We start from the raw sequence: 137,790 nt of genomic DNA on the forward strand, positions 1-137,790 counted from the left end.
TTTAAAGGCTGTAAAGAATTAATTCTACAGTGCCTAATAACTAATAAGTTTGTGGACTTAAATACATTGATAAAAAAATATTGCCTAAATAATTGATCATTCATCCACCTCAGAAATAATGACAGACCTACTGCACTCCCCAACACAAGTTACTCCCCTACAAGTTTTTTTTTTTTTTTTTTTTTTTTAAGTAAAAAGTATCGTATTGGTATCGGTATCGGTGATACTGACCCTATATGTATTTGGTATCGGATCGATAACAAATTTTGCAGTATCACCCACATCTACTTTGGGGAACCCAAAGTGGTTTATCCATCAATGCCAAAACTTTTATTTTTAAAAGTGTAGACTGAATTGTTTAATGAACAAGAAACTGACCAACTTCTCCTTTAAGAAAAAACTCATTTGGCAAAGCTGTCGTTTAAACAATGCTAATCTTTTCAATTCTATAAACAGCGTGGCAAAATCCAAATTAATGTCTGTGTGAAACTAACATGGAATCAGTCTGTCACACTGACAATTAAACACTGTAAACATATGATCACCATCGTGTGAATGAATCCATATTCATCTGAAGCTGGCTGAGAAATTGTGAAGGGAAAACGGATGATGCTAGCTTCTGCCTAGGAAGCTCTACCCAGGGACTCGTCGTCTTCCATCATCGGGAGCCTTCTCCATCCCAGACGAGCTTTGATTATCGTAAATCTCCCAGCCTGCAGTGCAGCGCTCCTGCCAGGGTTGACAGATAGTAAGGAGCCGCACGGTGTGTATACTGGCACGCGGCTGTGTGAGGATTTGTCCAATATGTGTTTGGAATATTTGTGGAGCTGTCTGAGACACTCATAGCCTCGGTATTCAAAAACAAACCAGAAAGCGACAGACTGAAGCGTTAAGCGCTAGCATTATAGCAAACTGATCGAGGCGAGGGAATATTTGCATCCGTGACAGACTACGACATGTCTGGAAAGCCCACCAAAGATCCTCGCAAGTACTTTCATGTGGCTGGAGCTTTGATTTGTCCGGATTGTGACCCTCTTTATTCCAGCTGTCTAAAATCTGAACCTAACCACCCAAAGCCATTCAGCTTCGATCGGAAACTTACTGTAATTCCTCGTTTGATATGTTTGGCTGATTTAGAAAAAAAATCAAACAGTGTTTACATCGTTCACAGCTAGATTGAAAGAGCGAGCATTAATCATTTCAGAAAAATCAGGGGGCTATTACAAAGTCTTAAAGGGGAGCTCGAAATAAAATGCGTTTGACACTGTCTGTGAGCGTCTGCTTTCGCTTACAGTGTGTGTGTGTGTGTGTGATCTCATAGTCGAGGCTGTCTGAGGGAACACACACTCTGTCCCATTCAATCTGCCAGGATAAACGTGTTGCATTGAGAAAAAAAACAAAACTAATTCATCACATGCTTCGTATACTGTGATTCTGAAGCATTTCCTCCTGGAGACCACAGAGGATAGCCTTTACAGTTCAGCTAAAATTACATTGTTGGATCTGTGAGGCTGTATTTTCAACAAGTCCATTTTTATTATTTGTATATTTTAGTAAACATTATATATAAAATATATTTAATATACAGTTGAGGTCAAAAGTTTACATCCCCCCTTTCAGAACCTGCAAAATGTCAATTGGAAAATAAGAGTTGAATTTCTGAAAAAGGCCCCGTTCAGAAGTTTACATCCCCTTGATTCTTAATAGTGTGTTGTTATCTGAATGGTCTACAGCTGTTTTTGATTTTTTTTTAGTGATAGTTGTTCACGAGTCCCTTGTTTGTCCTGAACAATTAAACTGCACGCTGTTCTTCAGAAAAACCCTTCAGGTCCCACAAATCCTTTGGTTTTCCAGCATTTTTGTGTATTCGAACCCTTTCCAACAATGACTGAATTATTTCGAGATCCATCTTTTCACACTGAGGACAGCTGAGGGACTCGTATGCAGTTATTTCAGGAGGTTCAAACGGTCACTGATGCTCCAGAAGACAAAAAAAAAAAAAACGTTCTCCATGCTGTTCAAAAGTTTTCAAGTCATCTTTAGAAATTCAACTATTATTTTCTCTTGTGGACTATATGTACAGTAAACAATCCTTTATGTGAAATATCTTATTCAGGTCAGGACTTAAACGTAAGATATTGAATGTAATCAGCATGAGGAGAGTCTAAGAGTTTTGTTTCTAAGACAAAGGGTGATTGATTTTTGGTGATAACTGGTGGTGGTGCTATAGGGTTGGTACTATCCCAAAGTTGGTCAGATAACTATTCAAAACCACTACAATCAGGGTGCCAAATTTGATCAATTTCCTCTGTGCGGTTCATAAGAGTTCACATACAACAATAAAACAAGGAAAGTAAGGCAGTAATGACCAATCATCCAGGCCATTAGGGGTCAGTATAATGTGCAAAAGCCACAGGTCTTATTGGGACGAATACAAGCCAGCCAAACATAAGCTAAAGGTTAATAAGTGCAGCTTAGTTAAACTAATAAGCTAGTGGTTCCAGTTGAAATGTAAAAAAGGAGAACTACTGGCTCTTTAGACTTCCAAAACCCAATGCATCATGGGAGCTCAACTCAGGACCACCAGTGCAGTGTTGGCCAATGTAGTTGACCACAAATATTGTAAGCAAGTCCTCAGTTTACATCTGATACTAGGGTGATAAAGACTGCAGGGTTTGCAGATGATGCTTATTGAGTGTTCATGATCCAATAGCCACTGAGGAACAATGTTCAATTCAAACTAGTTTGTGTACCTCTTAAAAGGCCAAGCGCTTGAATGTTTAGTCTGATAGCAGGTTTCCGTGCCTGGTATGTTACGATACGTTTTCCCAGAGTAACTGGGAAGCAAATAATCCACAACACAACAAAATGCACCTCATGAATTTTCAGGCTAAGGATCTGAAGAATGCAGGGTCTCCGAGTTCCTCAGCTGGACCAGTGACCCCCGTCACCCTCTTCCTTCGCTGAACAGAGTGTGTACTTAGACACTGTCCAAATGTTTAGTCTCAAATGCTTTATTCTACTGCCTTGCCTACAAATTGTTGCCAGTGCACATTCGAGACTTCATTCAACACTCCTGTTCCCCCCTTCCTCCTAAAAGCACTCTCTTCCTGAAAGCATTCCTCAAGGCATAGTAAAACAAATGACTTCAGGCCTTTCCTGCTGCCTCACTTTGAGGCCTTATATGCAAGCAAGCCAATTCACAAGCATAGATGAACATGATTTACTTACAATTTAAATGGATAATTCACTCAAAAAGGCTTATTGTACTCACCCTTAGGTTGTTCCAATTCTGCAATATTTTCTTTCTTTAGCAAAACCCGCAATGAGACGTTTGGGGGAATTTTCGTGCTGGTCTTTTCCAACAAAAAAAGCACCATGAGTGATCCATGTAAGTTTTCGGAAGGCATACCAAAGCTGATAATCAACCCCAAAGTAAAAGATGTGAAAAAGTTTATTTATGGGTGTACTGTTCCTTTAAGTAAATAATGATATCACTTAAACTGTTGTACCATATTACCACAGTGCATTCAGTAAATATTACAAATAAAATCGAATGATGTGTAATGGTGAAGAACATTATTTCACCTGTTCTCTATGGAGTGTGTCATCATAAATGTGTTAGCCGGAGTGCTAGCTTCGAAACTCCCTCAGCCTAAAAACAGAGCTTATCTTGAAAAGGCAGATCTTTCTGTTGACATATCAGTAGGCTTGTTTCCCGCCATATAAATACTGGAGTAATAAATGTCCTGCAAGCTTACAATCTCCTCTATAAATGCCTATTTTGATTTAAAGCAAAAATAAAACTCGCTCATGAGCAGCAATCAGAAGAATGTTTTTCATCGGTGGACTAGCCTGGATTTAAAGAGATAAGTTAACTTTCGGTTTTTATACCCGCCCTCAAGTTGTTCCAAACCTGTAGCAATGGGTTTTTTTTTCTCGGTGGAACACAAAAGAAGCTTTTATTTTTTTGGATTTCAAAATTCATCATTCAAGAGTAAAAGTGGTCCAAGCAACTTTTGCACCATATATTTAAGTCTCAATCGTTCAATCCTTTTATGTGAGGAAACCGTTTAATTACCAGCATTCTTCTAAATATTGTTTCATCAGTGAAAGGGTTTCATTTTTGAGGTAAACTACTCTTTTAACGCTGCCTCAATGCAACACCAGCAGTGTCTGGCTAGACTGAAACCATCAGAATTCAATTCCAGGGGAATATTGCTTAGATTTTGGAGGAGACTTTAGAAGACCATCAAATAACGCTGTCAGACAGCTTCTCAAAACCAGGGCTTTCGTTTCTGGGATTGTATTCGGGCTGGCAGGGGCATCTGCGTGGCTGGTTTCGCACTTTGGTTACTCATAGAACCAGCTATGTATGCTTCACGCCGCCTGGCCAGACTTCACGCGACTGCCGCCACATTCTGAAGTTAAGCCCCTTCGTCCCGCTAATACGCTTTTATGAGATTTTTCTTGGCTTCGGGAGATGACCATAGATCGTCTCCAAACCAAACCAGTACATGGGGAGACTGGCAGGGTTTCGCAGTGGTATTACTGGGCTGAAGGGACTGTCTCTGCTAGGGCATTGGCAAATCTGACATCTTTAATGATGGCACAGATTTAAATTCATCTTTTAAGTTAACTAAGCGAACATGCAAACTCCAAAATGGAGTGAAAAAATTATAAATGATTTGTTTTTTTATGTTAATGATGCTTAAACACTCTTTCTTGGAGATTTCTTTGTAGACTTGTACAAACGTGTTTGTTTGATTCAGTTGAGAATGAATCAAAAAGTGCTTCACCTTTTTTCAACTGACATGGATTTTTGATTCTTGGTTGCACCCCTTTTCAGTAATCTTTGTGTTTTTAGGCCAACCCAGAATTTCGAATTACTCTGGTTCCCTCAACAAAAAGCCACTTTATTTCACTTTATTTTGAATTATTGCAGAAAATAAGCTCTGTGACCTACAAAGTTTCATGAATCTTATGCATTTTGTCTATTAAGATATTAAATGAACAATTTTTATTAATTCTGAAGCATAAATACAGTCAGCAGAAATATAAAGTGCAATTATAAACACAGGGTGTAAAAGTGGAGTAGTGACTAGCCATTTAATATCTTCTGTAGAAACAAATGTCACCTCTATAGTCCCATTTAGTCTTTTAGCAACCGCCTTTTTCAAGACAAGCAAAAGTTTTAAAAAAATAAATTATGATTGGGGTATTACTGATGTATTATATGGCGTAGAATAAAACGGGAATGTTTTTTGAGACCACAGACCTTATTTCAGGCATTTAACCAAAAACCACATCTAAAACCCCACTGATATGGCAGAATTAGCGTAGCATGCTAATATGCTATTATTAACTCAGCCACAGTTCAAAACCCATAGCTACACTGAACTTCAGGCAGAAGACAGGTCTGTTTCACATGTTTAAGATCTTAAAAACAAATGGCACAATGGTAAAATGGAAGACAGGGACAATATGCACCTCCAAAAAAAGGGTAAAATGTCTACTAATATAACACAAACACAATACATATTGCTTACCAAAAACATACTTACTCTAAATACATGGATTCCGAAAAATGCTTTTGCTACCTGGTGCTAACAGGGAAACACTACCAAGCTATACCTTGGCTGGTTTATCAGAAGCTTACACAGGTGCCATCTGGCGCCACACTGACCTCTAGTGGCTACAATGGGGTTGGATAACTGGTTTGGATATCTAACGTGTAAATTTGAAATCCTTGAACGCAATGACTACAATTAAAGGATCAGTGTGTGTGTGTGTGAGATCAAAGTTGGAGTTGTTCTAATACAAGCACCTATCTGTCTTGCTAGCCAAAACAAAGGAACATGCTTTATTTGGGCTGGAAGTAAATCACAGTCCAAAGCTGATTAATCAAAAGACTGACCCTGAGCTAGTCGCCTCCATAATTAAAGGAGTTAGTTTTAATGGCGCAATGGGTTTTAAATGAGATCGGTGGTATCCATTGGACAGGACGACACCCGGCTTTCTGAGGGCCTACAATCTCCTGCGCTGACCTTGTCTGTGGACTCACCGCTAATACTAGGAAAACAGAAGCTAATCTCTTACACCAACATATGTGGCTTCCAGCTCAATGCATTTATCATCATAATAATAGGCTTTCATGAGGTCCTAGCATGCTAACAGCATCCTGAACTAGCTCGGCCTGATAAATGGAGTACTGTTGCAGACAAAAACAGACCGTTAAAGATATGAAAGTGCGTGGTTGTTCGCAATCACACCATTCCTCCATTTATTTCTCTTTGTCATTGAGCTAAATATGTTCCAGGTTCAACTCACTATAAGCTAAAATTACACGAATAAAAAGCAAACATAAGGTCCTTCAGCTCACTGAGCCCAGTGCTGGCCAGGTCTCAAGAACGTATTTGTTTGGTCTGATATTCCTCAGGTTTAGTACAAGGATAACGTGAAACCCACCGGTCCAAGTAACGTACAAGGCAAAAATCGAGAGCAAACCGTAAATCCTATCTTTCTCACAATTCCTTGCACCGTGTCTGCTCGCCTTTGAGGTATTTGACAGAATCATTTACACATTAAGCTACCGACTACCAAAAAAAAAAAAAAAAAAAAGCAAGGTTTTGGCTGTCTGTCTTGTCGCTACTGCCAAAACAACAGTTTATTATTACCCACCCTACTTGTACCGTATGCCTGGAATGACAAAAACAAACTAAGCTTGAACTTGTATTTTATATAAATGACTACGACGTACCAACCGAGAACTACAGCTGTGGCGAAGCCTTGGTTGCAGTATTTCAGGAAAGATGTTAGAGAAATATTCTAATAACATTTTATGAGGTTAAGCATAGATTTAAACAAAGAGACCTGGGGAAAAGCACAACAGATAAGTCACATTCACGGCAGTGATATATTTACCACCTTCATGCAGCTTAAATCTAGCAATACAACGATATAAAACAGTAACATCACTATTAGATTGATTTAAAACTTGGATATTCAAAATGATATATTAAGCAAGTTTATTTAAATTTACTTAAGTAACACCATATAGACAAAAAAACAAAAAAACTTTATTTTGAAGGTTGCTTCAGAGAGCCTAGCCTGAAAGTTTGAAGCAGTTGTAAAAGCTTGTTTTAATGTTTAGATAGAGAGGTTGATAGTATATTGCTAGCAACATTGCTAATAAGATTTAACATGTTGCTAGCATGCTTCTAACATGTTTTAACATGATTAGCATATTGCTAACACGTTTTAGCATTATTTAGCATATTGCTAACATGCCTCAAAAATTACATACTGCTTTAAAAAAAAAAAAAAAAAAAAAAAAAAAAGCTTAACATTTTTAAAGAAGTGTACATTCCATATCCTGAGGGACAAGGAGTGAATTTTTATGTGGTTGATTTATTATGGGGAGCTTTATTTTATTAGAGTAAGCCCCAGATTGACACTCAAGACCGGTCATAAACCCTGGGCTACACTTGTCGCGTGCAAAGACCAGGAATTCACCTTTTAACCGGGTCTATCTCAATGTTCCATTAATGAAATCAGAGAAAGAATAGCAGATGGCTGTGCTCGTAAAAGCAAGAGAACTAAATCTTTCCACCTCAACTATGAGGTCACCAGTGTCACAACTGAGTTTGCTTTTGATTGAGAAGTTGGCCAGAAGGATACCTTGCAAAGACTGCTACATCATGTCAGTTATATTAACGTTACGTGTGATTTAATGCCAGTGTGTTCCCACTGTCCCGTCCCTGTATAAAGGCCTTCGGTGAGTCTGGACACAGGAAAACGCTTGTAGCTACAGCTGGGCAGCTTTTGCAGGCATCGTTCACTTAAATATTTAAGAATCCTATCTTGGTTTGCCATGCAAAGACTGTCTAATGACTGTCTGTAAGAAGCAGATGAAGTTTTATTTCACATTCTAACTTCTGAAAGGTAAAGTACATCCATAAATGTTAATGGGGTAACTCACCCAAAATTTACAATTTTGTCCAAACCCTTTGTTCATCTTTGTTTGCAAAGTCTCGTTTTGGTACATACTGATGGAATACAAACATGTCTGTACTCCGAAACACAGTCTGAAACCAGTTAGGGTCTGGAAGACATTAGTGTGGAGAAATCTTAAACAAAATTTCCAAAATCAACTGTTTTGAAAGTGTACCCGGCTTCAACACCGCGTTTAACTGATCCAGCAGAAATCTGTTGATGTGAGCCCAGGGGAGGTTGTTCCCTGCCGTATGATTCGTTAACCACATTTGGACTCTTTCACGGTCTTTCCAAGCCAACAATAACGGGTGACTCTGGTTGAGTCGGCAAAGAGTTAATGTGTTTCCTCTTCAAACCTTCCATGTTCCAACCGTTCGTGTGTAAACTAACTTTAGAAGAGTGACTCATAGCACAAACCAAGGGGAGCTCAAACCTGATGAAAGCAGTCTCATAGCATACTAATGGTTTACATTTGAATCATTATTAGTAGTGTTTGCTAAGACAATATACAGTACTAATCACTATTTTTAAAAAACCCTTTGTGTGACAAATGAGTTCAGACTAACAATTTTTACAAGGGATACGTTAAAATGGCTAAAAAAGTCTCATGGTGTCCATTAGGGATGCACGGTTATCACAAAAATTATTATTGTCGATAATTCCCTTGAAACTGTAATTGCGATTATTAATAACAATTATCACAATTTACATTGAATGATGTTTATACATTGTTTGATGCAACTGCATGCTGTATTTTCATATAAAAATAATCAAGCTGGAAACACTAACTGAAAAACTTATAGTGCTTTCCTTTAGTTTTAAACCTCAAATGTTAACTATACATAGGATTGGTTTCTTCATTAAATAATTAAAAAACAAATATATATATATGAATGGTATTGTAAATGTTATACTAAAATAAAAAAATAAAAAATGGGAAAAGATAAAATGTAGAAAGAAAATCTTGGGAGGTAATCAACCACAAGAATGAAATTAGCATTGTACTAACAACTACTCAAAACAACTAATCAATCACATACATTAGCAATGACCTGGCAACCACCCAAAACACCATAGAAACCACCTGGAACATTATCAACCACTAAGAAACCACAGAGAATGCAATTACCTAGCCAGCTTCAAGAAACCACCAGAGATTGTCTTATTACTGGGAGATGCGGAGGTCAGTAGTTTTGGTGTGGCTTTAGAAAACACCCAAAATGCAGCAACCAAATAGCAATGCGCAAACAACCACAGATTCAGAAAATGTAATTAAAGGGGTCATAGGATGTGATTTCAAGTTTTCCTTTGTCTTTTGAGCGTTACAAGCTGTTTGTGCAAATATAAGACCCTTTGAAGTCTCAAACCCAAAGAGATATTCCTTATAAAGGTAAAGATTTGTCCATCCTAAAACGCCTCATTTAAACACATCCCCACATGTCTACATCACTGTGTGGGAAGATTTGCATAAAACCGCCAAAAATGTCTAGGCAAAGAAAGGTATAACTTTTAATCTCGCTGTAGTATTGTTGCCGCCGCTGTGTGTTTCCAGATATGTGTAACATTTCCATGCTTGAGTTATTTGGATATTTGGCCAATCAGAGCACACCATGCTTTTCAGAATGATGAACTTTGTAAAAATGTACAAGTTTCAGAAAGGTTGGCCAGAGAAGAGCAACAACCCTCAAAACAACCTAGAACAGCGGATCAACCAACAAGAACATGCTTTTGTGAGAGAGAAAAATAAAAAAAGCATTGTTAATTGAAACGTTAACATTTCCAAATCTTATTTGGGCTGAAAAGGTCTGAGGTCCACATAGTTAAACAAACTGGAAAATTCAGTTTAAGCATGTGCCCCAAAAACCAGTATGAACCCTCTGAACTGGTACGACCAGCTGATTTTTTTTTTTTTTTTTTTTTTTTTTCCAAGTTGGTCTACCAGCTTGGACCAGCTAAAAATCAGCATGTTCCCAAACACAATTACCACCTTAAGCTGTATTTTCCAGTACGACGTTGTTTAGTAATTAGACACTGGCGATTTTAGCAGAATGGAAATTTTTCTGTGAGAGTTGCAAGTAATACAGTATGACCAGTGTTGGAATGGTTTTGATCAATCATTTTGAAACAATTTGAGCAGGCAGTACTCAACACAGATCACTTTTAGACTTTCATAATCCTTCAATTAAAATAATTTCATTTTTAAAGCAGCCAAAACAAAATCGATCACTTTTTAGCTTTTAATTTGGAATTGTTCGGAGGTTAAATCTGTTGACTTTAGCAATCTTTGTTGCATTATGTGCCAATGATGACCATTCAAAACTGGTGAAACGGCACATTTAAAAAAATTCTCCAAAGTTTGCATGCCTGTAACTCAAGTAGTATGGAAGATATCTTAATGCCCTTTTAGATATTGGGTCTTAAACTTTACTTTTGGTAAATTCATTTATAAGGCCCTTCATTGTTCGGTTCCACAGATTTTGGAATTGCAATATGGCTATTCATAGGGATTTTTTTTTCCTGTTAAATTTGTTTTTTTGTAATTAAATTGTGTAATTTTGTTACGTGTTACTAGTTACTCCTAACACTGAATAAGACAACCCTCAGATGTTCCTTCTACAACACAAAACCCAGATGGCTTTATAAAGGGTTGAAAAAAAAATGTTTATTCATCTTCTAAGAAAAAAAAAAACACTCTTAACATGTGGAACAACAAAAATACAACATTATTTTATGGTTATACCATTAGACAGAATTATATCTGATTTCCACCATCGAGTGTCCGTAAATGCTAAACTCAAAATATTCACTAGAGAGCACCAAACTACTCCCTCCAAGTCTAAAAGTCTACTGTAAATTACATAATTGCAAATTAAAACGTTTTCAAAAATAGGTCTGTCCTGAATGAGAGTAAGAACATATGAAAACAACTTCATGAGCTGGAGGAATTAACTGATCTTCTACTGATTCTCCTCTACTTTTTCTTACCAGCAATTCTCTTTGAGCGGCGGAGGCCTCCGACATCGCCCTCCTGGGCTTCTGGGGCAGTGGTAGGTTTGGAGGCAGTCTGGGCTTTTAGGGTGGCAGTGGGTTTGGAGGGTTTTGGTGCAACAGGAGCAGAAGTAAGTTTGGATGGTTTTGGAGCAGGAGCTTTGGAGGTTTTTAGCACAGGCGGTGAGGCAGGAGGTTTGGACGCAGTCTGGGCTCTCAGGGTGGCAATAGGTTTGGAGGTTTTTGGTGCATCAGGAGTAGAAGTAGGTTTGGAGGTTTTTGGAGCAGGAGAAGGTTCGGAGGGATTTTGAGTAGGAGCTTTAGAGGTTTTTATTGCAGGAGGTGAGGCAGATGGTTTGGATGCAGTCTGGGCTCTCAGGGTGGCAGTAGGTTTGGAGGTTTTTGGTGCATCAGGAGCAGAAGTAAGTTTGGAGGGTTTTGGAGCAGGAGAATGTTCGGAGGGTTTTGGAGCAGGAGCTTTAGAGGTTTTTAGCACAGGCGGTGAGGCAGGAGGTTTGGATGCAGTCTGGGCTCTTAGGGTGGCAGTAGGTTTGGTGGTTTTTGGAGCAGGAACTTTGGAGGTTTTTGGAGTAGAAGAAGAGGCGGGAGGTTTGGGGTCTGAAGGGTGTTTAGGGGCAGTAGAGGGTTTGGTGGCTCTCTTGCCTTTTTGCCGTGGTTTAGATGACTGTGGTGTCTCCTGCAACAGTCAAAAGCAAATTTCAATGACTAAAAATGTGTTGGTATAAATTAAAGGCCTGTTTACACTAGGGCTGCAAAATTTAATGAATTAAATCAAAAAGGCAATAAATTGTGATTAGGCAGAAGCTTTGATTGTCATGCGTATCTTTCAGTGAAGCACAGTTCTGTGATCAGTAATAAATGTCCACCCAAAGGCCAGAGGGCGCTCTCGCGCTGAAAATCAAAATATGCCCCACAGAAAAAAAAGCTGTCCGCTGCAGCTGAATAAACAGAAGATTTAACTGCTTTCATTGATTCAACGTGACTAATAAAAACAAGACTACAGTAACTAAATGGATTACCTGAGTTATTATTATAACAATTTTTAGCATAATTAAGTATATAGCTACTGTATAATGAAATGCTATTCGACATAGCCTTTATCACTGCTTAAAATACAATGAAATATTGTGCGCCCGAAATATTTTAAGAAGCCACATCCTCTCACAGAAAGATTTATTTTAAACACTCGACTAACGTTATGAAATGAATTTGGAGTAAATACATGTTATTAAATACAGTTTTTCCATGTTTATTTAAAGTCTAAGATTATGAACGTGATTTTGCATTGATTATCAGAGAACTATAGCTCTGTGTAGTAAATGCTGCTCCACCTGAAAGCAGGTGATGGAGATTTACTGCTAATCACAGAACCCGGCTTTACTGACTAAATATGCATGACAATCGCGATTGATCGCATTCGATTAATCGTGTAGCCCTAGTCCACATCAAGAGCAATAACTATTAGCGTTCTCATAGACAGCAGATAATGTTTTGTTTATTACAAGCGCACTGCAGTTTTATAGTCTGCTGCTGCTCAAACTCTTCAAAGTCAGGTGGATTTTGATTGGCTGTCAATGTTTTTATCACTCATTAGCTGGAAAATAACGCTCTTTAAGTGCTTCCAATGATAGAATTCCTCCGTTATCATTTAAAATTCCTCTCATTTAGAATGAGTATTAAAATTACAGTTGCCATTACAGTTATTGTCATTGTCGTAAGAGGCCTTCATGTCTGCTAAGCACTAAAAGTATCAGCTAGGACACAGAAAACGGTAGTCAAAAGTGATCCACTAACCTCTTTACAGGACAGCTGGGATTCCAGAGCAGATATTTCTGCTTTCAGCGCATCTACGTTTACCTTCCCACAAAAAAAAGGATCATCTTAAGTGCGAAATGTTTAAAATATACATATTTCCAACATTCCAACTAGCGGTTACCTTGATTTGTTTGATAATTTCCTTGAAACTGTCAATGTCCTTCATGAGTAGCGCCTCCTTTTCTCTAGAAACAGAATAAATGTAGATGTATCAAAAATCTACAAACTGCTAATAGGCAGCAACAATTTTAGCATGTTGAGAAGACCTGATTAATTAGCGACTGAGCAAACTGTTTTCTTCTGGTGGACAATAAAACTGGCAAACATTTTACAGACCTACAAGTTGGGACACAGAAGGCTTTGGGGTAGGAAACCACCCCAGAGCACTCCAGCAACCACATGCTAACATTTTAGCATCATGCTAGTGAGTTTTGCATGGGTAAGTACCACTAGAAACGCCATTCTTTCATTGTTTCGCGAGCTGTCTGGTTAATACCTCGATACTTGTGCTTTTTCCAGCTCTTTGTTGAGTTTGCTGACCTCTGCCTTCTCCTCAGCAGTAGTGCAGAGCACATCAGCAACATTCAGCTTGGCAAGGAGAGCTTTAAGATCAAGCCCTTCCAGCTGAATAGAGCTCTGGGACCTCAGAAGTATTTCCTTAGAAATTTGCTGTAAACGTTCACACGACGCCACCTCAAACAGCAGAGCCACAAATACTGAGATCAGACAGGTGTTTGACAAACATCACTTTATGGAAACGGTGGATACGAAGTGACAAAATGCATTATAAAAGCATCATGTATTACCTTAGAAAGCTCTGTTTGTATTTTGTCAAGCGCAGCAAAGCCCATGTCCCGCATTTGTTTCATGCTCTTCAGAGACTTCTGCAAGTCGCTTAACTCTTGCTGTAAACCAAATTGTCATGAAAACGTCCCCTTGGTTCAATTTAATTCTCAAGGTGAAAAGGAAATGTTTATGGCAATGGACAGTTTAAGCATAAATGGGAAAATAACGAGAATGTGATATTTTGTATGCATACCGTGTGCAATAGCAAAATTTCGATGTGTTCATAATTCAAAACCATATAAACAATGGTTTTAAACCAAATCTGGTGTAAAAATCGGAAAAATAATATTGCAAATAAGCTGAGATTATTCTGAGATGATAACTGGACAGCAATTGCTACAATTGGAAATGTTTAACACTGCATAACAGTGCATTCAGTGTATACTACGAAGTACACTAATATTCCATCCAAAAATATGCACTCCTTGACCTGTGCCTGTTGAACTCGCTTTTTTCGTTTGGTTTGATAGACAAACTCCAGGTCTGTGTCGGTCCATTTGTATCCCTGCATTCCCTGGATGAAGATTTCAGGATCGGGATTCCCAGAGTTTGCTGGACAGTCACGAAAGTGAATATTAAAGCAATTAAATCATGCTGAATAGGAAACAGTAAGTATACGTATGTGGTGCGGTACCATTACTATCCAATATAAGAACATGGAGAGATGTGTGAATATGACAGTGAGTCTATGAAATCACCCGATGCAGCTGTAGAACTTGACCTCCTGACCGACTTCCTCTCATCTTTAACTTTAGGATGCTGGAGAACTTCATTAGATCCATTACAAGAAAGGGGTTTCGTTATTTCCTTTAAAACAAGATTTTTAGTATGTTTAGTTATTACCTTTTTGGACTCATTAAGAACTTTTATGAAGTGATTACTAAATATATGACATTTAAAGGTCTCAATAAATTGCAAACTTTCATCCGAAGCACAAATTTATACATTTTATATAACTACACCAGAAAGCGAGAGAGAATTCTAGCTTTCATTTCATATTTATGTACTAAATGTTTAGTTTTATTTTTGACTAATATATATATATTATATATTGATATATATATTAATTTCAGGGTTATTTAATTATTCTTATGACATTGAGCAGAAATAATATTTATAATTTTGCTCATAATGTGGATTAAGCCTATCAGTCCATTTCTTATATGTTGGAAAACGCATGAGGCCAAAACATTCAGCACATTTTGGACAGGCCAGAATATTCTCATGATAAAAAAGGAATAAAGGAAAGAAAATGTGTGTATTAACAGCTATATATCCATACACACTGATATTTGCATGTGAGAAACACGAATGTCTCACTGATAAAATATTATCGTTGTGTTTGTTTGTTTGTTTACCTGGCCACATGGCTCATCTTTGAGCCCTTGTTCTGACGCTGGAGAACCATCTGGTTTGCTGGGGGGGCTTGTTGTTACTCCTTCACTTTTAGATGGAGGTGTCCTGTCTAACTGTCGCCCGGCAGATATAATATTTGGCTGCTCGTCGATTATTGATTGCGCGAGTGAAGGCGTATCATGCGAATCCAAATTACGCACATTTTTGGCGCGTTTAATCCTGCCTGCCTTCGAGCTCATTTGAGCTGCCGGTGTTTTTAACTGTTTAACCGACCAACTGATGTTATTTGAAGGAAATGCTACAATTTTGACGCCCTTAAACTGCATACGATTTTAAAAGTGAGCTCAAGCAGAGTGAAGCGGAGTTCCTACATGTGCTGATCAGTGCTAATGGCTCTTGGTGGCCACTGGGATAATAAACAGCAGCACAGGCTACTTGTAGCGCTCATTAAAGTTGTTAAACTCATGACAGATGCAGTGCATATTTTTGCTCGTCAATATAATATATATTTTCTCTGTGTTACATATACCACCCAGGCTCAACTATATACATTTTTTGAATTTTAATGTTTACTGAACAGGCCTCTAACAGCTCAGACGGCTTCAATGAATGAAGTGAACCGACAGAGGGCGCTGTACCATTTCTCAGGCAAAAACTGTGACTGACCGCATCGAGGCTATTCTTAAATTGTAAAATGCCGAACCAAATGGCATGGCCAATTGCATTAATAATGAGAACAATTATATTTATAGATAATTTATCCTCTAATGCAGAGAGATTCAGAAATTTTAAGTGTGGCTATCTGTAAGTGCTGGAATACTTGGAGCTATTGTACTATGTATAAAAATAAGAACAATGGTAGTCAAACCAAAATTTATTCAGACACTTTCAACATTTCTCACATAATTACAGCTTATTCGGTATAGTTTAGAAAATAGTAATAAAATATGACAAGAACTCAGCGTTAAACTGTGTCAGAACTTATTCATCTTGATAATGTCACATAACTTTGATAGAAAGGTGTGTAATGAATTAGGTTAAAAGCTGTCAGCTGTTAAATTTAAGTACACAAATAGATAATACCACTTTAGGTCAACCAGTTACCAAGCAATGCTTAATTTTGTTCAGTCTGTGGTGTAAAAAGGTTGCATTAGCAATTAAATAAAAGACACTTAATCAAAACATGGTCAGGTCAAAGTGTCTGGATCATATCTGGTCCCAAAGTTTTATAAATTTGACTGGTAGTTACCTTTATGAACACTTTTTGGATATAATATGTAACAGTTTACTTTATTTTGCTATCCTTACTTATAATAAACAGTAGTGTCCTGCACCCACTATAAAAAATATATAAAAATGATGTCTGGGTGTCCGAATAATTTTTGGCTTGACTGTACGTCTCTCTGTTAAAGTCAAAAGTATGGTGTCGAATGAAGAGCAGAGATCATTTATATAAAAAAAAGTAAAGTATAACTTTATTGTAAACAGTAGAAAAACTCAAAACTGAAAAAGCAAAGCGCAGTATAATGTGTCATATCATGATGCGTTTAACTCTACAAGTAAGACAAATAACCACAGCAATAAATAATTCAGCAACATTACTATATCCAGCCGCACAAACAAACAGATTAGCCCTATAAATTCTGTTTGCTCCCGCTAGTGGATAGATAATTACATTCAGCATCTTTAATATCTATATAAACTGTTCCAAACAATTACAGTATCATCTCACTTACAGTTTAATGCTGTTCACTGGCATCCATGCACTGGACTGTAAAAGTTAAAAGACTCGCGGGTGTCTCTTTCGATGCTGAAGGGAGTGCATCAAGAACTGATGGCTCCTTGATATCATCCAATCAGTTCCTGATGCAGTATCACCAACATCAGCCAGTTCAAACACTTTAGACATTGACATTTCAGCCTATAGATAATACTTTGACTTCTTTTCCACAGGTGGCCCTCTTCTGTCCGATGGAGACCAACGTTATTTCGTCATGGTGTGCGAGTGCTGTGTGTGACAGAACCCCAGCAGCGCCTGTGAGAGGGGTGACACGCTACTCACAGTTGCCAGCTGAGATTATGCCAAAACTCAGCCGCCATTACCCGAGTCCTCCAGCAGGGGAGCGCAGATGTTCGCGTCCCAGAGATGGTAATTCATTACAAACTTCTTTAGCTCCTCTGTACAGCATAAGATGCATTTTTGTTGATCAATTTAGTTAGTTCGTTTAGTGGTTTTTGCAAAACAACAAATTAGCATTTTAGCATTGACATTAGCATAGATGTAGTATTGAAGTATAATGCAGACTCAGGTGCAGATGATGTGGTTTTCTCTTAGGTTTTTGGTGTAAACAGACTACTCAACCCCTACAGGTCAATGTGAGACTGAAATCACATCACAGTTGCCTGCAGAGATTACGCAGGCAGTCCATTGCGTCTTTGTTGTGATGCTAGTCAATAACAATGAGTTTGGGTTTAAACTGAGCATTATCAGTGGTTCTCAAATGGTGGATTGTGATCCAAAAGTAGGTCACTAGTCAATTCTTATCAAATGTGGCAGAATTAAAACAATGCAAACATGTAAAATACATGTAATTTTTAGGGAGGAAAAGACAAAGGCTTTGCATATCTTTATCATATTGAAGTCTCAGAAGTAGCAACAGATCTTTTAAAAATTGGATTATGGATTATGAAAATATAGGGAGGAGATTTGGTTATATCCATCAGTTGCTGATTGGACGGGAGCTTGCAGAAGATTGTAAAGGGGCCGAGTTTAAGTGGACGGAATGATTGGAGAAGTCTGGAATACATCACCATGGTTACATTGTGACATTCTAATTACGAGGTCAAAAAATGCACTGGTGAGTTGTTGACATTCACAATAAGATTGATTATATGCAAATAGATACAGTACAGTTTTGTTTCATGCTGTCTTCAAAATCAAACTCAGCAGTATTTTGGTAGGGATGCAAACATGGACAGTTTGCATGAAATGCTCTTATCTTTGAGAAACATGAATGAAATTTTGCAAGGTAAATTAAATGCATCGTAGACTATATTTAATATAGTTTGCAGGATAAACATGGTTTGCAACGGCCGTGTTTCATTAGCATGCATAGTTAAATGTTGGGAGCGTGAAACTATCGAATTCATCAAACACATCAAACAACATTTTTCTTGTGCAGTCTATGTCATTATTGTTTATGCTAATATTGATAAATGTCAATGTTTGATTTTTAAAGTCAGCATGATACATAAGCCGTTCTTTTTTGACATATTCAAAAGAAATAGTTTCTCGAATGAGAATTGTCATTTTTCAATCTCATGTGAATTACAGGTTGTTGGAGGGATGAACTTATAGTTTCACCATAAAAAAAGGACTATTAAAGGGATACTCCACCCCAAAATTAACATTTAGTCATTAATCACTTACCCCCATGTTGTTCCAAACCCATGAAAGCTTCGTTCACAATTTAAGATAGGAGGCTTAAGACTGTCCCATAGACTGCCAAGTAAAATATACTGTCAAGGTCCAGAAAAGTATTAAAAGCATTGCAGAATACTCCATCTGCCATAAGTGGTTCAACCATAATGTTAGCAATGAGAATACTTTTTGTACACGAATAAAACAAAAATAACAACTTTATTCAACAATTCCATTGTCAACAGTCTCCTAGGTATCTCTCCACATCACTCAGACTGCCTACTCTCTTCTGTGTCAGCCGCGCCATAAGGATGTGCTGTTTCAACATGTATTTATGCTTTGGTTTGAAAGAAAACAGTGCATCCTTGTGGCCTCGCTAACACAGAAGAGACAGTCTCAAGCTTCACGTTTTTCATCCAAAATATCTTAAATTGTTTTCTGAAGATGAACGAAGCTTTTACGGATTTGAAACGACATGGCGGTAACTGATTAATGACACAATTTTCATTTTGGGGTGGAGTATCCCTTTAACAGTCCTTGGAAACAATCCATTCCACAAAAAGTTCTTCAGAGGGTAAAACGGATTTTTGTATTTTTAATGTTCTTTAAGTAAAAAAAAAAAGGTTAAAAATGTTAACAAAATAGTTATGACATCGCCATGAAAACCCCTATTGTAGTCTTTACTATTAAGAATGTAAGGGGAAGTATTTATTTATGAATTAATTTAATTTATAATAAAATTCCAATAAGAATTGACCATTTTGATTCGAATGGGAACTTTAAGACCATTTTAAAAAAACGCTATACAATGAACAATTTTGCTATGGTTTTGTGTCACAACATTGGTGTCTACTGTAAAATCTGTGTCCTGAAACAAAAAACAGCAGAAAAGCATTATTTTATATTACTATTGTTTTTGTGTTGGCGAGCGTATGATAGCCGAAGTGTGCCGTAAACACTCTAATCCGTTAAGGCCGAAAACCATCGCGTGATGGGCAGTTTAGCCTCTCCCAGCTGGTGAGCTGAAGGGCGTCTCCCCAAGGCATCTGGCGTGTGTCCCCCAATAACCCCACACCCCCTCAACTACACACACACATACACACCCTTCCTCTGCAAGACCGTGATCCCCGCTGCTGTCAGGGCCCACTGGTCGCCATGGCAAACTCACAGGAACCTGAGCCGGCATTGTCAGAGCGTCCGATGTGTATGTCCCACTCGCTGTCTCTTCTTTAGAGCCACAGCTCTGGTCCTTTGACACCCCAGAACACTGCAACAAATTGAGAAGGACGGAAGAAAGGAGTGAGGGAGGGAGAGATAGAGAGAGAGAGAGAGAGTAGCCGTTGTGTGTTTGCTAGACTAAGTCGTGTTGGCCAGATCAAAGGCCAGTTCTTCCCAAACTAGCAGACCTTTTACAAAGCATGTGGGGCTTAGCTTTTGTGGGAGTTGTATACTGACCATTTCAACTATTGCTGAGAACACCTGATACCCACCAAAGAAATCTGAAAGGAAAATGTGAGCTCTTCAGTATGTTGCAGTTTATAGTTTTAATTGAACACACCTCAAAATGAATACAAACTAGGGTTGTACATCAAAGATCAATGGCATTTTATTATAGTTTTAGTTTAATATATTTTAGTATCAAGTTAAAAAATAGACAAAAATAAATAAATTACAGACATTCATTGCCTGATTTGTGTTGTTCGCAGCACAAAAACGTGTAAATTATCAACAAAAATATTATAGATATAGATAAATCTGATATCGCAAGTGTGTTGTAATGGCAGAGTTCACTCAATCAAGATATGTAGTCAACCCTAGTAAAAAAATCTCTATATATATATTTTAAATATATATTTTTTCATACTAAGTTTAGTTCAAATCTAATGTCATATTTACTGACATATTGCTCAAGACTTACTGATATAAAAATTATAATTAATCTTTATTTGTAGTGCTGCTGCTACTACTACTACTACGATGCACATTTCTTAATATTAAAGCTAAAATGTGTTTTAATTGTATGATCTTTCAATAATATTTGCACTTAAGTGTACCTGAAGTATACTTGCAAAAGTTTCTCTTCAGCACAATCAAATACACTTCAGTATGTCTTTAGTTGGACTTCAGCACTACTTACAATAATCAGGACATTAAGTACAACATTTGTTGTTCCAATTTAGCAGACATCGAGTATACCGGTTTAGTATAGGGTATTTTTAATAAGCAAATAAATATGTAAATGAATTTGTATTTTTATATTTATTTTTAACTATGGAAAACTAGGTCAACAATGGGCCGTGTCGCAAATAAAAGGGTTAAAGGGTGGAACAACATTTGCCCTTGGCACTATAATTATGTTTGCAGAAAGTGAGATGATTTTTGCAGTTTTTAAGTTTAACTGATCAGCTGAACGTCTGATACTGAGTTACAAATGTCGCATAATGTTCATGTCAGTCTTCTTTGTGCTCCGTGAATGTTTTCTGACAAACAGATTTCAAATAGGTGTGAACATGGCTCTTTTTTTTTTTTAAATATAAAAAGAACGCAAGAAAACGTGGCAGTTTTAGCTTAATCCATTCGTTTGTATTATGTTGTTTTTCAAAATTGGTTGTTTCAAAACAAAAACGTGCCCCTCCCATGAACTCCCTAGTGGCGAATGTTTTTTAAACATTGAGGTTTTACAAAAGCACAGTGGTTTTAGTTAAAAAAAAATATATAGGGATTAGTTTTTGCTCTGTTTTTCCACTGTGCCAACTCTACACAGTTCCATTCTCGATACATTTCATTTTCATTGTTACTTGTTTTTGAGTCACTATTCTCCGGCTTCTTTCCTCCCCCCTTAAGCTGAGATGAGATGTGTCAGCTGGTGGTCGTATTCAAAAGGCTTTTTACTGTACAATGTGAATTAGTTTGAGCTCTGGGTTCGAGGGGACCCCTGTGTGGCGAGTGGTATTGTTAAGCAAAGGCCAGCGGTGTTCCAGAACTTGGGCTTGACCAAAGGTGGCATGTGAAGAGGACGGAGCCATTCCCAGCATCTCCTCTCACTGTAAGGCAACATCTCAAGACCTCAGAGCACCAGTTTGCCCACAAACAATCACAGCAGATTTAAGCAGGGATGACATTTTTATTTGTCACAGACCTAAAGTCCTAAATACTTTCCCACCAGGGGCAAAGGGCGAGAGAAAAAAAGAAAGAAAAAAACAATTGAAAAAGTGGAACAGCATCTCTGGCAGTGGATGTGGCCTGGGACCCCCCTCTGTCATCATATTGTCTGGTAGAAAATTGAAGACAAAAAAAGACAATATGACCAGTCCTGGACAGAAGGATCCGTGGTGTTGCACTTGTTTCATTAATGAGGGCTGTTTTATTGTGTTCTCTGAAGTTTTCCTACTATGGTACCCTGGACGTCTTGGACGTTTTCGTAATTAAGAGTAATAGTCATCTTTAATTAAGTGATAGCTTACAGACAAAAGAAGCCTTTTGTGATCGCCCCCCTGCCTAAATCCAACCACACTAGAATCAAACAAATGTTCCAACATTTACAACATAATATATACTATATAATGCACACAGTAATACATACTTACACATTTACACACCATGTCTCATGTACGTTTTTAAAGCTGTACCTGTGACAATTTCCACCAGCCAAAAACACGTATTGCTGTCTAAAACATCTAATTTACACAAATAAATGTGCATTTTAATGTTTTGTATTCACATCCCTACACTTTGTAAAACTAATTCATTTTTTGGAAAATAACATTTTTATCTTAAGCATGCGGTGGGCGGAATCAATTGATTAATTTCATTTTTACTTTTAAGTAATAAAATATTTAGTAATATAATATTAAAATATATTATTAGTGGAAGTTGTAGTATTAAGTCATGTTATCGTTATTATTATTATTGTATCATAAAAAACTAAATTTAATCTTCATTTCATTCTGAAGTGAGCAGATGTGCTTGTACAGTAGTGGCTTCAGTGACTAATCAATGAATGCATTACTTCATTCAACTGAATTACTGGCGGTGTCATATGGGCCAGGGGCCCATGGTGACAAAGCATAATTTTTGCTTAAAAAAATAAATAAATGAGCAAATCTGCAAAACATATAGTTTATATAGACGTAACATTGTACGGCATGCGTCAAACACTTTTTGCCAAGCACGTTTCGATTTAGAAATCTATCATTCAAGTCTGAACATACATGTGCAAAAGCAGGATAATTTCAGGATATTATATGGGAAAGGCATCTTACCTTACCTTTTCCTCAAAAGCGACCTTCTACTGCAAACACACACGTGTACTATACGTCTTTCAGCTCTCAGCGTGGTGAGAGCATGTGCTGCTAGCCTGTGAAATCCCACCCTATCTCTCTGACTGTAGAGCAGCAAACGGCTCTCCTTCTTCCAATGGCCCCCCTTCATTGATCTATCTTCAGCCTGCCTGATAGGCGTTCCACCCTGCAGGTCACTTCTTCCTGTTTAACCATTGCTTGGTTTTCTTGAGAGAGCTGCGATCATAAGGAGAATTTATTAAGATGGAAAGATGTGAAAAAAAGCGATTCCCTTTTCCCTCTTTCCCCTTGTTCGGTCCGGCGGGACAGGAGGAATGTAGTATGTGCGTGTTAAAGAGCACTGAGTGTATCTGGCCTGGTTAAAGGGGTGACACTGTTCAGAAGGGTTATGTTTACAGAAGTTGCCTGTATTATAATACAAATCTTCCAAAGTTTCCCTTGGTGAGCCATAAGGAGTTCAGGTTAATGAGCTAACGCATCTGTTTTGACAGCATGGTGTACACTAACATACCTCGTGCCAGTTAGCGTGCAAAGTACACTCGATTTTTATTTTGAATTTGTATTTAATTTTTGTGAGATTTCGTCAACCTGTTTTTAACACTACTAGATAATCAAATGATTCTTGTGCATCTGCTTACTAGTTATGTCTGGGTTTTGGTTAGTTTTTGTCTTTTTTTTGTAAAGTCTGGTGTTGTGTATTTCGTCAACTTGGCTTCAATGCTACAAGATTAAAGGATAGTCTGCTTATGTAAACAAACGAATTAGGGAAACTTTCAAACTATAAAGGAATCTAATACACTTAATTTGGCCAGTACAAACAATTCTGACAACATTTATGGCAATACATAAAAATCAGTTCAAAATGGTATTCAGTTCATCTTGTTTGTCATTTAAAAAAAAAAAAAAAAAAAAATTGTGAATTTTACGAGCATAACGAATTTAATTCTTGATTCAAAGACATAAATTGGCATAACTAGTTTGTGGGAAGAGTGCATTTATTACCATAACATGTTGGCATTATACTATTCTTTTTTTTTTCACGAAACCGTAAATTTTAAATGAGATATACCGCTGCAATTGCGATTACGCTGCATGAACACGCCTTTCGGTTTTCAGATATAGCGAACAGCGTATTCGTAGATTATTGCAGATTGAGAACTTTATCGTAACTTGGAAAAATTGAGTGAAAATCTTTGTACACTTTGTAAAACAAATGTTAAGACACCAGGGTTACTATCAGCATGTGTAGACTGGATGACCAGAAGATGATTGGTAGTGTAGTAAAATGGCTGACTGAAGAAGTGAAGATGGAGGCTCTTATCGTATGTGGTGGCCCAGCCGGTGACCTTCCCACACTACCATTTTTCGTACTTGGTTCATGTTTAAACATTTAGTTGGTCTCTATCGCAAGGTACTGTATGCTGGACAAACACCAGCTGTTTTTCTCTCAGGACTTTTGATGTAAAGTTGAAATCCACAGCAAACTGCAGTGCATCAAAAGACTTTCTACTGCCATGTCTTTTTTTGATACGAAATTATTTACCAGTGTTATTCGATTTTGTGAAAGTATTATCAGTTTAAGAATGAGGGTTTCAGAACGAGATGTGCAGGTGCAGAAGCGCATAGTGAATAATTTCCAGAAGGTTCACAAATCTGTCGGGTGGGTGTTGCCCTGCTTGCCTCCAACAATTGGCTCGCTGCACCTAAGACGACACGAACATCTTTGAATGGCTTTAAAACCAAAAAAGAATAAAAAATTGTAAAGTCTTTGCAAAACATTAGACTTTTAAAGGCATAATACTTAAAATAAAACATTTACAAGGGACATTTATAAGGAACATTTGTAAAACCTTTAGTTCTCCACATGGTGCTTGTTTATAAATTTTTAAGAATAAGGAAAGAGTCCTACTCAGAATATGAGGAAGAGGATGGTGTGAGGGGAGTATTGATTAGGTTTCGTTGGAGTCACGCTATGAGTGACCTTGGCCCTATCAGGGTTAAACTTATTACCCTCTGACTTCTTATGACCCCCCCTGACCTTTGGTGTGAAAGCAAATAACGCTGAAGGATGACCATCGGTCAGGCCTCAATGGCCTTCTATTGACCAAACACACAAACACACACACACAAATACAGCGAGGGGGCCAAAAAGGGCTAACGTCCAGAGAGGCACACTCCACAAATAATGCCATTAACCAATCAATACAAGAGACAGAAGAGGGGGTGGACACACTGGTTTTAGAAATGTGTAGCCTGGAAATGCGTTCTCCATTTGAGAGGCCATGAGTAAGTGTGCCATGCTGCTTTATACGGATATCTGGATATCAAAACTGATTTTTATTTAGGCAGTGGTAGTAAAAACAGTCCCTAAAACACTGTTTAAAAATAAGTGCAGAGAATGCATTTGTGAATAAATATCTGCATAATGCTATTTTGCTTATTTCATGGATCACAAGTCTTTTTAAATGCATCAGGCAGCACAGTTAAATATATTAAAATTCACATTGAAATAGAAAAGTTGTGCAATTGAATTCTATCAAGTTACGATCAATTGTGAAGAGAGGGAATATTTCGCACCACAGCACCTGCTGTTCATGATGGAGTCAATACATAAATGGTTGTTTGCTACTTTTCAACCCAGAGAGCAATGCGGTGCATAAAATATGCAAGGCAAAACTTAACCAATAATGAATTTAGGATGATCAGTTGCATTAAAAGTGGAGCGAAGATCTTTTTTTGCAATGAAATACATAGTCATTTCCAACATTAACAGGTCCTATTTCGTTAGGACAAACGGAGTAGGATCACCAACAGCATTGCATTGACCAAAAAGTTCTTTCGAACAATCTACGATAGCAACAAGCCAAAGAGAATGTGTGTGAGGGAGAGCCAAAGGAAGAGAGAAAGAAAATCAGATAGAGAGGGAGTGAGTACCTCGTGGATGCACTGCAGTGGTCAGCCAGGGTGGAGGAGAGAGGCGTGACGCCCAGGAGATGGAGGAATAGTACTCCATGCCTAGAGTCTTAGGAAAAGAGAAGGCAGAAGAGGAGAGGAGAAGAGAGGACCACTAGCTTTAGCCCTGCTACTGTTTTTGCCCTGCTGCCACTGGCTGAGAGCGAAGGGAGCGTCTGATTGGAGGGTGGGGGCTGAGGCCCCTCCTCGTCGTCCTCCTCCTCTCTGCAGTCTGCGTTCCCGCCTGTCAGGGTGAGTTAGCCGAGGGAAAGAGAGATGCAGCTCCCCACTCTACTCTTCTTTCACCCCCTCCATCATGGACGGATGGCAGGTGGGACAAGAGCTGCTGGAATGACCACAGACACAAATCTCATCCCGGCGCCCTTCTCTTCTCTCTTCTTTTCCTTCGCAGACTCTTTTAACTTGTTGAGAGAGTAATAAATAGTAACAATACAACACGATATGCAAGGCTGCGAGACAGAAATATGGATGTGAGACCAAGAACGAATGACTGTGGGAGAGGCAACAAGAATTTCAGGGAGTTGGAGGATGAGTGTCAGCGGGTTGTCAGGCAATAACAATACGAACTGAGGAACACGTTACAGTTCACAAGAAAAGAAAAAGGGAAAAACAAAGGGAAGAGGAAGGAGAGAGTGGGGGCCTGACTCTTTTCCCAACTCATTCCCTGTATTTTTATACTCGGTTCATTCTTCTCTTTTTCTCTCTTCACATTGGCCAACTGATCTTGGCATCTTCTGTTGCTGCATTTATCATCTGTATACGCCACTCGACACACAAAGTATTGATTTTTTCCCCTGTCCACCTTCTATTTGGCTTCTTACTCTGTTGCCTACACTGTGAGGACCAAACCATGGAAAGTACAGTAGCCTGAAACTGAAGGAAAAGGGTCAAGGCTGTAGCCAAATGTGAATGTTGAACTGGTAACTGAAAAAAAAAAAAACCTATTCATTGCCTACTAAGACATTGAGTCATACATGTCCTTCTCACTGTAAAAGGTGAATTTCAGGGAAGGAGTTTATGGTCCTGGAGAGGGGCAACTGTGAACTCTGGCAAATCTCTGCTAAAAATCTCCAGGGGCAGTAGAATGCAACATTAGCAAAGATTCACCTACTTGGCATAAGAAGATCATAGATTTATTCAAGAAAGAAACTAGCCAAATTGAGGGTGAAACAGGATTGTGAGTTAGCTGTCAATAAGATTAAATTGGCAGTGTGTGCCATCCCTTCCAAGGGTCATCACGGTTTTGATGGCCAGAAAGGGCTTCTTTGACCGCAACTAATGCTATGGATGTGAGGCATTTTCTGAGGCGACCTCGGCCCGTGTCACTGTAACCCTGACCCAATTCACTTTCAGTGTCCGTAGTGTCCAGCGACCTTTAACCCACGTGTCCCTACCCCCACACCCCAGGGGTCTTGCCCCGCAGAAGGGTCGCGTGTGCCAAAAGTCCCAAGAGACTTTTGAACCCTGTTGTCATGGAGATAACCTCAGGGAACCTGAAGTCCCTTAGCAGTTACATAACACTCATGACCAAGCAGAATCTTTGCCCGTATTTGCTGTTTTTATCAAGTGTTTAGCTACAAAAAGGAACAAACCCTGGCAAAGAGACAACAATGGTCAAAGCCTCAGTTAAGCCTCTAGTGAGTATAATGGTTTAACATCTGACCTTGCTCAAGGTTTTTACAGCTCATCACCATTGTACAAGCAGAGTATTTGCCTGATCCACGACCTTGATCAGGTAAGCAGCTGTGGTGAAGAGCTGTCAATGAAACCTGGCGAAGGAACCAAACCAAAGAAGCTTCAATGGAAGCACTGCTAAGTAGAATTTGGTAGGATTTGACAACCATCTCTACACTCAACAGTTAAGCAAAGAAGTCAATAGTAAGTTATTGAAAACATCCAGTTCTGCGACAGGCCTTTAGAATGATCCTATTATTCTAGCAATATTTAGGGATCAATCCCGGTCAAGTGTGTCAGGAAAGTAGTATGAACTCCAGTGGCCCTGATGCACAAGCACTGGGATTATAATGATTTTTCGGGTGCTGACAACCCTGTTAGGGCACCTGAACTCGGCGCCATGCATGAAGCCTGAATCCTGATTACAATAGGACTGGGGTGGGTGGAAGCATTAAGGAGGGCTGTTGTTGTCGCAGCCCCCTAACACTGCACGCACAGGGGCACAAAAGCTGCAGAGGGTGGGGGTGAAATGAAGGTTCAGAGGCAGGGTGAACTACGCCATCTGCCATAAAGCTGGTGCATGTGGGTAGGGGTCGACAGGGAGGGGCCGCACTGGTAGGGGTGTGTTAGCCCTAGATGTGTTCATGCAAGAGATGGACTGGGTCTTCCCTCAAATTAGACACGACCCCCCGAAGTGTAAGCCGCAGGAGACGGCCAATTCCTGCTTGCTTGCCTCTGTTTGCTTAGCAGCTTGATAATTAGAGAAATTAGGGACTGTCTGGAGATTAAACAGCACAAGAAGCACACTCCTATTATTTTTCGCTTCCCTTGCTCTGTTTTTCTCCTCTGCTGTCCTCTCCCTGTGGCAACAGACAAAACGTGCATCAGGAAACGAATATGATGTCAAGCATTCAAGTCATTCATTCACATCATTGACTTGGACATTTTTCTTGTGCACATCATAAACTATAATGAATTTTGTGGGTTTATAAAAATACACTCCCACCCACATACACACACACACCACAAACACACCAAAGCACAATGGGCAGTGGTTCACGCTTTGTGGAAATTGGGGTGACACTTTTTCTTTAGAAAGGATAAATGCGCTTTGAACCCCTGATAATACATTTCTGGTTACAGAATAAAGGGATTCGTGTCTACAGCATTTGTTGAAATTATGAAACGTGTAACGTAAATGATAGAAGAAAATATTCGTACAGTTTTAAAGTATGTACACACAGCAGTAGTGTAGCAAGTTCCTTGGGCTTCACACACTCAAGCAATCACAAGCAGTCTCGAACTTAGTAAATACAAATTTGCGTGGAAGATAATAGCACATTACAGTTTGAGAGAAGCAGTGAGTTACTGCACATGGCATGCAACCATGACCACAGGTTCACTGCGTCAGGAAAAGAAGCTCTGTCCCATTCCCTTGTAGTAAATGCTTCTTCATAGCGCCATCTAGTGTTAAAACAATATATTACAGAATATTGATTTAAACACTAGATGTAGTGGATTTTAACGAACACCGTAATTTCCTCGGTTTTATTTTAGTATATATTTTAACAGTGTAATATATTTCATAAAATATGTTAAGCTGATGCTGAAAAAAACATATTTTATATACATATGGAATACTGAAAAAAAAGAAAAAATATATATAAAAAACTTAAGAGTATTGAAGAGAAAGTGGAGGGAAAACTTTTTCATTAAAAATGTATTTATATAGTATGATTATGTTAATATTTTGCATTATTTATGCATTTAGCACTTTCATGCTAACTTTCTGACCCTAGAAGTAGTCTAAATATAATTTGTATGTCTACAAAACATTACATAAAGCATTTAATTAATAAAAGGTTTTGTAAGGTCATGTGTAATTAATATAATTGTAATTAAAGCATAAATGAATTTTGATCCATTGAAATCTATGAAAAAAATCTGTGATATAAAAACATTAAAAACCTAAATGTTTGCAAATGTTGATTTCAGTAATGATACTACAATATGTCCGCTGTATATTAACAGATATCAACAAAATGCATTATTCCTTTAAAATTACTTAAAGGCTTCAGAGGTTGTTTGTGTGTTTTCGGGACATTCAGGGACAAGTGTCATCTGGCGGTAGTCAAAAACACATCCGTCCACCTGCCCCACCCAGACCAGACCATCCGTCACAACTGTTTTTATACAGTCTATGGTCACAACATACACTGCCCTGTCTGAAACACACACTAAATAAGGTCTGATGTCACTGGTGACTGACAAACCAGAACTACAGTTTCTGGCACAGTTTTGTATTTAAAGTGAAGTAACAAACGACAGGTCCAGTCTGATCCTAGATAAGCAGCGTCTGTCAGAGATGTGTTGTCCATGGATCTTGACTAACAGGGTGGGACCTAACTTTGGGGAGTGGTTAGGCATCTGTCATAACTGCACTTGTCCAGTAGAGGACAGAATGAACACACACACACACACACACACACACACACACACATACACAAATGTAAGCACAAAAACAAAGGTACTGAAAAGAAACAGATTAAGTATGTACTACATCCAGAACAACCTTTTGACAGCTTTTACCTTTGAAATTGCACTGAAATCTGAACTGATGTTCATTCAACAGAGGGCATTTTACAGCCAAATCTGAGCCAAACATCATTAATCTAGAACGTACAGAGCCTGCCATAACATTGTCCCCAACCTATCAATCATGGGTGCTCCGCAAGGTCAAGAAAGACACTGAGAGAGAGAGAGAGAGATGAAAAAAGAAACAGAACAGAAAAAGAAATGAAGGGGTCTTTGCAAGCACTAAAATAGGATTATGTATACAGTATTCAAGTGTTTGTGTGGTTTTAGCTTTTTAATTAGGGTTTTTCCAAAGACAGTGTGGTGCTGGTCCACCCATAATTTGCAGTCACATTGCTAGGGGGTTTAAGGTAGTAGCTTGGTGGCTTACTGGTATATATATATATATATATATATATATATATATATATATATATATATATATATATATATATATATATATATATGATAACAAGGTCACTATGTATGGCTATAGTGGAAATGTTATTAATGGCATTTTCTGCCAGACAAAAATATTATTTTCAACCACATTTCTAAGAAACATAATACATCTTCTTATTAATGTTTGTAGCACAAATGGTTCAGGATGAATTGTGTTTAAATAGGGTTCGTTTTTTTTTTTTTCTCAAATCCATAAGTGCTTTGAAGACCACAATACTGGATCAATCCCTGTATTTCAAGGTATATTTGATTACTGCCATTCTTCGATGGAAGCTCCTCTAAGTTCATTTCAGGGAGTTGAGCCATGATTAAAACAGCTTTTGCTCAAGATGTTTCTTGTTTTACGGCAATGGTTTGCACCACACACCATTCTGTCACATTCTCAGACAGTGCTTTAATACAGACCGCCACCTGGCTATCATCTCAGCCAGTGTTGAAAGGACATTCTGCTTATAGTTAAGATAACAGATCTGCCAGAGGTATTTGCATCATATTTTAGTTATATATATTTTTGCCATTACAGACTAGCCACTGATGTACCACGACAGCCCTTATGCGAGTAGGTCAGGTAAGGAAGGTCTAGTCAACACAGTATATTCCTGTCAAATATATATGCTAATTTATTCCATGTGTATTCTGGTTTGACCTGATAACACCAATGAAATGATGACCCTAACAAAAAGCTACTATGGTGGCACTGCGATACAGGGATGGTGTCATGGTAATACCAGAGTACTTTGATACAGTATGTGACCCTGGACCACAAAACCAGTCTTATGTCGCTGGGGTATATTTTTAGCGATAACAAAAAATTCATTGCATGGGTCAAAATGATTGATTTTTCTTTTATGCCAAAAATCATTAAGATATCAAGTAAAGATCATGTGCCAGTCAGTGTTCAATACTTGGTCATTTCTAATCTATTATGGGTATTTCATTACGTTTTGATAGCATTTTATACGTTTTTGTTAGTTGTAGTTTGTGTGGGCTAATCTTACAGTTAAACTGAGGGGGGGGGGGGACTAATATGGAACAATAAGGGTGCTCCATTAATCATGTTCAATATTACTAACAGGTCCTTTATATTCCTCAATATTCATCTCAAAATCTGCATGGATGGTGTCATGGTAATACTTTGATGGACTATGATATATGAATGACAAAATGATTGTCATATTGATGACTAAAACATCCAAATATCGACATAACATGTCAATAAAACATAGTACCATGTCCAGCAACACCTCTTACGAAAATTAACCAGTTTAAATACAAATAAAAGCATTGTTTCTAGTTAAACCACCATGGTAAGCACAAATTAACCATGATTTTGCTACACTAGTGTAACCATGGCTTTTGTGGTAAAACTATGATGATATAAAGCGTAATATCTCCCCTCAAAAAAACATGGTTACGACACTTTTAGGCTAAGAAACCCATTGTACATTTTCGTAAGGGCCAATATTATTTCTATTAGCTAGCTACTTTGTTGTATTTAACTCGTGTTCAATACCTGGTCATGTCTAATCTATTAGTATTTCTTAACATTTCGATAGCATTTGATACATTTTTGTTTGTAGTTTGTGTAATCGTAGCCTACAATGAAACTGAACGAGGGGGGGTTAAAACGAATACTATTGTACTAACGACAATGTTTCATTTATCGCGTTCAATTTTACTAACAGATCATATTCCTTAATATTCATTTCAAAAGCTTCTAAAGAGTGTGAGACACGTTAAATAAGACAAATACATATAAAATCTTCGAACCGTTGAACGCCTCCTCAGAGATAAAGATGATGATGAGTGGGCGGGAAGCGCGCGGGTGGCGCGAGGCGGAGTTTGTCATGCACGCGCCGGGGATATTCGGGATCTCGCGCAGCGTCATCTTGGGTTGGGCTGCGTTTGTTGTTCCAGAGAAAAACCTCGCTCGCACGGATATAACGTGGACCTGCAATCTGCTTGGCGGACAGTAGCTGATCCGTTCGCGAGCGACCGTTATCTTTATTTCGCTCATATTGTACAGCGGTGGCGAAACGCTGCGAGCACAAATGGTTCGGTGCGATCGGTGGTCTGCGGTTCCCTGCGTCTGAGCGATTCGTATAAGAAACTTCACTCTATTTACCGAGTTCATCTGGGGTTCATTGTGCAACAGGTTTCTATAATAAACCAACGCTACAAAGTTGTCGCACAATATCTGAGGAGACTAATCTAAAATAATGATACGTAAAAGAAGAGGATAATACTTGCATAATATACCTGCATATAAAACAACAATAAGAAACACTTCTTGGGGGACCAGGGAAAGGTCTTATATTCTTAAGAATAAGGAATACGGAATATCTCGAGATCTTTTTCAATATGATGCCGGTAAGTTCAGTGTATAATAGATTCGCTTCTATACATTATTTTTCACCTCCATCACCAGTGCTTCTTTGTCATTGATGAACTCAACGAATGCATTGGGAAGATGTCACTCCTTGTGTTCATCTAAGCAGCTTTGATTATATCAGATGGATTAGATGGATTTCAAGGAATCAGTTTCATGGTAATAAAGGGGTGTCCATGAAATAAATAGAGGTAGGGGTTGGATTACCTGTTTTCTTGTTTAGATTTCATATCCTGGTTTCTGATAACAAACACAGAATGATCCAGAACATTGTGTATCTTTTAATTAATTCCAGTAAATGATTCCTTAAAGGTGTTTTAACAACCTCGGCACAGGTGTTGGAATTGAAGAGATAAGAAAGGGGGTGAAATGAAGAAAGATTTTATGTAGACACCCAAATTTCAACTAGAACTGAAGTCATTCTGCTGTTCCTTGGGTTAAATATGGTGCCAGGGAATGTGCAAAATGAATTATTACATTATAGACACAGAACGTAGCCAAATATTCACAATATCATTTACCTGCCAGACTCTATAGATGCCATTTGCTACATAGAAAGGTTAGTAATGTTAGAGTCATTTGATGTTAACATGGTATTTGAGATTATACATATATAGTCTATCTCCCTCTGCTGTCACTAATCATATGAGTGAGTCAGTCGTGGTGTTGGTGAGTCACACATTCATACACCCACCCCACCGTCCATCAACAGTAAAACATATGACCGTGTCACCTCTGTCCGCATTGATGACAAGGGCCATTTGTCTTTTTGACCTTTTCATTTTAGTACATCTCTGGTAAACATCCAGTCCTGGGTAAAACTCGTTTGTCTAAAGGTTCGTTTTCAAGCAAGACCGTAATCCCCACCAGCTTTGTCACCGGATGTCCGCCTTCAATCTGGATGAACCATCAGGAGTATCCATGGATTTATAGCTTTTCTGCGTTCATGCAAATGATAATCCCGGTGTATAAACTCAAATGAGATATTCTGAGTTTTCATTTTACGGATTTACAAATGTGAAAAATGAAATGAACGGCCGCCTGCAGAAACAACAGCTTTAGGATTTAAAATTTCTAGGTATTGTTTCAATGGTTTCAAACCAAAATGTTACAAAATGGAGTATTTTTACTCTTTTAATGTGTATATGCAATACGGTATATCACTGGCGTGTGTGTTTGAGGCCAGTATAACAGCATTGTATATTTAGCTTCCAAAGAAATATTTGTCTTAATGGATCATCACTGTCATGGTCAGTTTAAGATAGATAATCTCCAGAAAAGGAAAGCAGCTATTTGAGGTCATACTCAGTGTTTGAGAGAACCACAGTGTTTTTGAGGTTTGTGATGAAGCGTATTCTTTCAGCATTGAGAAATGTCTGCACACCGACTGTGTTCTTTGTTCCATAAATCATTTGGTACCTCAGACGCTGAGTTCATTGTTTTTCCTGTGAATTACTAGCTCCCTTGATTCTCAAAAGAACATCAGTTGTGTTTGAAAAAAAAGTAGAAGTGGGATATTCCTCTCATTATGACATTTTACGGAACTAACCTGCATTGTCCCTGTTCCAGTTTGAACTTAAACTGCATTCAGAATAGCAAGGCATTGTTTAGAGTTCCTCTAGAGGAAGTTGACTTTGGTCGCTAGCTTCCCCCCCGCTGAAAGGTATTGTAGGGTCTTTGTGTGGTCATGTATTTTGTGCAATTCCCATTGTACCCAGAGCAGCTGTTTTCAAGACTCTAAATTGATTTGACAGGTGAATAGATGACTTGGTCCGGGAGCACTTGTGGAATAAGATTAGCTTGTAGTAATTTAATTCCGTAGCCCACTTCAGTTCAAAGGCTGTGCATTAGGAGTTATAAATATCGCTGATTGTTGTCGGGCCCTTTCAGCCACCTGAGGCCTCAGCGGGGAAACAATGACCAGAATTGCGGCAGCCGGTTGCCATGGCAACTGTTGCCAAGATCACATTCCACACCACAACATTGCTGCTATGCAGAGGAGACTGTGTTTGGAAAACCCGGCTCCCAAGGACCGGCCGGTAATCAGGCACTCGGAATGTTTTAACTTTGACCTTTAAGCTATTTCTAGCTACAATAAGCAGGGTCTGTACTGCTGAGCAGAGGACATATGCAGTTGGCTCAACTGTTCTTTAGTTTAAATTAAACCATCATGGACCTTGAGTGAGTCGACTATATTTTTGAAGCTTCAGCATTTTTATTCAATCAACTTTATTCTCCCGGTAGCCGAAGGGTTTCCGAGGGTCAGTGTGTGGGCTGGAGGGGTGTGTATGAACTCAAGGCTAATCCTCACATTAGTCGTGCTTTGTGTCAGTACACTGCAGGGGCCATATGGCTGATTCTGTGCCCGTATACACACACACACACACACTGCGGGCTGACAGCCTGCTGAATCTGTGGGTTCTGTCCTGAGACTTACAGAAACAGCATCAGAGTAGCTACTTCCTAACAAAGCGTGAGAGACTAAATAAACCCATATTATAGAGTAAACCGTGTTCCTATGTGTTGTCTAATCAGAGAATGCATTGACAGATGCTCATGTAGTGATCAGGCTGAAAAATTGATGCATTGGATTACCTCTTTGTGTAGGTATAGTAGATTTTCCTAGACTTTGTGGCTGACTGCTTTTCATTCATCCAAGTCGAATGTGATTTCTGCCCACATTGGACCACAAGCTCCAATATTCAAAGCAATGAACCTTTACAGTTAATGAAAACCATGTGGTACGGGCACTTGAATGTACATTGTATGTTGCAGAACAGACGATGTCACTGGTTATTCATCTGAGTTGAACAATACGCTACTGTTTACAACATTCAACAACAGGAAAAAATAATTAAGAATGCTTCCTATTATGGAAACCTGTTGCAAATGCCATGCGGTTTATAAGGTTTTGTGGCTTGGTTAGTTTTGAGACACATTAGGGTTAATGATTGTAGGCGTCAATCTGAATATCATTATGTCAAAGCTGTGTGCTCTGTTGAAAATGGGCTGTTGGCATGGCAAGGTTTAGTCATCAAATCTTTTGTTTAATGTTTATTCTTTTGATGCACGAAATGCAAAGTTACCCGAGGCTACGCCCCTTGACTTTGAATAGCAAAGGAATGGTGTACTTTTTCCTTGTCCACTCAAAACGACCCAATGAACTGGGTTAAATGCACTCATTATAGAAGTGTGTAGGCAGCACATAAAAGTATAAATAAAACCAGGTCAGTTAGAGAAATGATGTCACAGTATTAACTGGAGATAAGAAACTCTAGATGCTGAGAAGTTCAGCATGGATGGGTAACAGCATATGTTGTGTTTGTCTTCTTAAACTAGCTTAACCAACTACCAGCTTAACCTGTCTTCAGATCAGACCTAGACCAACATCAACCAGCATACAATTTCCAATTGTTTTTATGTCCATACAATGGAAGTCAGTTGGGTCCAGTGTTATTTTACTTTCATCATATGGTCAAAACATCTTATAGAGTAAAAAGTGAGGAAATGACTTAAACTTAACTTCTCCTTAACTTTCTCCATAAATGAGGTCTCCAGGAAATTCAGTGAGAGTTTAGTCCTTGTCAGCTGTTGGGAAAAAGCCAGTATGTTTGACTATTCAAATCCATTACATAACACGTGGTTACCTGTGGCAACATAAACAGTGTCCTGTTGCAAAATAGTGCTTTATTACAGTGATCCTAAAGCTCTGTCCCATGCCCTAGGACAGCATTATTATGTCACTTAAGATTTCTCAGAAATATTACTCCGGGGATCAAGTGTAGGATCACTGCCGCGGGCTGGCTTTCAGCTAAAGGGCTTTTCTGTGTGCAATTTCTCTAGGATTTAACATACAATAGACACAAATGCTGATTCAAAAGCCAGAATTTTAGACACATGCCCTACATAAAATCATTGATGACTGGAGACCAAAATGCAAAGCATTGTACCTGAAATTTGGAAAATAGCAGAATAAACTATTTGGTATGTAATAGAAATATGACGACTGCAAAAATAACATTTTAGCATTTCATTATTTATTTATTTGCAATGGCTTCCAATACACACTTATATCACTGTGGGAAGAATTTACCACCGTATGCGTTCAATAAAGAATTAACATCTCCAAAAAGGAAAATACTACATAAGAGGTCTGCGGGTTTGTAAGTAGACATGAGTCAATATGCTCCATTCATAACTCAATTTGGATCTTTTAAGAGCTCATCTTATAAACCATAACCCAGGGGCAAATGAGGTTAGCGTTTCGTTTGGTTTAGACATATAACGTAAGGACATTAGAGGAAGATATACATTAAAGGGAGATTAATGAAATTCCATTTCCAGCGAGGGTCATTCATCTCATTAAGGCTTTTGTTGGTCAGCCCAAGAGATTCAGACTGAATGGTCTGAGAGAAATAAAATCATCCATCTAACTTAAACAGAAGGGCTACGGTCTACACTCCTATGAATAAAGCTTCCAAAAAGGAGTTTTTCACAGCAGTGCTGTAGAAGAACCATTTTAGGCTCTTCAAAGAATCTTCCAAAAGTTCAAATTGATGAAGGTTCTACATGGAACCATGGATTCCAATAAACACTCTTAAAAATAAAAGTTATTTATTGGCATTGATGGTTCCATGAAGAACCTGAAGCAAAGTGATTGCACACTAAAGGAGTGAAAGCCTCTTAAAGCCAGTTTGCACAGCAGTGTGTGACGGCACACGAATGTCACGGCACCAATACTGCACAGATCAGGATACACTGGTAACCATTTTAAAAACATCAGTTAGGGCTAATGTTGATGACAGCTGTTTGTGGTGGTCTGCAGCAAAAACCAAATTGCAATCAAGAAAAGTGTGTTCAACAAAAGGTTTGTGTCGGTATTGTTAACCTAAAGTACAAAAATTTTAGTTTTCCAGTAAAGCTGGAATAAAATCTAAATATTCAACAAGTATCTTTCAAATGTAAATGTTAAAAGTAATATTAAAATTATATATATTTTTAATATTTTGATTTAGCTTTTATTTATTTGTATTTTAGTTTTAGGAATTTTTATAAGTTTTAGTACTTATTTTATTTCAGCAAATTTCACTAAAGTTCTGTATTTGAGGTTGCAAAATTAGGTTTACAACATCTTATTGATCCTAATATATATATAAAAAAAATTTATGAAACCAAATAAACTGTATTTTTAGTTAAAATTGTTTTATTATGAATGAAAGAGCATATAAAGCAATACAACATAAGAAAGTGTTTAATGGGAAAACAGTTGAAAAATGAATGACCAATACTTAATTGACTGCATAATGTCACAGTTGACCAATCAGAATCAAGTATTTCAGAGACGCGTGTAATAAAATATGTGCGTTTAGGAATTGTTATGTAGCACTGTTTCCGCTCCTGTCGTGTGACTCAGGTTAAGGTGGAAGATCTGCCGAGTTTTGCCTCTACCCATCTGGTGTGACAGTAGTACCTCAGCGTCGCTTGGCAAAGCATGAAAACACACACACACACACACACACACACATAGCACAGAACTGCTGAGTGTTTTTGCACTCTATCAGCAGTGATAACTCTGCTACAGATAGTCTGAAAATAAACACACACTAGCAGAATTGTCCTTCAAAAACAAGTTAAGGTGTTGATTTAATGTTCTCGTTATTTATTATTTATTAAGAAATCGTATTCATTTCATCATTAATTTACGTTAATGATGTAAGCCACATTGACCGTGACCTTGTCTTTTCCTTCCAAAACTGCTGTTCACTTCGGAATTACAAATCAATTACCTCCTTGCTTTCTGACTAATTACCCCATGCTTGTGTTTTATTTCTGGATAAGAACCCTCTTGATGTGACAGCCATCTGTGCTGGCTGCATTTAAAGTGCCAAGACAGAAATACAGCATCTTTTTTTTTTTTTTTTTTTTTTGCTGTCAACCATTCATCTTGGTATTTTCTCCCACAATCACAGCTGTATTATAAGATTACGTGGGCATCTGGCATAAAGTCACGTATCTATAAACAGTCTGGATGATTGAGAGCATTCGTAATGAAGCTGCCTTAATGTATGGAAGCAAGAACCTCTTCAGTTACCAGTTTTAGCTGTATAGGCAGGGTTTAAATTGAGCCGGGGCCGTCTGGGGCTGACTCCAGGGCTGGACATTAACGCTTCATTAACCCCAGAAAAGTGACATGATTAAAACATCAGTGACCAAAAATAACTATGTATACACTAAAATGCAAGTATTATTCAGATTTTATTACATTAACAGTAAGTGACGAATAATGAATAGGCTATAGCTTCTGTAAATAATGCATCTATTGACAGTATAAGGTTGTGCTGCTGAAGCCAGGCTCATGCAGCCTTTCCAGGAGAAATCAAAACATGCAACACTATAAGAACTCTGCATCCTGAGCTAAAAATTCTAAATGGAAGGTTATATTAATATATAGTTCAGTCATGAAACTCTAGATGGTGCAGGCTGATGGGTTGTTAATGTAACTCATGATATTCAGAGAGTTAAACAGCTTGGCACAAGCTGATAGGTTCATGCTGCATCTGCAGCCAATGAGCTTTCTGCCTTGCATTTATATGACTGGCTGGTATTCACTAGAGATCTTTCTGTGTGCTTTCAGAGTTTCCCTGAAACCCTCCACCTTCCCCAGCTCCACCTGTGTAGATCTGCTATGTTGTTATTTTAAATGTTATTTGTGCAGCAGCAGTATTTCTTAAAAACTCACAGCACTGTATCGCCGTAAGCATTTTGCAGTAGCAAGTTCCTGTACCTGCTTGCAGCAGCGTAGCAGATCTATTCTGCCAAGACCAAATACATTAACACTGTCATATCCATCACCATGCTAAAATCATCCAAGAGTTGTCATGATTGAAAAATATAAAAAATAACACTGCTTTTGATCACATAATTAAATTCTAGTATGGTTTCTTTAAAATAAATGATTTTCTTAAGAACTAGAGAATCAAAAATGAATTGAGGAACTAACAATGTTCTTTCCCTAGAGTGTTTTTTCTGTCTGTTGTTATAACGTCCCATGTTGTGTCTTTTTTTTTTTTTACTCAGATGTTCCTAACGGTGTACCTCAGCAATAGCGACAAGCACTTCACAGAGCTTCCCATCACGCCGGAGACGCTGTGTCGAGATGTGGTGGACATGTGTAAAGAGCCGGGGGAGGTGGACTGCTATCTGGCCGAGATGTGGAGAGGATCTGGTATGTGCTGACTTGCACTTTTGTGTGTTTGGCCTGTTGAGCAAGCTTATGAACCAAAAAGTTATTTTTATGTGGCTCACTTTTTAAGCAACAGTTTGCCCAGCATTTTATATTCTGCCATTATTTGTCAAGAGCAGCATGAACATTTGTAAAAATACCTAATTTTGTGTTCTACCAAACAAATAAAGTAGAAGACACAATTTTCCATTTTGAGTGAACTCTTTTCTTTTACAAAGTTGTTAAAGAAATCAAATTCATAGAATTCATCTTTTTGCACCGGTCCATGCGACTATGGACAGGTGCAGTGCAGTGCACTCTAGAATGGATCTTTGCCACCTAATTTGCATCACTTGTTTCCAATTGGTTGTGTCTTTTTAGAGCGTGTGATTGGTGACAGCGAGCGAATTATCGAAGTACTGCAGCGCTGGGGTCAGCAAAGGGCGGAGGTGCGATTCTTCCTGCGTCATGACCGAGCACCTGGCCATGATACAGGTGAGAGAGAGAGTACGAGAGAAGTCAATAGGAGAGTAGTGCTTTCAAAAGTCACAGAATGTGTTCGGGTCATTTTGCAAAACTCATTTTTCATCTCTCAAATGAATGTGTCTAATACACATTTCACCTTTTTCCTTTCATAATGAGGATTCATTCTTGGTCTTTCCCCACCTGTGTATTTTTCCCTGTTATTTTAGCAAATGCACAATTCTTTTTTAGTAACATTTTTAGATTGGACAATGTTTTTATTAAACATACTTTATTTGTTTGAGTTTAAGGTTTAAGTTTTTTTTTTTTTTAAGTAATAAATATTACATGAAAAAAATGCTACACAAGGACATCTTGGGTCCTATCATACAATGGGACGCAAGTGTGTTTGCTAGTTTCAGTCTGGTGCCATTCGCATTTTCCCGTCCAGCCCCACGTCGTTTTAATTAGCAAATGCATTTGGGTCCATTTGTGCGCACATGGGTGTGCTGGTCTAAAAAAGAGGTGTGTTCAGGCGCATTGCTGGCGCAATGCTATTTTAAGGAGCTGAAAATAGACTGCGCCATAGACCAACTCAAACCTAGTCTAAACTCAATGGCGCAATATTGTTTTGTTATTTAAAGAGCGCGTTGGTAGAAAATGCTCCTCTGGGTGGGTCCACAGTGCACGGTGACTTTGCTTATTACGCCCATTACTTATTAAGAGAATAGGGACAGCCCATTCCAAAAATGCATTTAGATCTTTGCGTTTAGATCGTTAAAATAGGGCCCCTTAAGTTTATCTAAAGTTTGATTATGTTTGTTAGTCGTAAATTTGTCTTAAAATGTCAGCACTGTTATTTCCTTTTTTATATATGTTTTTATATATTACACAACTAATAATCGAAAAGGATATATTCCTAGACATTTCAGGATGCAATTGTGTTCCTGTAGCTCAACTGGTAGAGCACTGCGCTAGCAAGCAAGCAAGTGCAAGGTTGGGGGTTCGATTCCCCGGGAACACATGATATGTAAAGATTGATAGCCCGAATGCACAGTAAGTCGCTTTGGATAAAAGCGTCTGCTAAATGCATGAATTTAATTTTAATTTAATTTAATTACCCTTCCATAAATAATGGAAACATGTAGTTTCACTCTCAAATTAAGCTGTCAACCCTGTTACCATCAATCCTGTTACCTTTCTGAAGCCATTTTTATATTGCAAAATATATTACATTTTTTTTTTAATGATAAAAAAGTGGAAAAAAAAAAACAATAAAAAGGAATAATTGGTTTACTTTTAGATTCAAATTTCTTGTCTGATGCCTAATTTTAAATATTGAAGACAGTAGCACTACGAAAGAGGTAAAGAATGTTTGGTCTTGTTTATTATTTACCCTCTGCTGTATGGTTAGATGACAATTTTAATATAGACTGGCTCTTTTTACAATGCTTATTCACGGACCGATTTGATTACACCCTCTCCCCCTTGGCAGTCTGCTGTCAGTGTGGACATGCTGTTGTTGTGGACAGGCGTGAATGTCATTTCCTTTTATGGGAGATTGTGAATAGAGGGGTTGTTAATTTGTTGTGGTTATGACTGTGTCGAGGCATGAATTATTTGCTGCTGAACGGCTTGTTCCATGGGCACTGCCTAAGGGTAGGGGACTTTGGAATAGATCAGAATAGACCTTTATCTTGTGTCCTAAATGCGTGTGCACCCAATGGAAAACTGTATTGCTTGTATAGTGGATGTTTTTAAGTCTCAACTAAGTTTCGCCTAAAAGAACAAATTAATACAGTCACGACTAAAACAGTTGTTGACATTTAATTTAATTTGGAGTTCACGCCCCATTTTGGAGATCTCTGGTCTGCAGTTAAACCTACTTGGAACTTTTACTTGGTTATTTTTCTATATATATATATTCTATTCTATTCTATTCTATTCTATTCTATTCTTGTCAGGTTTGTTATCCTGGTCTCCTGTCTTTGTTCTTTGACCTAGTTTCCCTTAGTTGCCCTGATTAGCTCATTCTGTTCACCTGTGTTTTCTACATCACCTTGTTAATCATCTCGTTTGCTCCTTTTGTTTGCCTGTCTTTATAAGCTTTCAGTTTCTGTCGTCTCGTCTTCGTTGATGGTTATGAAATGGATTATGTGAGTTGATGTGAATTAGTTCTCCTGTCTTATTGTTTTGAAGTTAGAAATGAGAACTAGAACTATTTATGTTTACTCTATTGTCGTGCGCTATTGCTACAGCCACGTCCCATGACAATTCATCTCTATTGTAATGTTTTTTTACAATTATATATGTATTAAAATGTATAATACATATTTAAAAACCTCACAACTGATTATGTATATTTTTTATTATTTGTATTTGCTATTATTCTGCAAGTTATGGTACCACATAATTTTAATTTGGTTAATTTATTTATTTGTAATCAGTAATCAAAATGTGTAATACATAAAATCTCACACAGCTTTAAAGTAGTTTTTCGTAAGTTGTTTTGCATGTTATTTTTAAATCCCCTTCGTCACAATTTCTGCTAGTTTGTTTACACGGCGTGTTTGAAGCGAATCCTCTCTATTCCCCCAAGTAGTTTAAACATCTCAGTCATGTGAAACCATGTGTGAGGTTTCAGATTTCTCTGAGTGACTTTGGGCCTCTTCACCGGACAAAGACCGGCTGTTACACAACAATGCAAGTGATATCGGCTCTGTACGCCTGGCTTTACCTCACAAAGAGCTCCTTATTTCTCTGTCTAGAATAATTATGTCAATTACACACAGTTTGACTAGTATCTTGTGTTTGTGGTTTGTTTTCACACAGAATTGAGGTAAAACCCTGCTTGTGTAATTAGTAAGCCCTGATTAGGACCCATGTGGTGTCAGACTGTGACCAAGAACATTATTTGGGCATTGTTTCGCTCTTAGACTGGTTTATCCAGTAACCCACATAAGCGGCGCTAGCGGTGCCAGCGTTGATGTTATGTAAGTGGGACCCTGGCCCAGGCAGTCATATGCAGGATAATTGAGTGCTAGTTGTTTTCCCAAGCCAAACAGTCATTATGTAATGAGGTTTACACCAGCAGTTCCTGGTCTCCATTGTTAGCGTGTTTACATGCTAGTTTGCTAAATACTAACTGTTGAACTTTGAGTCAAAGTCTAAATATAAACTTCTCCTCAAAAAGCCACATGGATTGAGTATCACTTGTGTTTTTAACTCAAAATTCACTTGACTAATTATTTGTCAAAGTTTAATACAAGTCCCTAATCCTGAAATAAGCGAGAATGTGTTTAGCTTAGCCAACACCGCTATTTCTGTCTCTAACTACAGGAGGTCACAGGGCTCCAGAGTCTCTTGCCAGAAGAAACGCAGTGAAGGGGACGATAGACAGACACATGGAAAATGGAGTGAGTATGAATTCCCTTCAGAGAATAGATAAGCCCCACCCCCTTGGATACGGTTGCTAACTAAGGCTTCAATTGGTAATTGTCTGTAAAAGGTGCAAATGAAAAGATTTAATAGACATTATTCGTACATGGACTGTAATTAATTGTGACAAAGCATTCTTTAATCATTTTATAATTAAAATAAATTGTCTTAACATGATTAAAAACTGAGGAGACTGAAAAGCAGACTTTGGGAATGAGAATCAACTCCCAGTTTAATCCACAGTACTCTAAATGTGTTTAAAAGGATTTTAAAAAGTGAACAGAATAACATGCATAACTGCATACAAGTTATGTGCTATTGTTATGTAAGTCATAGTATTATCACATTTTATTTGGTTTTATATTATATTTTTATATTATTATTATTTATGTTTATTCATTTTTTTGTAATTAAAACGATGTATCTGATATGTATAAAACAATTGTGTATATAAAACCTTTATTTAAAAAAACAAACAAATTAAAAAACTTTATTTATTTTTTGGCTTATTAGTTTTAACCCATAAATACCCTTTGTCATGTATTTATTTGATGTTATTATCTTGTTAATGTTATTATTGATACTTTACTATAGCTATTTCAGTCCTGTACACAAATGTACACACAGTTGGATTGACTAGAAATAATTGTGACGCTGCAAAACATATTTATCTTACAGTGTAAAGAAACCATGATTTAAAACTGACTGTAAATCAAACTTTCAGAATGAGGGTCGACTCATAGTTTGATCCACAACACTCAAAATTCATGTAAAGATTTCAAAAAGAAAACAATGACATGTATAACTGTATCTAAGTGACCCGACGACAAAGTTTTACCATATTAAATTACATTAAAATTACCTTATAAAATGTCCAAACATACAGACACTTCATAGCCATCCAATATAAAATGGCAAAAGCTCTGATATATATAGATAGATAGATAGATAGATAGATAGATAGATAGATAGATAGATGGATAATATTTATCTGTTTTTTTAGATGGCAGCTCCTCATATGGACATCACTCTCAGTGAATTGCAAGAGATGGCATCACGCCAACAACAACAGATCAACGCACAACAACAACTCCTAGCCACAAAGGTAGCCCACTGCACCATTGATATAATGTACTGTTCAATGTGTGTTTTTTTAATAGCTATTTCAGAATATGATATTCTATTTTCGTTGAACACGAATTGAGATATTCAGCAGGATGCCCATGCTGCTCTTTTCCATACAATAGGAATGAATGGCAAACATGGCTTTACTTGGTCCATAATTAAATGTAAAAGAGATGCACTTCATGTTTGTCAGTTGAAATCAAGGTTCAGGTTTGAAGTCATCTGTGAATGATGTTATTGCTTGCGTTAAGGTCATTAGAATAAACAACTGCATGGAGTCATCTCCATATCAAAACCATTACCGTTTTGTCCATCAGCAGCGTGAATGATAAACAGTAGGCACACTGTTCTGAAACCTAATGATGTCTGAAAATGAGTTTTGGTGAGATTGTAACCCGACGCCTCCTCACAGGAACAGCGACTGCGCTTCCTGAAGCTGCAGGACCAGCGGCAGCAGCAGCAGCAGGCGTCTGAGCAGGAGAAACTGCGACTGCTGCGGGAGAACGCAGAGAACCAGGAGGCCAAACTGCGCAGGGTTCGAGCTCTGAAAGGACAAGTGGAACAGAAACGCATCAGCAACAGTAAACTAGGTCAGGACCTGAGAGAAAGTAGGTTAGAAATGCTGAAAATGCTGTAACGTTGACCTTTGAGGGATATTAGCTCAAGGTGAAGTGTCATTTCTGGTGGTGCTGTGGCCCATTTGTTTGCTAGATTAGGGGGAAGTCTTTTGCATAACTTTTTATTTATTTAAATTTATGCAGTGGCATAAAACAAAGTATAAGTTTCATTAAATGCAATTAAATTTACTGGAAAATGTTTATTACATGTTTATTACATTGTCATTATTAATATTACCGTTATTATTGTATTACAGACTAGTTTTATATTTTATTATTATAAATTAGTCGTGTGAGACTATTTAAATAAAAAATCAAAGATAAAAAAAGTTTGTTAATATAAAAAAGGTTCAAATTTAACATTGTTAATTTAATTTAATAGTGTTGTCAAAAATACCGATAAAAATAAAGATATAAAGTCAGTACTGCAAATTTTGTAACATCCATTTCCCGCTAACCTTTGAGCGCTGTTGAGCGGATACTTAAACAGCTCTGATTGGCCACAGTGTTCACACACTCAACAGATATGATGTTCACACAGAGAAACACAAGAGCGTTTGAAAGCCACGTCTATCAGGGGCTCCGTCAAGGATCCCTAATATATCAGCACATAGACGGATCCGTTCTGATAGACACGACATTCAAACGTTTCTGTGTGAGCGCTCGGTCGAGAGATGATCATTGTAGCCATTCACAGTCATATCTGTTGAGCGTATTAATACAATAACCAATCAGCGGTGTTTAAGAATCCGCTCAAATGTTATCGGGAAATGGAAATATTTAAAATTTCAGTATCAAATGGTATCAAAAGTCTCTACTTTTGACAACATAAGTAACTAATTTTTTTCCTAGTCAGTTGATTTGATCGACTAATTAGGTTTTCTGATGCAAAAATCCGATTTACTTTAATTGTGATATAAACTGAGGTGTGTAATTTGAAAGTTGGACATCATTTTTTATTTTTTTTGGGGGGGTAAAAAGTGTTTTAGGGCATTTTACAGGTTCATTTATTTAGATGCCATTTGTTGTGGATCATTTGCCCACTAATGGAAGAGTTCACTCTACTGTTTCTGTTATATAAAAATGCCATTAGCGGCTAAATTAATCAACAGAGACAACAACAAACGATTTTGCTCGTGGGAATGAGAAGTTAATTAACAAGTGAGTGATATACCTAATTTCTCTCCCTCTGTAGTGGAGGAGATCGAGCAGATGAATGGTCTGTTTCAGCAGAAGCAGCGGGAGCTGGTGGTGGCCGTCAGCAGGGTGGAGGAGTTGAGTCGACAACTGGACATGTTACGTGGCGGCAAAATGGACGTCCCACATGAAGCTGGACCGAGTTCAAGCGGAGAACTCGAGCGACTGTACAAAGAGCTTCAGGTAGCTTTTTTTCCTGTTGGTCTACAGCTTTCTGTAACACAATCCTGCTATACTGTAATTACATTTAACTATAAATGTAATTACAGAAATTAAATACAGATGTAATTACATGGAGGTATTTTTTACGGCTGCCCCCTTAATAGTCGACTAACTGTTAGTCAACCAGAAGAGGCTTTGCCGACCAAAGTGGCTTAGTTGCAGAATCAAAAAACATCGTACTTCATCTTCTCATCAAATCTTTTGACCAGTAAAATGCTCTCTAGAATCTGGCGCCCGCCCCCTTCGCTATAAACAGACGCTGAAGCTCCAGCTGAGATCGGACAATTGTTCACAGTGTAGTATTTTCTGTAAATGGCCACTAGTGCACAGTGTAGGTGATAGGGAATGATTCAGACAGTGTAAATAAGCTTTTGATTGGTGCAAATGAGGTTTGGTTTCACGTTGTTTCACGCGAAACACGGAAGCGCACATCCTGACTTTGGCTCCAGTCCAGAGACGCGATCGAAAGGAGCGGATCATATGTGCGAGTCGGCATATATTAAAAACCTTTACAACTACACCGCCTCAGCATGATTATGACCACTATTTTGTTTTACTAAGGGTTTAATATTGAATCTAGGGGGTAATATATTAAACTGTGGCTGTCAAATGCGGCTTTACTGAGCTCTACGGCTCTGGCCCAAGTATATATAAACAAAACGCTATTGGCTATTTTAAAAAGGGGGCGGGGCTGCTCTATGTCCTGCCCTCTCATCCTGTTTCAGTTGAAATTACGTCACCACATAGAATAATGTTGCGTGTTTCAAAGCACTTCATGGGAGTTTTAATGGCTAGTCTATGGTAATGCAATACATCAGGTCATACAGATGAAAGTAATACACCTTTTGAATCTGTAAAGACTCTACGTTTATTTGTGTGCACTCACAATAACAAGAAAACATTGCGCTTTTGTAAAATAATGAAAGCAATCAGGATGCGCTTTGTGTCTGTCTCAGTTTCTGTGAAGTTGAGCGCGAAACTCTTACAAACGGTTACAAACTCTTAGAATATGAAAAAAACATCTGTAGAGAGCAAGCTTTTTTTTTAATTAAAATGTTTATTCAGCCTCTTTACTGTTTTCCCTGACAGATTCATAATCATTACTTCTGCTAGTGTGCTGTGGAAAGCTTTATGCATGCACTTGAGCACTTATTAGGCAATGTAGGCAATTAAAGGCTCATTATTATTTAAATAATTTATTAATAAATGTGTGATTAGTAAACTATTGGTTTCAATGAACCAGAAAATGTTTTAGCCCTAGTATTTTTTAAATACAAGTACAATGTAAAAACATGTATGTGTACAATTAATGCATTGTATTAAATTATTAATTTAAATTTAAGTACATAGTAGTTAAGGCCACCTAATTTACTTGGACTGAATATCTTTAATTTATTCAAGAAAAAATGTAAAGCAAGTGTCCTTTATGTAAGTTATATAAAAATTTAGCAGGAATACACTCTATTTTTTAAATGGAGAAAAAAAAAATAGTAAAGAATTGAAAAGCCGTAGTCCTGCGCACAAAATTCAACAGTCCCTCTTTTGTTCTGACTTTTTCTCTTTTCTGCAGCTGAGGAATAAATTGAACCAAGAGCAAAGTGCCAAACTCCAGCAGCAGAGAGAGAATCTAAACAAGAGGAACGTAGAAATGGCTGCCATGGACAAAAGAGTGGCTGAACTGAGAGAGAGGCTCTGGAAGAAAAAGGCTGCTCTCCAACAGAAAGAGAACTTGCCTGTGAGCAACTTGTTACATTTACTTTTCAAACGTTTACATTTCTTGTGCTTTTTAGACTCAGATGTAGTTTGTGACGCATGGAAATTCTTTTTCTTATTCTTTGTCTCTTCCACTTCCAGCAGCCATCTGAAGGACAGAGCTCTCAGCCCACCGGCACTTCCAGGGTTGCTGCTGTTGGGCCGTACATCCAGACCACCCCGGCTCCTCCAGTTCCTCCCAGGCAGGAGATTCTAGTGAAGCCTGCTTATCCCGACGGCACAGCCACCCTTCCCAAACCTCTCCCTAAACCGAACACAGGTACGTGTATATATGTGTACAGTATTCACCACAAATTGCACCAGGAAACTCTGATTCATCTTCTAATTCTGTTTCCATGTGACAGGTATTGGTTTCTTGACAAGTAAGATCTCCAAGGTGTCAGATTTGTTTTCCAACACAGAAACTAACAGCAACTCCCATGGCCACTCCTCCACCCTTCCCCGCATGACCAGCCACGGATCCCACGAGAAAGGTACGCCTCTCTCCAACCTTTCAAGAACCACATTCAGACTCATGCAGTTTAGTTAAGCTAGAAGTTGACATGTCAGACCGCTTAAACAAACAAAGCAGTGTTTTCATAGAACCACAGTGTTTACACTCTTCAGGAAAGTCAGCCACGAGTGGCTCACTTGAAAATGTGTCTCTGTTAAACTGGGATAAGCCCCGTTCCTGGATATCTACCTACCTGCAGAGCTCAGTTCCAACCCTGCTCCAACACACCTGTCTGTAATTATCAAATGTTCCCGAGGATCTGGAACATTTCTGGTTCAGGCGTGAAATGTTGGAAGATAGATCTTCAGGAACAGGATTGGGCACCTCTGCCATGTCATAATCCAGTCAGAAGACACTAGGGCATTGTAGTGTTTAAATTTGATGATAAATCTATGATGTGCTGATTTTTTTGAATATCTGTTCCAGATTCTGAGGCGGATTTGAAACCTCCGCCCTTGCCTTTACGCAAGAACCAGAGTAGTGAGGACCTCTTGAGGGACAGCCAGGTAATGCACTGAGTGTCTGATGTTAACAGTTTCCAAAAATTGGCAATAAATCAATGCTAACGGATAGATATTTTGTAGTAAATAAACACTAATGACTCTTTAATCATAGTCTGCAGGTAGACCCTTTGGGAAGGTTCCTCCTCCTGTTCCAAGCAAGCCCAAACCTGCTCTACCAGGCCAGTCCACCTTCAGTAAACCTCCTTACAGCACGGGCACCTTCCCTGGCAAAGCTAGACCAGCCAATCAGAAACCCCCAGTGCCCCTTCCATCCCACAACAACACCTTACCCCTACCTCTGCCCCCTAAACCGGACACCTTACCTGCGGCGACAGTACGTCCTTTCACGTCAGATACTTTGGCAGGGAAGGAGAGCGCCACCCCCACTACTCTTCACAAACCCCAGACGGTGGCAGCGAGATCCATCTACTCCATGTACACCCAACAAAGCACTCTTGGGAAGGGTTATCAAGGGCAAAGTACCCTGACCCGTTCACAGCCTCGATGTGAGTACCTCCACCCCACTAGGCACCCAAACAAATTCAGAGGTATCTTGTGATGGAATCTGATAAGTATCTATTTCACAAGATGTAATGTTACACTGGACATTCTGTCAAATCAACAAGAGCACACATAACCAACTTTAAAAAAGACGTTGATTAATTTAAGGGAATGGTTCAACCAAAGAAAAAAACAATTCTGCCAACATTTATTACTGCTGTTTGAGATTTAAAAGCTGTTGCGACACAGGAGTGGAAAACAATGTACCATTTCTTTGCAAATGCTTTGGTGTTCCGTATAGTTGTGTAAATGACTGAAAGTATAATAACAGGATTTTTGGGCTTAAAATAAGCGTGTTTATTTCTTAGTCTTAATCCAAACATTGTGTCTGAAAATTTCTGAAGTTCAAAAGCTTGCTTTAGTTCAGCTGAAAGTTCTTCGGGGCAGAAACAAATTAGGAACAGCGGATTTATTACAGCCTCTGAGTTGGCTGCAGTATTTAAATCAAGCTGCTTAATTTGTTTTTGACCAGATTTCACCTAGATTTTGGGAGAATTCCAAATAGTATTTTTGTGTCCTTAAACGATCCCATAGTAAGTGGACACTGCATTGTTCTGCTAGTGTCGATTCTTATTCACTTTACTTTCTTTTTTTTTTAAGCACCAGATGGTTAGACGGTAAAAGTTGGAATCGGTTTAATTTAAAGACACAAAGGAGACCATATTTGGCATGAAAGTTTTATTTGCCATTGAAAATAAATGTGTATAGCTGTTGATTTCTAAGTTCATATTTCAAGATAAAGTGTCAGTGCCATATGTGAGTTCATAGTGTGGACCAAAGTTGTACATATGAGAATATAAGTAGTACTCTACCCACCCTAGTGAGTAGGGCTCATAGTGAAGCTCTTACCACAAAAAGATAAGGAAAGGCTCATTCTTTTGTTACATAACTTTGTAGTCGTTTTGGTTCCAGCATTGGTTTGCATATCTTTAAAACTTTGAGCTCATAGGCAGATTGCTCTTACACTTTGTGGCTCAGACACGAAAAAAAAAATCAAATGAGGATATGGTCATAAAATATAATGCACTATTTATTAATATTATTATTATTATACTTAATATACTCAACACCCTTAAGATTGGATAAATTTTAGCTCCGTAATGTTCAAATGTTGTTATTTTTGTGGTTGCGTAATATAAATGGCAATTGACACCCAACGTATTCTATAGATGTTTTTATGAAGTACCTGATCCTTATTCCTTGCCTATAACAGTATATGGTAAACCAGTCATCCCATCCAGTGGGGGCCAGCAGTCTCTTTTCCAGGACATCAATCATCTTGAGAAAACTGAAGGTCTAGATATTGACCAAGTGGACCAGGGCAACAATATGGCCCCTGCATCCTCCTCTGTTGAGGGCCAGGAGGGAGAACGCGCTCCTCGGCCCCTCAGCCCAACCAAACTTCTCCCGTTCCTCTCAAATTCCCATCGGCTCCAGAGCGATGCTGATTTGGAGGCCCTGAGGAAAAGACTGCACCATGCACCCAGACCTCTTAAAAAGCGTGGCTCTATAACAGAATCTGAGGGGCCTGGTGGACCCAACATCCAGAAGCTCCTCTACCAGAAGACCACGTTGGCAGCCATGGAGACCACTATAACCCCAGCTGCCTTCTTTCAGGCGGAAGGTGAGGATGGATGCAGGCCAGTAGCTGACGAGAGCAGTAGACCCCATGAAGGACACCGTGATACAACAATACCTGAGTGTGAGAAAGAGGACGAGGAGCTGACGCCTCCACCGCTTCCACCTCGATCGCCTATCATGGATGACAACTCCATTTCTAGTACTGTACCGAAGGAACCACCGCTGAAAGAAGAACAGGAAGTCTATGGCCCAGCCGCTCCAGAACCCTATGTTGAGGAGTACCCACCTTACCCTCCACCTCCATATCCCAGCATGACAGACCAGGAGGGACCAGGAGAGGACACCGTCAATATGAAGGCTCCAGAGGTCACAGGACAGGTCATGCTACCACCGGTAGGTACTACAACATTCCCAAAATGTAAAACCATATCTGTAGAGCAGGGATCCTCAAATCTGGACCTCAAGATCCACTTTCCTGCCGAGTTTGGCTCTAACCTTAATCAAACACACCTGAGCATGCTAATCAATGTCTTTGGGATCATTAGAAAATCACAGCCAGGTGACTTTGATAAGGGTTTGAGCCAAACTCTGCAGTGCATTGGACCTCCAGGGCAAGATTTGAGGAAGGGGGCTGCAGAGGGACTGAAGAGACATTCACACTTATTTCAAATTGTAGCGACCCAAACTCATTTCAGAGAGATAGGATTCCAGCTATCTCCAGTAGTTTTTGTCGTCTTTCTTATCAAACACACTTGATCAACTCATCGATTTGATAGTAGAGACCCAAGACACCTGCAATGAGTCAGATAAGGTAGACATCTAAAATGTGCACTGATGGGAAGAGTATCCCAGCAGCAGGGTACTTGATGGGTGGGTTGAAACTTAAATTATTTTTTTGCTGTGCTAAGGTGTGTAAGCATTTAAGCTTAGTCAGATACTGACTCAACAGTGAGCAATCCATTAAAGTCAAAATCTATGCACAAAGGTGCCTGACAATATTATGCAAGGAGTCATGGATGGTGTCCAAAATGGTGTACCTGATGTGGACAATGGTACATAAAGGAACACTGTGCATCATGGCCACAAAAGTGGATGCCCATTGATTAATAAAATTACAATTTGGACACCCTATAGTCTTTTGGACTTGATCCATGTCAGCCCATTTGTCATTTTATGAATCCGCAAAGCCATGTGGCATTACGTATCTGAAGCTTAGACCCAGAAGAAGACTCCAAGGAATGAGGGAGACGTTTGAGACCGATTCCTTGTCTTTATAGAAAACTATATAGCCATTTAGCCTACATAAGTAAGGCCACAGAGAGAGAAGAGGGAGAGACAGTGAAACAGGGTGAAGACAAGTCAGGTCAGTAGAGATTCTGATCCAACCATCCATTCGGGCTGTTGCTTAGCAACTAGCCACACTAAGATTCCGAGCACTCTGCAAAGATCTCATTAAACATTTAAATGGAGCAGAAGTGGCAACCAGTGTCCCTCAATGGGCTTTTAATATGCGGAATGAAAGAGTGGTTCATGTCAGGCTAACACCTAGTATCTGTACTTCATATCCAAGAACTTTACTACAAGATACACATCGATTATGTACAGAATTTCCTTGTAGTATATAACTAAATATCTATTCATTCATCCTGTTTTTCACAGGGCAAAAGAACAAACCTACGTAAGACGGGCTCGGAGCGCATTAACCACGGGATGCGTGTGCACTTTAACCCTCTGGCCCTTCTGTTGGACTCCTCTTTAGAGGGCGAGTATGACCTTGTCCAGAGGATCATATATGAGGTGAGAAATAGGCCAAGATCAGTTACATACTTGGTCCACTAGTGAGTAATATAACAACCGGAAATATACTGTAGCTAGTTGGGATTTGAAGTATATGTATGTACGTCATATCCAGGTGGAAGACCCCAGTTTACCCAATGATGAGGGCATTACTGCTCTGCACAATGCTGTGTGTGCTGGACACACGGAAATCGTAAAGTTCCTGGTGCAGTTTGGAGTTAACGCGAATGCCGCAGACAGCGATGGATGGTGAGCGAAAAACATTTATGTAAACCCGTTAAAATTCTGTCCATAATTTACTACAACCAAATAAAACGTCTTTCTCTCTATAAGGACTCCCCTGCACTGTGCTGCTTCCTGTAATAACGTGCAAGTATGTAAGTTCCTGGTGGAATCGGGAGCTGCCGTATACGCCACAACCTACAGCGATATGCAGACGGCGGCTGACAAGTGTGAGGAGATGGAAGAAGGTTACGCCCAATGTTCGCAGTTTCTCTATGGTGAGAGACCAGTCCTCCCATTATAGACGCTTTCGCACCACATAGTTGTAGGAGCTAACCAGCAGGCCAGTTTTTCTGGTTGCATTCGCACTGGCAGCAGGAACTCTGAAGCGGCCGACGGCGATGTCTTTATTCGCGGCATTTACAAACGTCAATAACCGGTGAATAGAGGATCTAAGCTGTTTTTGATATGTGTCACTGGTTTCGCGATAACAGAGGTGGAACGCGCAACTTACGAGATTTAGGGCACATCCACACGGAGCCAGAGCTTTCCCTTTCTGATCTTTATTTTCCTTATTTCAAGAAAAATCTGTGTAGACCCGAAACTGACCTGGTTTTAAAAAATGGCACTTTCACTCTCCCAAAAATGTTGGAATTGAAACGAAACTCCAATACGATACAAAATTGTTAGGTGTACAACTAAATGCGTCTCTGTGTGGACGGGGCAGAGCACAAAAATTTGACTAAATCTCCTATGACAACTTGCAGTGTTACATATCATCGATGCTGAGAAAAGAACACAGTGCTGCAGACAACAGGAAAATGCGTAATCACTGATTTGCATGTTCGTGGAGAAAACACTTTTACATTGCTTTTCAAAGATGCTGGATAGCCAGTGTTTCGTATGCGTTTGGACAGTCATCATACACTTACGTCACTGATAGTTCACATAGAACGGTTTTAGACCCTACTTTGAAGTAGGAGCTAAATAAGTGTCCTATAAACAGTTCCTAGAACTATAAATTCCTAGTTCATGCAGTGAAAACATGCCAAAAATCGGGAACTTGTGCCAATATTTCTGAAAAGGTTCCTCTGGTGGGAAAGCACCTTGTGAAACTTTTAGTAAAGTTACAACTGGTAACTTCTCGCAGTAAAACTACATAGGTGAAAAGGTTTTTTTTTTTTTTTTTTTTTTTTTTTTTTTTACAGGTGTGCAGGAGAAGATGGGCATCATGAACAGGGGCGTTGTTTATGCCCTTTGGGACTATGATGCTGAGAGCCCGGATGAATTGTCCTTTAAGGAAGGAGACTGTCTGACCGTCCTACGGAGAGAAGACGGTGAAGAAACAGAGTGGTGGTGGGCAAGATGTGCCGACAATGAGGGCTACATACCTCGCAACCTCCTCGGGGTGAGGAAATTAATATTGGGGAACATTACATTCTTTTTTTTTTTGTTAGTTGTTTTACTACAGATTGCTCATATTTGTTTTTCTTCTGTAGCTGTACCCCAGAATCAAGCCCAGACAGAGGACCCTTGCGTAAACTCTCCAAATCTACGCTGTTGTGCCTGGAGTTGTCGTCTACCATTTCAACAGTGACTTAATTCTGCAGAGCAAAAGGAAGTTTTGAAGAGGAATGCATCACATTTACATGATGAAAATAAGAATAGTTTCATGTTGGTATGCTATACATGTTTTAAGGTTAAAAGCTTTGGTAGAAGAGGTAGATTTGGATGGACATTTCGGAAGCAAGCATGCATAGTTAAGTGAAAGAGGAATGAAGAATTTATGAATGATACAGATGCTTTAATAGTCATCTGAGTATTATATCTCATATGAAGGATGTCAGATTTAGGGATGGAACTTTTCATCTTTTTGAACAAAGTTTCTGTATTCACTAATGCTAATTTGTTTGGCAAAGTGCAAACAAAAAAAGCATTCATCTTTTGAAGGAAAATAAGAGTTTTATATAATTTTTTTTTCTTTTATTCATAATGTCATGTTATGTAAAGCTATTCTTATGGTGCTTGCTGCTACGCTACAACAGTGTGTTCTGTGAACAATTAACAATTTATTGCGCAAAGACAGCTTTCATGTATCATAATAAACCTTGTAAAATCTCTTGACTCACTATTTTTGTCCTTTTCCCCATTTGATTTCTGGTTCGGTAATACATTTACTATGGAAGTCTATGCAACAAGGCATTGCAATGGAATAATACACAGTTTAAAAATATAGACATATGACTAAACCAGGTAATATATGCACAATATGTACAAATATTATATACCATAAAATTACAAGCTTCACATTTCTGCTAGATAAACTAGCCCCATAGACTTACAAGTGCCCTGTAAATACATTTTCTGTTATTTTTTAATTGTCCCAAATGTGGGACAGTTTAAAATAAATAATCATACATAGTCTGCTAAAGAGTTTTACTTCTTTTTAACTTGTAAGTTCCATGACAAACTATTGTATTTCCCGTCTTTGAATAAATACAAACAACAAAGGGTTTCCTCTATAAAACATTTGATTCTTTATTACATCGGAACTAATAGCAAAGCAATAGATAACTAGTCTGGTTTCTAGGTTTTTTTAAGCCTTTTTTGCAGAAGTTCATGAAATGAAGATACATTTTAAATGTAATAAAGCATACCAGCTGCACATCAGACAATATTAATTATTTGTGGTAGCACAACATGCACTGTTGACCAACAGCGGAAGTTATGAAAGCAATTGGGCCTCATTTATAAAACGAAAGCAGAACAGATTTCTTCGCTAAAATTTCTGTAAAACCAAGGTTTTACAAATTATTTACACTTGTAAATGCATTCTGCTCAAGCTTTATTACTGATTCTCATTGTTTAATACTGTTAAATAAAATGAGCTATACATTAGCGGTACATTCAATATTTTTGCAATTGCACAATATCTTGAAAAGGAGTGAATGAGACACACAACACAATGGTCATCTGGGTTCCTGTGCATGCTCGAGACAAATGCCCATTACAAAAAGCTGCCATAAGTTTAACCCGGTTAAATCTGTAAGCCATCGCTAATGACCTAAACCTCATATTTGCTAACAAACAATTGTGCAATATGCACAGATAGTTTTTTTTGTCATTTGTAAATACATTTAGAGTTATGCTCAATGTAATCAAGCTAGTGAAAAATAGAAAAAGAAAAAGAAAAAAAATCATGCCTGACTGTTCCTCCAAAAATTCTCTTTGGGTTACCTCTTATGTCCTGAAGATAGGGGGCGATATTCAATCACACCAACAAATGTACCGAAATGGTACAAAATTAAATGAACAAAAACAGGACTGGTCATTTATTCATGAAACCTAAAATGAATGTGGACTGTCAGATTAATTTAAATTAAAATCTTTAATTAAAATTTAAACTAAAATCTTCACTAACATGTTACGCCTGTTTATTGTTCAATAAAAAATTTTGGACATTTTCAACTTGAAATTTCAATTTCGTTATAATAATGGAAACTAATCATAATGGAACAACTGTTAATATTATTTTATTATGTTTATACTGGGGTACAGACTTATTTTTCTAACTGTGCATATGCTGTACACTCAACTCGCATATGCGGCTTTAAGTTTTCTTACACTAACTGGCCATCAACTGGAGTATGCTTTGAAAAGCTTTGTATTCGGCTATACACAAATATTCCGCTGTCGTTCCAAATTTAAGTATACTTTGAGTTTAATGCCTAGGCCTTTAACCCTGTTCTTGGACACCCGCTGTCCTTCAAATTTAATTCAACATACTTGGCCTGTGATTTCTCAAGTGACCCTGAAGATCTTGATTAGCTGGCCCAGCTGTATTTGTTTAAGGTTGTAAAGTAGCTAAACTTGGCAGGACAGTAGGTCTACAGCAGGGATCCTTGACTCTGAACCTCGAGATCCACTTTCCTGCAGAGATTAGCTTCAATATGGATTAAACACACCTACCTGCAATTTTGTAGTAATCATGAAGACCTTTATTAGTTTGTTCAGGCGTGTCTGAAACTCTGAAGGAAAGTGGATCTTGCGGTCCAGAGTTGAGGACCCCTGGTCTACAGGAACAAGGTTGAAGGCCTGTCTTAAGGTGTACACTTTGTGAAGAAAAAAAAAAAACTAACTAAAGTGTTGTCAGATTTCCTTGGGTAATATCATGTATTTAATATCACTGAAGACATTAGTTCAGCTAAAAAAAATAAAAAGATTTTCCAGTGCTACGATAATGTTTCTCATTTCTACAATGCAGTCTGCAGGCAGGAGTTCCTGCATAAATCTGCTCCAGATACCCAACTTAGTGTCTCCCAAATGCTTCACTCAAGGTCAGACAGCTTTAACTTGAGATGTGAAACACGCACATGTGCAAAAATAGGAGAGGTTTCCGAGTCCCATTACACCCAGCAGACATATACTCTAATCAACCCTCCAAATGTCACAGGAGCCAAAAGCATTTACACACAGGCAAATCTGCAATTAATATAGGCAAATCTACAGAGTGGAAATGAAAGGTGCATGATTGAACTAGGGGAGGCAAACTCAAGGCAAGGACAATCTCAAGGCAGATGCAGTCAAATGTCCTCTTTTGATTAATGGTGTCACTACGGATGTGTCTAACTATGGTTCTGGTTGCGGTTCTGATCAGGCATGTGGTTCTGGGTGGAGGGTAGGAGGTGCGTCACATGTCCGATGCCTTTGGTCACCCCCACTCTGAAGAGCAGCTTGGCTCCCACACGCAAGTACTCAGGGTGTTTTAAGAATCTAAAACACACTACAGCTCTCTCGCCTGTCCGCAGCTCCTCCTAGAGGACAAACACACACATTTTTCTGTGATGATACACTTTTCAAAATAAAAGTTCCAAAACAGAATTATTTTTGTTTCCCATAGAACCCTCCATGGAACATTTCGTTGAAAAACCATTTGGGTTAGTTAACCCAAAAATGAAGTCTTAGTATACGATGTAACTACAAAAAATATTGAAACTCTTAGTTCATTTTTAAGTAAGATGCTAACGGTCTAATAAGATTCAATGACCTATGCTAAGCTAAGCTAAAAGTCCTGCCACCAGACCCAGAAATCAGCTGAATGGATTCGAAAACTCAACTGTTTAACTCCAAAAATATCTATGGAAAATATCTTTAAAAAAAAGTGAAGTGTTCCTTTAAGGACATTGTTAAAATAGTTCAAGTCCATGTGACATCAGTGGTTCAATGTAATATTCCTGAAGCTACGAGAATACTATTCGTGCACAAAGAAAACAACTTAATTCCAAAATTCTTCTATTTTGCATCACCGTGCACCGCCATTCATGAAAGTACCATGATGCATGCGTCTGCATTCCTCTGCTTGTAAACATGGTGCAGCACATGCATCATGATACTCATATGAATAGTGACAGTGACATGGAGAAGAACAATTGCTGAATAAAGTCTTTTTTTTTTTCTTTGCGCACGAAAATAATTCTTGTGGCTTTGTAAAATTAAGGTTTAACCACTGATGTTACATAGACTCATACAAATACTCCTACATAGTAACATACAAAACTTGTTGATGTCAAGCAGAGTTTAGCTCCAACCTGCCTCAACTCACCTGCCTGGAGATTTATAGTATGCCTAGTAAGAGCTTGATAAGCTGGTTCAGATGTGTCTAATTGGGGATGGATCTAAACTCTGCAGGACATCGGCCCTCCAGGACTGTTTGGGCACCCCTGATTTTAACAATGTCCTTACTACCTTTCTGGGCCTCGATTGTGGTTCTGTTGCAGTCTATGGAGGGTCAGAAAAATGGATTGTATTTCAAGAAAAAATATCTTAATTTGTCTTCTGAAGATGAATGAAGGTCTTGCGAACTATCCCTTTAAAGTTAAAGAACTTTTTAATAATATGAAGAAACTTTTTCCACTATAAAGAAACTTTTGTGCAATGGAAAAATTCAATGGATATTTAAGGTTCTTCATGGAACCAAAGATGACAAAAAAGGACTTTATCTTTAGGAGTAATCCTTCTCAGAACTTTGTATTTTACAGAAGAAAGTAAGTCACGTTCATTTGTAAAGACTTGATTCCTAACATGTCAGGGAGTTTACAAAATACACACCTTTCCAAGCAGACACTCCACCGTGGCAGTCTGCCTTACATTCCCCACGTGCACTGTGACTTGGAAACCACTGCGGAAAGTCTTGGCGTGGAACAGGAGGACTATGGCGGCCTCAAACTGCCAGCAAATTGTAGGGTTCATTTTGGGACTTACCATGACCATGCCCTAAAAACACAAACACTCAAGCTCAACGACATCATAAAGATATATCTACATAAAGACTTGATTAAGTATTTTTTCCTCTTGCTCTCATTTTGAGATCAGACCTTTCGTAGTAATGAGCGATCAAAGTTCCCAAGTGCAAGTGTGGCGGCCTGTCCAGCTCTTAGCACGCGGCAGCCGGAACGATTTCTGTGGATACTGCACACCTTCAACCTCAAGAACCGCCCATCATCGGTGGGACCCACAACCAGCCGGTCTCCTTCACGACACACACCACTGTGTGTGTACAGAAAGTTAATTATGAACTAGAAAAGGAAAGTTTGTCAAGATAAATTTAATATTGATTGGCCTGAAAAAGCCTTGAAGTGTGAAGGTTATATAGGCCTTAAAGATTGGTCACATTAACAATCATTTAACAGATTTTTGCTTGTAAAATCAGGTCATTTCAAATTGGAAACTGGGAGATCAGGGATTCCACAAGAGCATGAAAGACTTCCACATGAAGATTTCGCAAGGCATTGAAATGTGTGTGTAAATCAGATTCTACAATGCTGAGTTGTTTTGAGTGGTTGCTAGGGCATTGATTAGCAGTCACTAGGCTGTTTTAGGTGGTTGTGAGAATGTTATAAGAGAGTTATAAGGATTCCGAAGTGTTGTTAGGCCGTTGTCTAGGTGTTCCGAGCTTTTGAGAGACAGTTGGAAGAGTGAATTGTTTCGAAGGCATTACTAGGGTTTTGCCTAGATGTTCCGAGCTTTTGAGAGACAGTTGGAAGAGTGGGTGGTTACTAAGGCATTGCTAGGTCTTTGCCTTTGTGTTCAGATCGTTTGAGTGACAGGTGGAAGAGTGGGTGGTTTGTAAGGCATTGCTAGGTTGTTGTCCAGGTGTTCTGAGCATTTGAGAGAAATTTTTGAAGAGTGGGTGGTTTCTAAGGGGTTCATCGGGCATTGCCCAGGTGTTTTGAGCATTTGAGGTGGGGTTTGCTTAGAAGGTTTACAAGGCTTACGTGTTCTGAGTAGTTGCAAGTATGTTACATGAGAGTGATCTAGGAGGTTGCTAAGATGTTGCTAGGATGCTAATGAATTTCTAAGGTGTCCTGAATGGTTGGAAGGATATTACTTTGTCCCTTAAGAAAATTAAACATGTTTTTATTCTATTGAAAGTGTAAAGACCATGTTTTTGGTGTAACGATTACTATTTGTGTAAACACAGTTTTATTACAATACCATGGTTAAATTATGTTAAGTGTAATAAAACCATAGTTAATTTGTGGTTACCATTGTATAAATATAGTAACCAAATTGTTTTTTTTCCTTATAAGATATATACTTACTACAAGGAAAAAGAGTGGTTGATAGTGGGCAGTTATTACAGATGAACAGACAAGATTGACATAACAGATGTGAACTGACCTGTACAGTGTTCCACCAACTACTGTTCCTACATCAGGAACACTGTAAATCTCATCCACCTTAAAGAGCACATCAATTTGACATCAAATATCTTGGAATATCTTAGAATTAAGACAAGATATGTGCGTTGGTAAGAGTGTGTTTGCACCTGAAACTCTGTGAGCTGCTGCATGAGCTCCTCTTGCTCCTTGCTGTTGCTCAGAGGAGGAAGAATGTTGAAAAAGACCTTCAGAAGGTCCAGACTCTCCCCAGAGACACTGGAGAGGGTGAAGATGGGCGTCACACTGTAGGGAGAGCATTACATCATTACACACAAGCATACTGTACAAACTAGTGTTGAACAGCTATCAGCGTTAAGGTACTTTGTAAGGTATTTTTAGAGCAAGTTACATATTTAAGTCTTAAAGGTACAGTACCAAAAATAGGCTGTTTAACTGTGAGGCTCAAAAAGAAGGTGGAAAGTTGTCAGGGAAAAATCTATGTTGCAAGAAACACTGACTTCAGGTGGAAAAAATTCAGTAAAATGTAAATTAACCCCTCTATTGTCGTACACACATGTACCTGGAGGATTGTGCAAACTGCTGTGCAGCCGTGACTGCATCATCAGGGTTGGACACCACCATTGGGACCTTGTTGCAGCCGGGCTGTTTGAGCACTCTCTCCAACTGACGAACCGTTTTCTCCACTGTGCTTTTACCGCAGAGGTCCACCTTACTCACCACAATGAATATGGGCACCTTCAGCGCCATGGCCAGACCCAGATGCTCTCTAGTTGTGCCAGCTGGGGGAATTTTCCCATGTGGGAATAACATATAATATGTTGTGAAACAAAATTTGTTAAAAGTAAGGTTGGGTTATCTGGGTGGTTTTGATTAAAGATTTATAATTTCATTTAAAAAACTACTGTTTAAAAGTTCGGGGTTCAATAAGATAATAATGTGGTTTTTGGAAAAAAAGTTATACTTTTATTCAGAAAGCTTGCTTTAAATTGATGAAAAGTCACAGTTAAGGCATTTATAATATTTCAAAAGATTTGGATTTCAAACAAATGCAGTTACAACAAATGTATCATGATTTCCTCAAAAATATAAAAAAGCCCAACCGTTTTCAACGCTGATAATAATTAGAAATGCTTATTTCTTATTATTATTTCATCAAATCAGCATATTAGATTGATTTCTGAAGGATCATGTGACACTGGAGTGAAAATTCTGGTTGAAAATTCAGATTTGCATCACAGGAATAAATTACATTTGGAAATATATCCAAATAGAAAACTTTTTTAAACTATATTATTTCACAATATTACAGTTTTTACTGTATTTCTAAACAAACAAATGCAGCCTTGGTGTACCATAAGAGACTTCTTAAAAAATGTTTTTTTTTTTTTTAAATTGTACAGACCTTTGAACAGTAGTGTAAATATTTTAAACAGTGTAAAATGCTGAATTTATTGTAAATATTTACCATATCGGCCAGCAAGGCTTTATTGCTTGCTCATTAAATATACTCTTAAATCACTTTTACAACTTATAAAGCAATATAAATAATACAAACCAATGCCAGTATTGGCTCCCACCACCAGCATGGCAAAGTCTGGGCAGTAGCTTGTCAGGCCAAATATAGTGGTCTTCAAGTACTTATAATGACCAGCCAGGTCAATAAAAGTGATCATCTTAGAAGAGCTCTCACAGATCTCCTCTGCTGTACGGGAGTCACTGTAGTTTACAACCTAAAACAATGAAAAACACCAGTATTTCTCAAAGCAGCATGATATATGCTAGTAAGCAGGAGGTTGTTGGTTTGAATTCCTGAATATTTGTCTCACCTCTCCTTTGCTGTTAAACCCCAGGATCTCAAAACTGATGCTGGACGTCCGTCCGGTCTGAATCTCATGCAGGTGTCTGAAGAGGTTGAGTCTGGCCCTGCCCCGTCCGTTATCCAGCTCGCCCTGAGTCAGTACCCCCAGCAGAGTTGACTTCCCTGAGTCCACATTACCCAGAACAGCCACACGGAGATCCAGAAACTACACACACAAACATAGAACGCACAGTGACGGCAAATAATACATTATTAGTTTAGTGGATCAATGACAATTAAGGATGGCTTTAATAAAATCAATTTAGAAAAAATTATATTTTATTACTCTACAAATGGCTGTATAACAACCATGAATAAGTAACAAATATTATATTTAGCCTAAAAACAGGCAAAATTATTGGATATATATTTTAAGAATTGTACTGACCTACACAGTTATGAGAGTCTACTGGTCAGTGTTGTGATGATTTTAACTTTTTGTATGACTTTCTTCTAAACATGACAACTAACCAGCTTCCTGTGAGTTATTTGGTTTTTAACTGGAGAAAAATAAGTTGTTGTAAATATTTATTTATTTTAAATTAATCATTTGAAAAATATTTAACATTTTAATAATCATATACTATTTTATATTTAAAGCAATAATAATAAAATATTTTACTTTTCAAAAATAGACAAAATCCATAATTATTTTAAAACTTTTTTTGTAGTTTTAAAATGTTGTAATTTTCTATTTTGTATACAGTGGTTATAAAATATAATCTTATTCCAATGATTCCTAGTTTATTGTAAGTTAATCTATTCCATTTTTATTTCAAGTTTTTATTTCAAGAATATAATCCTTTTTACAAGACCTTTTTCGTAAATACAAAATAAAAGTAATAAAAAGCAGCATAATATAATCATTTTAAAACTTTTATTTGTTTTATATTACTTTTTTTTTATTCTTCCTATTTAGTATTTTTTAAAGAAATAATAAAATAATAATATATTTTATTCCAGTAATAGCTGATAACAAGAATATAAGCTTTTTTAACAAATAAATAAACAAATAATAAAGACAATTTTCTTAACAGATCTTACAACAAAATGTGCCATGACTGATACAATACCTAAAACCACAACAACCACAATTCACAAAAGAAATTCAATGGAAACTGACTGCAGCATCACAAGCTCACCTGCTGGTCATCTGGAACTTTCCGCACAAGAACTTCAGCGATTTTCCGTCTCGCTCTGTCACAGTCCATCTCCCTCTCTCTCAGGAGCGTGATATCGGCTCCAACCCTGCGCAGAGTCACAGAGTCTTACCAAGACAACACAACACTCCTCTAAGACACTTCTTACACACTGACATTACAGAATAAACTGAACTGAATATATACTTCTCAGCCATTCTGCGAAGAGTCTTAAGAGAGGCTTTCATATCTTCTTCTATGAGTCCAACCAGCAGCCCGTTATCCTCCACCCCAATCTGATACACGGCCTCCCCGCGGCCCTCCTGCAGTCGCCACTTCAGCTGCGTGGCCAAGTGTTCGAACCGATACTGCGTGGGGTTCACCAGCTTCAGCTGAGTGAGGAAAGAGTGGATGGAAATGCCATTAAATACATAAAAATGGCAATAGAAAATAAGTAGAACTTCAACTTTCACAGGAGTTTGCATACCTTGTATTCAATGTTTCCCTCTTCAGCCTACAGAATAAAGATATGTGGGCAAACAACAATCAATTAAATAAAAATCGTAAATTAAATTAAATAAATAATCAACCCTGCAAAAAAAAAAATCATTCTTTCACTGGATAAAATACTACCTCAAAAAGAGCTGGAAAATGAATACTAATCGCATATAAGTTTATTTATTTGGCATTATGTTACTAACTTAATTTGTGTTAATTTATTAACACATTTTTGTATTTACTTTTATTTAATTAGATTTTTTTACAATTATTATCTACCATATAATCAACACAGCATGAAGAGCAGGTATTTTTACAAATCTGTTTTAACATAAAAAAAAAAATAAAGTGTGCATTCTGGTCTTGGCAATCTCTGTAACAAAAATGTAATAATTATCAGTAACACAGTGCAGCAGTAAATTAGTATTCGACACGTGCTATCAAAAATAAAACGAAAGTAGGAAAGCCATAGGCCTAATGTTTACATTGTTAATAATTGATTATGATTTTTACAGTAGGTAAGGATAACTGTACGCTATTTTGGCGGCTGTTCCCAATTTTGTTTATCTAGAATAAGTATTTTGCCAGCATATTTGTTGCTTTATTAATATTCTAATTAACAAATAAAATTAAGGACAGGTAACGTAACACGGTTCCACACAAAATTAGGTTGCTGTTATTGTTTATCATAGGCTTCTTCTTCGCTGGCTAATCATGGTTAGCATTGGTATGTACCTTACCTCCGGAGGTAGAAACGGCGGAGGCTCGTTGGCCTTCTTGCCCCTCCGTCGCTTGCCTCTCCTGCCTCTCCTCGAGCGGGGTTTCTTCTTCGCCGTGTTGGCGATCCCGCATTCAGCTGCATCCTGCGTGATGCTCGTCTTTGCGGCAGACTTGATGCTGCAATGGTTTGCAACCTGCGCATCCATAGCCCGCTCGCATATAAAGGAGATCACAAATCTTCGGGTTTAAACTAAAATTGTTAACACATGTATCCTAAAAATGCACTTCTATGTTACAAACAGGGAACAAGGCATTTTTTTTACTATTGCACTAGGATACTGAGCCATGACCGACCGCAGATAACGTTACATCCTCCTCAGTAAAACCCGCCTCCAACACTCGTCAACCATTCGTCATCCCTCTATCTATCTATCTATCTATCTATCTATCTATCTATCTATCTATCTATCTATCTATCTATCTATCTAATTATATAGTATGTAAACATCAGGCCATCCATCTATCCAATTTAATTAGATTTTGTACTGCTGTGCTCATGCGTTTACATACAAATACCTCGTTAAGTGTGAAGCATAATACAGTAATAGCAACGTTAGCAAGCCTATTTGTCGGTTTAAAAAAAGTACCTGCAGGAGGCGCAAAAATACAGTTTTTCATGCTTCTATAAAAATGTCGATTCATTTTAGGGACGTTGAATTTGGTGCTCACATTAAGAATCATGATATTTCTGTGCAGCCAGGAATAAAGTAAGGAGTCCATAAACTCCTCGGCTATTAATAGAAAATGCGGTTCTTCTGGGTGAAGCCCACATGAGAGATAGCCTAGCCTACACAGACAGAACAATTTGCTTGAGAACTAGTGTTTAAAACCAGTTCACAGATCCTAGTTAGGTAAATATCATTATATCAAAAAAGTTCTCCAATTAACATTTGAGCTGCACATCACCCTCTAGCAGACATAAGAACACGGTGGGTAAGTTGCTTGTCGTTGACATTAAAGGGGTCTTTTATGCTTTTTTTTTTTAAGATCATTATTTTGTGTATTTGGTTTAACATAATATGTTATGTTGACATGCTTAAATGTTCAAAAACACATTATTTTTCAAATACTGTACATTATTGTAGGTCCTCTATGCCCCGCCTCTCTCAAACTCATTGATTTCTTCAAAGTCCCTCCTTCTGACAAGCGCAGTCTGCTCTGATTGGCCAACTGACCCTGTGCATTGTGATTGGCCGAACACCGCAAGCACTTGTCGGAAATGTAACGGCTCTTTCCATAAACGTGATCTTCATCTTTCAAAATACAGTTAATAGTGTCCTAAGTTTTACCATCAGTTCAAGCCCGAAAGAGAAACAGAGAGTGGCTTGACAAACACAGTGATGAAGCTTGTATGTGTTTGCAGTAAACGGGACACAGACGGTTAAGACAGCTGACAAAATGTGTGATGTGTGACTGTAATGAAGCCGAGATCAGTTAGCTCCTCACTATCCGCGCTGAAACTCAGATCGTTCGCTAGCTTAAGTGAAAGTTAATGTGCCTAGCGTTTTCGACTCGTACATTACACGTCACACCCTGATGTCACGTGTCTTTACGGGACCTTCAAAGGTTGTGTGTGAACCCATGCACATATTCCGGAAAATCACTGGCAGAAAGTGCAAAATCTAGTGACCCGGGAACAATTGCTGGGACACATTACCCGTGTATTTCCGGAATCGCAGTGTGAAAGGGGCTTAAGAGATTCCTAAAAATGCATCTACTTTCGGAAAAATACAAATACATGTTTTTGCCAAGATACACACACAGCATATCCCTGACTTGGCTGCTTCAACACTATAACTGTGGTTACTTGAACCATGCCCTCTTTATTTGCGTGAACATTTCGGCAGCATTACGCAAATATTTCCACATAGTGATGTATACATGTGGGGGTGTGTTTGAATGAGGCGTTTTAGTCTTAACTTTGATAAAGAATATCTCTTTGGATTTGCGACTTTAGTCTTTGCAACTTTACAGATCTTCTTCATGCACCAAGAGCTTGTAACACACCAAAGAGAAAGAAAAACTTGAAATCGCATTATATGACCCCTTTAAAAAAAATTATTCTGCCATCATTTTTTCACCTTTGTGTGTGACTTACTTTCATCCGTAAAAAACCAAAAGGAGATAATGAGAGTATATAGGAACACACACTGTAAAGATTTAAAAGTGCAAAAAGGCACCAACAAAAGAACATAGTCGTTATAAAAGTATTAGTACAATGGGTTGCAATGAGTGTCTTTAAAGTGATTTTATTAAAAGCCTCTTTCAAGAAACACACAAAGCAACAAACACATGACATTTAAATGACGTACAAATAGGGTTTTCAAATCATGCACCCACTACATTACAATGTCATAGCAACAAGTTCATTATCATAATCAGCTTCATCAATGGCATTAATCTTACATGTTACCAAATAAATGACTCCTATAAATCACACTTAGTTCTGTTTTTTTTGGGGGGGTTCTACATTCTCCCAAAATAAAGGCAGCACGTATCATTCATATCTACGGCATGGTAAAATTAATAAATCATCTTGAAATGAACAAAAAAAAAACTTCAGACACACTTCAGACACTGAAATTTGAGGAAGTAACCTCCAGTATACCTTCATCCTTACCTTATAAACATAATCTCTTCTTGTCTGTGCAGTAACGGTCCCTGGAGGCTACATCCTATAAAATACAAGCCCTATTGCATGAAATGTAGGCCACATATTATCATAGTGGTAAACTACCTCTTTAGTAGAAACCATCTTGCATTGCTTCACACCATAGTGACATCTATTTTTTTTCTAACATTAAGGATATAAAGGTAAACAAGGACTTGACTGTTTGTATATGGAACATTTTGTACTGTAGGCAAAGGTAACAACATCATGGAATCGAACGGAGCAGCTAAAGGCAACACATGCTTCAGTATTAGATATTATTGTACAGATGCACCACACGTGGCGCCCTACATGGGGTGGCACCAGGGATATGTTCAGAACATTAATTATTTCAGACCTGGGATAAATGTATGAATATCAACAAAAAAAAGAAGGCTTTTAAAGAACTTTGAAAAGGAAAATAAGTGAGAGTAGATAGGTTCACATTAATGTTTGGATGCCGGTAAACTAAAAAGTTATTAAAAGAAAAGTAAATAAATTGGGGAAACACTTAAAAAAAAAAGTCATAAAAAAGTAAGGTTTTAATTTCTCCCTAAAGGCACAGTGATAGAGTAATAACGCTCCATTAGAGGACAACTGTATGACTACAAGTGGAACTTAATTGTGTTCTATAATTAAATCTTATAATGAGGTTTGTCCTCTGGTGGAGTCTGACATTTTATCATCCTTCCGTACAACCAGGTTAGCTGCCATAAACGGTGCGTTAGCCTGTTTCTTCAGGCCTGATGTAGCAGGTTATAATATTGCTTGCTGGACTGCCCAAAAAAGCCTAAGCGAAAAGCATCCCACAACTTATTTTTAATAAATTCTAAAATAATAAAATTACACCATGCAGCAACTAAAACATTTAGCTTTCAGTAAAATTTTAAATATTAAATGGCATTCATGCAAAACCGTTGTCATGTACTTGCCTTCATGCATTCTGAAACATTTCCTAAGTAAAACATAAAAGGAGTTATTCGTCAGAATGTCCAAGGTGCCTTTTTCCCTACAATGAAAGTGAATGGTGCATTGCTTTTTTTCTGCCCATTCCACACAGGTAGCAATAGAATGGCTTTATACATCTTGGAATACAGCGCACAAGTCATTTGTCTTTTTCAGAAATTTACAGCCTCTGGTCCCCATCCACTTTCATAGTACGGAACATTCTGACAAACATGACGCAAATAGTGCAGGTTTGGAACAACATGATGGTGAGTAAATGAATGAAAATTCTAAAACAGAATGTACATTTTTGGATGAACTAATGTTTAACTACAACTGACAGCAAGTGGTGTATCTACTAGGGGTGCACAGAAACCACTTTTGTTTTAATAATTTGAATAGCAAGATAGATAGATAGATAGATAGATAGATAGATAGATAGATAGATAGATAGATAGATAGATAGATAGATAGATAGATAGATAGATAGATAGATAGATAGAGCAACTTTATGAGTACCCTTTTGGACCAGTTCCAAAATATAAGTACTGACACATCCCTAGCATATACTAACTAACCAAGCTAGCTTTATCCCAGGTCTGTATTGTCAATGCCAGCGCCCAGGTGGACCTGCAGACAACACGGGACGAGCTCAAGGGCCAACAACATGCAGTCACCAACAGAACACACATGGTCCCGGACTGTGTCATTTTAGAGTGCGAAAGAGGGTTTCATCAACCAAGGCAATCTGTTATATTTGGTATTTTTTAAACCCACTTAGTGTAAAAGTCTCTAAATGGTATTTGAACTCCTCCAATCAAGTTCTGAGAGAAACTACCTCTGGTAAACGGCCCCAAAAATACAGTAACTATAACATGAAACACAAACTATTGTAGTCAGAAGGCAAGTATTAGAAGGTACTTCTCTAAGTGGGGAATTGAGTATGTGGAAGGTTTAACGTACAGTACCATACTACAGATGCAGTGCTCAGCATTCATACTTGAGTCGGTTTAGAGTCTCAGCAGACAACTGGATCAGAGCGGAGTTCAAGCAGAAGGAAATAACTTAACTGTCCTCAGAATTTTGCAGCTTGGTGCATATAAATAGAGTCACGTCTACGCCCGTGTGATACAGCGAGCTTCACAATGACTTGGGTTCTTCATCAGCAAAGTTCTTCGTTAGCACGGAAGAAGGTTGGTGAGATCAATACATGGGTTGGATGCCTAAATGGGCATATTGCCACATCAAGTGTTATCTATCAAGTGCGTGAGCGGATCTTCACCCACACTGGCTAAACTTCCAAAGCATCATGTGTTCGGTATCCCAATGAAAACGGACATCAAAAGATTACAAATGTCTTGGTGCAACATCTCGAGTCCAAGAAAGCTGTTGAGATCAACATTTCTAGGGTGGATTCTGAGCTTTAGGTCTGGAGATATGGAAATGGTGGTCTCTACAGGACTGGAGGTGATAAGACAAGGTGCAATTACTTGGGGGGAGGGGGGAAAAGGCTGTGGAAAGACAGGATCACTGGGGAAAAAAGAGGGGGAAAAAAGCATGAAGTACTACAAAACCATAATAACATGTTGTTTAAAAAGAACAGGTCAAGGAAAGCACCTTTGCCTTTAAATATTATTTCAATATATCTTAATTTCACCCAAAAAATACATTTTAATTTCATCACCGGCAACTATTTTAGGGTGCGTGAATATCATTTTGGCAAGTTATTATGGGGTTTAGTGGGCAGATATTTTTTATTGTAGACATTTAGGGGGAACTTTCAAGAGGCAGCTGTGGTGGGACAGGGTGGTTTATCAGCTTGGCAAGGGGAGGAGGGTTCAGCTCCTGACTGGCAGAATTCCTTGATGGTGACTGTGAGAAGGTTTGTAGTGACGTCAGTCACGACTACATTGGCACAGCTGGGTGCCATTTCAGGGTGCCAATCGGGATCCCCCTCTTTTGGCACCCTGTTTTCCTCAGGAAGTGGGGTAGTAGTGCAGTCACTAACCTGACAGACCGAAGCTCGACCCACCTGGGTTCGATGTCGGAGTTTCCGTTTTCCACCTCGAGAAATGGCGCGATTTGGAGAGCCCTGGTCTTCGTCTTCAATAGAGGATGACGGGGAGGTCGAATAGGAGGGTGAGGAAGGGAGGAATGGTGCAGAGCTGGACTTTGGGTGAGGTTGGGAGGCATCTTGGGAACATGTTGAGGCTGCAGAGTCCAATTTAGTTGGGGCTTCAGGTTGAGTCGCTTGTTTCTGAGGTGAAGGGGGGCTGTTGTTAGACCCACTGGAGCTGGATGGAGAAGGTGGAGGCTGATATTGAAACTTCTGTGCATTTGCAGAGGAATGGCTATCACAGCAGCCTCCACCTCTCTGATTGACTCCGGTGTTGGATCCTTCATTGGCCATGAAGGACATTGACCCACAGGGGTTAAGCCCAAATGGTTGGCCATACATCGGGAAGCCTAACATCTTCATAGGATGCTGGAAAGGCCTGTAAGGCATGTCCCCATGCTTTTTCCCAATGATGCGATTGCGGGATGGGATTTTTGCCCGCCCCGTGAACGACTGCGGTGTCCTTCTACTTGCTACGCCACTGTTTTCGGATTTGTCAATGACCTTCAGGTTCAAGATTATGCGTCCTCGCTTAACCTCCCGCGGTTTGACCCTGCGGTTGAGGATGCGGACAGTTTCAGAGAATGGAGAGATGGGAGGACGGGATGAGGATGTGGACCCCCTGGGGTTGCCTAGGGGGTCAGGTCGTGGCAAAGGTCGCCGAGACATCCTATGACAACGATGGATGTCTTTCTTCAGTTTATGAGCAGCGGCGAGAGAGTGCACTCTGGGGGTTGGAGCAGTGTTGTAGGAAGAAGATAATGAAGGCTGAGGAGGAGCTGCACTTGCAGAAGTGGAAGAGGCGGGAGGCTTCGCTGTGGTGCGAGGTGGAGTGCGTTGGGTATTTGAGCTCCGAGGTCTATCACCAGCCTGTGCCCGTGCCTAGATAGGTGGAGAGCAAATATGACTGGGAGGTACTAAAACATCAGACTAAAAGTTTATTTATATGTTATGAAATGGAGATGATGTATAAGATTCATTTCAAAGAACGTTTTAAGAAACTTCCAACCTTTAGTACAAAGTTTTTTGGTTTAGGTCCACGTTTCTTTGGGCCATAAAGTTCCTGCTCCCTCTCCCTATGAATTGTAGGACAGCACCATTTAAGCCAAGGAAAATATGACATCACTTAAGCGTCAAGCCCAAACCATAACAATCAAAATGGAAGGCTTTGAAGCATAATGCAAGTCATCTTTGTTTAAAAATCCACCAGAGAGGCTAGTTTCCAGTCAAACTGGCAGCATAAAGCTGCAAAAATAAATCAAGCGAGCAAAAAAAAAAAGAGAACAAATGTAAACTGTTTGGCATCTATATACATACTTTATGAAGAATAAATATTTTTGTTCTCTACATTTTCTAACTTTATATAGAAATACAGTTTTAAGAGTTAAGTCTTTAAGTGATACTTACTTTTGCTCAAAGGCTGTGATGAGTCGATCATCCAAGATGTTCTCCTCTGGTTCCCATGTGCTGTGTCTATGTTGCAAAAACATTTGAAGTCTTTTAAATGGTTACAGGTATTAATGAAATATAAACTTTTTATTTTCTCCATCAAGATTTTACTATCAGTTTAAAAAGTTGTTTATTTATAAATGCTGTATTTTTACAGTAGTGCATTTTTGAAGTTCTTTTGATTAGTCCCATGATGTGTACAATTGTCCATAGCATCAAATCAGTTAATTGAACCTGCATGCTAGTGTTGTCCAAACACCTGGTACTTCGGTAACAAGTCGGTACTAAAAAAAGTGAAAATGTTACGGTACCAGGTTTTTTTAAGTACCGGTGGTACCGAATACCCGGTCAACCTGGTTCTTGATGCACTATCCGAAATGTGCTCTCTTCATAAAACTGAAAGAGTTCAGGCAGGTTAGTTTCATTGTGTTTCCCATACAGTGATTTATTTGTGACAATATCAAAACTGACAGCCACAAACAGATTTTCCAGAAGGCTTTGACTTCGTTAAATAAACATAAGCACTGCACGAGTCAAAGATGAAACCTGGTTAGGGTGTTTTTATATCAGTCTATTTCTGAAGGAAACCGACGGTCTTCTGAAAATTATGGATGTCATTTTCATTTCATCTTGCCTGTAGTGCCTGAGCAGTATTAGTGAGCGCAACACTTATTTGATTACAGCCGTTACTTTGAAAACCTCTCTCTCCTGCTCTACAAGCACCTCCTGCTGGCAGAGAATAAATGTTCATATATGTGCCACCACAAATAGAGTGCGAGTCTGTTCTTTTGTGAATACTATTCAATATTTTAATTTGAATGTCGGATTAAAATGAACACTGTCATTAGAGTAGTTGATCGTTAGCATAAGTGCGACTAACGCTAATTTAAGGAGCATTAGAAAGAAGTTTCTTTATTAACTATTTAATGCTCCTATAACTTTTATTAGGGTAAAAAAACAAAAAAACAGGACAACATGATGATATTTACTATTTTTACACAGAAAGGGCTTTTAAATGAATAGTGAATCTAAAATATGCGTGTTAGGGAATGTACAAATGGTTAACAATGTGTCTTATCAATCAGAAAAGCAGTTGTTCTTTTTTAGCTAACTTTGTTGTTATACTTGGTTTTAAAATTCAACAGCCCTTCAGATTAAATATGTACACAGTTTGGATTAAATGAAAGCATAGTTAAATTTTTTAATTAGCATGTTTTTGTGTTTTGCTTTGGTACCGAAATTGGTTCCCGAGAACCGTGGATTTTCACTGGTACCAAATACTGAAATTTTGGTACCCTGACAACGCTACTGCATGAATAATAATAACATCAAATCAAAAATGTAATTGAAAATAGGTTTAGAAATGAAGTATGTCAAGTCAAAAACCTGCTTGACTTTTCAGCTACCCACAATGCAATTCTGCACTGATATGGCCTGTTTCACAATGAATGCTAAAGTGACGTGCAGGAATCGGCACGCAAACACTTTCTATTCATTAAATCAGAATGAATGTAGCTCTGGATTGAGTCCATTTGTTGTCATTTACTTACCATTTGGGATCCTTATGTAAATTAGACTTGACAATCAAGTTTAAAATAAATGTTGTAACCATTTTAGAATTCATGGCAGTTATTAAAGGAATTATTCCAAGCAGTAACACACAAATCACATTATTTTACAGCATGTGGAGCTGCAGCTGCGTTACGCTTTGCTTACACACACACTACTTGTGCACAAACTGTGAAACAGACATTAAGTGAAACCAAAGAAAGTCCCTTTCCACTCGAACTACAGCAAAAGTTAGAAAACAGCATACAACACTGAAAAATATCAATATAAAAATACACCCATTGCGACATTTATATTTTACACACTTACTTTAGTGCCCAACCTTTCCATTTAACCAGGTACTCGATTCGACCCTGCAAAGAGGAAAACAGCATAAAATGTTACTTATTTAACACTAACTAAACAATGCATGAGCAACACATGCTCTACTTCAAACCTCATACCCATTTATTTTATTTGGGGGGCTCAGTAAAAAGTGTTTTGACCCAAATATACACTAATACAGCACATCTAACAGCTTAAACCATGTGGCAGGACACCGTGCAGCACTGAAACTACTCGACCTTCGTGCATTGTTGAGATCTTTGAATTTTGGGTCGGCCAGCATGCATTGATTTTGCTATGGACTCATGCCAGACACTTTGTCCCTTTTTTTAGCCTCCTCCTGCTGCTCTTTTAGCGGGCTGCTGTCAGTTCCCAACACAGCGCACCCCAATTTTACAACATAAATCTCAAATTTAATATCCAAACGTCCCACGTTCGAATTTGTTATTTCCAGTCTGACAATGCAAGTAAATACATTGGGTCGCTAAATCGGGAAACATCTGCACGTAGGCCTCCCCCTCTTGTCATTGCAGGCGCCTTGAAGCTCCGCATCGCCAGACAAACGAAAGCCGACCCTCTCTCTGTACCTCACGTCGTGAAAAACATTCCCAACCCCGCTAAACCCCCGTTCTCCCTTACTCACTTTCCTAACACGGCTTTTCAGGATGTATTCCGCGGCGAAAACCCGCTCTCCTTCCGCCGACAGCTCCATCTTCTCGGTGCGTGCGCTCCAGACTGTTCTGTCTCGCGGCGCTACACTTTACAAATCTGTGACAGGCGACAGCAACAAACCCAGCGCTTGTCACGTGCTTTGGGTCAACTTGCCCCGATAGTCTTGATACATAAAAAAAATGATCAAGCTCTTACTTTTTAGATATAAAAATATATTTTCGTTATCCTATACTATGCATCAATAAGAGTGGTGAATTTTTGATAATAATTATTTTAATTAAATAAATATTTGTAATTATTTAAATTATTTAATAATAATTTTGATTTCGTACAAAAAAACTGTATCTATTAGGATATGTGTGTGTGTGTCTGTGTGTGTGTATATATACTTAGATATACATGAATATACTGACAAAATATACTAACTTTATGTTAATATATTATGTTCAATTTTCAAACATTATAGTCAATTTAAAAAATAAAGAATAGAAAAGAAAAGAAAAGAAAAAGTAGTGCAAGTTGCACAGATGTCCTGGTTGCAACGGTACGAACATGTTTCTGTTTCAATAAATGAATATTTCCCAGTCAAATAGAAATTAGAACAATACCAACGGAAACATCCAGAAATGACGAACTGTTTCGTTGTCTGTTGGTTTGCTGACTAATTTGTCATCACTGAAGTTATAATCATTTGTAAATATGTTCATGCATATTAGTTCTCGGATTAGCTTTGGGGAATGAAAATAGGTTAGTCCAGGTCAGGCTTTCTCAAGTAATATGTAAAAGGTAGCAGGCAAACCTACAACGTTCTGTTAACGTTCCAACGTTACAAAAACTGGTTCCAATGCAGCGGTTTTGTGTGTGTGTGTGTGTGTGTGTGTGTGTTTGTTTATATTACATAGTGGGGTCCACAACACGTTAGCACACTCACATAGTGGGGACCGAAAACATAGTGGGGACCAAATCCCCGGTCCCCACAATGTTTTGCTTTTAATCGGCTCAGGAGGCGGTGCTGATATGACTAGTGCAGTTTTTTTCTTGATCCCCTCCATGAACAAAAACCGGATTTCTGTGTGTGAGTGTGTGGGGCCGCGCTGCTCTACAGCGCCCCTGTAGCCAGGTCGCGGAACTGCACCTCTATACACACATGTGACGTAATATATGAAGGTACACATTTTTTAAACCGCTCATGCCAAAGTCGCTTAATTAAACGACAAAAACAACTTTAAACAGTGTCTGTCAACGGGGAAAGTACATTCTTTCAGGTAATTAACCTACTTGTAAATATTATATTACATAATTCAATAAATATACATCACAAATTCGAATTATTTTTAAGAATGTTTATGTGATGGAGTTTTTTAATGAGATTAATTAATTAACGTTAAAGTTTTTATCAGAATCATAATCTTTGAATAAGGCGAATGAATTATTGCTTAACTTAAATTTAATGCTGTTATACAATTTAAAGTGTTTACTTGTGCGTGTTACTGCGTATTGTAAAGTGTTATAAACTGCGGTGTGGCGGGAGATTGTGAGACCGCGTGACCTCTCTCAATTACTGGAACCCGAGGAGCGACGTGAGACGGCCTGTTGAAATGAAACGGAGAAGAATAAAACCGTTAAAAGAAGCGGAAGATCATGTTCTCCGTTGCATCGACAAGACCGACGCACTGGAGGCCAAACACATAAACGATTATAAAGGTAGGTTTGTAAATCACTTCGATGTTGTTGTGACTGATTGTGATTAGCACTACGGCGCTCCCCACATGACGCGGGAAATCTAAATATATAACTTCTCATGGCTATGAATTGGATGTCTTCCACGAATTTATTATGAAACCGCTAACACCAGGGAATAAAATAGGAATTCCTGGCCACGAATAAACAAGGCAGCGAAAGATTTCTTATTTTTGCTTCCACTATATAGCAAAGAGCCTATAGTACTGTATAGTAAGGCCTAGGTATTGCTAGCAGCACTGGGTTTCTTAATTGGTAACGTTATGTGTGAGTCACATACGTTTTAAATATGATTTAAGTGGTTCAAAAATACTAAATAAGTAACCATGATTATTTTATGGGATCTGGGTCCATTGGGATATAAAGGATAATGTTAGTGTTGTTTGTTTTAGCAGTTTTAAATTGCTCTTTGTGATAGTATATGTAAATTAATGAAAGAAATACGCATGAGCTATGAAAGAATGTTGAATACATTGGTTAAACTAATACAAAGCATAAAAGTTGTTTACAGTTGGCTAACCATCAACATATTAGTTACATGTCTACAATTAATTTTATTAACAATTGTATTTACCCCCCTCCCCCCACCTTTTTTCAGGTCGTGGAGTCTTTGCATTAATTCCTTTTATTAAAGGAGATTTTGTTGTCGAATATAGGGGAGAAATGATTAGCTTAATTGAAGCCGAACAAAGAAGAGAGGCCAATCAAGACACTTTTTTTATGTTTGACTTCATCTGGCAGAACAAGAAATGGAGGTATTTGTTTTTTGTTTTTTTGTTTAACGAATACATTAAAAAATTTACAGTAAAGAAAAAATTAAAATTTGTAGTTTGTTAGGTTAAATTATACATTTGTTTTTTTCCTGAAGCATTGATGCAACTCATGAGGATGGCACCCTTGGCCGCCTTATAAATGATGATCACATAAACCCAAATTGTACAATGAAAAGGATTATCGTTGAGGGAAAACCCTGTTTGTGCCTATTCGCTGCAAGAGATATCATTCCTGGAGAGGAACTCACATATGACTATGGAGGAAGTCACTGGCCTTGGAGAAAGGTTTGGCAAAATTTGACTACTTACATAATTTGTACAGTAGAGGAAATGGAAAGTTTTTAATTAAAGACCCAGTATGTGCCTTTTTTTAGATTAAAATATATAAATAAATTACTATAACAATGCTATATTTTTTTTTGACCTCCATACATTATCCCAAATGTTTCCAAGAATGTTTGAAACCAAAGAAATCAGCTATTTTTACCAGTGTAGCGGTGTCATTGCATCACCTGTCAACAATGTCATACCCGCATGGAAACGTCAAATAAATAACTTTTTCTTTTTTTGGTAATACAAATTTATCTAAGGGAATAAAAGCCTTTACAATGGCTTAAAATACATATATAATAGCAATGAGGCAATAATAATTTTGATTCAAAGCAAGCACACCTTGTTTGTTATCTTTATTTTATAAGTTCACAAAGGTTTGTTGTTATTATGTCTGTAGCCAAAAAAAATAGACCCTTTAAAGATTAGAATGATGTGTTGCTCTTATCTGTATGATTAAAACTGAAAGTGTAATTTAAGTTCTTTTCGGGGTTATCAGGAAAAAATGATTCATAACGCGTATCCGCGTTAATCGACTCCAGAGGGTTAAATGGTTTTATTGAACAAAAATGTTAAAATACATAATGTAATATTTAAAAAATATATACTCCTAACTTAAAGGGATACTCCTCCTCAAAATGAAAATTTTGTCATTACCATTGGTACCATGTCGTTCCAAACCTTTAAAAGCTTTGTTCATCTTCAGAACACAATTTAAGATATATTTTATAATAAATCTAGGAGCCTTGTGACTGTCCCATGGACTGCCTGGTAAATAACAGCATCACGGTCCAGAAAAGTTTGAAAGACATTGTCAGAGTACTCCATCTGCCATCAGTAGTTCAATCTGAATGCTAGGAAGTGACAAGGATTTCCTCTAAAATGTCTTAAATTTTGTTCCAAAGACGAACAAAGCTTTTATAAGTCTAGAATGGCATGGGGGTAATTGATTAACTACTAAATGTTCTTTTTGGGGTGGAGTATCCCTTAAAGTACATTTATTTATCCCCCAGTTTCACAGACGAGGTTTAAGCCTATAGTAACAGAAATAAGATAAGGAATTTCTTTAAAGTACTTGTTTTGCGAGTACATGTTCGGTGCTGTATGTAGGGCTTGCAGCCAAAGTCCTTTAATAGTCATTGTTGCAGCGCTTAAGTTAAAATACTGAGATTTTATATATATATATATATATATATATATATATATATATATATATATATATACATACACACACACACAGGCAACGTTGTCCGCACGCACAGCTCCTTTATTCACGTAAACCTCACCCCTTTCTGACGGGAAACTGGATATTCGCATGACTACTAACATTTAATAAGTGTAGCATAAGTGTGCACATCAAATTATCCTCACTCATTGAGCCTGGCTCAAATTAGTGAGACTGTGTGAGTTAAATTGTCGTTTATGAAACCGCTTTAGTCCCGCTTTAGTCCACAATAACACTTTGCTAAAGTAAGAGTTTGAAATGGTTGAAATGCATAGTGCAGCCTTAGGAAGAGGATTAATGCGTTTCATGGATTCTCATCTGGGTTAATCTACAGTTAAAATAGTAATCATACATTTTTTAAATATAGTACTCCTTAATGGAATCATGGAATCATGACACCCCTTCTGTATGCCATTCTGTCTATCAGTCTATCTTTTCTTTTCTTTTGTTGTTGTCCGTCCATTTGTCTGTCTATTAATTTGTTATATTTGGTATTGACTTGAGAAAGTCTTGCACACTGTTTTCAGTGTAATGTACATAGTGGGGACCAGTAGTTTTAGGAAAGCCATACAAACCCGTTGGTACCAAATACACACATTTCACATGTTTAGCATAGTGGGGACCTTGTCTAATAAGTGATGACTTGTAACTATATTTTAAATAACTTTATTATAGCCTCCATGCAAGGATGATGACAACATGACAGCAATAGAGAACTGCTCTGAGGATTCTGTAACTACTGAAGGCATTTCACGATTCACAGCTGAGGTATGTGTATTTATTATCTCTGTCTGTGTCAGTCTCTTTATCTGTCTGTGTCAGTCTCTTTGTCTGCCTGTGTCAGTCTCTTTGTCTGTCTGTGTCAGTCTTTGTCTGCCTGTGTCAGTCTCTTTCTCTGTGTCAGTCTCTTTCTCTGTCTGTGTCAGTCTCTTTCTCTGTGTCAGTCTCTTTCTCTGTCTGTGCCTGTGTCAGTCTCTTTCTCTGTCTGTGCCTGTGTCAGTCTCTTTCTCTGTCTGTGCCTGTGCCCGTCTCTTTCTCTGTCTGTTAATTTGTTATATTTGGTATTGACTTGAGAAATTCTTACACACTATTTCCAGTGTAATGTACATAGTGGGGACGAGTAGTCTTAGGAAAGCCATACAAACCCATTGGAACCAAATATACACATTTCACAGGTTTAGCATAGTGGGGACCTTGTCTAATAAGTGATGACTTGTAACTATATTTTAAATAACTTTCTTATAGCCTCCATGCAAGGATGATGACAACATGACAGCAATAGATAACTGCTCTGAGGATTCTGTAACTACTGATGGCATTTCACGATTCACAGCTGAGGTATGTGTATTTATTATCTCTGTCTGTGTCAGTCTCTGTCTGTGCCTGTGTCAGTCTCTGTCTCTTTATCTGTCTGTGCCAGTCTCTTTCTCTGTCTGTGTCAGTGTCTTTTTCTGTCTGTGTGTCAGTCTCTTTCTCTGTCTATTAATTTGTTATATTTGGTATTGACTTGAGAAAGTCTTACACACTGTTTTCAGTGTAATGTACATAGTGGGGACCTGTAGTCTTAGGAAAGCCATACAAACCCATTGGTACCAAATACACACATTTCACATGTTTAGCATAGTGGGGACCTTGTTTAATAAGTGATGACTTGTAACTATATTTTTAATAACTTTCTTATAGCCTCCATGCAAGGATAATGACAACATGACAGCAATAGAGAACTGCTCTGAGGATTCTGTAAATACTGAAGGCACTTCACGATTCACAGCTGAGGTATGTGTATTTATTATCTCTGTCTGTGTCAGTCTCTTTCTCTGTCTCTGTGTCAGTCTCTTTCTCTGTCTCTGTGTCAGTCTCTTTCTCTGTCTCTGTGTCAGTCTCTTTCTCTGTCTCTGTGTCAGTCTCTTTCTCTGTCTCTGTGTCAGTCTCTTTCTCTGTCTGTGTCTGTGCCAGTCTCTTTCTCTGTCTGTGCCAGTCTCTTTCTCTGTCTGTGTCTGTGCCAGTCTCTTTCTCTGTTTGTTTCTCTGTCTGTGTCAGTCTCTTTCTCGGTCTGTGTCAGTCTCTTTCTCGGTCTGTGTCAGTCTCTGTCTCGGTCTGTGTCAGTCTCTGTCTCTGTCTGTGTCTGTCTCTGTCTCTGTCTCTGTCTGTGCCAGTCTCTTTCTCTGTCTGTGTCTGTGCCAGTCTCTTTCTCTGTTTGTTTCTCTGTCTGTGTCAGTCTCTTTCTCGGTCTGTGTCAGTCTCTTTCTCGGTCTGTGTCAGTCTCTTTCTTTGTCTCTGTCTGTGTCTGTGTCTGTCTCTTTCTCTGTCTCTGTCTGTGCCAGTCTCTTTCTCTGTCTGTGTCTGTGCCAGTCTCTTTCTCTGTCTGTTTCTCTGTCTGTGTCAGTCTCTTTCTCGGTCTGTGTCAGTCTCTTTCTCGGTCTGTGTCAGTCTCTTTCTTTGTCTCTGTCTGTGTCTGTCTCTTTCTCTGTCTGTGCCAGTCTCTTTCTCTGTCTGTGTCTGTGCCAGTCTCTTTCTCTGTCTGTTTCTCTGTCTGTGTCAGTCTCTTTCTCGGTCTGTGTCAGTCTCTTTCTCGGTCTGTGTCAGTCTCTTTCTCTGTCTGTGTCTGTGCCAGTCTCTTTCTCTGTTTGTTTCTCTGTCTGTGTCAGTCTCTTTCTCGGTCTGTGTCAGTCTCTTTCTCGGTCTGTGTCAGTCTCTTTCTCGGTCTGTGTCAGTCTCTTTCTTTGTCTCTGTCTGTGTCTGTGTCTGTCTCTTTCTCTGTCTCTGTCTGTGCCAGTCTCTTTCTCTGTCTGTGTCTGTGCCAGTCTCTTTCTCTGTCTGTGTCAGTCTCTTTCTCGGTCTCTGTCTGTGTCAGTGTCTTTCTCTGTCTGTCTATTAATTTGTTATATTTGGTATTGACTTGAGAAAGTCTTACACACTGTTTTCAGTGTAATGTACATAGTGGGGACCAGTAGTTTTAGGAAAGCCATACAAACCCGTTGGTACCAAATACACACATTTCACAGGTTTAGCATAGTGGGGACCTTGTCTAATAAGTGATGACTTGTAACTATATTTTTAATAACTTTATTATAGCCTCCATGCAAGGATGATGACAACATGACAGCAATAGATAACTGCTCTGAGGATTCTGTAACTACTGAAGGCACTTCACGATTCACAGCTGAGGTATGTGTATTTATTATCTCTGTCTGTGTCAGTCTCTTTATCTGTCTGTGCCAGTCTCTTTCTCTGTCTCTGTCTGTGTCAGTCTCTTTCTCTGTCTGTCTATTAATTTGTTATATTTGGTATTGACTTGAGAAAGTCTTACACACTGTTTTCAGTGTAATGTACATAGTGGGGACCTGTAGTCTTAGGAAAGCCATACAAACCCATTGGAACCAAATACACACATTTCACAGGTTTAGCATAGTGGGGACCTTGTCTAATAAGTGATGACTTGTAACTATATTTTTAATAACTTTATTATAGCCTCCATGCAAGGATGATGACAACATGACAGCAATAGATAACTGCTCTGAGGATTCTGTAACTACTGAAGGCACTTCACGATTCACAGCTGAGGTATGTGTATTTATTATCTCTGTCTGTGTCAGTCTCTTTATCTGTCTGTGCCAGTCTCTTTCTCTGTCTCTGTCTGTGTCAGTCTCTTTCTCTGTCTGTCTATTAATTTGTTATATTTGGTATTGACTTGAGAAAGTCTTACACACTGTTTTCAGTGTAATGTACATAGTGGGGACCTGTAGTTTTAGGAAAGCCATACAAACCCGTTGGTACCAAATACACACATTTCACAGGTTTAGCATAGTGGGGACCTTGTCTAATAAGTGATGACTTGTAACTATATTTTTAATAACTTTATTATAGCCTCCATGCAAGGATGATGACAACATGACAGCAATAGATAACTGCTCTGAGGATTCTGTAACTACTGAAGGCACTTCACGATTCACAGCTGAGGTATGTGTATTTATTATCTCTGTGTCAGTCTTTTTCTCTGTATGTATGTCTGTCTCTCTGTGTCAGTTTCTTTCTCTGTCTGTATGTTTGTGTCTCTGTGTTAGACTCTTTCTGTGCCAGTCTCTGTTTCAGTCTCTTTCTCTGTCTGTGCCTGTGTCCGTCTCTGTCTGTGCCAGTCTCTTTCTCTGTCTGTGCCTGTGTCAGTCTCTGTCTTTGCCAGTCTCTTTCTCTGTCTGTTTCTCTGTCTGTGCCAGTCTCTTTCCCTGTCTGTTTCTCTGTCTGTGCCAGTCTCTTTCTGTCTGTTTCTCTGTCTGTGCCTGTCTCTTTCTGTCTGTTTCTCTGTCTGTGTCAGTCTCTTTCTCTTTGTCTGTGCCTGTGTCAGTCTCTTTCTCTGTCTGTGTCAGTCTCTTTCTCTGCCTGTGCTTGTGTCAGTCTTTTTCTCTTTGTCTGTGCCTGTGTCTTTCTCTTTGTCTGTGCCTGTGTCAGTCTCTGTCTGTGCCAGTCTCTTTCTGTCTGTTTCTCTGTCTGTGTCAGTCTCTTTCTCTTTGTCTGTGCCTGTGTCAGTCTCTTTCTCTGTCTGTGTCAGTCTCTTTCTCTGTCTGTGCCTGTGTCAGTCTCTGTCTCTTTCTGTGCCAGTCTCTGTTTCAGTCTCTTTCTCTGTCTGTGCCTGTGTCCGTCTCTGTCTGTGCCAGTCTCTTTCTCTGTCTGTGCCTGTGTCAGTCTCTGTCTTTGCCAGTCTCTTTCTCTGTCTGTTTCTCTGTCTGTGCCAGTCTCTTTCCCTGTCTGTTTCTCTGTCTGTGCCAGTCTCTTTCTGTCTATTAATTTGTTATATTTGGTATTGACTTGAGAAAGTCTTACACACTATTTCCAGTGTAATGTACATAGTGGGGACCAGTAGTCTTAGGAAAGCCATACAAACCCATTGGAACCAAATACACACATTTCACAGGTTTAACATAGTGGGGACCTTGTCTAATAAGTGATGACTTGTAGCTATTTTTTAAATAACTTTCTTATAGCCTCCATGCAAGGATGATGACAACATGACAGCTATAGAGAACTGCTCTGAGGATTCTGTAACTACTGAAGGCACTTCACGATTCACAGATGAGGTATGTGTATTTATTATCTCTGTCTGTGTCAGTCTTTTTTCTGTCAGTCTCTTTCTCTGTCTGTGTCTGTGCCAGTCTCTTTCTCCGTCTGTGCCTGTGTCAGTCTCTTTCTCTGTCTGTATGTTTGTGTTTCTGTGCCAGTCTCTTTCTTTGTCTCTGCCTGTGTCAGTCTCTGTCTCTGCCTGTGTCAGTCTCTGTCTCTGCCTGTGTCTGTGTCGGTCTCTGTCTGTGTCGGTCTCTGTCTGTGCCTGTGTCAGTCTCTGTCTGTGCCAGTCTCTTTCTCTGTCTATTTCTCTGTCTGTGGCAGTCTCTTTCTCTCTGTTTCTCTGTCTGTAACCATTTCTCTGTCTCTGTCATTCTCTTTCTTTGTCTCTGTCTGTGTCAGTGTCTTTCTCTGTCTGTGTCAGTCTCTTTCTTTGTCTCTGTCTGTGTCAGTGTCTTTCTCTGTCTGTGTCAGTCTCTTTCTCTGTCTGTCTATTAATTTGTTATATTTGGTATTGACTTGAGAAAGTCTTACACAATGTTTTCAGTGTAATGTACATAGTGGGGACCAGTAGTTTTAGGAAAGCCATACAAACCCATTGGTACCAAATACACACATTTCACATGTTTAGCATAGTGGGGACCTTGTCTAATAAGTGATGACTTGTAACTATTTTTTAAATTTTCTTATAGCCTCCATGCAAGGATGATGACAACATGACAGCAATAGATAACTGCTCTGAGGATTCTGTAAATACTGAAGGCACTTCACGATTCACAGCTGAGGTATGTGTATTTATTATCTCTGTCTGTGTCCGTCTCTATCTCTGTCTGTGTGCCCGTCTCTTTCTCTGTCTGTGCCAGTCTCTTTCTCTGCCTGTGCCTGTGTCTGTCTCTGTCTGTTTCAGTCTCTTTCTCTGTCTGTGCCTGTGTCAGTCTCTGTCTGTGCCAGTCTCTTTCTGTCTGTTTCTCTGTCTGTGCCTGTCTCTTTCTATGCCTGTGCTTGTGTCAGTCTCTTTCTCTTTGTCTGTGCCTGTGTCAGTCTCTGTCTGTGCCAGTTTATTTCTCTCGGTTTCTCTGTCTGTGTCAGTCTCTTTCTCTGTCTGTGCCTTTCTCTGTCTGTGCCTTTCTCTGTCTGTGTCAGTCTCTTTCTCTGTCAGTCTCTTTCTCTCTCTGTGTCTGTGCCAGTCTCTGTGTCTGTCTGTGCCTTTGCCAGTCTCTGTCTGTGCCAGTCTCTTTCTGTCTGTTTCTCTGTCTGTGCCAGTCTCTTTCTGTTTGTGCCAGTCTCTTTCTCTGTCTGTGCCAGTCTCTTTCTCTGCCTGTGCTTGTGTCAGTCTCTTTCTCTTTGTCTGTGCCTGTGTCAGTCTCTGTCTGTGCCAGTCTCTTTCTCTGTTTCTCTGTCTGTGCCAGTCTCTTAGTCTGTGCCAGTCTCTTTCTGTCTGTTTCTCTATCTGTGCCAGTCTCTTTCTCTGTCTGTGCCAGTCTCTTTCTCTGCCTGTGCTTGTGTCAGTCTCTTTCTCTTTGTCTGTGCCTGTGTCAGTCTCTGTCTGTGCCAGTCTCTTTCTGTTTCTCTGTCTGTGCCAGTCTCTTTCTCTGTCTGTGCCAGTCTCTTTCTGTCTGTTTCTCTGTCTGTGCCAGTCTCTTTCTGTTTGTGCCAGTCTCTTTCTCTGTCTGTGCCAGTCTCTTTCTCTGCCTGTGCTTGTGTCAGTCTCTTTCTCTTTGTCTGTGCCTGTGTCAGTCTCTGTCTGTGCCAGTCTCTTTCTCTGCCTGTGCTTGTGTCAGTCTCTTTCTCTTTGTCTGTGCCTGTGTCAGTCTCTGTCTGTGCCAGTCTCTTTCTGTTTCTCTGTCTGTGCCAGTCTCTTTCTCTGTCTGTGCCAGTCTCTTTCTGTCTGTTTCTCTGTCTGTGCCAGTCTCTTTCTGTTTGTGCCAGTCTCTTTCTCTGTCTGTGCCAGTCTCTTTCTCTGCCTGTGCTTGTGTCAGTCTCTTTCTCTTTGTCTGTGCCTGTGTCAGTCTCTGTCTGTGCCAGTCTCTTTCTTAGTCTGTGCCAGTCTCTTTCTGTCTGTTTCTCTATCTGTGCCAGTCTCTTTCTCTGTCTGTGCCAGTCTCTTTCTCTGCCTGTGCTTGTGTCAGTCTCTTTCTCTTTGTCTGTGCCTGTGTCAGTCTCTGTCTGTGCCAGTCTCTTTCTCTGTTTCTCTGTCTGTGCCAGTCTCTTTCTCTGTCTGTGCCAGTCTCTTTCTCTGTTTCTCTGTCTGTGCCAGTCTCTTTCTCTGTCTGTGCCAGTCTCTTTCTGTCTGTTTCTCTGCCTGTGTCAGTCTCTTTGTCTGTGCCTGTGTCAGTCTCTTTCTCTGTCTGTCTATTAATTTGTTATATTTGGTATTGACTTGAGAAAGTCTTACACACTGTTTTCAGTGTAATGTACATAGTGGGGACCAGTAGTTTTAGGAAAGCCATACAAACCCATTGGTACCAAATACACACATTTCACAGGTTTAACATAGTGGGGACCTTGTTTAATAAGTGATGACTTGTAACTATTTTTTAAATTTTCTTATAGCCTCCATGCAAGGATGATGACAACATGACAGCAATAGATAACTGCTCTGAGGATTCTGTAACTACTGAAGGCACTTCACGATTCACAGCTGAGGTATGTGTATTTATTATCTCTGCCTGTGTCCGTCTCTATCTCTGTCTGTGTGCCAGTCTCTTTCTCTGTCTGTGTGCCAGTCTCTTTCTCTGTCTGTGTGCCAGTCTCTTTCTCTGTCTGTGTCAGTCTCTTTCTCTGTCTGTGTCTGTTCCAGTCTCTTTCTCTGTCTGTGTGTCAGTCTCTTTCTCTGTCTGTGTCTGTTCTAGTCTCTTTCTCTGTCTGTGTCTGTCTTTTTTCTGTCTGTCTCTTTCTCTGTCTGTGTGCCAGTCTCTTTCTCTGTCTATGCCAGTCTCTTTCTCTGTCTATGCCAGTCTCTTTCTCTGTCTGTGTCTGTGTCACTCTTTTTTCTGTCTGTCTCTTTCTCTGTCTGTCTCAGTCTCTTTCTCTGTCTGTGCCTGTGTCAGTCTCTGTCTGTGCCAGTCTCTTTCTCTGTCTGTGTCTGTGCCAGTCTCTTTCTCTGTCTCTTTCTCTGCCTGTATCAGTCTCTTTCTTTGTCTCTGTCTGTGTCAGTGTCTTTCTCTGTCTGTGCCAGTTTCTTTCTCTGCCTGTGCTTGTGTCAGTCTCTTTCTCTTTGTCTGTGCCTGTGTCAGTCTCTGTCTGTGCCAGTCTCTTTCTCTGTTTCTCTGTCTGTGCCAGTCTCTTTCTTAGTCTGTGCCAGTCTCTTTCTGTCTGTTTCTCTATCTGTGCCAGTCTCTTTCTCTGCCTGTGCTTGTGTCAGTCTCTTTCTCTTTGTCTGTGCCTGTGTCAGTCTCTGTCTGTGCCAGTCTCTTTCTCTGTTTCTCTGTCTGTGCCAGTCTCTTTCTCTGTCTGTGCCAGTCTCTTTCTCTGTTTCTCTGTCTGTGTCAGTCTCTTTCTCTGTCTGTGCCTGTGTCAGTCTCTTTGTCTGTGCCTGTGTCAGTCTCTTTCTCTGTCTGTCTATTAATTTGTTATATTTGGTATTGACTTGAGAAAGTCTTACACACTGTTTTCAGTGTAATGTACATAGTGGGGACCAGTAGTTTTAGGAAAGCCATACAAACCCATTGGTACCAAATACACACATTTCACATGTTTAGCATAGTGGGGACCTTGTCTAATAAGTGATGACTTGTAACTATTTTTTAAATTTTCTTATAGCCTCCATGCAAGGATGATGACAACATGACAGCAATAGATAACTGCTCTGAGGATTCTGTAAATACTGAAGGCACTTCACGATTCACAGCTGAGGTATGTGTATTTATTATCTCTGCCTGTGTCCGTCTCTATCTCTGTCTGTGTGCCAGTCTCTTTCTCTGTCTGTGTCAGTCTCTTTCTCTGTCTGTGTCTGTTCCAGTCTCTTTCTCTGTCTGTGTGTCAGTCTCTTTCTCTGTCTGTGTCTGTTCTAGTCTCTTTCTCTGTCTGTGTCTGTCTTTTTTCTGTCTGTCTCTTTCTCTGTCTGTGTGTCAGTCTCTTTCTCTGTCTATGCCAGTCTCTTTCTCTGTCTGTGTCTGTGTCACTCTTTTTTCTGTCTGTCTCTTTCTCTGTCTGTCTCAGTCTCTTTCTCTGTCTGTGTCTGTGCCAGTCTCTTTCTCTGTCTGTTTCTCTGTCTGTATCAGTCTCTTTCTCTGCCTGTATCAGTCTCTTTCTTTGTCTCTGTCTGTGTCAGTGTCTTTCTCTGTCTGTGTCAGTCTCTTTCTCTGTCCGTCTATTTATTTTTTATATTTGGTATTGACTTGAGAAAGTCTTACACACTGTTTTCAGTGTAATGTACATAGTGGGGACCTGTAGTCTTAGGAAAGCCATACAAACCCGTTGGTACCAAATACACACATTTCACAGGTTTAGCATAGTGGGGACCTTGTCTAATAAGTGATGACTTGTAACTATATTTTTAATAACTTTATTATAGCCTCCATGCAAGGATGATGACAACATGACAGCAATAGAGAACTGCTCTGAGGATTCTGTAACTACTGAAGGCACTTCACGATTCACAGCTGAGGTATGTGTATTTATTATCTCTGTGTCAGTCTTTTTTCTGTCAGTCTCTTTCTCTGTCTGTGTCTGTGCCAGTCTCTTTCTGTCTGTTTCTCTGTCTGTGTCAGTCTTTTTCTGTCTTTTTCTCTGTCTGTGTCAGTCTCTTTCTCTGTCTGTATGTCTGTGTCTATCTGTGTCAGTTTCTTTCTCTCTGTGTTTCAGTCTCTTTCTCTCTGTTTCTCTGTCTGTGTCAGTCTTTTTCTCTGTCTGTGCCAGTCTCTTTCTCTGTCTGTTTCTCTGTCTGTGCCAGTCTCTTTCTCTGTCTGTTTCTCTGTCTGTGTGTCAGTCTTTTTCTCTGTCTGTGCCAGTCTCTTTCTCTGTCTGTTTCTCTGTCTGTGCCAGTCTCTTTCTCTGTCTGTTTCTCTGTCTGTGTGTCAGTCTTTTTCTCTGTCTGTGCCAGTCTCTTTCTCTGTCTCTTTCTCTGTCTGTTTCTCTGTCTGTGTGTCAGTCTCTTTCTCTGTCTGTGCCAGTCTCTTTCTCTGTCTGTTTCTCTGTCTGTGCCAGTCTCTTTCACTGTCTGTGTGTCAGTCTTTTTCTCTGTCTGTATGTCTGTCTATCTGTGTCTGTCTCTGTATCCGTCTGTATGTCTGTCTCTGTTTGACAGATTTTCTCTCTTTCACTTCATTTTCATATTTATCTTTCTTTTTTTGTCTTTAACAGCCTTTGGTTGATTACTCGGACACCGAAGATGAAGTTTTGTGTTCTAAAATTAAGACATCTTATAAAAAGGTATATTTTACATTTACTTAATTTGTTTTTACCTGCCTCACACCTAAATTGAATTATTTTTAGCTGAATAGTGTGAAGTAAATTTAAAAGGATAAATAAACATTGAAAGACCACCATCTTTTGGACCACCTAAAAATCTTTTTTCTATATGCAAGTTACTATTGTGAATATCGTTTCACAACCATAAGTCGTTTGTCAATCTTCAGAACATGAAGATATTTTTGATATCTTTCCCTCCATCTGGAGTTACAATGGCAGGCAAAAGCTCAAATTTAATCTGTTTTCTGAAGATGAATAAGGGTCTTATGGGTTTGCAACAACATGAGGATATGTAATGTTAATGATAGAATTTTTGGGGGAGCTATCCCTTTAAATCAGGGTTCCTCAAATCTGGACCTCAAGATCCACTTTCCTGCAGAGTTTAGATCTAACTCTAATCAAACACACCTGAGCATGCTAATCAATGCCAATGAATGCAGACCTGCCAACATGTACGCATTTTTCGTACTCTGCACGCATTTTGACCCATAAGTACACTAGTACGATTCGCTGCTCTTTAGGTACGCATTTTGTTGCGTCTCGCATTTTGCCGATTTCAGTTTCTATGCAATCTATGACGCTGATTCTGCCGCTGATCCACAGCGTGTAAGTGGAGTGAAAAGCTTTCGGCCAATCAGAGTGGTGCATGTTAACCCACCGCCCACCTGCCCCTCCTATCCACAAGCTTAGTTGGCAGTTAAGTGGTGGAATGGCTTGCAATCTAGAAGGTTTTAGACAGGCCAGGTGCTGATTAACGTAAGATAAAGGTAACAGTTAGGCTATGTTTAGCCTAATTGAATTTATGGACATTAAAAATGACCTTGACATGACATCATAACAAGCAGTCCAGCTGTGACGAGCTCAGTTCAGTTCACGCGTTCATGTAGGCTAACATGAAAGGGTGGCCCTTCCAATAACGCACCTAAAAGCTGTCACAAAGAACCGGCAAAAGTAATGATTATGAATATTTTATCAATATAATTACTAATAAACAAGTGTTTTCTGTATCAATGTCGTGTCGACTGCAAAGATAAAGTTGACGAAAAAGTCGCAGTAGTGAACGCGCCAGAGAAATGCACATTTCATACGGATTAACGGTAGATAAGCAGAGAGCAGTCTGTTTTCTTTCGTTTTGAATTGTTCTGTTCAACCCTCTTGAGTCGTTTAACGCGTATACGCGTTATGAGTCATTTTCTCCTGATAACCAGGAAAAGAACTTAAATTACGCAAAATCGAATCTGTAAAGGGTCTACTTTTATTTGTATACAGACATAATAACAACAAAACTTGTGCACATAAAATAAAGATAACAAACAAGGTGTGCTGTCTTCAGTCTTTGTCTGCTGTGATCTTCATGTACAAACACGTCATTAAAATGAAGTGTAACTCAGTGAATACTCAACGAAGAGACACGAGAGAGATATCTATAGAAAGCCTGAAATGTCTACTTTTAAACTAAACAAGTACCGCCGAAAACAAATATTATGTGATAAAATAATCCATATGAAAACAACGCGATGTCTTGTCCGTTTTTCACATCTCCCATTATCTTCTAATTCGACCACGCCCCCGCGCTGAACGCTCTATTCAGATTCTAATGTTAAATAAAGTTTTATTTTTATTTTACTATTTGCTTCGCGATGAGAGGAATAAGATATAAGTCACCCCAAAATGTGATGTGGTTGAGCATTTGAGATTTGGATTTCCTCAGAAAAAAAAGAATGAAGCACTTTATTCAGCAGAGATCATAAACATGAGTAAGTCTCTTATTATTTATTTATATACTTGTACTAGTTTTCATATAACGTATAAAAATTTTACTAGTTAGACTTTTTCCAAACTATAATTCCTGACTAAATGTATAATCAAGTGAAACATTATGAAGTTTCAATAACAATATGCAATACTATACCATTCAAAAGCTTGATGTAAATAATATAAATGTAACAAATAAATGTAACTGTAACAAATGTAACAAACAATGCTGTTCTTTCAATTAATTCCCCTGTAAAAACCTGAAAAAAATATTCTCAGCTCTTTTCAACATTAATAATAATCTATTAATATGAGCACAGAGATGTTTAGTTCTCTGGTGACAAGAAAAGTCATGATTGCCTCCAAAGAAAGCATTTGTTACAAAGAGACTTTCACTGATGCACTACTTAAAAAAAGCCAAATCTGCAACCTTTAACAAGTTAAACAATGCAAAAGTTTAAACACTTTGCATGAAAAATTATTAAAAAAAATGTTTTTTGTTTTTAGCAAACTGATTTTGATATTGATAACTGCTGGTTTTGCACATTTATTAAATTTTTTGATTGATTTATTTAGAAAGAATGTCCTCAGTTTACTTTTATTTCTGACAATATTTTCAGGTGGAAGAAGTTTCCATGGCCTATGCCTCCAGTACAAAATGTTCGGAGGGATTGCAGAAATTGTATAACATTTATGGTCTACTTGTATATGTTATGGAGTAAATAATAAATCTTAATTGGTGAAAGGATATTATGTGTATAATATGTATTATAGTGTTAGGTATCTCATAGGTTTCTCACAGATGTGTGTGCAATGGTGGAGCATACATTGGCGGTGGGCTGTAAGGTTCACGCGGTGTGTGTGTGTGGGGGGGGGGGTGTAGTACTCATAAAATTTCTTCAAGGTTGGCAGGTATGCGATTGTCTTTGGGATCATTAGAAAATCACAGGCTGGTGACTTTGATCAGGGTTGGAGCTAAACTCTGCAGCGCATTGGACCTCCAGGGCAAGATTTGAGGAAGGGGGCTTTAAATTAATAGACATTGATCGAGCATTTAACATGTTGATTTAATAGATACAGATTTTACACATTAAAGTGTAAAAAAAGGCAAAAGTTATTTTTCATTATGATAAACACACTTTTTCTAGAACATTTGTAACTTGTCATTCTGATGTTTTTGTTTGTTTTATTAGAGATCTGTGATTCATGATGATTCGGATGATCTCTTTGAAAATTCGAGTGTAAATGGTAAAGATGACCAAGACATTCAACGTGACGTCAGACGGAATCATGCATCATTTGCAATGAGTGAACAACATTCCGCTTGTACCACAGCATCCAAAAGAGCAAAAAACACAAGAGTAAGTGTTAATTATTTAAATAGCTTAAATAAAGGGTTTCCGCGGGGTCATAAAAAGTCATAAATTTAACCATAAGAATTTAAGGCCATAAAAGTCATAAAAACGTCCGGATTTTCCATACAATGTCATAAAAAAACATTTAGCCACGTCTTAAATTGATATGCTAGTCCATTAATTTGTTCTTCCATCAAAATATGCTCGAAAGCAGCAATGGCATTCATTTGTTTGACCTGTTGTAGTTCTGTATGAGGAATCTGGCTGGTATCACACTGGTATTACAGCGTTCCAGAACTACAAGGTCCATGCGGCAGCATACAGACTTGTCAGAAGGACTTTCACAGTAACCCGCGCGAACCCCGAACATACTGTGTCATACTGAGTCACTGCTTAGCTTAATTGAAATCATCCTGGCTGTCACAATGGTAAAATGTACCTTTAATGATCCATGGTTCGGAGACGGTGCGTTTAGCAGCTGGCTCAAGCCCGTCACTAACAATCGGTATCAAGCATCGATCCATACACAAGACGCGGAAAAGGTTAACCGATTAGCTGGTAACTATCGCGCTGTGTTCGGTGCGGAGAGAGAGAGAGAGAGCCGCGTATCACGGACAGTCCCTCCTGCACATGAACCAACAAATACTAATCACAGTTTTGAACAAACAAAAGGACGTGAAAGAGCCCAATTCAGTACCACGGTGTTCAGGGGTTCAGGGTTCACGCTGAGAAAGGCGTCTAAAAACACTTGTACACCGAATTTGCTTCTTTTTGCTCTTGTGCCGACAAATACATAGCCTACAAAATATATCAAAATACCCGCCTTGGAAAGTATGCTCAAAAACTTTTTTTTTTTTTTCAGTTATTTGTATATTCAATTATAATATATTCAGTTATTTGTGTGTGTGTATATATATATATATATATATATATATATATATATATATATATATATATGTGTATATATGTGTATATATATATGTCAAAGTAAACAGTTGAGGAAAAAGATGCGTTCATCGTCTCTTAAAGTGACCACGCCTAATTTAGCTATTAGCTGCTGTAATGTTAATCCAAGAAAATGAAAGAAAAATCACTCACTCTCCTTGACTGCATTACTTTGTAGTTTTAATAAGAATTTTAAGCAAACTGTGACATATTAGACCCAAATAATCTTCACAGTGAACTACTAGTGAAATAGATATAAATGTTTTATCTATCTATATATAAAATTGGGATCAAAAATTATTCAGCACCTTATAAAGCACCATGCATTTTTTTCTGAATTGCTAATGCAACCTTTTCACACCACAGTCTGAACAAAATGCATTGGTTGGTAATTGGTCAACAAAGTATTGATAGTTGTGTAAATATTATCAGTAACAGTTGTCTGTAGTTTTGGTTGATTGTAATCCATTACGTACATTTTTATCAAAGTTATGACATTATCAAGACGAATTTAACTCTAAAGTCTTGTCGTATTTTATAACCATTTTAGAAGCAATAGCAATTAAACTGTCTGAATAAATTTTGGTTTGATTGTATATTTAATTTTTACATTGAAGACTATCCAGTGCTATTTTAAATTTAATTATTCGGTTTCTGTACCTGGACACCTACAAACTTGAAAAAAAAAAAAAACTTAAACATTGTGTAAATAGCAAAAATAAATAAAAATAAACAAACATACATACAAATTAGACAATTTCAAACAGGGCGCACTGGTACAACCTTCACCGCTGACCCCAAATATACCCTGCCTCTGGGTGTTGAATACTGTGACCAAACACCAATAACACTTTTTATTTTGGAAAGTAATGCCATAAAATAATTGTTAATTTACAATGTTACTTTACAATGTTACAATTGTTAAGTGTTCCTGTGTTCTTGATACTCAAGAAAAAGAAGGCGAAGGCTTCAGTTTCTTAATCTTAAAACATAATAGAATAACTCTTCAAATAATAAAACTTGTTACTTTCAATGAAAAGTCAATAATAAATACTTTTGAAAGGAATTTTAATGACTGAATTTATTTATCGTAATTCGTGTAGGTCATAAATTCAAATCCTAATAGTCATGAAAAGGTCTTAAAAAGTCTTAAATTTGACTGATTAAACCCTGCAGAAACCCTGTAAATAGAATAGAATGGAAAATAGCCTATGATAGAGGATTAAATTAACTGAATGGTCATTGTCTTTCAAGGCTAGAGGGAAGATCGCGGAGTACTCGGATGTTTCGAGCGAAGATGAGTTATCTGTTAGTGAGGAAGAGTACATTCCTGATACATCAGAGAGTTACACATCAGATAGTAGCATGAGCTTTACTGCTTCACCAAAGGGTAAAGAAAAAAAGTTACAGACTTTGCCAGTCCGGAGCAGTTCAGCTGTGAACAGAATCAAAAAGTTCAGTATTCAAAGCAGCGGTGACTTAGGGAGCTCCCAGAACCACGACATAGCCAAAGTTCCTGACACATCTTCCATTCTTGACAGCGCAACATCAGTAGTTATCCCAGCTGTAATTAAAAAGAGAGGTGGATTGAGAATGTACAGCAAAAAACAACAGTGCTTTTTTTGTGAAGGTGCTTTTACAAAAATTTCTAGACACCTGGAACGAAAGCATAGAAATGAGGTAGAGGTAGCAAAAGCGTTAAGTCATCCAAAGGGCTCAAAAGAAAGGAGGATGCAACTTGAGTATCTACGTAACAAAGGGAACTTTGCTTACAATAGTACTGTTATTAATACAGGTGCAGGACTGATGATTCCGCGGAAACTGCCCAAAAAGAACCTGGAGGGGGAAAGTTTTATGCACTGCATTTACTGCAAAGGACTCTTCTTAAAAAAAACTTTGTGGCGACATGTCAAGGTTTGCAAATTCAAGCCTGGTGATGAGAAGCCGAAACCTGGAAAAACCCGTGTCCAGGTTCTTTGTGGCTTTGCACAACCTCCCCCACCAGGAGTAACTCATGGTGTTTGGAAACTGTTAAATTCCATGAACCAGGACCAAGTGGCACTTGAAACTAGAAATGACTGGTGCATTTTAGAGTTAGGAAAGCATCTTTACAACAAGTATGGATCAAGAGTTAAAATGCATGAACACATCCGCCAAAAGATGAGGGAGCTTGGAAGACTCCTAATATGTGCAAGAGAGGTATCCCCCCTTACATCTATTAAAGAGCTCATTCATCCCACAAACTTCATGCATACCATCAATGCAGTTAAAAGGGCTGCTGGCTACAATGAAGAGACCAATGTATTTGAAAAGGCTAGTGTGGCTGTGAAACTTGGACAGAGTCTGAACAAAATCGCAATGCTTATTGAGAGCCACTCTACTATTAGAGGAGATGAAAAGACAGGAAAAATTGCGAACAGTTTTCAACAGCTTTATAAGTCCAGATGGCCCGAATACATTTCTACAACAGCCCGGCGAACACTGGAGGAAGCAAAATGGAATTCCCCACAATTACTTCCATTCACAGAAGATGTTAAGCTCCTTCATATATATCTTGACGAGCAAGAGAAGACCCATCGCAAACTCTTGTTAACACAGCCATCATCTCAGCACTGGGCAAAACTGGCCAAGATCACGTTAACTCAGGTTATGCTTTTCAATCGTAGACGAGAAGGGGAAGTGTCACAAATGCCATTGTCTGCATACATCTCCAGCAACCAATCGGATGCTCATCCAGATATTAGCATGGCCCTCACAGATTTAGAAAATAAACTGTGTCAGTACTTCAAGCGTGTAGAAATTAGAGGCAAAAGAGGCAGAAAGGTTCCCGTGCTTCTCACACCTTCCATGCAAGAATCAATCAGCCTGCTTCTTGAAAATCGGAATACCTGTGGAATTCCAAATGAAAATCCTTTTCTCTTTGCACGCCCGTATGCAATGACATTTTTCAGAGGCTCTGATTGCATTCGCGAATTTGCTGTTGCATGTAGTGCAAAAAATCCTCAGACTCTTACATCAACAAAGTTGAGAAAACAGATCGGGACACTTTCTGAAGTTCTTAATCTTAGCAACACAGAGTTAGATCAGTTGGCAGACTTTCTAGGCCATGACATTCGAGTTCATCGTCAATTTTACAGGTTACCCGAAGGCACCCTCCAACTGGCCAAAATTAGTAAAATTCTTCTGGCCCTCGAAAAAGGACGCTTGGCAGACTTTAAAGGGCGAAATCTTAATGAAATCAACATAGATCCAGAAGGTACTATACACCGTACACAACATGGGTTCAGATTTTGGGAATGCTTTGAATAACATTACCTTGTATTTTAAATAATATATTTCTGTTAGGGGTGCACCAATCAATATCGGCCAATCATTAATGCGCATCTCGTCAGTAAAGCCGGTTCTCTAATCAGCTGTAAATTCCACCAGGCCGTTGTTAAATGACTAGCTGCGCAAATAAACGCTGTATCAAAATATCACGCACCTGGTGCAATTTACAGCTGATTAGAGAACCGGCTTTACTGACGAGATACGCATTAATGATCGGCCAATCTTGATCGGTGCACCCCTAATTTCTGTATTTTCTACCTTTTAGAGGAAGTTACAGTGGACAGTGATTTGGAGGAGTCCACTTCTAGTCCAAAAGGTAATGATTACATAATGTCAGTTTCAATTTATGTTTGCCTAAATAATGGGACATCGGATGCCCATTTTCCAGAGTTGCACTGATTCTTTAGGGTCTTCATATAATGTCTGCAAAATACCCGTCTGCCAACTCTGAAACCCGGCAGCAGTTCAAGCGGATGATGTAGCACGTCGGCATTGCGTGATTACTGAGAGCACAGAGAGAGAACAAAACAAAATGCTGTTCACGAATTATATATATATTTGCTTGTTTGTTTGTTTTAGTGTTTATAGCTCTTTTGAAGCCAAGAACTCAACCATCTGGAGTCCATTGATCAGCCTGTTTCTTCCTCTTCTTATCACAGCACTCGCCTAAACCTGGCTCCTGGTCAGGTACACTTGTCCCCATTAGCACTCCAATTAACTCACTCATCAAGCCCCACATAAAAGCACACACCTGAGAATCATTCACTGTCCGGTCTCATAAACTGTTTTTATCCTTCATGAAGTCCGAGATCTAGATGATTTTGTGCAGGAGTTTGTGAATTATGGTCAACTCGCCGCATGTGATGACCTTACCTTAATGAAGGGATTCTGGTGCGGTTTGGAGGAAGATGTCCATCTCGTCATGCTGAGAGCTTATCCATGCTGGTCATTGAAGAATTATATCAACTTCGCGCTGTGGTTTGCCAGATTAGACTTCACCATGGATGAGGCGAAGTCCCGTCCACAGTCGTCACGTGGATGCTGTTGCGCTCTGTTCCACTTGCTGTTCCCCAGCTGAGCTTGCATTTGCCAGCCGCCGGTGCCTCAAGTCCTGAATCACTCTCCATGGCTCTGCTGTTCAGCCCGCACTCATGCCCAACACCACCATCCGCGGCCAACACAAATCTGTAGCCGTCAACGGTTTACTCAAGCTGAGTGCCATCTGTGGCAAAGCCTGTGCCGCTGCCCAAAGCAAGATTAATGCCGCCATAAGGTCCTATGGCAAGGCCTTATAACATTAAGATGCCCGCACCTTACAAATGCCCTCCCCTGTGTCAGATTCCCCAGAGCTCAGCCTAGTGCCTGTTTCTCTTGAGCACCCATTAGTTCCTGTAGGCAAACAGGTAGGTATTCTGGATTTGACACTTCTCCCTGAGTTCTCAGCTCCTCTCCTCACCCCAGAGCCTTCATTTCCGTTGGCTCCATTGGTTCTGTCCAGTTCTCCTCCTCCAGAGCCTCCGCGGGTCCCGTCCAGTTCCGCTCCTCTAGAGGGTCCTTAAGTGCCATCTTCTCCTTAAGTGTCATCTTCGCCCACTAGAGCCCACTCCTCCTCAGCGCCCCCATGAACCTAAGACCCTGGACTTTCCCAATTATTTTTTTGGGGGGCTATATAGCCATGGCTGAGTTAAGGGTGGGTGGGCTGTGGGCCAAGATTATCATCGTCGAGCTGCCTGCTCTGCCATGGCCCCCCAGTAACCTGATCCACCATGGCCTCCTGGGTCTCCTACTCCGTCATGGCTCCCCGACTTACCTGGAGGTCCTCCTTTACTCCATCCTATTCCTGCCCTGCACCAGCCCCGGGGCTTATTACAGCTCGGGACGAGCCTTCCGGGAGGGGAAGTACTGTCACAAGATTAGCATCTTTCTTCTGCATCTCATCACAGCACTCACCTGGCTCCTGATCATGCACACCTGCAGCCCATGAGCACTTTGCTGAACATAAAAGCACATACCTCAGAATCATTCACTATCCAGTCTCATAAACTCGATGTGGACTAAGCAAGCTATTACCTGCCTGTGATACTTGCCACCTGTCTCCTTCCTCAGTGATCCCTTCCGTCTCCAGCTCAATTCTCTAGTCGAGGTGTCTGTTTCCCGTCAGTCCTGGTCTCCACTCTCCGTCTCTACGAGTCTCCTGTAAAGCAAGAAAGATCAGATTATTTCCTGGATCATCCTCTAGACAAATCTCAGTGCTGGCATACTCACCTGAACAATCTCCACTCAGCTCCTTTGCTCTCCTGTTGTTAAATAAACTTCGCCGTTGTTTACTTACCTTGCTCTCTGACCAGTAACTGTTACAGAAATATTTCCATCAAAAACCTAAATTTCTTTTCGACTGAAGACCGAAGTACATACACATCCTAGATGAAATTGGGGTGAGTAAAGTGTCATGAAATGGTTATGTTTGAAAGTGGTCCTAGAACATTGATCCTCAAATCTGGCTCACGAGATTCATTTTCCTGCAAAGTTTAGCTCTAACCCAAATCAAACACGCATGAGTTTGCTAATCGGTGTCTTCAGGATCATTAGAAAATCACAGGCAGGTGTGTTTTAATTAGAGTCGGAGCTAAACTCTGCAGGAAACTGGATCTCGCGAGCCAGATTTGAGGATCACTGTCCTAGAATAACTTTTATATTTTTCCTTTTCTCTTTGGAGTATTACAAGCTCTTGGTGCATAAAAAACATCTGTTAAGTTACGAAGACTAAAGTCTTAAATCCAAAGAGATATTCTTTATTAAAGTTAGGAGTCTGCCACACACCCCTAAAATGGCCCGTTCTAACACACCCCCACATCTCTACGTCAACATTTGGGGGTGACTTGCACCGAACCGCCCAAATGTATACGCAGAGAAAGTAATCATCATTTCTTCACTGTATGTTGTCATGTGCGCCGGTGACACGGACTGTTTTCTGAAAATGGGAGAGAGAAAGGCAGGTTGTGCATTTAACCGCTCTCCAACTCGCCCTGCTCTGAGCGGGCCGCAAACCCTCATCATTCTGTGGTCAGTCAAGTGAGGTATATTTACACTGTTGATGGACAACACGGACATTACAGAGAGTCTGGCGCTTCTTACAGCCTGGCAGGAAGTTACATTTTATAATGTGCTACCTAACTTTACTATTTAAACGCGAAGTGCTTGTGGTTTGTTTCTCCAATTACAAATGCCGATATGTTGTTATGTTTACGTCGCGACGTGTAAAAAGACAATATAAGTCATAAACAGTAATTATGTTCCCGCTTAACACAACAAAAGCCTCATTTGAAATGGCTTTTAATGTTTTTTGCGGGGATGTTTTTTGTAAGGGGCATAACATTTCCGTCAAACGCTTGACTTTGGGCAATCACAATGCACTGGATTGCTGGCCAATCGGAGCATACCTCGGTGTCTTGCAGCTCTGAATTTAGACCAAATCCACCGGTATCAGAAAGGCGGGGCTTACAGGAGATAAAATAATATAAAATATGTGGAAAATAATGCTGTTTATTTTTTATTTAAACCCAGTAAACACATTGCATGATACCAAATAAACACAAAAATGATCTTTTATATATACATATGACAAAATGCTGGTGAGGACCGTAAAGAGAAAAGAATAACTTAACTGGCAGGTTCCAGGTCTGGATATGCATGGGAAAAAATAATTTAGTATGGAAAGAATTTGTTTCCAGACTATTTCACCTATTCAGTTTTTTTTTTTTTTTTTTGTAATATAAAATTGAGTTGAATCTGCTGATTTAAATGGTGATATGTCTATAACACCTAAAACTTCTAGTAGATGGGTCCCCAGGACTGAAATTGAGAAACGCTATACTCAGGGCTGGACAATAATTCAATTTCTATCTATATGTATGTATGTATGTGATTTTTATTTTTATTTTTTTCAGTAAAATTGATTTGATTTATTAAACACATTTACGATATTTTGGTACAGGCTGCGTTATCCCATACATTTATTTATTTGCGTGGTTGAATTTGTTGAATAAACATGAGCACTGCACATTTCAAAATCAATATAGATATTGGAATTATATCTTATAGACCGAAATTAAGAAATGTATTGCGACGTAAATTTTGGCAATATTGTTCTGACCTGATCCTGATTGCACCTCAGGAACTTTGTGTTCTTGAGATGACTGTCTTTTTGGCTGCAGAGATTTGTCAATACTCAAGACTGGCTTAATTTTTACTTTCAGAGTGCACCACAGTATCATCATCACAGCACACGGTTTGTGAGAACGGCACACTTCTAGCAGACCCAGTCTCCAAAAAAAAGAGAGGTATGATAATACTTAGGTATGATGATACTTCACTTAATGCCGATTGTCCTGAAAAAAAAGTGAATTTTACCGTAGTACAGTGTTGACTTCGTAGCCTACTTTGACTGAATTCTTTGCTTGCTTTATTTATTTCTTCTTATATATGACTCTATACTTTGTACCTATACCTTTATAGTGGCTATTATTGTTCATTAAAACTGAAGTTAACAAAAGTTAGGTTTGTGCCTATTTCATGCTTTCCCACATACACCACGCCTAACAAGTAAGGTCAGTGAAAACACAAGCCTGATCAGGTTTACCTGTACCGAGCTGAACTGTACCATACCACTCAGGTTGATGCAAGTGTTTCTCATGGGTAAAATGCTAATGTGTCTCCCCCCCCCACAGGTTATGTTAAGAAGACGGCCTGGAACAAACTTGAGATACAGGCTGTGGAGAAGCATATGATGAGGTTTATTAACAATCACAAAATTCCAGGAAAGGCAGACTGCATGAGGTGTAAAGAGGCGGAACCACTTGCACTTAAAAATAGAGAGTGGTCTACACTTAAATTTTACATCAAAAATCGAATCTCCGCTCTAAACAGAAAATATCTGCCAAATTAATTGACACACTGTCAGACTGAATTGTTCATTGGTAGAAACAAGCTTTTATAGTTTTAAAACAAGCTTCCATAGTCAAATGGTTAGCGCAATAGACCATCAGTTCCATATTATTGTTTGGAAATGTAGATTGTTCTTTCGAAAATTAAGGCATTTTAAATAACTTTTAGACTGGAGTCTTTTTTTTCATCCTTGTCTGCTTCAAATGTAGAATTGTTTTTCTATAAATGCAGACATGGTAGATTTTCATTCTATTGTACTTGTTTTCAAAAACTTGAGAATGCAGTGTTTGTCATGAAGGGTTTTATTAATATATTTTTTTAATTCAACTAGTGTTTACTGTGAACATCTTTATGAAATATTTCTGCAAATTTTTGTGGACGACTGAAACTTATGCTAATGTTATGAGTTTTGAAAATGTATGTCATATACTGTATAACACTTTTTTTTTTTACTAAACCTTTAAAAGTACTAAGTTAATTTTGTTTCTACATCTAAAACAAACATCTCCAAAATCAATTAAAGCATGGAGCAGATTGTAGCTCCTTTTCTGTCTAAAGTACGCAGATTCTCTTTTGTGTGTGAGTCCAGTCCCCACAATGACCAAAAACTGGTGTTGAGTGTGTTTAGATACGATCCCCACAATGACCAAAAACTGGTGTTGAGTGTGTTTAGATACGATCCCCACAATGACCAAAAACTGGTGTTGAGTGTGTTTAGATACGATCCCCACAATGACCAAAAACTGGTGTTGAGTGTGTTTAGATACGATCCCCACAATGACCAAAAACTGGTGTTGAGTGTGTGTTTATAGTCCCCACAATGACCAAAAACTGGTGTTGAGTGTGTTTAGATACGATCCCCACAATGACCAAAAACTGGCGTTGAGTGTGTTTAGATACGATCCCCACAATGACCAAAAACTGGTGTTGAGTGTGTGTTTATAGTCCCCACAATGACCAAAAACTGGTGTTGAGTGTGTTTAGATACGATCCCCACAATGACCAAAAACTGGTGTTGGGTGTGTTTAGATACGATCCCCACAATGACCAAAAACTGGCGTTGAGTGTGTTTAGATACGATCCCCACAATGACCAAAAACTGGTGTTGAGTGTGTTTAGATACGATCCCCACAATGACCAAAAACTGGTGTTGAGTGTGTGTTTATAGTCCCCACAATGACCAAAAACTGGTGTTGAGTGTGTTTAGATACGATCCCCACAATGACCAAAAACTGGCGTTGAGTGTGTTTAGATACGATCCCCACAATGACCAAAAACTGGTGTTGAGTGTGTTTAGATACGATCCCCACAATGACCAAAAACTGGTGTTGAGTGTGTTTAGATACGATCCCCACAATGACCAAAAACTGGCGTTGAGTGTGTTTAGATACGATCCCCACAATGACCAAAAACTGGTGTTGAGTGTGTTTAGATACGATCCCCACAATGACCAAAAACTGGTGTTGAGTGTGTGTTTATAGTCCCCACAATGACCAAAAACTGGTGTTGAGTGTGTTTAGATACGATCCCCACAATGACCAAAAACTGGTGTTGAGTGTGTTTAGATACGATCCCCACAATGACCAAAAACTGGCGTTGAGTGTGTTTAGATACGATCCCCACAATGACCAAAAACTGGTGTTGAGTGTGTTTAGATACGATCCCCACAATGACCAAAAACTGGTGTTTAGTGTGTGAGTCCAGTCCCCACAATGACCAAAAACTGGTGTTGAGTGTGTTTAGATACGATCCCCACAATGACCAAAAACTGGTGTTGAGTGTGTGTTTATAGTCCCCACAATGACCAAAAACTGGTGTTGAGTGTGTTTAGATACGATCCCCACAATGACCAAAAACTGGTGTTGAGTGTGTTTAGATACGATCCCCACAATGACCAAAAACTGGCGTTGAGTGTGTTTAGATACGATCCCCACAATGACCAAAAACTGGTGTTGAGTGTGTTTAGATACGATCCCCACAATGACCAAAAACTGGTGTTTAGTGTGTGAGTCCAGTCCCCACAATGACCAAAAACTGGTTGTGTGTTAGCCGGACCCCAGATATACTCAATACCTGAAAGGTCCCCACAAGTGACCACTGTGTCAGGTTTGTAATTTTTATAGTGAAATATTTGTAATCTGCAGTGATACTTTGAAACAGGCTTTTTAGCTTTTGTCAAATAATTTTTTTTAGGTCTGTAAGATCATAGGAATGGGTGGTCCCCACTATGTAGCAATACTGACAGGTGACCCCCACAATGCACAAAAACAAGTATGTGTGTGTGTGTGTGTGTGTGTGTGTGTGTGACAACATGAAGGGCGAATATATAAAGAACGTTCCTTAATATTTATTTTTTTGTTTTATTTTTATAAGTATGATGTGCTTTATTAAAAAAAAAATCGGCTGGGTTTCAAGTTTCAAATAAATACCAGCTTGGTTTTACAAGAAAGTCTCAAAACAACTCGTTCGACTTGTTCGGTGTCGCGTCATAGTTGTGGGCGGAGTCAGCGTGCTGAGGGAAAACAGTCCTTTCACTCTCATTGGAAAAGCATGATAAATCAGAATGGCCTACATAAAATCTTTTCTGCCGCTCGACAGAGCAACATACGGTTAAAAACTGAGCCGTATTGGGTCGGGCTGTCCGTACAGTATCTGTGACTGGACAAACAACCCAAAAGAATGACGAGAGGTGTAGTTTCCCGACATTTTCTGTTTCCTAATGGAGCAAGAGAACGCTTACTATAAGCATACGAGAAAGAGACGGCTTGTGAAAAGTAAACATTTGACGTTTTGTTTTGCTTACTTTTAATAAAGTGATAAATACTTGGGTAAAAGCCTTTCTTATTGATATATTAAAAACGTTTTTAACATCGTCGAAACAGGTATCATTAAGGTCCACTGAGGTGCCTTGAAGTGGTGTGGTGTGTGCTGCGGCTGCCTAATTTTCAAACACATGACGTAAAATAAAAAGATAATGTATATACCCCCCCCCCCCCCCCCCCCCCCAAAAAAAAACACACATGATAATTGGTTACTATAGTTAAACCATAGGGGGGGGGGAAACAATTGCTACACTAACCATAGGTTAACCATGGTATAATGCCAAACAAGTCTATTCTTATTAAAAACACGCTTGGCTCTTTGTCGAAGTAAAACGCCCCCTTAGCCTCATTGGCTGGAATCGATGTTGCGCACTGAAAACTCGGTTGATGATTGGCTTCTTACGTCTGTCGGTCAAGCTTGCACACGGTTGGTTGTAATGCCGTGAAAGTTGATATGTCCTGTCAAAAGTCAGCGATCAGCTGAGTCTGTACGGGAGAATGAAATAGCGACAAGGTAAGGTTTTTAGCGAAGGATAAAATATAATATTCAACTAAGAGGTTTAATATTTCAGGGAAAAGATTTAATTGTAGTATCAGTGCTGACTCTGGTGACTTATAAAGTTATCGTGCACGGATGACTGACTGTTAAACTGGTTTGTGGCAGGCAAAGTTATGAGAAACAAGTTTTGTTTTTTGTCAGTTTTATAATGATAATGAAAAGCCAGCGAATGGACGGCGAGCTGTAAAATGTAAAAACAGCGTGGGTGATAATTTCGGTTGCGATATGAATGTGCACGCAAAAAAAAAAAAAAAAAAAAAAAAAACATACCTCGTTATGAATTGGTTGCAGTTTTGCAGTAGCCACGTTACAGCAGAGTTTGATCGTGCAGCTTTGTCTTCAGACTCAGCTCCTCCCAGATGTGAGGATGAATAACAGGAGTGTCCAGACTTGATCCTGGAGGTTCAGCTGTCCCGCAGAGTTTAGCTCCATCCCAGGTTAAACACACCTGAACCAGACAATCAAGGTTGCCTTCCAGTGAAGCTTGTTTGTTTGAGCTAAACTCTGCAGGACATTGGGATACAGTGTATTAGAAAACCACTTCATGCATCTTAAAGGGTTAGTTCACCCAAAAATGAAAATGTTGTCATTAATTTACTCACCTTCGTGTCGTTCCAAACCCATTAAGATCAGAATCAGAACACAAATTAAGATATTTCTGATGAAATCCAAGAGATTTCTGACCCTGCATAGAACGCAATGCAGCTGACACGTTCAAGGCCCAGAAAGGACATCATTAAGATAGTCCAAGTGATATCAGTGGTTCAACTGTAATGTTATAAAGCTATGAGAATACTTTTGGCGCACAAAGAAAACAAAAATTCAATTTTGTACTCTCGTGAACGCAGATCGTAGAGTGACACAGACGAGAAGAAATCGTTAAATAAAGTCATTATTTTGCTTTGCTAGCGGTTGCTTTACTGTCTATATAGGGACAGAAAGCTCTCGGATTTCATCAAAAATATCTTAATTTGTGTTCTGAAGATGAACAAAGGTTACAGGTTTAGAACGACATGAGGATTTAGTAATTAAGGCCCAATCCCAATTCTACCCCTTAGCCCTTCCCCTTTCCTCTACCCCTCTGTTTCGCGCCTTCACGTGAAGGGGTAGGGGTGTCTCGATTCTCTTTTGGTTGGAGGGGGAGGGGTAAGGGGAAGGGCCAGATAGCCCTTCAAAGTAAGGTTTTTCTGGACCACACTTCAAACGAAGTGGTATGAACTATCTCGGCAATATGGGTGCTACAGCGAACAAAAAGACACATAAATGTACGCTTTTTGGGCATAAATAAAGATTTTAACGAAAAGTTTGTTTTATGTTACATTCAATTGTGAGTTCATATTAACGGTCATATTACTCAAAGAAATGTTTGCAAAAAATCGCTAACGTCATATCATTACAGACTGCATGATAGTGCCACAGCATATGTCTGATCAGGGCGATAACTAATGTAGACTAATCCCCCCAATAATTAGAAATTGCTAAACCATTTTCTCAAATATTGCCTATTCGAGAGAGAGAGAGAGAGAGAGAGAGAGAGAAATGGAAGTTGCGTGTATTCACGTCTGTGTGTTTCTCTTTTTTGAGTGAGTTTACTTAAAAACAGCGATGTATCCTCTCATTGCTGGAAAATATAATGTAGCGATTCAGAATGTAAACTGTATTTAATAAATGTCGTGGGGTTTATTTTCTCCTGTATGTGTGAAATGCGCGATTTCCGTTATGTTTGTGTGTCAGTAAGCAGCTCATTAATACAGAAGGATAATTAAAGGCTCTAATACACACCAGCACACCAGTATATGTGTGTATTGTAAGAGCTAGATGACGAATGATGGCGTGTGACAGCATAGTATTGGTGTCCCAATCCTTAGGGGAATATTTTCTTAGGGGAAGGGGAAGGGGTATAAAATAGAATTTGGATTGGGCCTAAAGTGGTCATATGATGATCATTATTTTGTGTATTTGGTGTAACAGAATATGTTGACATGCTTTAATGTTCAAAAAACACATCATTTTTCAAATAATGTACATTATAGGGCTTGGGCGCCGGGTTGCATTCTGGGACATGGTGGTCCTGCTGGCAGCCTCGCGAATGTAAACATACATCAAGTCGAACGAGAAGAAGCAGAGTTATATCCTGTAAAATATCCCGTTAGCCCCTCCATCAGACCTGTCAAGTCTCTGTGTTGTTGTCCTGTTGCTACTCCTTGTCCTTCCAGCGAAACATGTTTTCAAAGCATCGTTTTGATTACTTGAAAGCAACCTTAGCGTGATGTTGGGCTTTTTAAGAAAGCGTGGTTGTTGTGAGAGCACGATTTCACGCCAATCTGTAACTAAAATCACGTTAGACCTAGCTTCACAAATCGCTTAACGTTAGCGATTAATGCAGCACTTTTGTAGTTCAAATTTTTTCTTATTTTCAATGTTGACTTAAGCTATATAAATTAATATTCAGATGTTATGGTCTCCGTAGTCGCGCCTCCAAGCAGGAAAGCGGTGTAAAGTTAATCCATTCTCATTTTATTTTCCCCATGGCGATTATGTGTTGCGCTATTACACCCCACAATACAGCAACGGTTTACCATGGTTAAAATAGATTTTTAATTCATCAAATTAAGACACACGGATGAGAGGGAGTATGTCTAAACACTGCACAGTAGTCTGAGTGGCAGTAAAGGAGGCTGTCAACATGGCGGCCACGCCAAGTAATGACATCACGTCGTCCAAGCCCTATTGTAGGTCCTCTGTGCCTCTGATTGGCCAACTGACCCAGTGCATTGTAATCGGACGAACACCGCAAGCACTTGTGAGAAATGTAACACCCCTTTCCATAATCGTGATCTACATCTTTTAAAATAAATGTTAAGATAGTTAATAATGTCCTATTTACCATCAGTTCAAGCCCAAAACAGGAACAAGACAAGCGAATAAGCGCAAGATTGTCATAGCAAAGTTTTCTTTCAGAAATAGCATTCATTGCATCTACTTTCAGAAAGACAAATAAAGTGCTTTTGCTTTCACTTAGATACACACAGTATCTCCCTGACATGGCTGCTTCAACACTAACTGTGGTTACTGAAACCACGCCGCCTTTATTTGCCTTCATTACCAAGCAGCCTTCTCTTTTAAATAGAATAAATCCTTTTGTGGGAGACTTTGAGCTTTTAACTCTGCCGATCTTATACATGCACAAATAGCTACGTAACACACTAAAGAATAGGAAAAATACAAATTGCATCATATGACCCATTTAATGACAGCATTTTCATTTTTGGGTGAACCATTCGTTTAAAGAGTTACTTCTCCTCAAACGTATCTCGATCAGTATATGTAGCAAAAGTAAAGGAATAAGGGTTCTTACAGTTTAATCTGAATAAGCTTAGAAAACTGTTTGCACTACAACCCAGTGTGTTCATAATTAAGATTATACACTTAAATAAAATGGCAGTTTGCATTACCAAGCAGCAAAACCAGTGGTTTTGTACAGCTAAAAATAACTGGGCATGGATGAGACCCATTAAGACCCATAAAATGTAAAATTAAAAAAAAAAAAAAAACAATCCAGGAGATATATATTAATAGGGATGAGAGAAGGTGAAATGAGATCAATGCATCAGTTTCCACTCCCCTGTCTTACTCCAGGTCACCATGCAGTTCCTGGGCCGTATCCTCAACACGGTGAGCTCCGTGTCGACTCTGTTCTCCAACCCGTACCGGGTGAGGGATGTGCAGCTGTCGGATTATAATGGCAAAGTGCTACTGAAACGGGAGGGCAGGCTGGTCCTGTACAAGAACCAACAGAACCATTCATGGGACTGCCTGCTCCTCTGCCCCGAGTCTCCATCTGTGGCTCTGAGGTGAGACTCTTAAGTTAAGCTTCATAATACAGGGTGACCAATATTGGTTTCCTGTAAAAAGTCACTAGGGTCCTGTGAGTTCATCATAATCTTGCAAAAACTCCCGTATTGCTTCACAGTATGTTGAACAGATTTGCTTTCATATCAGCTACTGCCCTGAATATGGCTTCTCATGGTCATCCACTTCTTGATCTCATCATTTGTGGGTTTCCAGAATGACTTTAACTGTGATTTTGATATCTTTGTGCTCAGGATGTTCCAGGTAGCTTCAGAGGAAGACGCCATGAATTGGTTTCCTCAGTACGCTCTCAAACTCCGCCCATTTTATGAGATGCTCCGCCCACCGCTGAAACCTGAAACGTTCCAGCCAATCGTGGACTGCGTGCGGAATCACCCCGACTGGAGCTCGGCTCACGTCGCCGTGGACACTGGGCTGAGAGACTGTCTCAAACACACTTACGTTTTGAGGTGAGACATCAAAGGTCAAAGTTCAAACGTCACATGCACTGTATCGGAGAGCTTTGATGGAATTTACGCATTAATTATCGGCCGTTACATATCGTGCACCCCTTAAATAAAATGTGAAAAAACACGCGATATGCAGCATTGTCACGATATGCAAAAAAGTGAAACATTTTTCAAACCAACCTCATGTAAAAAATGTCTTCTGAGTCCGTTAATAAACATTTAATCAAGAACAAAATATCCGAAAGTTGTGATTGTCTGTGGCCCCTTGTAGTCAGATGAACGCCCGTGACGCCCAGGGTCAGACCCCGCTGCACCTGGCGTGCGAGAGAGGAGATGTGGGCTGCGTGCGCGAGCTCCTGGATGAGTGTCAGGCTCGCACGGACATCAAGGACAAGAACGGAGAGACGCCCATGCACTGCGCTGCTAAACAAGACTCCGCTGTTATTATAGAGGTCAGAGGTCAACTTAGGGCGTGTATACAATCTGCTGAATGGCAAATTCGGGTGTCTGTGATTGTGTATTGTTGTCGCTCGTAGGTTTTGTGTGCACGGATGTGCGCGGGTGTGAACGAGTTGAACGCCGCCGGGGAAACACCAATGCACATCGCATGCCGTCTCGGGAAGGTCGAGGTGGTCAAGGGCTTGCTGGGGGGCGGAGCCTGCTGTGACATCATGGGAAACAATGGCTATCCAATCCACACCGCCGTGAAGTTTAGTGAGAAGAGGTGCGGGGAAAAAATCTTCTCTTAACTTTATAATTGATAATTCACATGTGGGCTTCTAACTCAGTCTCTCTCCTTCAGTTGTGCCGAAGCAATTTTAAACACCAACCCAAATCAACTTCTGGCGGAGGATCCGATTTACGGCGGAACACCTCTTCACTGGGCAAAGACCGCCGAGGTTCTTGATGTTTTTGTTTTTTTTTGTACCTGAGGAATTCTAAGTGTTAGTTATGTGACCGTCCTGTCTCTCGTCTCTCTAGATGAGCCGTGTGCTGCTGGACCGAGGATCTAGCGTCAACTACCTGAGTAAGACTGGAGAGAGTCCGTTACACATCCTGACCAAGAGGGGGCGCTTTGAGGCCACAATGACACTGCTGACCCATGGAGCCGACCCCAACATCAAGGGTCAGGATGGAAACACAGCACTGCACCTCGCTATGAAGGTATGAGAGAGAATTTCCTAAAGCCTGTCAAGAACATTTCTGGCTTGTATTTCAATCTTTATATATATATATATATATATATAGATAGATAGATAGATAGATAGATAGATAGATAGATAGATAGATAGATAGATAATTTGATTACATTATTATTATTTATTTTTTACAAATAGTTTATTTAATTAATTAAATTTAAATTTGCTTTTATATTTTCTGTTTTCATTTTAGTTTTGGTAACATTGTAGTAGTTTTATTTCAGTCTAATTGTCCCTTAAGCTTTTTTTTTTTTTTCTTTAAATTAGTTTTTCATTTAATCTTAATACTTTATTTTATTTTAGGTTTATTCCAATTTAGTAGTTTTATTTATCAAAAACAACTATAAGCAGTAAAAAAACTAAAAACATTTTGCAAACAAATATAACCATTATAGTCAAACCATTGTCACATTGACACTCTCATATGTGACCCTGGGGCACAAAACCTGTCTTAAGTAGCACAGGTATATTTGTAGCAATAGCCAACAATACATTGTATGGGTCATAATAATCACATTTTCTTTTATGCCAAAAATCATTTAGGATATTAAGTAAATATCATGTTCAACGAAGATGTTTTGTGAATTTCCTACCATAAACATACCAAAACGTAATTTCTGATTAGGGATATGCATGAAAATTTATTTAAAGGCGATTTTCTCAATATTTAGATTTTTTTGCGTAATCAGATAGTTGTACCTTTGCCAAATATTGTCTGATCCTAACAAACCATACATCAGTAGAAAGCTTATTTATTTAACTGTCAGATGATGTGTAAATCTCAATTGAAAATGACCCTTATGACTGGTTTTAAGTAAAGAAGTAACTGTAATCACCAGTAATTGACAGATTAATTCAGAATGATTAAACGTTAACAGAAATTGTTGGTATTTTCTTCTGTTTTGTCTTGTATGCCGTATCCTCTGGGCCCGCAGTTGGACCACATGGACCTGATCAAAGCTCTCATGGTGTTTGGAGCAGATGTGGAGGTTCACAATGATCTGGGAGAGACACCAGGACTCATCGCTGCTCGTACCAGCAAGGGTGAGAGAGAGAGAGAGAGAGATGTGAGATGAGACATCAGATTAAATGCTAGCAGAACAGTCGCCAATGTATTGAAGCTCTTTCAGTTTCTAGTTATACAGTCTCACGGAGCCTGTTGTCTTAAGTGTGCGGCAAGACATTTTTTGAGGTGTTGCATGCAAGCATAGCATTATCTAACCATATACCATCATAAACTTTGTTGATGTGCGTATTTACAATGCATACATTTTTTGACTCGCTAATGACTTGCTTTGATTTTGCTTTAAAGGGGAAGTGTTTAATTTCTCAGCCATTCAAAGCATATTTCATGTTTTTAAAGACAACAGGGCCAGTATTCACAAAATATTTTATCTTACTATTAAGAGTTCTCCTAAACAGCTATAAAAGATTTTTGCTAAGAGTTTTCTCTTAAAACCTATTCACAAAGCTGCTGAGACAAACCTTTACGGGTGGGGTTGATGTCAGCATACTTATTAACTATGCACACAGTGATTGACTGAATATTCATAGAAATATTGTAGAGCGTGATATTATGTTGCTATATCTAAAAAAAGGGTTAAAAACACAAATTTTAATTGCCGTATTCAATTAAAGATTTTAAAATACAGGTTAAGTGTCACTATACGCTTGGCTAATTTACAGCCTGTATGTTTCTCTCAAATATATTAGTGAATATGCATATAAACTGCCTTTTAATAAACAGAGTAGAATAACCATGGGTGATAATGAGACATGCAAACTCTTAGAGCACAAATTTAGGAAATCTTATCAAAAATTTGAAATTTATGAGCTACTTTAACCTTGAGATGTTTTGAGAAATAAATTATTTTATTTATAATAATTTGTAAAAAAAAAAAAAAAATGTTAAAATGCATTTAAAAAACAAAACATGTTTATTTAAAGCTTTAATTTGTTTAACATTTTATGTATTCATCTTAAAATAAATATTTGTTAAAAATATGTATTTCTTTAAAATGTATATTTACGAATTGTATTATTTGTGAAATGTATTAATTTCAGTTTATTGAAACTTATTTATTTATTTATTTAATTGCAAAAGGTTCCACAAAAAATTAAATAGGAAAAAAAGGGAGTGAAATGTCTTCAGCATCATAAAGAGCCTACAGTAGATATTTTCTGGAAAAACCAGCAGAAGCTGTCTGATAGGTCCTGATGTTTTGATTTCCTGTAGTAATCTTTGAGAGATCATTACCACAAACTATGTGACGCTTGCGTGTCATGACGTTTTTTGTAGATCTAGTTGTTTAACTATGATAATGAAATGTCATGCTCTTTTGTTTGGTCATTCATGCATTCAGTCAATGCATACTCTTTCTTTCTTCCGTGTGCATGGGTGTGACGGCATGCGTGTGTCAAATCCTGCGCTTCTGCTGAAGGGCCCAACCGTAAGGTGCTCTTGAACATGCTGTGTAGTGTAGGGGCCGAGCGGTGCCACCCCTCCTCCCTCAACAGCCCTACCCTCAGTGTCAACAAAGCTCCGCCTCCTGGCATAGGTAAAGCCCCGCCCCCAAACTTTCAGCTTTCCTGCCAGTATCTTTCACCTCTGTCCTTCAGTCCTTCCTTCAGTCCTGTTATACAAATGGGGTTCCTCACATGACGCAAACGTTTTAACATTAGCATGTTGCTAAGCTAACAACATGACACTCTAATCAGTGCGCAAAACCAAAATATTCTGTAAAATAATCTGTAAATTAAAGGAACAGTTCACCAATAAAGGTAAATTACCTCATGATTTACTCACAGCAAAGCCATCCTAGGTGTATTTGATTTCTTTTAGACGAATCCTACGACTTCCGCTACTCTTGCATGAAGGATTGTTAGCGGAAGTGAGAGTTGACACAGATTATACGAATGCTTCATATAATACTATACCTATACACAACCAACCTACTGACAGATTTTGTCTAAATTTACAATGTATAAATGTTTACCTATACATAGACTTAAAAATACAAACTGTACAAATGCTACACATAAACACTGTACCTATACACAACTAACCTACTGACTAACCAGCTTTCTTACAAAAATACATCGATTTGCTTCAGGATGCCTTTATTAATCCCCTGGGGCTGTGTGGAGCACTTTTTATGATGGATGGATGCATTTTTTGGTGCTTCAAGATCTCAACCCCTATTCTCTGCCATTATAAAGCTCAGAAGAGCCAGAACATTTACACACACACACACACAGACACACATATATAAAATAAAACTGATTGAATTTCTCTGCAAGAAGAAAGTCATATACACTTAGGATGGCTTGAGGCTGAGTAAATCATGGTGTAGATTTTATTTTTGATGAACTATCCCTTCAAATTTTTAGCACATAAGTAAATCAAAATTTCCATCGATTTTGATCGCCATTTTGGATGAAAATTTTTGCTGAACTCCTTGCGGAGCATTCTGGGAGTGCCTTCTCTGCTAACGTTCAAGGTACTTTATAAACTTAAATATGCTGTTTGGTTTTTTGAACATAATGTACAGATTTAAATACTAATTATTACTATTTAAACATTAACGTCAATTTTTGTCATTAAACATGAATTTACATAAGTCCTTAATCGCCACCAAAATTGTGTCCTCTTTTTATCTGCCCTTATTCCCATCACTTCCTCAATCTTACATTTAGATTTTTAATTATTTTGTTTACATTTTTTGTCTTAATTTCAGTGCTAATCTAATTTTCTAAATCTGTTTATTTTATTTAAAGCTTCCTGTGGTCATAGACACTAGATTTGCATACCTAGATGCCCCATTTGACTAATCCAGATTTTTCAGCAACAGCTGCCATCTTGGAAAGGTCAACATTTTGGGTTGAACTCAAACAATCACTCACCAACCTACTATAATTACACCAACATAAATCCCATGACAGTGCAGCCTATGATGCAAACCGGCGAGACAAAAGAGGGAAGTGTTTCACTGTTAAGAGTGCTGACAAAGCATAGCGCTTGTTGCATCATCGCCTGCATGTGTTTGCGGGTGTTTTTTGACCTTTCCAATTTGTGTATCGCACGTCTTAATAACAGTGGTATCTATGAATAGCAAATCTATGATAGAATCAATTTGCCTTTAGTTCGGTTCACTGCTTTCATATCTTTCCCATAATTGGTCCACAGGGTTTGATGACATCATGAATGTGGCAGTAGCTGTCATGGCCATGAGACGTGGATTTGCAGAGGTTGATGGGCTCAACACAGGAAGCAAGAAGTATGTTACATCCAGTCAACATGGCTAAAACAAGCCTACACAGAACTGATCACTGGCTTGCTTTTCTTTTTCTTAAGAATAGACCGATTGCTGTGTCTAGATGGTGGAGGAATAAAAGGACTGATTCTGATCCAGCTGTTGATCGCTTTGGAGAAGGAGGCAGGACGGCCCATCAGGGAACTCTTTGACTGGGTGTCTGGGACTAGCACTGGCGGCATACTGGCCCTAGCAATTGTACACGGTATTTGAAATTAGCCATACAGTATTTAAGTGCATTTATAACACCGTATTGACCAATCAGCATACAGAACCGAATTACACTGGATATAATAATAAATATATAATTGTGTTGTGTGCGTGAGCAGGTAAATCGATGGAGTATGTGCGCTGTCTGTACTTCAGGATGAAGGAACAGGTATTTAAAGGTTCTCGGCCGTATGAGTCGGGCCCTCTGGAGGAATTTCTCAAGAATGAGTTCGGAGAAAATACCAAGATGACGGACGTCGCACACCCCAGGTAGGTTTGGGATTTTATGAAATCAAACAACCGATCCCCTACCAGAACGCCCTAGTCACCACTTGTTATTTAGCAAACACCCACAGCATCCTTTCAGCTGCCTAGCAATGCCCTTTCAGCGACCAGAACACTCAATATATGCTCTAGCAACCACTCAACTGTTTGGCAACCACCCAAAACACCAATGTTAGCACTCAGAACATCTTAAAATGCCTTTATACCATCTGAAACACCCTAACACTGTTAAAGCCACTACGCAGAACTTCCTACCTAATCTCTTTCAAAGACCCACAACATCCTTTCAGTGACCTCACCATAAACCATTAGACCAGCCAAATAACGGCCCAGCAACGGCTCGGTTCACCCTTAAGCCGTGTATCCATCAAAGCGTCATTAGCCAGCTGAAAATGCCAGGTGTTCTGCTGGAAAGGGAGCCATTTTGCTTTGAATGAAATGTCCTAGCTATGCCTTAGCAATGACCCAGTACACCCTAGTAATGCCCTACTGTAGCAGCCTCCCAGACTGTCTTTCGTGATAACTCTGAACACCCCTTAGCTACACCCTAGCACCAACCGAGTGCTCTTTTGTAATGACCTATCAACTATAGCCATACCTCCTTCACAGTGCCTTAGGGGAAAAGTACTGATAGCTAGTAGACCCCCACCCCCCACCCCCCATAAACACCCTAACAAAATACTACTTGGCAATGTTGGTCCTGTCTCTAATGACACACTTCCTGTGGACTTGCATGTATCCATTGAATCCGCAAGATCGTAGGCTCCCCCATTCGTCACTTTAGCTTTCAGGTTAGCACCATTTGGAATGAGGCCAGCGAGTTTTGCACAAGCCATCATCACACATATTCTTTAGAAAATGCACGTTTTTTAATACAGCTTCTGTCTGTTTTTCTCAGAGTGATGGTGACTAGCGTTCTTGCAGACAGACACCCTGGAGAACTGCATCTGTTTCGTAATTACGACCCACCGGCCCTGCAAAGAGACCCTCCGTACACCTCTACAGCCACATTCCAACCCCTTACTGTCCCGCAGGGTGAATCTCTTATGTGCTTTCATTCTTGGGATGTCGTTACTCTAAATATCTTTGTGCCGGTGAAGTATGAGTGAAAATAATCATACTCCTGGTCTTTATGAGCATGTTACCGTGCTCTGGGTTTCTTAGTTATCCTCAATCCCAAATGATGCGTAAAGCTTCACTGTCACTGTTGCAGGATGGGAGGACGAAGATCTTTTGGTAGTAGGATATACTCGACCTCCCAGAAAGCGTAGGAAGGTGACGGATGAAGGTGTGTGTATGTGACCGAGAGAGAGAGAGAAGAGCGCGTGTGTGGAATGGAGGGGTCACAGTTTTGGTGTTTGGTGCGCAGTCGTACCTCACGTTGGAACTAAGGGTCGTCAGTTTGTTTGTGGGAGGCTGATCATCTTGTGCACTTTTGTACTCTTGCTCAGTCATATCCTCTTTCTCTTAGAGCAATTAGTTTGGCGTGCTGCCCGCTCCAGTGGAGCTGCTCCTACGTACTTTCGACCAATGGGCCGTTTCCTGGATGGAGGGCTGCTGGCCAATAACCCAACGCTAGATGCCATGACCGAAATACACCAGTACAACAAAGCCCTGAAGGCACAGGTCTGATACATACATTTGGTCATAAGAGTTACCTGTAAGACTCCTTTTAAGCTAGAAATGTAATTGAATACAACATGTTTCATTGCAATATCACCAATATTACATACAATGGGTTTTACTTAGTATTCTTTAAAAAATCATACATCCTAAAAAGATCCAGTTGATTACTCCAAATGGGTTTTTTAAAATCAGATGTGACCCAAAGCCCAAAGTATACTTTGGTATTTCGCCAAGTTTGCCAACAGAAGAACACGTACCTCTGGACATTGTTGAAATGGCGGCCATCTTTTTCTCGCTCCATCAGGGCCGTGGATCAGAGGTGTGCAGGTTAGGTGTGGTGGTCTCTTTGGGCACCGGTAGACCTCCTCAGGTGACGGTGAACTCGGTGGACGTTTTCAGGCCTTCGAGTCCACTGGAGCTGGCCAAGACCTTTGCTGGTGTCAGAGGACTGGGCAAGATGCTGGTGGACTGTGTGAGTTTACATAGACAGACTACACAAACACCTTCTGTCACCTGTTTAGAAGTAGCATTGCATTAGGTACAAGTTGTAGGCCATTTTTTAATGTGCTGATTGGTTGTTGTACGGGTGTTTTTTTTTTTCATGTTTTTTATGTCAGTGTACAGACTCGGATGGCTGTGCAGTGGAGCGAGCACGAGCCTGGTGTGAAATGGCCGATATAAACTACCACCGGTCAGTCATGACCCTCATTCATAGCCTCATTTGAATGGTTATGTCTCTGCAGTCTTTCGGTTCTGTGAGCTAATAATGACATCCTCTCCCTTCTGTCTGCCTCTCATGTCTTGCATGTCTTTTTCTCCTTCCACTTCCTCCCTTCCTTCTCTCGTTTCACGTCAGGTTGAGTCCTCCGCTGTCTCAGGAGGTGATGCTGGATGAGATCAGTGACGCGGTGTTAGTTAACATGCTGTGGGAGACTCAGATGTACCTGTACGAGCACAGAGATGTCATACAGACGCTCAGCCAGCAGCTGCTGCAGCTCTGACAACAGCTGATCAACAGCGTTGGGCGGCTTGATATGCAGAAAGAAATCTATCTGTTTACATTGGTGTGCGTGTATGTTGTTCGGACGTGTTCGATTTATTTAAAGGCAGAATATTTATAAAAATGTATATTTAATTATAAAATGCTTTTCCCGTATGTTGTAAATGCCAAATTGGACCAAGGTTAATCTAGTATAACGACATACATGAAGGATTCAGAGTGTCCTTTTATAGGAACTACCACTACCCAATCCAATATTTGAACTGTGAGTTATTTTTATATCGCGTTACATTTAATGTATGCTAAATTGCTCAGTTAACATGTTTTATGTTTGACATTTGCATTGAGGTGAACTAAAAAGGAGGCAATGTTTTCAATCATTGTTTATCAATATATGCATTCATTATGTGACATTTATAGAGAAATTGACACTTTTGTTTCTAGATTTTTCTTCTGAGAGTCATGGGTCACCATATAGCCACTGTGATCAAATACAGAGTACTTCCTTGCATTTACTATTTGTTATGCATTTATCTATACACTTGGAAATGATCTTCATTGCGTTTCTGTGTCCTGTCTTTCATTTGTTATTTGCCTTGTTGTTTAGTTTTTTTGCACAATCTTTCATCTGTAACCTTTCATACTTGAATATTTTTAAGCTGCAACTGATCAATTCTCTGTCTTTAAAGTGTAGAAATTATGAACTGAACTATGATCATTTATAATACGTTTTTAACAACAAATATGCATCGAATATGCATAACTTGAAAACATCTTGTATTTCTCATTAGCCTTGTTGTATTTATGTTTGATTTTTCTACAAAATGATCTTTTATACTTAACACTGGACCTACAGATCTATTGTGCAGGGACCAAAATAAGCATTGATTCATTTTATACGTTTAACCTGCTGCTGTGGCACTGATTTGAAACCTTTTACTTGAGTGATATAAACTTGAAATAAAAAGCACAGATAATTATTCAAACTGGGATTAGGTTTGGTGTTTTCCATATGTGCAATAAAAATGGTTTAATGCAATGTGTTATGATTTCTTTGTACTTAATTAGCTAGCAATTTCAGAGTGAAAGTGTTTATATATGTATATATATATATATATATATATATATATATATATATATATATATATATATATACATATATTAGTGTGTATATTGTGATTCGCAGGGTTTATGATCAGCTAAAAAGTAATAAGTAATTATTTAATGTATTCATTATTTAATCATTAATCATTGTTTTCCAAATCAACTCCTTTATCTGTTACAATGAACTCCCTTTTGGCATTTATTTTGAGCTCATTAGCTAACCGTACTTTTATCACTAACTTGTATTTCTGATGCCCCAGCATTGATATTGACAGTATGATGGTGTTATTCAGAGCCTCATGGATCAGTTTAATCCTGGCTAGCAACAGCTGGTTACTTTAGGAAACGGCTACATCAAGGCTTTTCAAGGTGAGCCTGAAGTTTGTGCTTGTTTTCAAACGCAACAACCTTTCCTTTTGTTGCACTCAGTTTTTTTTTTTTTTTTTTTTTGGTATTAAAGTATCTAAGTTTTTTTTTGTTTAGAATTTTGTTCTTCATTTTGTTCATTTTGTTTTGTTAAAATGTGTTTGTGTTACTTTTTTTGTTTTTAATTTTCTTAGTTTTTTTTTTTTAATTGTGGGGTTATTTTGTGACAGTTTAGTTTTAGTTTTGTTTTTTTTTTTATTAATTTTATTTTTGTTTTGTTCTTCGTTGTTTTTTATTTGTATTTTTATTATTTCATTAGTTTTTTGTGTTAAATGTATTGGATTTTTTTATTTAGTTTTTAATTTTGATTTGTAAAAATGTATTCGCTTTTATGTTACTTTTTCTTTCTTTTTTTGTTCTTTGGGTTTTTTTCAGTTCGTTTTGTTTAAATCTGTGGATTTTTGTTTTGTAAAAATTTACGTTAATTTTTTTTATCACACTTTCTTTAGTTTTTCATGTTGTTCTTCATTTAGTTTTGTGAAAATTTGTGTTTTCACTTTGATAAAAATGGTTTTATTTTTATATATTTATTTGTTTTTTGCTCTTCATCGTGTCTTTGTGTTGTTAAAATTGTTTTGTCTACGTTTTTTTAGTTTCGTTTTTCTTTTGTTCATTTTTCGTTATTCTTTTTGCTAAAATTGTGTGTATATTATTATTGTTGTTTGTTTGTTTGTTTGTTTTTAACTTCAAAAGACATGAAATAAATGCTAAACATCAGCTTGGAAAACCATCAAACCATCCAAGGCAAGTTTTAGCTACTATTATCATTAGTAAATGCTGAAAAATGTCTAAATGTATATTATGTTTGTGTGTGTATGTGTGTGTGTGTGTGTCAAAGCTTTGGCTCTGACAAGCTAGGCCTACTTCAGCGCTCTTGCTAAGATGGGCGAGCATGCTCTCAACACATTATCACCCAGACCGCTTGTTAAGACTCAAATGTGTGTGATGTGTGTGTTTTTGCGTCTCTAAACCAATGCCAGTTGGGCAGATTGTGCAGCAAGATGTCCACCGAGTTTTGATCTATACTTTCTGGCTGTATCAGAGCTTGTTAGTACTTCAGACAATAGATGTTTCCTCAAACGGTGTCCAGTGGCAGATGCTTCCTCTCCTCTGTCACAAAACAAGATTTGGCTCAGCAAAACCCTCGGCTCACTGCCCATGTAATGAGTTTTCGTTCCAGTCATACGCACAGAGCGCTGTGGCAGTGATGAACAGCAGAACAAAGGTTTTAGAGGCTTAAACATGGAACAGCATGAATTAAACAAGTCTTTATCGCTTTAAAATTAATACAGGCATATAAACCTGCATGTGATGGGAAGAGACGTGTGTGTGTGTGTGTGTGTGTGTGTGTGTGTGTGTGTGTTAGAGATCAGGTGTCCATGTGAGCATTGAGACTTAAATTATTGATGCATGGTCTCATTCTTTCACCCCTTTAAATTCATTGATTCACCTCAGCACATTACACTCATGCACATAATGGTAATAAAAGACCAAAAAGGACCATGTTTTTTGGACGAGCTACAAGATAAATGTTGGGACTTTTCTTGTTAAAACTTCCAAAATGTCCATAATTAATCTAATTAGTTGTAATCAATTATAGATCTTTTTAATTATAATAAATCCTAACTATAACTGACAATTTTTTTTTAATTATAAGAATGATTAGTTAGTTCATTTACAAGAATCATTAGCAATTCAACTGAATCACTGTAATATTTAATATATTTCTTTAATAAAGGTATTAATAATGAAACTTCTGTCGTAATTTTCTAACCCCCATGTTGCTCCAAACCTGTATGTCTCTCTTTATTCTGAGGAAGACAAAAAAGATATCTTTCAGATATTGTTATTATTATTTTTTTTTTTATTATTATTTTTTTTTTGGACATACATTGAAAGTCAATGGGGTCCAAAAATGTCGTTTTGGACCCCGTTGATATTCATTGTATGGACAAAAACAAAACATTGTTCCAAGTATCTTATTATGATTGTGGCAAAGTAGGTAATCTCCCTCCCCTGGTACTTAGAAACGGCCTATCAGGGCTCAGTCATTGCTTTATAAGGGCTGTGATTAGGCTACCTGGGATGCGTCATTGTTGGCCCCGCCCATCCGGTACGTGTGCGCTTCCGCCTAACAAAGGTATGTTTGTAGCTGGTCTGGCTAATGCTGCAATGAGCTCTTGGACATCGGCTAACTATATTAATTTATTGTAGCTGGAGTCGCCTTTTTGCAGCTTGAATAGCCCATTATTCCTGGCTTCGCTGTGGTTTTCAGGCTGTTCTTGCCACTTGGTTAGACTGATTTCATTCAAGTAATCTTCTGAGACTTGTGCTGTGAGCAACTGTATGAGGTGTGTGTAACGCTGTAGTCAATACCTGGTATGTATAGATACACATGTATATGCATTTCTTTTTAATGGACACTTGTGTTTTAAATTTAACTAATGGGTTGTTTTTAGTAGGACAAAGTTTTGGGAACGTCCGCCTGTTTTCGGGTGGGGAAGATCGCCTCCTGCATAATAGCAGATTAAAGACGGCGTTGCTGTTTTGCTGTTTTGCTGTTTTGCTGTTTTGCTGTTTAATTAAGTTTTGTTGTGCTCGTATCATTGTATGGTTTTTGGTTATTGTTTGTTTTCGTTACAATTGATTTTTGTTTGATTTTGTAGTGATTTGTTAAAACTTTTGCTTTAAATATATATTTCTTTCCTTTTCATTTTAGTTTTCTTTAAGTGACCATTGTTCATTTTTTTTTACATTTTGTTGTGTGTTTTGGTAATTGTTTCAGTCAATCAGGCTTTAGATTAATTTCGTTTTGTACATTTGAGTAAATTGTGTTCTTTGTGTTTTAGGCCCCTGAGTCGGGTGGCTAGCTGTCCTAGTATCCTGGTGGTGGTGGTGTTTGGAGCACGGAGTGTGGATTGTCGTTTGTAGTCACTCACCTCACTCTGTGTGTGTGTGTGTGTGTGTGTGTGTGTGTGTGTGTGTGCTTTTACGAATAGCCACTTTTGCAGCTAGCCTACCCTGCTAGGGGTAAGCTTTCGTAAAACTGATTAATGTATGCCTGGTCGATTCATATCTTTGCCTGATCTTTTAAAAGGTGTATTTTCTACTTTGTGAATTTAATAAATATTTGTATACGCTAGTGCCTCTGTCTCTGCCTCCTATGGTAACGAACCTGTGTGTCTAAATTCCATCAAGTATTTAGTTCCCCTCACTTTAGAGGGGTGGCGTAGTCGGTAGTTATATCATAATTAATTAACTTCAAGTTGCCACGCCACATTCTGGCGTAGTCGGCAGGGTACCGTGTTTGGCGGAGACACTGGTATTAGTGGTTGTGTTTTTTTTGTTTTTTCTTTTATTTTTCTGTTGCAGTGAGATTGGTAAGGAGTAGCAGCAAAACAGCAGCGTACGTCTGGTGGATTCTGATTCTTTGAGTCTACTCCCTCTTGTTGGTAAGTGTTACGGCCGTCAAAATTATGGAAGAAGAGTTACAGGAACTGAGGGAAGTAGTAGCTCAGTTGCGGGCAGAAAATGAGAGGTTGCGTCAAGACCACTTTCTTGCGCTTCCTGGCCCTAGTGATGCACCTTCTATTGTTCCTGGTCCTTCTGTTGCTGCCCCCCCTCAGCCAAGTAGTGCACAGGCAGTCCTGCCAGAACGATTCGTTTTTGTACCTCGAGACAGGAAATGTCAAAAATTCAATGGCAGGGTTGGTCTGAGCATTGATGAGTGGGTTGAAGAGGCCAAAGCTTGTATGCAGGCTCGTCACCTGTCTGTTTCTGATCAAGCTTTCTTCTTGTTTGACCACTTGGAGGGGGAGGCAAGGGAAGAGATTAGGTACCGTTCGGAGATTGAGCGAAATGATCCAGATAAAATTATTTTGGTGTTACGGGAATTATATGGTTGCTCACAGTCATATGTCTCATTACAGGAGGCATTTTTTTCTAGAAAGCAGCAGGAGGGTGAATCATTGTTGGAGTTTTCCCTAGCTTTGATGGGTCTCCTAGAACGTGTGACGCAGCGATCGCCGTATGTTATGCCAAATTCACAAGTTTTGCTACGCGATCAGTTCATTGAACATGTTTGTGACGTGGCCCTTCGCCGAGAATTAAAACCGTTAATACGTCGTCAGCCAATGTTAACATTGTTGGAAGTTCGAAGCGAAGCTCTTAGATGGGAAAGGGAGGGAATGTTGGGGAGTACGAGAGGACGAAGCAATTCCGTTCCATCCGCCTATGGGATTCAGTATGGTGTACAAGGTGAGTCACGGGTGGGTAGATTTCCTCAGCGCTCTGAACTAGGTGAACTGAGGGAAATGCTGAGATCACAGCAAGAGCAATTAAATAAGCTAACTCAAAATTTTTCTCGCTTGCAGGCCCCTCAGTCACGTAGTCAGCCTCCTCACCGCGGCCCCATTATATGTAGGAGGTGCCAACGACTTGGCCACTTTGCTAGAGAGTGCGATGGGGAGCGTGTTCCCCCTCGTCCGCAACCCCCTTTGCCCACTGCGTCGTCATCTGAGGGTAGACAGCCTGGTCCATCTGCGTTGTCGGGAAACTAGTCCCCACCGTGTCGCCGAGCCAAGGCGCGGTTGGGGAATTGACCGGCTCTAGTGTTTCAAGTATGTCTCATTTAATGTCTTCATGCCCGCACCTTGCTATTCGAATGGGTGGGGTCCAAATTTCATGTTTGGTCGATACTGGCTCCATGGTGTCCACAATAACGCAAAGTTGGTTTCGTAAATATTTTGAACCATGGGGTCCGGATCGACTTAAGTCGTGCCAGTGGCTACAACTTCGGGCTGCAAACGGTCTTTCGATTCCATATATTGGCTACATGGAACTGGATGTCGAATTGTGTGGGCAAGTGATTTCGGAGTGTGGAGTGCTTGTTGTCCGGGATCCTCCTGGTGGGATTTGTGACCAAGTCCCAGGGGTACTCGGGATGAATGTCCTGAGCCGTTGTTACCAGGAGTTATTTGGACAACATGGCCCTGCTCTTTTCGAGTCTGCTGTAACCGTTGAGGCCCCTAGCTTTGTCATGCAGGCACTTCAATATTGTCACCGTTTGGAAGACCAGGGTTCAGCAAGGCACCCTGGTCCGGTTAGGTTACGGGGTCGTGAGTCATGTCGCATCCCAGGTGGCACGATGAAGTTTGTAGCAGCGACTTGTTCTGAACAATATGCAGCGGGGTTAGTACTGTTTGAGCCCCCAGAGTCTGGGTTGCCCGCGGGTTTGTTGGCTTCTCCAGCGCTGGTACAGGTCATAAGAGGCACTGCCTACTTGCCTATGGTAAATGTGGGAACTGCGGATGTTATGCTGCATTCTAAAACCGTTTTGGGAGTGCTAAATAGTGTTTGTATGGTAAGTCTGCCTGCTGGGGTAACTGAAGTGAAATCTGTTGTAGCCACCGTAGGTTCCCAAGCCTTAGCTGCGACTGCCACTGTACAGGAACAGATTGAAACAGTTGATTTGTCTGTTTTGCCAGAAGTAGAACAGGGCCAGGTCAGGGCTCTTTTATATAAGTTCCAGTCAGTATTCTCATGCCATGATGGTGATGTAGGATGTACCAACTTGATTTCTCATGACATTCCCTTGCTGGATTCTGTCCCTGTTAGGCAGCGGTACCGGCGTATTCCACCTTCGGAATATGAGGTGGTGAAGTCCCACATTAACCAGTTGTTGGAGGCCAGCATTATTAGGGAGAGCTGTAGCCCCTACGCTTCTCCAATTGTTCTTGTCAAAAAGAAAGACGGTACTTTGCGCATGTGCGTTGACTACCGTCAGCTCAATGCGAAAACAAGAAAAGATGCCTTCCCGCTCCCGCGCATTGAGGAATCATTGGACTCTCTGACAGGGGCCTGTTGGTTTTCCACTATGGATTTGGCTAGTGGGTACAACCAGGTCCCTGTCACTGACCAAGATAGACCCAAGACTGCTTTTTGCACCCCTTTCGGGTTGTTTGAATGGAATCGGATGCCCTTTGGGCTTTGTAATGCCCCAAGTACCTTCCAGCGCCTAATGGAACGGGTGTTTGGCGATCAGCAGTGCAGTTCCTTACTACTGTATCTGGATGACATCATAGTGTTTTCTTCCTCAGTGTCTTAGCACCTAGAGCGGCTAGAAGTTGTCTTGAGTCGTCTGGAGCGGGAGGGGCTAAAGGCCAAATTGAGTAAATGTGCATTTTTTCAACGGGAAGTCAGATATTTGGGACATGTCATTTCGGCGCAGGGAGTGTCTACTGACCCTCGGAAAATTGAGGCTGTAGCTAAATGGCCATGCCCCACCAGTGTGTCAGAATTGCGTTCATTCTTGGGTTTTAGTAGTTATTACCGCCGCTTTGTGGAAGGGTTCGCAAAATTGGCGGCCCCGCTGCATAAGTTGGTGGCCGAATGGACTGCCGGTAAGTCCAGGACTCGAAGGAGTCATGGTTTTTCTGATGCCTGGACTGAACAGTGCCAGCTGAGCTTTGCTGAGTTGAAGGGCAGACTTTCTACTGCTCCAGTGCTTGCTTACGCTGATTTTTCCCAGCCTTTCATCTTAGAGGTAGATGCTAGTTATGGGGGATTGGGGGCGGTTCTATCTCAGGAGCAAGGGGGTAGGGTACGTCCAATCGCGTATGCTAGCCGCGGTCTACGGCCCACTGAGCGCAATATGTCCAACTATAGCTCCATGAAGTTGGAGTTTTTGGCGCTCAAGTGGGCCATGACCGAGAAGTTTAGGGAATATCTTTTAGGGCATAAGTGTATTGTCTTTACAGACAATAATCCCCTCAGTCATTTGACCACCGCTAAGCTTGGGGCTACCGAGCAACGTTGGGCTTCCGAGCTCGCCGTTTTTGATTTTGACCTCAGGTATCGGTCAGGTAGAAGTAACAAGAACGCCGATGCATTGTCGAGACAGAACACCCCTGCCCCATTGGAAGTAAGAGAATGGCTGCCTGGGACTGAGGTTCCAGCTGGTGTGGGGCAAGTACTGGTGGCAGAGAAAGCGGCACCGGTGACCCAGTCTGTGGTTTTGGCCTTGCCTAGTTTTGCAGGTGATCTGAGGGTTTTGCAGGAGGCGGATCCGGTTATAGGGGAGATTTTGCCTTTTTGGAAGCAGGGGATACGGCCAACATTGAAGGAGCGTAAACTGCTATCTAAGCCTGGCTTAGTCCTACTGCGTCAGTGGGATCGGTTGTTGGAAAGGCAAGGAATTTTACATCGACGTATTTTCCGTCCGGATGGTGGTGAGGAGATTTTTCAGCTAGTCCTCCCATCTGTCTTGCGGGGAGAGGTTCTGACTCAAATGCATCAAGGTCATGGGCACCAAGGTGTCGACCGTACCACCGAATTGGTGCAGCAACGTTGTTATTGGCCAGGCCTGACATCAGATGTAGTTCAGTGGTGTCGAGACTGTGAAAGATGTCAGGCTGCCAAAGATTCACAACCTGTTGCTCAGAGCTTTATGGGCCATTTGTTGGCATCTAGACCGAATGAAATCTTGGCAATTGATTTTACTCTGTTGGAGCCTTCCCGTTTGGGGCTGGAGAATGTCTTGGTGATGACTGATGTCTTCACCAAGTATACGTTGGCAGTCCCCACCCGGGACCAACGGGCAGAAACGGTGGCCCAGGTCTTAGTGACCGAGTGGTTCTTCAAGTTTGGCGTCCCTGTTCGTATTCATTCCGATCAAGGTCGGAATTTTGAGTCTTCCCTCATCCAACAACTGTGTAGCCTTTATCAGATTGAAAAGTCCCATACGACCCCTTATCATCCGGCCGGTAACGGGCAATGCGAGCGCTTTAATAGAACCTTGCACGGTCTTTTGCGCACTTTGCCCAATCCCAGAAAGGTGGACTGGCCCTCTGCGTTGCCTCAGTTACTCTTTTGTTACAACACCACTCCTCATCAATCCACTGGTGAGTCTCCTTATTTTTTAATGTTTGGCCAAGAGCCTCGGCTCCCTGTTGATGTCTTATTGGGTAGGGGCCAGGAGAGGGGGTCTAGTGGTGTGAATGACTGGGTTTTGGAGCATCAAACTCGATTGCAGGTGGCGTTTGAAGGAGCTAGACAACACTTAAAGGCAGCTGCAAATCGTCGTAAGGAAAGGCATGACTTGCATGTTCGGGATGTACCACTGAGAGAAGGGCAGCTGGTCTACCTCCGTAATTATGGCGTGAGAGGCCGCCGTAAGATCCAGGATATCTGGAGCCCGGTGGTATATCAGGTTGTGAGAGCACCTGAAACAGGAGGTTCCGTTTATACCATAGCACCTGTGGATGATTCGAGTAGGGTAAAGCATGTCCACCGTTCCTTGTTAAAAATTAGGATTCAAAAAGATTCTCCTATTTCTGGCGTTTCAGAAATACCAGAGGTAGTTGAGGCACCACCATTGGAGGAGTCCTCATCGTTGGACGAAATGGATTTGTGGGCCTTGGTCCCTAAAACTCCCCAAGTAGGGGGTAGGCCAGTAATGCAGGACCTGGTGTCGTCGGGTCCCTCTGCAATGCAGAGAATAGCAGAGTCTACTGAACCAATTCTCTTGGGGGCCGCTGGACAATCTGGTGTAAAGCCGGCGACCTCATTGGTTGTAGAGCCCCTGCCAGCAGATGAGCCTAATCCTGGTGCCGGTCCTGTGCGACGTACAGGGAGGGCTAACGCTGGGCAGCATCCTAACCGTTACCATCTCCCACGGGCAGTAGGTGAAGTAGTACAGCCAAGGGCTACTGTATCCAATTCTGTTTCTGCCCTGTTTAGACCTTGGAATTGAGTAGTATGGTCAGTGGTTAGAGTTGTTTTATCGTCGGGGCGACGATAAAATGGCTGGGGCAGATTGTGGCAAAGTAGGTAATCTCCCTCCCCTGGTACTTAGAAACGGCCTATCAGGGCTCAGTCATTGCTTTATAAGGGCTGTGATTAGGCTACCTGGGATGCGTCATTGTTGGCCCCGCCCATCCGGTACGTGTGCGCTTCCGCCTAACAAAGGTATGTTTGTAGCTGGTCTGGCTAATGCTGCAATGAGCTCTTGGACATCGGCTAACTATATTAATTTATTGTAGCTGGAGTCGCCTTTTTGCAGCTTGAATAGCCCATTATTCCTGGCTTCGCTGTGGTTTTCAGGCTGTTCTTGCCACTTGGTTAGACTGATTTCATTCAAGTAATCTTCTGAGACTTGTGCTGTGAGCAACTGTATGAGGTGTGTGTAACGCTGTAGTCAATACCTGGTATGTATAGATACACATGTATATGCATTTCTTTTTAATGGACACTTGTGTTTTAAATTTAACTAATGGGTTGTTTTTAGTAGGACAAAGTTTTGGGAACGTCCGCCTGTTTTCGGGTGGGGAAGATCGCCTCCTGCATAATAGCAGATTAAAGACGGCGTTGCTGTTTTGCTGTTTTGCTGTTTTGCTGTTTTGCTGTTTTGCTGTTTTGCTGTTTTGCTGTTTTGCTGTTTTGCTGTTTTGCTGTTTTGCTGTTTTGCTGTTTTGCTGTTTTGCTGTTTTGCTGTTTTGCTGTTTAATTAAGTTTTGTTGTGCTCGTATCATTGTATGGTTTTTGGTTATTGTTTGTTTTCGTTACAATTGATTTTTGTTTGATTTTGTAGTGATTTGTTAAAACTTTTGCTTTAAATATATATTTCTTTCCTTTTCATTTTAGTTTTCTTTAAGTGACCATTGTTCATTTTTTTTTACATTTTGTTGTGTGTTTTGGTAATTGTTTCAGTCAATCAGGCTTTAGATTAATTTCGTTTTGTACATTTGAGTAAATTGTGTTCTTTGTGTTTTAGGCCCCTGAGTCGGGTGGCTAGCTGTCCTAGTATCCTGGTGGTGGTGGTGTTTGGAGCACGGAGTGTGGATTGTCGTTTGTAGTCACTCACCTCACTCTGTGTGTGTGTGTGTGTGTGTGTGTGTGTGTGTGCTTTTACGAATAGCCACTTTTGCAGCTAGCCTACCCTGCTAGGGGTAAGCTTTCGTAAAACTGATTAATGTATGCCTGGTCGATTCATATCTTTGCCTGATCTTTTAAAAGGTGTATTTTCTACTTTGTGAATTTAATAAATATTTGTATACGCTAGTGCCTCTGTCTCTGCCTCCTATGGTAACGAACCTGTGTGTCTAAATTCCATCAAGTATTTAGTTCCCCTCACTTTAGAGGGGTGGCGTAGTCGGTAGTTATATCATAATTAATTAACTTCAAGTTGCCACGCCACAATGTGTTTCACAGCAGAAAGAAAGCCATTTAGGTTTGGGACGAGAAGGTGAGCGAGTGATGACAGACTTTACATTTTTGGTGAACTATCGCTTTAATGCTACGTAGATGATCAACAGATTCAGTTGCTTATAGTTTGTTACGGTTCGACTGCATTAAATGACACAACCGACTGAACAATCACAAAAGCTGGTAATCGATCCCCATTATATTATCATGTTTATAAAAACCCACTCTTCCATTTCTGCACTTATTAAATATGTATTCACGATCCGTTATTAATTGAATGTAGATTATTTGTCTGTCTGCCAGGTGACGTGTTGAGTCAGATATCAGAGACCCAGCGCAAACGGCTGAAGTGGATCGTGTAGTAAGTTAATCGTTAGTTTTTTTTATTTTTTTCCAAGTCTTTCTGTCTAATTTGGATTCATAAACTGGATTCTTTGCTGGTCTTGTTCTAGCTCCGCTGGTTCCACGTGGAGGTTCTGCAGGCTATGGACAAGAATGTGAAGCTGGATGAGGAATATATCGAAGTGAGTCTGGAACCATGGTGTGTGTGTATGTATGTATATGTGTATGAGCTGATATATTGTGTGTTTATGTGTAGGGCAGCCGTAGGGTGTATGAATTAGAGGTCAAAAGTCAGGCTGCAGCACTGGAGCGACAGCTGAGACGTGGTGCATTCAGAGACTCGCTGGTAAGTTTATGTATTCATACAGTACATTTTGGTTTGTAGACAAGTCACACGTTATCGGTCTTATGTTCCCTTTGTCTTCAAAGTTTTCGCCAAGTATTGCACTCAGCAGTGATCGAATGTCATCAGATGTGTTTGCACTGACAGAGATTTTGTTTTAAAATGCATAACGTTTGCTGAGGTTACACCTGTCATTAGGCTTGTTCGACTTCATGCAGTTTTGCGCAAACCGATCGTCGGCTGACTTGAAGCAGTGCATGCCGGTTAGAAATTTTGTCCGACTTGATACAGCGCTGACGCCACGTGACTGTGACGTGTGCCGTCAAAGTACCACGAGAGCGATTCGAGAGTAGCCGGAGAACTCAGCCAGCGCAGCTTCTGAAGAGCGGCTGCACAGGTTCTGATGACGACACAACTGATCCACGATTGGCTGGATTCACTGATGACACAGATGACGTGCGTTTCAAGTTTATTGCGAGTCGGCTTCAGTTTCAGAAATTCTCATATGGACTTTTAAAACAGTTCAATACGTTTTTATGTCGTCTTCATCTTATAAATCATATTTATTAAATATTGTTTTACTGTATTTACTTTATTGTTAATATAAAGTTTGTGTATGTTTATTTTGCATGACTTTCTTTTTTATACAGACCTTTTACAGTATTCAGCAGCATAACCTATTCAAATTTTTAAGAACTAAAATGTTAAATCTAAAAAGCATACAATCTAATGTGGTCATAAATGTACGCTCCTATACAAATGATACATAATACATTATGTTCCTCCATTTGTTTGGTTTCTTCATATTCTCTAGTTTATTTTGCTGTGTTTATACTTCACCTGCATGTGGTTAGCAAACTGCTAACAACTTGCTGTAACTTCAACTTAACAACTTGACAACATTCTGTTCACTTTCAAATAGTTGGTCTAAATCACAATATAAATCCAACAGAATTGTGTTTTTCTGTATATGAAAATCAGTGGTGTTATGTTTAAAATGTTAAAAAGCTCAGCAGGAGGGAACTGTAAATCTTGTTGCTGAAACCTTCTTAAAAAAACACATACCCACCAGGGAATTTTTTATAGGTTACTTTTATCATTTTGTATGAGCAGAAACACCCATGTCATACTGATAAAGTATATATCCAATATGGTATCTTGTTTTGGAAGGCACCCTTCCAAAACACCACTTTTTATTTTTATTTTTATTTTTCCAAAACACCACTTATACACACATTTAAACGCGATCAAGTAAGCAATCGCCACGTGATCTGCCATGACTGACGTAATTGCAGCAAACTACGGGAGCCACAACGTGTCCGGCTTCATATCTCCGTTTGCAGCTCCTCCCCACCTGCACGCGGCTACTCTCGCCGATCGGTAGCATCCAGCCGCAGTCGATGTCAAACACACCTATTTGCACTACTCCAGCGTTTTCGACACTTAAAAAAATGCTGCAGACCTCGTTTTAGATTGAAAACTCAGTGTAAACAGACCAAAACAGAGACTTTATGAAAACGATGGAGTGGCTGCCATTTAAACAGCTTTAAAAAGGCAGTGAACGGGCATTGAGTTTCCAAAGGAAAATAAAGTGCATACATCCATCCGGGGTCTAATACACCTACGTCCTACGTCATCCGCTGGAATGCTACTCTCCCGTGAGTGCGCATACAACAGCTAGCAGAAGCTAGAGATTATGGTTTATTAAGTTTTAAATATGCATATTTTGTGTACACAAATGCATTGTTTCACTCTAGAAGACCATTATTAATCCATGTGGAGCACTTTTTATCATGAATGCATGCACTTTTTTGCGCTTCAAAATATCAACCCCCATTCACTGCCATTATGAAGAAAAAACAAATAACACAGTCTGATGTTAGCATGTTGCTAAGCTAACAACCAATGTTCTAACAAACTCTAAGGTAGGGTGACCATATGAGCCAATTTCCCAGGACGCGTCCTTGCCAGGATTTCCATATTGCCTAAAACATCCAAAGTAGTTTGACCAATAACATGCAGGTATGTTACATAATCAACCAATCGTGGCGAGTGATAAGGTGAGATCTACAGAGAACAATCAAAGCAATGCAAATTCACGTACATGTTAGGTGTTTGTTCGTTCGTTACACATTCTCAGTGGTTAAGTGCCCAAGCAGCATGGCTCAGGAAAAGTTGCACCGTGTATCATCATCCTAAGAAACTCCGTTCAGTCCAGTAGCCATTTGTTGCTAAGATAACATGTCATTAATCTAATTCAGCTCAGTAATCAAAAAAAAAATGTTTTGTGGAAGTGCAATTGTTTCTTTACATTATTTTTTTTTATTATTGACATTTATGTCGCAAATCAGTAGTAGAAATGCAGCTAGTGACAAATGACAACATGAGGCAAGAACTACCTTTGGCAATATAACACACTTGAGTTCAACTTTTTACGCAATGTGGCAACTGCCACTGTGAATGACGACATTGACGCTCACTAGGTTTTGGATCAGAGCCTGTGTCTCAGTGTATGTGTCTGTGTGTATGCAGGAGGGCAGTGAGTACATGCAGTACCTGAGGCAGAGCCAGCATGAAATTCTCAAAGAGGAAGAGAGGAGATATCGTTTCCTTGCTGAAAAACATTGTGGACTTACACAGTCACTTCTATACCTTATCATCAAGGTACAGCTGCTTTCCACTAGAGTTCATTAGCTATGTGAACTCAGTCGCATGGATCCTCTTTCCAGTTCCATCCAAACCTTATCAGCCCACTGCACAACCATCTTTCCGTGTGTTGACAGACGGGAGTATCTCTCCAGCAGAGAGCGGATGGTTGGAAAGAAAAAGTCAGTGAGAGCAGAAGGTCCAGACATCGAACACCCACTCCATCAGATCAAGAAGCTCAGGTGACACTGGAATGATGGGAATGAAGAGTAACTGCTCATCTATCCATATTCCCCCACTTTCCGTGCTGTTTTATGCTAACTGGCGAGCCCAGACATTTCCGCACATAATGGAACAGATGGATGGCTTTGTGTGGCATACAAGGTCCAAAATTAACTTTTTGTCACATCTGTTAGTTGTGGGTGAATTTACAAGTCATGAAATTGTTTTTTTTTTTTGGCATAATTTAAAGTCGTGAAATGTCATTTGCAATACACAACTTGTTTTTGGTGGAGGTGGAGCGCTTTTCTACATATTAGCAGGAGATTGCAAGGAGTCGTAAAAAATTCCAGTGTTTTTTAGAAGCCTGTTAAGACTAAGATTTAACAAACTCTAACAATCTCAGTTTTTCTAATAGAATCTGATGTTAGCATATTGCTAAGCTAAAATCGCCATACTTACCCAGTAACAAACTCTAAAAACTTGATTCTTGAAACTTGAAGCTGATTCTAGAGACTTATATTAGCAGGTTGCTAGGTTAACGTCAGTACTTTAACAATCTCTGATTCTGAAAGTCTGACTTTAGCAAGTTGTTAAGCTTACGTCAACAGACTCAATCAAACGCAATTTCAACTGATTCAGATAGATTCAGATGTTACCATGTTGCTAAGATAACATAATAATTTAAACATTAATTATATCAGCTGATTTTAAAGGTGGCATAAAATGCATTGATACAATATTTTAAATATTGTCCCCAGAGTGTATGCAAAAATGTATCAATGTATGTATCAATTTTTATTGTTTCTTGAAATTACTCCTTTTAGGGTCTGAGACAAAACTCTCTGTTTACATGTATGAACCCTTTAAATGAAAATGAGCTGGTGCTCCCGCCACCCTCCCGCCAATTTTCCTGCAGAATTGGGCTACTTTAACACAGTTGGAGGGCGAAAACCCTGCTCCCTTCTCAGAAAAATGCGAAGCTTCAAGAGTTCATGCTCTAGGGCATACCGGTGTTACTGTGACTGTGTTACTGACCTCACACATTGCTTCCAAACACTATTTTTAACTACCACTTTCCTATTCATGATCATTCTAGTAGCACATGAATGTAGCATTAGTGAAAACATGTGTTGACAATGGTAGCTTTAGCAACATTAGCCTTACAGAGAGCAAAAATCAAGTTGCACTTGAAATCTGAATACTTCAACAAACTCTAATAATTTAAACTGATTTTAAAAGTGTGATGAGGATCCCATAGTCAGAACTTTACATTTACTCTGCAAAATAAACGTTTATTTGTATTTTACTCTTTTGTGTGTCTTTCTTGATGTTTTCTTGCTCTCTGGGTTCTCTGCTGCAGACTGGAGACAGAGAAATGGATCATGAGCCGCTGGGCAGAGTGCCCTTTAGAGGTCTGGAGACTCAAGTCCTAACTTTGATTCTATATAAGTTCACAACTAAGTCAATGTGTAATTTACCCTACTGTTTTGATAAGATGGACTTCTCTGTTTAAACTTCTTCGCAGCCCCGTCTCCTCTCCCAAGTCGCAATGGTTGGCTGTATGGATGCCATGAGTCAAGTGTCTACTGTCTGTACCATGGCTAAAGGTACAGTTACACTTACCATTGCTTTACTGTTGTATTTTTAGTCGAGGCTTGTTTCCTGCTGCCTGTGTGGCACCCACTGAAGACTTTCTACCTTTGGACTTAAGGGAAAGTTGAGTATATGATGTTGAATGATGTTCTTGATGTTTTCGTAGCACGTCGCACTGAAGCCACAGCATGAACAACCTCCTGGAGCCAACCAGCCAATCATAATGTTCAGAAACCCAGGGCTACAGTGAAATTCTGTCCCCAGTGGTATCTATGCGTCGTGCATCAGCTGATCTTCACCCAATCTCTCCCCTCCCTGAAAAGAACTATGAGGTCAAGACCAGCCAAAAAACCTATCATGAGATGCCACCCCCAGCTGCACCGCTTCGCCGAGGATCAGCTGATATTCGACCAATATCTCCCCTCCCGGACAGGAGGGCGGTGTCTCATTTTGAGAGCAAAGAAGAGCACAAAATTATAATGGACTCCCACCTCCAGTTCTGTCCCTAATAAACTCTCCTTTGCCTGAGTGAAAGACAGAATCAAACTCTGAGGTAAATGTTGAATCCACACTGTATTTACATCAGAGACTCTATGAGATTTCTTTTCATTGTAAGGCCAAAATTCACACTGCTGTAAAACGAGTTTAAAACTAGCTGCTTTGCTTGGTTCATTTTATGTTAGAAAATAGTTTAACTAATAGTTCTCATGACAGAAAACATAGGAACTTCTTTTTAAAAAAGGCATCAGAAACCAAACTATGGAAGCCAGTTTCAACCACTAAAATAAACCAATAAACCAACCAATAAAAACTTAGTTAGTTGCGACTTATCTCCCAATTCTGACTTCTTTGCATCTTGCAAAAAACTGAGTTTGCATCTTGCGATTGTGATTTTTTTCAGAATTTTGTGATATAAACTTGCAGAATTGTAAACTATGCACTTGCAGTTGCGAGAAAAAAAGTGTATATATTGCAATTATGAAAATATTTTTCGCAATTACAAGTTATATCCCACAGGTTTGGGAGTGTATATTACGCAATTTGGAGTGTATATTACGCAATTCTGAAGAAAAAAAGTCTGAACTGTGAAATAAAAAGTCGCAATTACCTTGTTTTATTTTTGGTGTTTTGTTCAGATTAGGGTTCTTGTTGAGGCTTCATCTTAGTTGAGGCTATTAATGAAGTCTTAGATGTATTTTTTTGTGAATCTGAATGTTATCATAAAACCTGCTCAATGTTCGCAGAGGCCAACTACTCATGGACAAGCACCAGAGCATCCGCTTTTCCCCAGGTATTACACACCTGGAGTCTTGGGAGTTTTCATTTTCAACAGAAAACTAGATCTGTCTAAACGACTGTTTATTGATTAATTGCAGTAAAATCATTGGAATGTGGGGCAAGATGTGCTTAATTGTCTGTTTTCTTTCTGTTTTCTAGAGGATCAAATCCTTTTGCCACCGTGAAGCTCCGTCCCACAGTAATCCAAAGACAGATCATCACGAATCACTGACAGTAACTACCACAAAACAAAAAAAACCATCACCTACACACTGACTGGTTCAGAGTCTACTAAATGTCAAACTCAATTTTTAAATAAGAATGAAAACTTGATTTAAATGCATTTTTTAAACAAAATTTAGTATTTAATTTGAATGGCTTTGTCCAGCTGTAAAGTGTCACTCCCTCAGTGCATTATTTACATTTTCTTTCAGCTGAATTTAGTGACCTAAATAATTTGAAGAGGTTATACAATGAGAAATGAAATTAAACATACTACAAAAGCATCCTCCAAAAAGGTCAAAAGTTACAGAACAGTTTTATGATATCAGATTGATGACAACCCATGAGTTTCTACATTTATACATCAACAATTGTGGAGAGGTTTAAAGTATGCATAAAAACTAAAAACTAAATTTGACTTGTGTTGATTTATAGTGTTAAGTCTGATTATTATTTGTTTCTATATATTCGTGTCTGAATGTAGTGTATTTGATAGATAAA

The 137,790-nt window shown here is 39.2% G+C and overlaps 6 protein-coding genes and 1 long non-coding RNA gene across 14 annotated transcripts; 3 read left to right on the top strand and 4 right to left on the bottom strand.

Moving 5' to 3' along the window:
* Window positions 1-10,641: 10,641 nt before the first annotated feature.
* On the bottom strand, window positions 10,642-15,643 carry si:dkeyp-34c12.1 (uncharacterized protein LOC570187 homolog). Its single transcript, XM_052589304.1, has 8 exons — window positions 15,024-15,643; window positions 14,364-14,472; window positions 14,096-14,217; window positions 13,626-13,724; window positions 13,316-13,512; window positions 12,941-13,004; window positions 12,799-12,861; window positions 10,642-11,680 (listed from the first exon to the last, which is right to left on the bottom strand). The coding sequence occupies exons 1-8, from the start codon at window positions 15,345-15,347 to the stop codon at window positions 10,967-10,969; spliced, it is 1,692 nt and encodes a 563-aa protein (XP_052445264.1). The 5' UTR covers window positions 15,348-15,643; the 3' UTR covers window positions 10,642-10,966.
* Window positions 15,644-19,544: 3,901 nt separating this feature from the next.
* On the bottom strand, window positions 19,545-22,929 carry LOC127987027 (uncharacterized). The gene is made up of 2 exons (XR_008161029.1): window positions 22,710-22,929; window positions 19,545-19,709 (listed from the first exon to the last, which is right to left on the bottom strand). It is a non-coding gene; the product is annotated as an uncharacterized LOC127987027 (long non-coding RNA).
* Window positions 22,930-32,303: 9,374 nt separating this feature from the next.
* tp53bp2b (tumor protein p53 binding protein, 2b) lies at window positions 32,304-56,152 on the top strand. Of its 3 annotated transcripts, none has more exons than XM_052590332.1 (18): window positions 32,304-32,796; window positions 39,893-40,040; window positions 40,419-40,532; window positions 43,839-43,915; window positions 44,941-45,042; window positions 45,475-45,652; window positions 46,875-47,059; window positions 48,669-48,833; window positions 48,953-49,130; window positions 49,216-49,344; window positions 49,791-49,870; window positions 49,980-50,373; window positions 51,642-52,402; window positions 53,669-53,806; window positions 53,922-54,055; window positions 54,140-54,306; window positions 55,237-55,436; window positions 55,528-56,152. In XM_052590332.1, the coding sequence occupies exons 1-18, from the start codon at window positions 32,788-32,790 to the stop codon at window positions 55,567-55,569; spliced, it is 3,201 nt and encodes a 1,066-aa protein (XP_052446292.1). In that variant the 5' UTR covers window positions 32,304-32,787; the 3' UTR covers window positions 55,570-56,152. The 3 variants fall into 3 exon arrangements, with proteins under 3 accessions (XP_052446292.1, XP_052446293.1, XP_052446294.1); XM_052590333.1 differs by having other exon boundaries at window positions 48,956-49,130; XM_052590334.1 differs by lacking the exons at window positions 32,304-32,796; window positions 39,893-40,040; window positions 40,419-40,532 and adding an exon at window positions 42,610-42,655.
* Window positions 56,153-56,541: 389 nt separating this feature from the next.
* LOC127987899 (GTP-binding protein 2) lies at window positions 56,542-66,452 on the bottom strand. Its single transcript, XM_052590335.1, has 12 exons — window positions 65,946-66,452; window positions 65,195-65,221; window positions 64,915-65,099; window positions 64,711-64,816; window positions 63,537-63,734; window positions 63,266-63,440; window positions 62,270-62,489; window positions 61,857-61,992; window positions 61,709-61,767; window positions 60,403-60,574; window positions 60,137-60,301; window positions 56,542-58,842 (listed from the first exon to the last, which is right to left on the bottom strand). Exons 1-12 carry the CDS (start codon window positions 66,129-66,131, stop codon window positions 58,654-58,656), a joined length of 1,818 nt encoding a protein of 605 aa, XP_052446295.1. The 5' UTR covers window positions 66,132-66,452; the 3' UTR covers window positions 56,542-58,653.
* Window positions 66,453-68,218: 1,766 nt separating this feature from the next.
* Window positions 68,219-75,830, bottom strand: LOC127987926 (chromobox protein homolog 6). 3 transcript variants are annotated; one of them, XM_052590382.1, is made up of 6 exons: window positions 75,682-75,830; window positions 75,024-75,067; window positions 73,104-73,169; window positions 72,706-72,772; window positions 71,613-72,578; window positions 68,219-71,110 (listed from the first exon to the last, which is right to left on the bottom strand). In XM_052590382.1, the coding sequence occupies exons 1-6, from the start codon at window positions 75,748-75,750 to the stop codon at window positions 71,108-71,110; spliced, it is 1,215 nt and encodes a 404-aa protein (XP_052446342.1). In that variant the 5' UTR covers window positions 75,751-75,830; the 3' UTR covers window positions 68,219-71,107. The 3 variants fall into 3 exon arrangements, with proteins under 3 accessions (XP_052446342.1, XP_052446341.1, XP_052446340.1); XM_052590381.1 differs by having other exon boundaries at window positions 71,589-72,578; XM_052590380.1 differs by having other exon boundaries at window positions 68,219-72,578.
* Window positions 75,831-76,461: 631 nt separating this feature from the next.
* Window positions 76,462-102,957, top strand: LOC127987923 (uncharacterized). The gene is made up of 20 exons (XM_052590374.1): window positions 76,462-77,414; window positions 78,049-78,205; window positions 78,319-78,508; window positions 80,454-80,546; window positions 81,024-81,116; window positions 81,462-81,554; window positions 82,854-82,946; window positions 83,250-83,342; window positions 83,646-83,738; window positions 84,758-84,850; window positions 85,526-85,618; window positions 87,387-87,479; window positions 88,596-88,688; window positions 89,350-89,442; window positions 90,138-90,206; window positions 93,194-93,361; window positions 95,555-97,556; window positions 97,896-97,946; window positions 101,887-101,970; window positions 102,358-102,957. The coding sequence occupies exons 1-20, from the start codon at window positions 77,309-77,311 to the stop codon at window positions 102,573-102,575; spliced, it is 4,068 nt and encodes a 1,355-aa protein (XP_052446334.1). The 5' UTR covers window positions 76,462-77,308; the 3' UTR covers window positions 102,576-102,957.
* Window positions 102,958-105,807: 2,850 nt separating this feature from the next.
* On the top strand, window positions 105,808-119,949 carry LOC127987925 (85/88 kDa calcium-independent phospholipase A2-like). Of its 4 annotated transcripts, XM_052590375.1 has the most exons (18): window positions 105,808-105,910; window positions 109,595-109,809; window positions 110,062-110,277; window positions 110,549-110,729; window positions 110,814-111,001; window positions 111,080-111,176; window positions 111,259-111,441; window positions 112,412-112,520; window positions 113,918-114,034; window positions 115,663-115,753; window positions 115,831-115,994; window positions 116,119-116,269; window positions 117,183-117,319; window positions 117,498-117,572; window positions 117,756-117,910; window positions 118,215-118,382; window positions 118,528-118,601; window positions 118,767-119,949. In XM_052590375.1, exons 2-18 carry the CDS (start codon window positions 109,601-109,603, stop codon window positions 118,909-118,911), a joined length of 2,460 nt encoding a protein of 819 aa, XP_052446335.1. In that variant the 5' UTR covers window positions 105,808-105,910; window positions 109,595-109,600; the 3' UTR covers window positions 118,912-119,949. The 4 variants fall into 4 exon arrangements, with proteins under 4 accessions (XP_052446335.1, XP_052446336.1, XP_052446337.1 ...); XM_052590376.1 differs by lacking the exon at window positions 117,498-117,572; XM_052590377.1 differs by lacking the exon at window positions 113,918-114,034.
* The last annotated feature ends 17,841 nt before the right edge of the window (window positions 119,950-137,790 follow it).

This window comes from Carassius gibelio, chromosome B22 (genome assembly GCF_023724105.1).
Source record: "Carassius gibelio isolate Cgi1373 ecotype wild population from Czech Republic chromosome B22, carGib1.2-hapl.c, whole genome shotgun sequence".
Classification (NCBI taxonomy): Eukaryota; Metazoa; Chordata; class Actinopteri; order Cypriniformes; family Cyprinidae; genus Carassius; species Carassius gibelio.

Excerpts from the sequence above, each read along its gene's own strand:
- si:dkeyp-34c12.1 (XM_052589304.1), bottom strand. The coding sequence starts at position 15,347 with ATGCAGTTTAAGGGCGTCAAAATTGTAGCATTTCCTTCAAATAACATC. Across the intron at positions 13,725-14,095 it reads AGCGAGTTCAACAGGCACAG|CAAGAGTTAAGCGACTTGCA; the intron begins GTCAAGGAGTGC and ends TTTGGTTTACAG. Across the intron at positions 11,681-12,798 it reads CCCAGCTGTCCTGTAAAGAG|GAGACACCACAGTCATCTAA; the intron begins GTTAGTGGATCA and ends TGACTGTTGCAG.
- tp53bp2b (XM_052590332.1), top strand. Across the intron at positions 48,834-48,952 it reads AACAGAAAGAGAACTTGCCT|CAGCCATCTGAAGGACAGAG; the intron begins GTGAGCAACTTG and ends TTCCACTTCCAG. Across the intron at positions 49,131-49,215 it reads TCTCCCTAAACCGAACACAG|GTATTGGTTTCTTGACAAGT; the intron begins GTACGTGTATAT and ends TCCATGTGACAG.
- LOC127987899 (XM_052590335.1), bottom strand. The coding sequence starts at position 66,131 with ATGGATGCGCAGGTTGCAAACCATTGCAGCATCAAGTCTGCCGCAAAG. Across the intron at positions 63,735-64,710 it reads AAGTTCCAGATGACCAGCAG|TTTCTGGATCTCCGTGTGGC; the intron begins GTGAGCTTGTGA and ends TTGTGTGTGTAG. Across the intron at positions 63,441-63,536 it reads GGTTTAACAGCAAAGGAGAG|GTTGTAAACTACAGTGACTC; the intron begins GTGAGACAAATA and ends TCATTGTTTTAG.
- LOC127987926 (XM_052590380.1), bottom strand. The coding sequence starts at position 75,750 with ATGGAGCTGTCGGCGGAAGGAGAGCGGGTTTTCGCCGCGGAATACATC. Across the intron at positions 72,773-73,103 it reads ATCACAGCCTTTGAGCAAAA|GGAGAGGGAGCAGGAACTTT; the intron begins GTAAGTATCACT and ends TACAATTCATAG. Across the intron at positions 72,579-72,705 it reads CAAAAAACTTTGTACTAAAG|GCACGGGCACAGGCTGGTGA; the intron begins GTTGGAAGTTTC and ends CCACCTATCTAG.
- LOC127987923 (XM_052590374.1), top strand. The coding sequence starts at position 77,309 with ATGAAACGGAGAAGAATAAAACCGTTAAAAGAAGCGGAAGATCATGTT. Across the intron at positions 78,509-80,453 it reads GTCACTGGCCTTGGAGAAAG|CCTCCATGCAAGGATGATGA; the intron begins GTTTGGCAAAAT and ends ACTTTATTATAG. Across the intron at positions 83,343-83,645 it reads CTTCACGATTCACAGCTGAG|CCTCCATGCAAGGATGATGA; the intron begins GTATGTGTATTT and ends ACTTTATTATAG.
- LOC127987925 (XM_052590375.1), top strand. The coding sequence starts at position 109,601 with ATGCAGTTCCTGGGCCGTATCCTCAACACGGTGAGCTCCGTGTCGACT. Across the intron at positions 109,810-110,061 it reads TCTCCATCTGTGGCTCTGAG|GATGTTCCAGGTAGCTTCAG; the intron begins GTGAGACTCTTA and ends CTTTGTGCTCAG. Across the intron at positions 115,754-115,830 it reads CTCAACACAGGAAGCAAGAA|AATAGACCGATTGCTGTGTC; the intron begins GTATGTTACATC and ends CTTTTTCTTAAG.